Source organism: Engystomops pustulosus, chromosome 1 (genome assembly GCF_040894005.1).
Source record: "Engystomops pustulosus chromosome 1, aEngPut4.maternal, whole genome shotgun sequence".
Lineage (NCBI taxonomy): Eukaryota > Metazoa > Chordata > Amphibia > Anura > Leptodactylidae > Engystomops > Engystomops pustulosus.
In genome coordinates this window covers 286,723,430-286,867,608 of record NC_092411.1, presented here as the reverse complement: position 1 = coordinate 286,867,608, position 144,179 = coordinate 286,723,430, and the positions used below count along the sequence as shown (strand labels likewise).

Sequence of the window (144,179 nt, the reverse complement as noted above, 5' to 3'; positions counted from 1 at the left end):
CTATCAAGGGGTGTGGTTTATATTAAAGGGTGAGACTGTTTACCCCTATAATAAAACCAGCACTGTACCCCTTAAAGATATTCAGATTCCAGACCATACCCTTATATAAACATCATACTCCTACATAGTTATTAGTGCCAAACATCAGACCCCTATATAAATAACAGACCCAAATCACACCCCTATATTAATATCACACCCCTATGACCCAAGATCAGACCCCCAAATAAATCAAGACCCTTGGCCAGACCCATATATTAATATGAACTCTGAATCAGACCGAGCTCCTAAATATATTTAGACCCAGGGCCAGAATAATTTCTTGATTCAAACCCCACACCATGCTCCTAAATATATTTAGACCTGAGACCAGACACCCTAGATATATTCACACCCCAGTCCACACCCCAAAATATAGAACTCCAGGTCCCTAGGTTAATATCATGCCCCTATGACCCATGACCAGACCCCCATAAAATAAATCCAGACCCTTGGCCAGACCCATATATTAATATGAGCTCTGAATCAGACCGAGCTCCTAAATATATTTAGACCTGAGACCAGACACTCTAGATATAGTTACACCTTAGTCCACACCCCTATGTTAATATCAGCCCCCCCCCCTGCAGGAAGCCTAACTCTCCATTCAAGTGAATACAAGGGACAAGTACTAGAGTAGCGCAGGATGGAGAAATGCAGGATCGGTGGTCCTCAGACATCTCGCCTATGACAATGAGCTTACAATCTCTCTGATGGGTGACTGTATTTTTCCGGCAGGGTTTTAGCGCGTTGCACATGGCGGCCATACACTGCCGCCTCCAGTGCCTCCGAGTGCTGCTGGAAGACTGCGGCATGGATGTGGATACGCCCAGTTCTTACGGATGGAGAGCGCTGCACCTGGTGCTGAACCAGAAGACTGGGCGCCGGACCATGCCATGTCTACGATATCTGCTGCAGAGAGGGGCAGACGTCAACGTGTGAGTCACCACATCGATTGTGATGGAGACCACCAAAATAAAGAGATGTCCCATAAAAGTGACCATTCAGGTGCTACTGTATGCAGGAAGGGTCATCAGAGATGGGTGTGTCCTGCAAGAGGTGTAACCAAGGGGTAACCAATTACCATATAAGCAATGAAGAGATTATCTTGGAGCTTAGTTATGTATTATGAGGTTCTGCAGCAGCTAAGTTGTGTATTATGTCGTTCTGTTGCAGCGGAGCTCTGTAATATGGGGTTCTGCTGCATCTAAATGGTGTATTATGGCATTTTGTAGCAGCTGAGGTGTGTATGATGAGGCTCTGCAGCAGCTGAGGTGTGTGTGATGAGGTCCTGCAGCAGCTGAGGTGTGAATGATGAAGCTCTACAGAAGCTGAGGTGTGTATTATGAGGTTCTGCAGTATATGAGGTGTGTATGATGAGGTTCTGCAGTGGCTGAGGTGTGAATTATGAAGTACTGCTGCAGCTGAGGTGTGTATTATGATGTTCTTCAGCAGCATGTGAGGTGTGTATGATGAGGCTCTGCAGCAGCTGAGGAGTGTACAATGAGGTTCTGCAGAAGCTGAGGTGTGTATGGTGAGCTTTGGCAGAAGCTGAGGTGTGTGTGTTGAGGTTCTGCAGAAGCTGAGGTGTGTGTGTTGAGGTTCTGCAGAAGCTGAGGTGTGTGTGATGAGGTTCTGCAGCAGCTGAGGAGTGTATAATGAGGTTCGGCAGAAGCTGAGGTGTGTATGATGAGGCTCTGATGCAGCTGAGGTGTGTACAATGAGGTTCTGCAGCAGCTGAGGTGTGTATAATGAGGTTCTGCAGAAGCTGAGGTGTGTATAATGAGGTTCTGCAGAAGCTGAGGTGTGTATAATTAGGTTCTGCAGAAGCTGAGGTGTGTATAATGAGGTTCTGCAGAAGCTGAGGTGTGTGTGATGAGGTCCTGCAGCAGCTGAGGAGTGTATAATGAGGTTCGGCAGAAGCTGAGGTGTGTATGATGAGGCTCTGATGCAGCTGAGGTGTGTACAATGAGGTTCTGCAGCAGCTGAGGTGTGTATAATGAGGTTCTGCAGAAGCTGAGGTGTGTATAATGAGGTTCTGCAGAAGCTGAGGTGTGTATAATTAGGTTCGGCAGAAGCTGCGATGTGTGTGATGAGGTCCTGCAGAAGCTGAGGTGTGCACAATGAGGTTCTGCAGAAGCTGAGGTGTGTATGGTGAGCTTTGGCAGAAGCTGAGGTGTGTATAATGAGGTCCTGCAGAATCTGAGGTGTGTATAATGAGGTTCTGCAGAAGCTGAGGTGTGTATAATGAGGTTCTGCAGAAGCTGAGGTGTGTATAATGAGGTCCTGCAGAATCTGAGGTGTGTATAATGAGGTTCTGCAGAAGCTGAGGTGTGTATAATGAGGTTCTGCAGAAGCTGAGGTGTGTATAATTAGGTTATAATGTGTGTGATGAGGTCCTGCAGAAGCTGAGGTGTGTGTGTTGAGGCTTTCATTCACTGATCCATTTTCCATTATAGAAGAAGTAAGAACCTCACCACCCCCCTGCACCGGGCCGCCATGGAGGGTCTGCGTGACTGTATAGCAGTGCTAGTGGAAGCTGGAGCTGATGTTTATGCCACAGACTTTGAGGGCAACAAGCCCATCGACCTGTGTCACCTCTGCTGCCACCGCTCCTCTGCCAGGTCAGTGTACGTACAGGAGAATCCACTCAACCATAGTCACATGCAGCAGCTCCAATACTCTACAAATGTGGACAGAGCTAATGGGCTTAGATACACTGGATAGTATCACACACGATAGCCACCCTTCTCTCCGCAGGCTCCTCCAGAGCGCTATGTGGAAGAAGGACAAGGAGGATGATGCTCAGAGGCTGAGGAGGATGGAGAAGATTAGACAAGACATTGAGGACACAGAGAAGGAGGCTTCACAGCTGAGGACACAGGTGAGATGCTCCTTGATACTCTTCCAGCCATGGCTATCCTCTACTGTCCATTGCAGGCACCTACCTGTGTCTCATCTAGGACCTACGACTAAAGAAGGATTGGGCATATTGAATGACTATAGGTGTAGAGGATGTCCCCTGTCTATGGTGATGGTAGAACCTCCTCTACTCTAGGTATAGAGGATGCCCCCTGTCTATGGTGATGGTAGAACCTTCTCTCCTCTAGGTGTAGAGGATGCCCCCTGTCTATGGTGATGGTAGAACCTCCTCTACTCTAGGTGTAGAGGATGCCCCCTGTCTATGGTGGTGATAGAACCTCCTCTCCTCTAGGTGTAGAGGATGCCCCTGTCTATGGTGATGGTAGAACCTCCTCTCATCTAGGTGTAGAGGATGTCCCCTGTCTATGGTGATGGTAGAACCTCCTCTCCTCTAGGTGTAGAGGATGTCCCCTGTCTATGGTGATGGTAGAACCGCCTCTCCTCTAGGTGTAGAGGATGCCCCTGTCTATTGTGATGGTAGAACCTCCTCTCCTCTAGGTGTAGAGGATGTCCCCTGTCTATGGTGATGGTAGAACCGCCTCTCCTCTAGGTGTAGAGGATGCCCCCTGTCTATGGTGATGATAAAACCTCCTCTCCTCTAGGTGTAGAGGATGCCCCCTGTCTATGGTGATGGTAGAGCCTCCTCTCCTCTAGGTGTAGATGATGCCCCCTGTCTATGGTGATGGTAGAACCTCCTCTCCTCTGGGTGTAGAGGATGCCCCCTGTCTATGGTGATGGTAGAACCGTCTCTCCTCTAGGTGTAGAGGATGCCCCCTGTCTATGGTGATGATAGAACCTCCTCTCCTCTAGGTGTAGAGGATGCCCCCTGTCTATGGTGATGGTAGAACCTCCTCTCCTCTAGGTGTAGAGGATGCCCCCTGTCTATGGTGATGGTAGAACCTCCTCTCCTCTAGGTGTAGAAGATGTCCCCTGTCTATGGTGATGGTAGAACCTCCTCTCCTCTTGGTGTAGAGGATGCCCCTGTCTATGGTGATGATAGAATCTGCTCTCCTCTAGGTGTAGAGGATGCCCCCTGTCTATGGTGATGGTAGAACCTCCTCTCCCCTAGATGTAGAGGATGCCCCCTGTCTATGGTGATGGTAGAACCGCCTCTCCTCTAGATGTAGAGGATGCCTCCTGTCTATGGTGATGATAGAATCTCCTCTCCTCTAGGTGTAGAGGATGCCCCCTGTCTATGGTGATGGTAGAACCTCCTCTACTCTAGGTATAGAGGATGTCCCCTGTCTATGGTGATGGTAAAACCTCCTCTACTCTAGGTATAGAGAATGTCCCCTGTCTATGCTGATGGTAGAACCTCCTCTACTCTAGGTGTAGAGGATGTCCCCTGTCTATGGTGATGGTAGAGTCTCCTCTCCTCTAGGTGTAGAGGGTGTCCCCTGTCTATGGTGATGGTAAAACCACCTCTGCTCTAGATGTAGAGGATGCCCCCTGTCTATGGTGATGGAAGAACCTCCTCCCCTCTAGGTGTAGAGGATGTCCCCTGTCTATGGTGATGGTAGAACCTCCTCCCCTCTAGGTGTAGAGGATGTCCCCTGTCTATGGTGATGGTAGAACCTCCTCTCCTCTAGGTGTAGAGGATGCCCCCTGTCTATGGTGATGGTAGAACCACCTCTCCTCTAGGTGTAGAGCATGCCCCCTGTCAATGATGATGGTAGAACCTCCTCCCCTCTAGGTGTAGAGGATGCCCCCTATCTATTGTAATGGTTGAACCTCCTCTCCTCTAGGTGTAGAGGATGCCCCCTGTCTATGGTGATTGTAGAATCTCCTCTCCTCTAGGTGTAGAGAATGCCTACTGTCTGTGGTGATGGTAGAACCTCCTCTCCTCTGGGTGTAGAGGACGCCCCCTGTCTATGGTGATGGTAGAACCGTCTCTCCTCTAGGTGTAGAGGATGCCCCCTGTCTATGGTGATGATAGAACCTCCTCTCCTCTAGGTGTAGAGGATGCCCCCTGTCTATGGTGATGGTAGAACCTCCTCTCCTCTAGGTGTAGAGGATGTCCCCTGTCTATGGTGATGGTAGAACCTCCTCTCCTCTTGGTGTAGAGGATGCCCCTGTCTATAGTGATGATAGAATCTCCTCTCCTCTAGGTGTAGAGGATGCCCCCTGTCTATGGTGATGGTAGAACCTCCTCTCCCCTAGATGTAGAGGATGCCCTCTGTCTATGGTGATGGTGGAACCTCCTCTCCTCTAGGACTAGAGTATGCCCCCTGTCTATGGTGATGGTAGAACCGCCTCTCCTCTAGATGTAGAGGATGCCTCCTGTCTATGGTGATGATAGAATCTCCTCTCCTCTAGGTGTAGAGGATGCCCCCTGTCTATGGTGATGGTAGAACCTCCTCTCCTCTAGGTGTAGAGAATGCCCCCTGTCTATGGTGATGGTAGAACCTCCTCTCCTCTAGGTATAGAGGATGTCCCCTGTCTATGGTGATGGTAAAACCTCCTCTACTCTAGGTATAGAGAATGTCCCCTGTCTATGCTGATGGTAGAACCTCCTCTACTCTAGGTGTAGAGGATGTCCCCTGTCTATGGTGATGGTAGAGCCTCCTCTCCTCTAGGTGTAGAGGATGTCCCCTGTCTATGGTGATGGTAAAACCACCTCTGCTCTAGATGTAGAGGATGCCCCCTGTCTATGGTGATGGAAGAACCTCCTCCCCTCTAGGTGTAGAGGATGTCCCCTGTCTATGGTGATGGTAGAACCTCCTCCCCTCTAGGTGTAGAGGATGTCCCCTGTCTATGGTGATGGTAGAACCTCCTCTCCTCTAGGTGTAGAGGATGCCCCCTGTCTATGGTGATGGTAGAACCACCTCTCCTCTAGGTGTAGAGCATGCCCCCTGTCTATGATGATGGTAGAACCTCCTCCCTTCTAGGTGTAGAGGATGCCCCCTGTCTATGGTAATGGTTGAACCTCCTCTCCTCTAGGTGTAGAGGATGCCCCCTGTCTATGATGATGGTAGAACCTCCTCTCCTCTAGGTGTAGAGGATGCCCCCTGTCTATGTTGATGCTAGAACCTCCTCTCCTCTAAGTTTAGAAGATGTCCCCTGTCTATGGTGATGGTAGAATCTCCTCTCCTCTAGGTGTAGAGGATGTCCCCTGTCTATGGTGATTGTAGAACCACCTCTCCTCTAGGTGTAGAGGATGCCCCCTGTCTATGGTGATTGTAGAACCACCTCTCCTCTAGGTGTAGAGGATGCCCCCTGTCTATGGTGATGGTAGAACCTCCTCTCCTCTAGGTGTAGAGGATGCCCCCTGTCTATGGTGATGGTAGAACCTCCTCTCCTCTAGGTGTTGAGGATGTCCCCTGTCTATGGTGATGGTTGAACTGCCCCTCCTCTAGGTGTAGAGGATGCCCCCTGTCTATGGTGATGGTAGAACCTCCTCTCCTCTAGGTGTAGAGGATGCCCCCTGTCTATGGTAATGGTAGAACCTCCTCTCCTCTAAGTTTAGAAGATGCCCCCTTTCTATGGTGATGGTAGAACCTCCTCTCCTCTAAGTTTCGAAGATGCCCCCTTTCTATGGTGATGGTAGAACCTCCTCTCATCTAGGTGTGGAGGATGTCGCCTGTCTATGGTGATGGTAGAACTGCCTCTCTTCTAGGTGTAGAGGATGCCCCCTGTCTAGGGTGATGGTAGAACCTTCTCTAGGTGTAGAGGATGCCCCCTGTCTATGGTGATGGTAGAACCTCCTCTCCTCTAGGTGTAGAGGATGCCCCCTGTCTATGGTGATGGTAGAACCTCCTCTCCTCTAGGTGTAGAGGATACCCCCTGTCTATGGTGATGGTAGAACCTCCTCTCCTGTAGGTGTAGAGGATGCGCCCTGTCTATGGTGATGGTAGAACCACCTCTTCTCTAGGTGTAGAGGATGACCCCTGTCTATGGTGATGGTAGAGCCGCCTCTCCTCTAGGTGTAGAGGATGCACCCTGTCTATGGTGATGGTAGAACCTCCTCTCCTCTAGGTGTAGAGGATACCCCCTGTCTATGGTGATGATAGAACCTCCTCTCCTCTAGGTGTAGAGGATGCCCCCTGTCTATGGTGATGGTAGAACCTCCTCTCCTCTAGGTGTAGAGGATACCCCCTGTCTATGGTGATGATAGAACCTCCTCTCCTCTAGGTGTAGAGGATGTCCCCTGTCTATGGTGATGGTAGAATCTCCTCTCCTCTAGGTGTAGAGGATGCTCCCTGTCTATGGTGATGGTAGAACCTCCTCTTCTCTAGGTGTAGAGGATGCCCCCTGTCTATGGTGATGGTAGAACCTCCTCTCCTCTTTGTGTAGAGGATGTCCCCTGTCTATGGTGATGGTAGAACCTCCTCTCCTCTAGGTGTAGAGGATGCCCCCTGTCTATGGTGATGATAGAACCTCCTCTCCTCTAGGTGTAGAGGATGCCCCCTGTCTATGGTGATGGTAGAACCTCCTCTCCTCTAGGTGTAGAGGATGCCCCCTGTCTATGGTGATGGTAGAACTGCCTCTCCTCTAGGTGTAGAGGATGTCCCCTGTCTATGGTGATGGTAGATCCTCCTCTCCTCTAGGTGTAGAGGATGCCCCATGTCTATGGTGATGGTAGAACCTCCTCTCCTCTAGGTGTAGAGGATGCCCCCTGTCTATGGTGATGGTAGAACCTCCTCTCCTCTAGGTGTAGAGGACGCCCCCTGTCTATGGTGATGGTAGAACCTCCTCTACTCTAGGTGTAGAGGATGCCCCCTGTCTATGGTGATGGTAGAACCGCCTCTCCTCTAGGTGTAGAGGATGCCCCCTGTCTATGGTGATGGTAGAACCTCCTCTCCTCTAGGTGTAGAGGATGCCCCCTGTCTATGGTGATGGTAGAACCTCCTCTCCTCTAGGTGTAGAGGATGCCCCCTGTCTATGGTGATGGTAGAACCTCCTCTCCTCTAGGTATAGAGGATGTCCCCTGTCTATGGTGATGGTAGAACCTCCTCTCCTCTAGGTGTAGAGGATGCCCCCTGTCTATGGTGATGGTAGAGCTGCCTTTCCTCTAGGTGTAGAGGATGCCCCCTGTCTATGGTGATGGTAGAGCTGCCTTTCCTCTAGGTGTAGAGGATGTCCCCTGTCTATGGTGATGGTAGAATTGCCTCTCCTCTAGTGGTAGAAGATGCCTCCTTATACTGGTCACAGCCCTAGGTTTAAAAAGATCTTTGTAGAGATCCTTGTACTGTCCGTTCAGGTATTTGTACCTTGTAATGGGGTCTCCCCTCAGTCATCTATTTTTAATGAAAACAGCTCCAAAATTTGTAATCTATCTCTAATTCTGTAATTTTGATTGCCCTCCTCTGCACCCGTTCCAGTTCTACTATGTCCTTTTTATATACTGGTGCGCAAAAGTGTCCATAATATTCCATGTGTGGTCTTACCAGGGATTAGTATAAATGCAAAACTATGTCCTTATCATGAGAATTTATTCCTCTCTTCATACATCCCATCATTTTATTTGCTTTAGCAGCAGACACCTCGCCCTTGAAGTCACGTTTTCTTTCTCATGTTTTCTTTCATCAGATTCCATCTTCCAATTCAACCAGGACTAAGGATCTGGCAGACAAGTTGAAGAAAACTATCCTTAAAATGGAAACTTTGCCAAAGTCTAAAACAGCTGAAAAGAGTTACTGTAAAGGAGCCGAGCAAAAGGTGAAAACAGGAAAAAATGGAAAGGAAAGAAGTATAGTGCAATCACCAAAAAGTTCAATACAAGAAGTACACGATGAAAGTAGGCCGGCATCTGAGAACACAATTTGGAACACAAGCACCAACCCCTATATGCCACCAGCCTTATCTATTGACCGGGTCCCTGCGCTCTGGCAGGGTAAATACTCAGATGATGTCACCAAAAAGGACATAAATTCTAAAGTTTTGCTCATTAAAGATGAACAGGGACAACTCCAAATCCAAACCGAACACGGTCAAGTCTTCTTTCTCCCCGGCCTGCCATACAGAGTCATTGAAAGGAACTTGTTCCCCAGCAGAGGTCCACAAGACCGGATCCAGAAGCCAAGAGATTTTAAGGCCACTCATGTTTTTGATGTTCCAAGAAAGCAACAGCCTATCGAGTCCCAGAAACCGGCTTCAGAAATCTCTTTTCACCTAAGACGAAACCTTGACTCGAAGTTTAAGAAGACTCATGGAGCGACGGCACACCTGACGGCTGGTCTCGTGAAATAGATTGTAACTTACCGGCCACTTGTCGTAGACATATGAGAAGTAAAGCACTTGACCAAAACGTAATATCTCCTAATATTTGTGACTTTAGCTCACAAATCTAAGTTGTTACCTTGAGTCACTCTAAAATTCCAGCTAAATATTTACAAGTATCTTCCTAGGTTGGGCATATGTTGCCGAGATTGAATATGGTGCTACCCCCAACGTCAACCAGATTCAGCTGAACATGGCTGTCCTAAGTGGTTTCTGTAATTGAAATTGATCTGAATTGGAGCTCTTCAATGCTGTTTCCGCTGCTACCGGACATACAGAAAAACTATAGCTCACTGTGATACACTTGTTTCTGTTACTCTGTCAGGATAACAGGCTTAGGTTCAGGAACGGAGCCTACTGGGTCACACGTGAACGTCCTCTAACAGCTCTCCAGACTCCAAAACCAAAGTGGCTTTAGGCTGCTGAGACTAAGCCCAAATACACCATACACATTGGGGCAGATTTATCAAGCAGTCTGAAAGTCAGAATATTTCCAGTTGCCCACGGCAACCAATCACAGCTCAGCTTTCATTTCACCAGTGCTCATGAATATTTTAAAGGGAAGCTGTGATTGGTTGCCATGGGCAATTGGAAATATTCTGACTTTCAGACTGCTTGATAAATCTCCCCCATTAGGTTAAGGAATCAATTTTTGTATCTTCTCTTCTGAGTTCAGGGAATCGTTAGAACACAAGAAGGTTCTTATTAACCCCTTAAGGACGCAGCCATTTTACAGCTTAAGGCTCAGTCCCATTTTTTGGATTCTGACATGCGTCGCTTTATATGGTTATAACTTTTGAACACTGTTACTTATCAAAACGATTCTGAGATTGTTTTTTACCCACATGTTGTACTTCATTTTAGTGGTAAATTTTGGCTGATAAGTTTTGCGTTTATTTACAAAAAAAAAAGAAAATATGATGAATTTTCTGAAAAATTTGCCATTTTGAAATTTGAAATCATCGCGTTTTCAGGCAGATAGATGTACCACCTAAATAAATTGCTGAATAACATTTCTCATATGTCTACTTTACATTTTCACCATTTTTGAAATGTCTGGATAATTTATTTTGATGTCACGCGGCTTACAAATCGAATAGCGTTTTTCCGGATTTTCAGAATTGACTATTTTGGGGATAAATACAGTTTTGAATGAAAATTTACATATTTAGCATCAAAACCCCTCATATAACCAACCCATTTTCACATCTGCACCCCTCAAGCTATCAGAAACAGATTTTACGAAGATTGTTAACCCCTTGAGATCTTCATAGTAATTACATCAAAATGGAGGCGAAATTTAGAATAGTCAAATTGTGCCGGTTATACGTTCATTTAGCCCTAAAATTTACACATTTCCAAAAGATAAAAATACAAAACCCATCATACAATTTGTTCTACAATTTCTCCCGAGTGCAGCGACCCCCCACATGTGGCCGTGACTTGTTTTATGGGGGCACAGCGAGGCGCAGAAGGGAAGGAGCGCCCTGCAGCTGCCAGGATTTTACTTTCCTCATTGGCCTCTTTTGAAGGCTATAAAATTTTCGTTTTTGCGCTATTAGGGCCATGTGATGGCATTTTTTTTGCGGGCCGAGATGCTTTTTCCAGTGTTGCCATTTTGGGGTTGGTATCACCTATTGTTGAAAATTTAGGAACTTCTTTTTGAGAGCAGGAATAGAAAAGCATCAATCCTCTACTGGTTTTTTTACTTTTTTTTTTTGTGGTGTTCACCGTATAGACTAATAATCATGTTATCTTCCTTCTATGGGTCGATACGATAACGGGGACCAGACATGAATATATTTTCTTGCGTTTTACTAAATTTGTAAAATAAAACCCTATTGTGGGGAAAAATCTATCATTTTTGTATTGCCATCTTCCAAGTGGCATAACTTTGTTACGTTTTTGGCTACGGAGCTGGTTGATGGCTTGTTTTTTGCGGGACACATTGTACTTTGCAGCAGTATCATTCTAGAGTACATATGTTTTTTTGATCACTTTTTATAGCATTTTTTGTGGGATTGAATAGGTAAAAATCATAATTTTTGGAGGGTTTATAACAGTTTTCTTTTACGGCGTTCATCGTGCGGGTTCAATAATGATTTACTTTTATTCTACGGGTTGTTACGGACGCGGTGATACTATATATGTGGGGTTTTTTTCATGATTTAGACTTTTTTTTTAGCTATATGTCTCTTTATATGTTTTGGGGCTTTTGGGCATTTTTGGTGATTTATTACTTTATTTTTTTATTGAATATTTTTTTTTTTTACTTTTTCACTTTTTCCACCATGGGAAATGAACAAGCAATCATCTGATTGCTTGTTCATAATAATACCCTGCAATACTTATGTATTGCAGGGCATTATCAGTGTCAGCCTATGCACTTGCATAGGCTGGCACTCTGCCAGTAAGATGACGTCACAGACGCCATCTTACCGGCAGTTCCTGCAGGTAACACTGGGGTCCAGATCGGACCCCAGTGATACCGTAGCAATGATCGGTGCCCCCCGAAAATGATTCGGGGGGGCCGATCGTGGGGGAAAGACACCCCAGATGCATGTTAGATGCCGCGGTCGCGATGACCGCGGCATTTAACGGGTTAATCACCCGCGATCAGAGACAACTCCGATCGCGGGTGTTACACTGGGGTGCCGGCTATCAGTCACAGCCGGCACCCCGTGTTTCCCGATGCCGGTTCGGCTCAAATCTTGAGCTGAACCGGCATTGGCTCAGCGTCCGATATATCGGACGCTGAGCGCTAAGTCACTGAGCTCAGCGTCCGATATATCGGACGCTGAGCGTTGAGAGGTTAAAGTGAAGTTTTTTAAAAAAATTTGCTTACAAAGAAAAGGGTTTATCATACAAAAAGGGTGCCCTAAAATAAACAGACATATGCATACTATGAAAAAATACACTATTTGTAATGGAAAACCAAAAATGGAGTCAACTGTGAATGAGCCCAAATCAACATAGCTTATCCTCGTTAAGTTTGATATCTCCTGGGATGCTTTCCAATGGAAATTGGCCACTTTCCTGGGAAACTATACCATTAGGCGAATAATGAGAGAAAACATGGGCATACATATGTTTTTCCATATAGTTTGGTGACGCAGACATAGGGTATAAAACTTCCGTCCTATCACCTAGCGGTAGAGATGAGAGAATTAAGAGCTAGCTAGTGACTGATGTTATACTGATTGGGTATTTGTGGGACGCCTCAGGACCTGATGATGGCAATGTCCGGGTAATGCTACATTCACCGTCCTTTAGCCAGGAGAAAGATAGAACATGTCCTACCTTTCCCCAGAATTCCGGCTCTGTGTGCCATACATCGCTAAGGAGAGACAGGGGGAACGCCGGGCAACACGTTGTGTGAATGTAGCCATATATTGATAGCCCTTTTATTCTTTTAGTAACTTTTACATCCATTGTGAATTTATTGCATTCTCCTAGTTTTAGACTTTTCTCCCAAGTTCCTCTCTTTCTGGAAATACCTCACCAAACCCAGCCTTACCCCCTGACCTGTCAGATATCACCTCCTCATTGCTGCCGTATTATTCTGTATTAAGGACACAAATCCCCCTCTCCCACACAATTCACGAATACCTCACATATTATATTCCGAGAGGTAGGTTTCCTTTAATGGAAAGCAAATAGGAGTCCAGGTAGGTTTTATTATCCAGTAGGTTGTCACATTCTCATTTTCACATTTTGTATTACTGAGAAATATATTTTTGTTTATAGAAAAAAAAAAAAAAAGAGTTAATTTTATATTATGTCCCAGAAAACGATGACTGGCAGGAAGATCCCGTTAGTTGGGGGTAAATCGAAGGTAAAAGGTTAAAAGTTTACAGGCAGCTTAGTCTCTAAGAAGATCACTCTCCTGGAGAATCCCTCATCGATAATCACAGTCATTAATGCTAATGTCAATCTGCTGCACGTAAAGCCGTCATCTATGAAATGGAGCGTCTTACATGGATTACGCCGGTCAGATAATGGCCGTTATTCATAACGACTTCAAATTCTGACCAATTGGACAAGTAAAAGTTGGCTATAATTAGATTCTTTCCGTCTGGTATTAGTTTACTCTCCTGGTTAGGCCTCATGCACACCACCATACGATCTCATATTCCGGGATGTAAGTTTGCCACACACAATAGGGCTTATTTACTAAGAGTCATGTGGGCGCGCCTTAGTTGGATATTCCGACGATTTCCGTTTTGCGCCACATTTAGAAGAGGATTTTGTCGCACGCCATGAGAATTTGGGGCGTCATGCAACACAAATCTGGGGGGTCGTGCCATCAGATGATTGATTCGGATGATGATTCAGACTGAGCGCGGGATTTAACTTTGAAATTGTGATGCAACCCAAGCACTTACATGCACCAGGAAGAAGATGGTGAACTCCGGAGGACCTGGGCAGGATAGCGACACATGCAGGATATCAGGCGCACAATCTTCATGAATCACGGCAGAGTTCATCCTCATCGGACCGTCCGGATCGGGGTTCGCGCAGGGACTGGGTAAGTAAATGGCCCCCATAGTCTATTGTCAATTGGGTCTCACCATATGATGACAGAGACGACCACGCGGCACATTGTAATTCAGTTCCTACTCCTGTCCATAATGCGGCATGGACGCTCAGATCCTATGGAGATGGGAAGGATGAGGAGCGCTCAACCCAACCCTATCTGCAACCGAGACCAAAATGAGTGAGTCCAATCAATGAGTGATTGTCGAGTGTGTTAAGGCTGACGGCGCCTGAGCACCTCTCCCAAACTACCCCCCCACCCCACTAGCCCCCTCCTGCCACCAGGGAGGTCAGAGCTGGGGCACAGAGAGCGGGACTGTGCTCTCTCCAAGTTCCCAGACCAATGGTAGGAGGCGGCTTGCAGCGGGGGGGGGGGGGGGGGGGGGCGTCCTGACCACCTCTGGCACTTTTACAAATCTATTATTTCGGCAATAACACTTTTTTACATGTTTACATAAAAATATTCAGCGAATCCTGCAGTGAACTAATTGTAACAGCCAATTATATATTTTTGGAGTTGGTCCATTTTATGGGCTGCCTGTAGGTAAGACCCCTGTCCTTCTTACACCCAGAATCTCCGCAACCCATCCTTCTCCTCCCGCCTAATGGTTAGTCGCCTTTGGGACTTCAGATATGGTTGAATAGCAACTCCTCGTGAACACTGGAACTAGTAAGGAAGGGGAATGTTGGGAGTTGTAGTTTCTCACTACACGGCATCTCACCTACAAGACAAAACCAATTGTACTGCGATACATTCGGCACTTTGAGAACAAATCCTGGGAATCACATTTACAATCATCTGATTATCCATAAACCCTCCCGCCCCATCGGGGACATCAATACATTTGCTGTAATGAGAAGACGAGATTAGTAAGAAATAGTGACTTTATTTCACAGGATCAGCACCAGGCGAGTGCAGAGAATTCACAATAATGTCAGTCCCATGGGACGCCATGCTGCAGACACAAGGACCACGTTTCTTCCACGTCGGCAGAGCGGAAGAGTGAAGTGAAGCCATCGGAGCGGGGGAGGGGAGTTTGATCTATTGGCACTAAATTATTATTATTATTTTTTTTTAATTCAAAAACATCTCGTCCTTCCGTGAAAGCGGCGATGTCCCAGGGCGATTGTCTGTCTCCTATAAACCAGATCTAACGCGCTCATCTGCTGGATGCAGCTCTAAGAAGCCAAGTTATACGTCAAGCGTCCGGAGATGTCCACTGCTTCTGTCCGCTGCTACGTCTCCACCCATCACAACTTTCACGACCTCCTATATCCGTGACCTCTCCCGCCCACTCGTGTCACTCAGCATGGCGGCCGCTCTCCGGATGTCGGTGTGCCCTTCCGACAACTGCTTTGCTCAGTACATCTTCTGCCGGCTGGGGAGGATAGCCTCCTTAATGAAGGAGAAGATGACCAGGATCCCGGAGCGCTTCCCTCTCTTACCCTTTGTAAAATAGTTAGACACAACGTCATCTGTGGAAGGACACAAGGAGAAGAATAAAGACTCGGAGAGATACTAACATGATGCATCGCGACGGCCTACCCGATTCCATACCACGAGGGACATGTTCTGGATGAATGAGCTGTGGTACACTAGAAGATCTTAGTGGTCAACAAACCAATGCCAGGCAGCTGCTGCTAAAGCATCCTACATCAAGGATCCATAGGAGTCCCAGAGGTCAGGCCTCCAGCGATTAGACACTGAAGGCAAATGTCATATAGGCGAGTCACCCCCTATAGGACTTACCTCCGTGTGGTACGGTGGATGGAAGCACATTCTCTCCGGCCGATAGCGACACAAAGAAAGCGAAGGGAATGAGCCAGAGGCAGAAGGTGAAATAAGCGAGAACCTGCAGAGAAATACAGTGACATTATATGAGTGCCTGTACCTCCGCCCTGTCTATGTGATGGACACTACTACAGCTTCTGACTGGATCTGAGGCCGCACTACTGAGATGACCGCGTTTCTTCCTTATAATGTCCGGCAGTGTAAACACCAAGTTCATGGTTTAGATCCTGAAGCAGCAATTTAAAGAGATGGTTGTGGACCTGTATACACGTAATTACTGGGAGCCCCTTACTCCCTATAATGCGTGAACACCCATTTAAAGGGGCTGGCCTCCATTAGGAAAGTTTAACAGGATAAGTGGGTGACCCCAAGAGGGTCATCCATATTATACTTATACTGTTATACCTTCCTGGAAGCCGTCGGGAGCGGCAGGCATCAACTGGCAAAGTTCCTGTGATGTCTGTGCCCAGTAATGTCTGCACGACCCCAGTCATGACCGCTCCCCTATGGGTGGTGGGTGTGTGCGTATGTCCTCAGGATGCCCCTCCAACCACTCATAGGAGTGTGGTTATGCTGGAGGTGGCATGCACACAGCAACTAGCAGGGAACAGGACCCAAAGTCCCTGCTGTGCTGGCCGGTGGAATCATGTGACCCACCCTATTGGGGTCACCCTATTAAACTTTCCTAAAGGTGGTCAGTCTCATTAAGTATAATGGTAATAGGTATCACAGCAGATTACTGCAGCACTAAGTAACTAATGAAGATTAGGTTTCCCATAGAATCCTGACTTCTTCCAGGACCATCTCCACTCCAGAGGTCCTTGCCCCGCACCCCGAGCTTCTGTGGGTATGTGCGGCCATGATGACAGGCGGCCTGGAGTTTACACCAATTACCGCAATCAGTGTCCTTGACAGATTAGTGGTAAATCTGCAGCTGAGCTTCGTGTGTCTGCTGCAAGAGGATTGTGACGAATCCCCTGCGAGCAGATCCTCAGCTGCTACATAAACCCCATAGAGATTCGGGGACCCCTAGGGCACAGTCCATGCACGACCCTGGCTTGACCTACAGGATCATCACCAATTATGATGCTGTAAGTTCGGGAACTATTGTGGATACACAATCCAGTAAATTCGGCTCAGCAGAGCGGCCAAACAGGTGTCTCCATCCCACATAGACAAGTAACTGCTGCTCCTTCGAACGATCCTAAACTTCTCCTTTCTTAACGGGTAAAATGTTTGCTGCTTCCCTCACCTGACTATAGGTTGTGAATGGGATTGCCTAACCTTAGACCCATGATCTGCTGGGGCCCAGGTTCTTGAAATACTCTATAATCCCTTTAAATCTGCGCTACTTTCCTGATATACGCACATGGCCTTATAGTGCCGGGCAGTGTGTCAGTGTTTACTGCACTTCTGGCTTCGAGATCCTTTCTAAAGAAGCTCACAGGAAGGACGTGAGCACAGGGACACAGGTTTATAGGACAGGTGACTACTTACCTCTGAGAAGGGGTAATATTCTTCTGCAAAGTATTGGAAAGCCAAGTAATGGTTCAGCACCACCAGAGCTGTCGGGGAGAGGAACATGTGAGACTATGGAGGGGTCAGGGGCTATGAAGTCACCTAAAGCGAGGAACCCTCCGCTACTTACCGCAAGACAGGATGAAGTTTGGAGACGTCAACATGATAAAGGGGAACGTCTGCAAGAGCCCGAAGTACACAACATTGGTGAAGAGCCCCACGCCGATCATCACGAGGGGGAACTTCTCAAACAAGTAGAGGCCAACGAGCACCGCGGTGGAGAGCTGCAAGACCAGAGACAACGGCGTCACAGGTTATATAACAACCAAAAGCTTGTAAGGTGCAGACTCTGCTCCTCAATGCCTTACACATCTCTGCTGCAGATACCAGGGACGTCCAGGAGACGAAGGTGACATTTATCACTCTCGGCCGCCCCTCAAGAACTCACCCAGATCATGTACTTGATGATCCTGCTGGTGGCCACAGTATATTCTTCTATCAACTCCGCCAGGTAGTACAGGCCGGCCGCTGCAACACACAAGACAGACGGGTCAGAGAGGAGCAACACTGCTATACACAACGGGAAGAGGCACAAGACAGAGGGGTCAGAGAGGAGGGACACCGCTATACACAACGGGAAGAGGCACAAGACAGAGGGGTCAGAGAGGAGCAACACTGCTATAAACAACGGGAAGAGGCACAAGACAGAGGGGTCAGAGAGGAGCAAAACTGCTATAAACAACGGGAAGAGGCACAAGACAGAGGGGTCAGAGAGGAGGAACACTGCTATACACAACGGGAAGAGGAACAAGACAGAGGGGTCAGAGAGGAGCAACACTGCTATACACAACGGGAAGAGGAACAAGACAGAGGGGTCAGAGAGGAGCAACACTGCTATACACAACGGGAAGAGGAACAAGACAGAGGGGTCAGAGAGGAGCAACACTGCTATACACAACGGGAAGAGGAACAAGACGGACGGGTCACAGAGGAGGAACACTGCTATAAACAACGGGAAGAGGCACAAGACAGACGGGTCAGAGAGGAGGAACACTGCTATACACAACGGGAAGAGGCACAAGACAGAGGGGTCAGAGAGGAGGAACACTGCTATACACAACGGGAAGAGGCACAAGACAGAGGGGTCAGAGAGGAGGGACACTGCTATACACAACGGGAAGAGGCACAAGACAGAGGGGTCAGAGAGGAGCAACACTGCTATACACAACGGGAAGAGGAACAAGACGGACGGGTCACAGAGGAGGAACACTGCTATAAACAACGGGAAGAGGCACAAGACAGAGGGGTCAGAGAGGAGGAACACTGCTATACACAACGGGAAGAGGCACAAGACAGACGGGTCAGAGAGGAGGGACACTGCTATACACAACGGGAAGAGGCACAAGACAGACGGGTCAGAGAGGAGGGACACTGCTATACACAACGGGAAGAGGCACAAGACAGAGGGGTCAGAGAGGAGCAACACTGCTATACACAACGGGAAGAGGCACAAGACAGAGGGGTCAGAGAGGAGGAACACTGCTATACACAACGGGAAGAGGCACAAGACAGACGGGTCAGAGAGGAGGAGGAAGAGGAACACCGCTAAAAAACAACGGGAAGAGGAACAAGACGGACGGGTCAGAGAGGAAGAGGAGGAACAGCGCCATAAATAATGGGAGGAGTCACAAACACCAGATGGATGGGTCAGAGAGGAGGAACACAGCAGCTCTACAGTATTTGTAACAATGTATCCCCCGAGTCCTGACCACCTCCAATGTTCTCAAATTATATCCCCCTCCGCTCATCCTGAGGCCCGACATCCACCTAGTGCAGTGGTTCTCAACCTTTCTAATGCTGTGACCCCGCAATACAGTTCCTCATGTTGCGGTGACCCCAAATCATGTACAAGAATATTGTATTTGTGCCAAAAAATGCTATAAAATCGTGGCTCCGATGGCTTTAGGCGACCCCTGTGTTTTGATTGTTCGACCCCCAGGTTGAGAACCACTGACCTAGTGAGACAATCTTAGCACCCAACTCCACTCCAAGGTTTGTTCTCCAGATTAGTGATGGGAATTCCGGCTCTTCTTGGTGAGCTGGATCATTGGGCTCTGCACACTAAGAAAAGCCGGCTCCCCTGGATCCCTATTACATGTATAATAGAGAACCGCAGGCCAGTCTGTCGCCCCACAGAGATCTCAGCACATAGAAAACATAACAGAAACCTCACAACGAGAAAAAGCTTTATTTATAGAGAACCCAGAAACACACAGCGTCTTATCACCAGCAGCGATTACCGAGGACTCACCTATGGCCAGAGTGACAAAGGCCACCTGTATGAGGAGGGACAGCCAGCTCAGCACGTAGATGAACCACATCTTCCCGGGGCGTCCTGATCCTGTGCAATACTAGGGGGGGGGACCCCAAAAGTGGTCACTGATCTCTGCACCTCCTCCAATTACTCTATGCAGGCCTTTGTATTTGCACCCCCCCTGTCTCTCTGCACCCCTAAGCTGTGCACCCCCTGTCTCTCAGCACCCCTAAGCTGTGCACCCCCTGTCTCTAAGCACCCCTAAGCTGTGCACCCCCTGTCTCTAAGCACCCCTAAGCTGTGCACCCCCTGTCTCTAAGCACCCCTAAGCTGTGCACCCCTAAGCTGTGCACCCCCTGTCTCCCTGCACCCCTAAGCTGTGCACCCCCTGTCTCTCAGCACCCCTAAACTGTGCACCCCCTGTCTCCCTGCACCCCTAACCTGTGCACCCCCTGTCTCTCTGCACCCCTAACCTGTGCACCCCCTGTCACCCTAATCTATGCACCCGGTGTCTCCCTGCACCCCTAAACTGTGCACACCCCCTGTCTCCCTGAGCTCCTCCAGCCTGTTACCCCCAGGTTTTGCCCCCGCCGGTATATGGCCCTCCTCGCACGCCCGCACCTCCCCTTGTGGCCCCGGTCTCCGCTCAGGTCGCAGGGGCCCCTCCAGTTGCCTTCACTTTCCCTCCAGCTGGACGCCGGGGACTCCTCCAGGAACCATAGAGAAGTCTCTGCAGACCACTTCCGGTCTACGTACCGCTAGCACCATAGAGATGTGACATAGAACGTCGCGGCAGTGGAGTCCCGCTCCGCCATGTAGGAAGAGGGCAAAGCTAGGGGAAGCAGCACAGACCGTGCCAGTAGCTGGAGGGCGGGGATGTGAAGCGCGCGGTGATTGGTTTGTCTGATGCAAGGGGATTTTTGTTAAAGACGCTGCCATTGGAGAACTTGTTACCATGACAGCGGTGGCTTGCCAGCGAGGCATCTCTCTTCATCCCTAGCCCCAGGGGGTCACACACACTGACCCCAAAAACACAACAATAAAAAATCACAATAAAGATAAAATACACAATGTAAAGCAGAGCTTAATGTATGAAAAAAGTGGAGTAAAAAAAAATTAAAGTGTAAATAAAGGTCACATATGCGAAAGATGCACAAAATGGCGCCTCTACCCCATCCAGTGTATGTGGGGAGTAATCCCCATCGTATTGCGGTAAAGGGCATCAGACATTGTTGTGCGCCCCTTATGCCTCTTAACCCCTTAAGGACGCAGGGTTTTTCCGCCCATTTCTTTCTCTCCACCTTCAAAAATCCATAACTTTTTCATTTTTCTGTGTACAGACCTGTGTGAGGGCTTATTTTGTGCATAACAAATTTTAATTTCCTTTATTGTTATTTATTTTAACATGCCATGTACTGCGAAGCTGAAAAAAAATTCCAAATGTGGAAAAATTGAAAAAAAAAAACGCACGTGCATCACGTTCTTGTGGGCTCCGTTTTTTCGACTTTGACTGTGCACTCAAAATAACACCTCAGCTTTATTCTTTGGTTCGGTGCGATCGCGGTGATACCAAATTTATACAGGTTTTATTGTGTTTTAATACATTTTCAAAAATTAAACAAATGTGTACAAAAAAGAAAAAAAAAATCTTCTGACGCTAATAACTTTTTCATACTTTGGCGCACGGAGATGTATGAGGTGTAATTTTTTGAGAAATGAGCCGACGTTTTCATTGCTACCATTTTGAGGTCTGTGTGACATTTTGATCATTTTTTATTTCATTTTTTATGTGATGTAAAAAGGTGTAAAAGTCGCATTTTGGACATTTGGGCGCCATTTCCCGCCTCGGAGGCCACCGCCGGCCGTAACCTTTTTTATATTTTGATAGATCGAGCATTTTGGGACGCGGCGATACCTAATGTGTCTGTGGTTTTTACTGTTTATTATGTTTTATATCAGTTCTAGCTAAAGGGGGGTGATTTGAATTTTTAATATTTTATTATCTTTTTTTTTTTTCTTTTTTTTCCCACTATTTCTTAGACCATCTACGGTACATTAACCCTAGATAGTCAGATTGCTCCTACCATATACTGAAATACTTCCGTATTGCAATATATGGCATTTTTGCAGCGCATTCATTACAATGAGCCACTGGCTCATTGTAACGAATCTGCAGAAGCCAGATAGCCTCGGGTCTTCGTTCGGGGGCGCGGCGATCGTAATAAAGATGGTGGCGCCCGCGCGCCGCCGTCTTTTAAATGCTGCCGGCGACTCTGCCGGCGGCAACGGAGAGGTTATTATTCTGCAATATGCAAAAACCCCCACCTTTGTATGAAGAGGACTCAGCCCGTGAGCCCTCTTCATACATTCCCTATACCTCTGCGCCGTAGAGCTACGGCGCAGAACGTTAAGGGGTTAATATTAGACTCATGTTACGCTCTGTACTTGTTTTACATGATTCAAAGGCGACTATATGGTAAAGAGGAGCGACAGGAACAGAAACCACCTGCAGAAAGCGCCATTCTGGGCTCTATCATGTAAATGGAGGTGTAACCAGGTCACCAATAGGGGGTGCAGTGCTCAGTAGTGTCCCTTTTGTGTAGGGTTCCGTCACACAAATCTTACCTATTAGTTGCCTATCCGCTGTAATACCGAACATCATCTTCTCCACTTGCTATTCAGGTGTCCATGATGCGTCAACAATCTGGGGCACTACAATGTCATCTCCTATCTGTCACAGGTTTTCCCCCCGGACAATATTCCACACATTATCAGTGTGGGAATTTTTTCCTGGCCCATTGAATATGTAATGTCCCGCAGGATGCGCCTTTACTAAGTTCTGCTTCCAATGATTGGCTGGAGAAGGCTTTGCCAGCTCTCCCATGCCACCTTCAAACTCACAGCACCTTTAAATCTGAGTCACCCCTTTAAGAGCGTATGTCCCTCTTATTAATCTGGGCAGCTGTCATGTATTAATACATTGCTACCGTCTACTGTCTAGAGAGAGTGTAAGTACAAGTATTTCATTCAGTGCGGCAACTAAAGAGTTGTATTTATGTTTAAATGTATTTTTTGTGGCTTTTCCTGAGGTTAGGCTGGTGCTGATTGGCTGGTTTCCCCAGAAACTTCCAGAAACTGAGTTAGAAAGTCCATAAATATAGGCTCATCTCTGGGGTTCGGGGACTGCAGTTACTGGTTTTACAGACTTTGCTAAAGCTACATGCACACGATGTATGCCCACCGTACCGTAGTACGGCGGACATACGTCGGCGCTGTGGAGAGAAGCAGGGGATGAGCGCTGCTCACCCCCGCCCCTCTCCATAGGAAGATACAGCACACAGCGCCATATCACGGGAAAAAATAGGACATGTCCTATCTTTTCCCGGGCTACGGAGCGGTACGGTGCCGCACGTGTGCTGCACCGTACCGCTCCCGTACAGGGCCGTGAGCCCATAGAAGTGTATGGGGGACGTATATCATGACACCTGTGGCCTAGCTGCCATCACACCAACCACTTTGTTCTGTCAAGTTTTGTCCTTGTTCACACAACCTCAGGTTCTCTAATAACTGATAAATGTCATAGAGTTGAGCTCAGAAGAAATCAGACCAAGACAACGTATGGTATTATATCTAAATCCCTGCAAGGCTAGGCAGATGTGTGTTGCTTTATTCACATCACAAAGGTTTCTACAGAAACCCTCAGTGGGCTGGACCTGGGCTTGGTTAGCTAAAGATAAGAAGTAATGTCCATAGTTCATTGGTTAGTAAATTATAATATGATAATCGCAGGAACAAAGACATCTCTTTCCCTGGAATAACTAGTATCGTAAATCAGTCCAGGGAGCCTCACATTCTTTCACTGCACAGCAGAGTGTTATCAATCTTCATCCATAGTCTGACATCATCTGTAGTAGCATTTAGTAACTATATAAAATAAAAATCATTTTCATTAAATATATAACAATACTTCACAGTTCCTAGTCAACATATACTATGCCCCCCCCCCCATTGGTGGGGATGATGAAAATACTATTAAGGGGCAGCTTACGAGACCCTGCTATCCATAATTTAACTCTAAATAAAAGATGAAGGATTGTGATTGAATATCACAGCAGTGACTCAGGGCAGAAGGGTGGGTTTGTGGAGCTGCTCAATGCTGAGAGTTCAGACCACAGCAGTGTGAGGACAAGAATACGATTACAAGTCTACAGTACACATGGGCTGCATATATGTGGTATATTTTAGTTGCCAAAATAGCAACTCCGCCTAGGCATGACCCTTGGAGCCTCCTGATTGAAATGGATTGGATTGGGTGAGAAATGTTATGGGTATAATGTCCAGTGAGTATGGGTACTAGTCATTCAGAATAGAGCATGACCTCGGGAGCCTTCCTCATACATAGGGATGAAGGAGACCTTAGGTGGGTGCTCGGTGTTATTACCTATACCTCTTGCTATTGAAGGGAGAAGGTCTGCAGGGACTTGTAGACTAACCCCCAGAAATTTAGGCTCTTGACCCGGGACTTTCCATATCCCCCGAATAACCCGCTATTGAAGGACAATACACCGTAAAATTCTTGTGGGTATGTGGTTAGGCCACAGCATTTATTTTAGAGAAACAATGAATTAATTAATTGACAAAAACATAATAAAGTGCAAAAACAGTTGTAACAAATCATGCCCATCCCCTCGCTTCTTCAGAGAAAAAACCCTTCACCAGAATGGTGGTTGCTGGTCGGCAGACGTCATGTGGGCACCTTCCTTTCGCCTACGGGCATATGAAAAATCCGCCAATGCTTTGACATCTGTAAAGAAAGAGAAACAGCCAGAAACCGGAATGACGAGAAAAAAAACCTGTAAAGAAATATATCCTGAGGGCAGAAGGAAAAAGGCCTCTCCACGTGCACCCAAAGCTTAGCAAGCCTGCCCCCCCCATTTAGTGACCGCCTAAAGCAGAGACCAATCACCTCGTTTGTTACTTTCAAAACTTAAAAGTATGTCCCCCCCACAGTCCCTCGCCCCTTCTCTACACAATTAGGGGCTAGTGAGGTCAATGCTATTGTTTAAAAGGAGATGCATGAGGTGGGGGTAGTAGTCCTTCTACTGACACCCGACCATATAGGGGACTGGCATGATGAAGGTAACATACTATGGGGCACATTTACTTACCCGGTCCCTGTGCGATCCCTGATCCGGACTGCCCTGACGCGATTCATGAAGATAGTGCACCCGATATCCTGCATGTGTCACTTCCCAGCTCGGGTCCGCCGGAGTTCACCTTCTTCTTCCCGGTGTATGTAAGTGCATGGCTTGCAACACAATTTTTAAGTTAAAGCCTGCGGTTTGTCCGAGTCCATCGGATCATCCGATGGCCACGCTCCCGATTGGGTGCGCCAAAGATCCCTTTTAAATCTCTGTCCCAGCGACGCAAAATAGAAATCATCGGGATGTCCGATGAAAGTATGCTCCGCAGGGCCCTTGGTAAATAAACCTCATTGTTCCTGCATGGTACACAGGAGACAGTAGGATCTGGAAAAGACATTACAGGAAACCTTCCATCAGGAATCTATGTGTTAATGTAACAGTCTAAGCCCTCAACTATATGTCTCTAACCTGATCTAAACTTTATCTCACTAATATGCAAATTTTTTGCAGAGGCTACTGGGGCGTGGAGTAGCCTCCCCGGACTGTGGTAGCAAAGACTCCTACACAACTCAGTGGCACCTCAGTGTCCCACCCCCCTATGCCTCCGCGCCGCACTCCTCCTGCAGCTTGTATCATACGATAGCGCATGCGCTCTTTCACCAACACTGAGTAGGAGCTAAAAGAAAAGCTCAAAGAAGCTAGCGGCCTTAATACAGCTACAAAGTATAATACCCACCACCTACTGACTAATGTCCCCTCCATGACCACCCATATGTAGTATAATGCCCTCTTCCTGTGATCCAGTGTCCCATTGACTTTAGAAGCCTCCTCATTAGTGATTAGATATTGTTATGTCATTAGAGAACATCAGTGAACAAACAGCATCATGAGAACCAAAGAGCAGAGCAGAAAGCTCCGGGATAAAGCTGTGGTGGTATTAGAGGGATTGGTCTTAAAAAATAGCCAATGCTCTGACCATATCACAGACGTGGCCACCCACCCGCCAGTGTTTACTGTGAGTCCAGACAAGAGGCCCAGGATCTGTACACGGCTCAGGGGGAGTATCTGTCTACAGGACAATTATTAGTTGTGCCCTGCATAGAAGAGAAGAAAGAAAGGACCATTACCGAAAGCCATAAGAAGTCCTGTCCTATGTAGGGACACAGCAAGAATATGGAAGAAGAGCTCTGCTCAGAGGAGACCACAACTAATACAACCAAACGCTATGTGGAAACACAGCACATCCCCCCGACCACACCATTCTCACGTGATACCAGAGGGGGGCACTTCATGCTAGTGGAGGCCAAGCTTCAGAAGATGCTCAGAGCAGATGGGAAGGTGGATCAAAGTACAGGACTATCCTGGAGGAAAATCTGGTAGAGGTTTCAGAAGGCCTGGGACTGGGGGTAGGTTCATCTTCATCCAGGAAACGACCCTAAACATTCAACCACAGCTACAATGCAAGGGTTTATATCCAATCATATTTATGTGTATCCAATGGCCAGTCATAGTCCAGACCTAAATCCCATTGAGAAACTGATTCTTCACAAATATTCTCCAACCAATGTCACTGAGCTACAGCACTGATACAAAGAAAAATGGAGGAACCTCCAGCCTCTAGATGTGCAAAGAAGAATGGAGGAACCTCCAGCCTCTAGATGTGCAAAGAAGAATGGAGGAACCTCCAGCCTCTAGATGTACAAAGAAGAATGGGGGGAACCTGCAGCCTCTAGATGTACAGAGAAGAATGGGGGAACCTCCAGCCTCTAGATGTACAAAGAAGAATGGGGAAACCTCCAGCCTCTAGATGTACAAAGAAGAATGGAGGAAACTCCAGCCTCTAGATATACAAAGAAGAATGGTGGGACCTCCAGCCCCTAGATGTACAAAGAAGAATGGGAGGAACCTCCAGCCTCTAGATGTTCAAAGAAGAATGGAGGAACCTCCAGCCTCTAGATGTACAAAGAAGAATGGAGGAACCTCCAGCCTCTAGATGTACAAAGAAGAATGGATGAACCTCCAGCCTCTAGATGTACAAAGAAGATTGGGGGAACCTCCAGCCTCTAGATGTACAAAGAAGAATGGGGAAACCTCCAGCCTCTAGATGTACAGAGAAGAATGGGGGAACCTCCAGCCTCTAGATGTACAAAGAAGAATGGAGGAACCTCCAGCCTCTAGATGTACAAAGAAGAATGGAGGAACCTCCAGCCTCTAGATGTACAAAGAAGAATGGGGGGAACCTCTAGCCTCTAGATGTACAAAGAAGAATGGGGGAACCTCCAGCCTCTAGATGTACAAAGAAGAATGGGGGGAACCTCCAGCCTCTAGATGTACAAAGAAGAATGGGGGAACCTCCAGCCTCTAGATGTACAAAGAAGAATGGGGGAACCTCCAGCCTCTAGATGTACAAAGAAGAATGGGGGGAACCTCCAGCCTCTAGATGTACAAAGAAGAATGGAGGAACCTCCAGCCTCTAGATGTACAAAGAAGAATGGAGGAACCTCCAGCCTCTAGATGTACAAAGAAAAATGGAGGAACCTCCAGCCTCTAGATGTACAGAGAAGAATGGGGGGACCTCCAGCCTCTAGATGTACAGAGAAGAATGGAGGAACCGCCAGCCTCTAGATGTACAAAGAAGAATGGAGGAACCTCCAGCCTCTAGATGTACAAAGAAGAATGGGGGGAACCTCCAGCCTCTAGATGTGCAAAGAAGAATGGGGGAACCTCCAGCCTCTAGATGTGCAAAGAAGAATGGGGGGACCTCCAGCCTCTAGATGTACAAAGAAGAATGTGGGGAACCTCCAGCCTCTAGATGTACAAAGAAGAATGGAGGAACCTCCAGCCTCTAGATGTACAAAGAAGAATGGAGGAACCTCCAGCCTCAAGATCAGTGATGGCTAACCTATGGCACTGGTGCCAGAGGTGGCACTCAGAGCCCTTTCTGTGGGCACTCAGGCCATCACCAGAGATGACTCCAGGTATCTTCCTGCAGTCCCAGACGGCCCAGGACTTGCTGTGCACAGAGCTATTTTAAAGTGACAGCTCTACCTGGGACTATTTTCTGCTTTATTGGTGTCCTCAGGTGCTGGTATCAATGAAAACTGTGACAGAGAAGGGAGTATAAATCACAAATTAAATTTCTGTGTTGGCACTTTGTGATAAATAAGTGGGTCTTGGTTGTAGTTTGGGCACTCGGTCTCTAAAAGGTTTGCCATCACTGCTCTAAATGTACAAAGAAGAATGGAGGAACCTCCAGCCTCTAGATGTACAAAGAAGAATGGAGGAAGCTCCAGCCTCTAGATGTACAAAGAAGAATTAGGGACCCACCAGCCTCTAGATGTGTAGTCTGTATAGTGACATCACAATGAACTATATTCTGTATGGTGACATCATAAAGGGCCATATTCTGTATTCTGTCTTTCTTTGGAGACAGGGCAAAGGCAATCACATATTCTGCATACTACATAATATGTACTGTTGATTGGAAAAAAAAAAACTGTAAAGAAAGATACAACATTGTTTTGTAGAAAGATTTTATTTATTTTTCAATCCTTTTAGAACTTCAATAGCAGTACCTCCTCTTCTGCCTTCAACATACTCTGCTCTTCTCCCCTGCAGGGTATGTGTCAGGGCCGGATCATAGATTGGGCGCCCAAGGTGCGTGCCCCGGGGCCCCCACCACTTTGCCCTAAAAGGGGACCCCACCAAATGTGGGCGATTCGGGTGGTCATGCCACAGAATATTTGGGTCCGGGCTCTCCAGGCCATACCCAATGGATCAGCCCTGAATACAGTCTATGGCAGAGCGAAAGAACAATAAGTTCCCTTTTCTGCCATAGGTGAAGTGTCGCCTGCAGCAGGGTGCCACCTTCTTGGTAACCTCTGATATCCACCCTGACACCGCAAGGGAAGATGAGGACAGTGCACATTGCGGGAACGATAGAAGGTGAGAACAATTTTATTATTTTACCTTGGACTGGATATATTTATTATGGGGGGCTGTATATAGTTATTATAGGGGCTGTATATAGTTATTATAGGGAGACTGTATATAGTAATTATAGGTGGCTTTATATAGTTAAAGGGGGACTGTATATAGTGATTATAGGGGACTGTATATAGTTAGCGGGGGCTGTATTTAGTTAGCGGGGGCTATAAATAGTTATAGGAGGACTGTATATAGTTGTTATAGGGGCTGTATAAAGTTATTATAGGGGGCTGTATGTAGTGAATTCTGTGGGATGGTATATAGGTAATGTTGGGGGGGCTGTATATAGTTATTGCTGGGGGGCTGTACATAGTGATTACTGGGGGGCTGTATATGGTTATTAGAGGGGGACTGTATACAATGATTGCTGGGGGAGCTGTATATAGTAATTGTTGAGGGAGCTGTTTGTAGTGATTGCTGGGGGCTGTATATAGTAATTGTTGAGGGAGCTGTTTGTAGTGATTACTGGGGGCTGTATATAATGATTGCCGGGGGAGCTGTATACGGTGATTTCTGGGGGAGCTGTATATAGTGATTACTGGGAGCTGTATATATTGATTGCTGTGGAGCAGTATATAGTGATAACTGGGGGCTGTATATAGTGATTACTGGGAGCTGTATATAGTGATTACTGGGAGCTGTATATAGTGATTAATGGGGGCTGTATAAAGTGATTCCTAGGGGGCTGTATATTGTCATTGCTGGGGAGCTGTATAAAGTGATTGCTGGGGAGCTGTATATATTGATTGCCGGGGAGCAGCATATAGTGATAACTGGGGGCTGTATATAGACATTGCTGGGGAAGCTGTACAAAGTGATTACTGGGGGCTGTATATAGTGATAGCTGAGGAGCTGTATATAGTGATTAATAGGGGAACTGTAAGTGATTGCTGGGGGGCTGTGCATAGTAGTTGCTGGGGGAGCTGTATGTAGTGGTTCCTGAGGGAGCTGTATATAGTGATATCTGGGAGCTGTATACAGTGATTGCTGGGGGAGCTGTATATAGTGGTTGCTGGGGGAGCTGTATATAGTGATAGCTGGGGAGCTGTATATAGTGATAGCTGGGGGAGCTGTATATAGTGGTTGCTGGGGAAGCTGTATATAGTGGTTGCTGGGGAAGCTGTATATAGTGATTAGTGGGGAGCTGCATAAAGAGATTGCTGGGGGGGGGGGGGCTGTATACATCTCATCCCCTGCAGGGTATGTGTAGTCTCCTCTCCTCCCAGCATGATATGTGTAGTCTCCTCTGCTCCCCTGCAGGGTATGTGTAGTCCCCTCTCCTCCCCTGCAGGGTATGTGTAGTCTCCTCTCCTCCCTGCAGGGTATGTGTAGTCTCCTCTCCTCCCTGCAGGGTATGTGTAGTCTCCTCTCCTCCCCTGCAGGGTATGTGTAGTCTCATCTCCTCCCCTGCAGGGTATGTGTAGTCTCCTCTCCTCCCCTGCAGGGTATGTGTAGTCTCCTCTCCTCCCCTGCAGGGTATGTGTAGTCTCCTCTCCTCCCCTGCAGGGTATGTGTAGTCTCCTCTCCTCCTCTGCAGGGTATGTGTAGTCTCCTCTCCTCCCCTGCAGGGTATGTGTAGTCTCCTCTCCTCCCCTGCAGGGTATGTGTAGTTTCCTCTCCTCCCTGCAGGGTATGTGTAGTCTCCTCTATTTCTTGCAGGGTATGTGTAGTCTCCTCTCCTCCCCTGCAGGGTATGTGTAGTCTCCTCTATTTCTTGCAGGGTATGTGTAGTCTCCTCTCCTCCCCTGCAGGGTATGTGTAGTTTCCTCTCCTCCCTGCAGGGTATGTGTAGTCTCCTCTATTTCTTGCAGGGTATGTGTAGTCTCCTCTCCTACCCTGCAGGGTATGTGTAGTCTCCTCTATTTCTTGCAGGGTATGTGTAGTCTCCTCTCCTCCCCTGCAGGGTATGTGTAGTCTCCTCTCCTCCCCTGCAGGGTATGTGTAGTCTCCTCTCCTCCCCTGCAGGGTATGTGTAGTCTCCTCTCCTCCCCTGCAGGGTATGTGTAGTCTCTTCTGCTCCCCTGCAGGGTATGTGTAGTCTCCTCTCCTCCCCTGCAGGGTATGTGTAGTCTCCTCTCCTCCCCTGCAGGGTATGTGTAGTTTCATCTCCTCCCCTGCAGGGTATGTGTAGTCTCCTCTCCTCCCCTGCAGGGTATGTGTAGTCTCCTCTCCTCCCCTGCAGGGTATGTGTAGTCTCCTCTCCTCCCCTGCAGGGTATGTGTAGTCTCCTCTCCTCCCCTGCAGGGTATGTGTAGTCTCCTCTCCTCCCTGCAGGGTATGTGTAGTCTCCTCTCCTCCCCTGCAGGGTATGTGTAGTCTCCTCTCCTCCCTGCAGGGTATGTGTAGTTTCCTCTCCTCCCCTGCAGGGTATTTGTAGTTTCCTCTCCTCCCCTGCAGGGTATGTGTAGTCTCCTCTCCTCCCCTGCAGGGTATGTGTAGTCTCCTCTCCTCCCTGCAGGATATTTTTAGTCTCCTCTCCTCCCCTGCAGGGTATGTGTAGTCTCCTCTCCTCCCATGCAGGGTATGTGTAGTCTCCTCTCCTCCCCTGCAGGGTATGTGTAGTCTCCTCCCTGCAGGGTATGTGTAGTCTCCTCTCCTCCCATGCAGGGTATGTGTAGTCTCCTCCCTGCAGGGTATGTGTAGTCTCCTCTCCTCCCCTGCAGGGTATGTGTAGTTTCATCTCCTCCCCTGCAGGGTATGTGTAGTCTCCTCTCCTCCCCTGCAGGGTATGTGTAGTCTCTTCTGCTCCCCTGCAGGGTACGTGTAGTCTCCTTTCCTCCCCTGCAGGGTATGTGTAGTCTCCTCTCCTCCCCTGCAGGGTATGTGTAGTCTCCTCTCCTCCCTGCAGGATATTTTTAGTCTCCTCTCCTCCCCTGCAGGGTATGTGTAGTCTCCTCTCCTCCCCTGCAGGGTATGTGTAGTCTCCTCTCCTCCCCTGCAGGGTATGTGTAGTCTCCTTTCCTCCCCTGCAGGGTATGTGTAGTCTCCTTTCCTCCCCTGCAGGGTATGTGTAGTCTCCTTTCCTCCCCTGCAGGGTATGCGTAGTCTCCTCTCCTCCCCTGCAGGGTATGTGTAGTCTCCTCTCCTCCCTGCAGGGTATGTGTAGTCTCCTCTCCTCCCTGCAGGGTATGTGTAATCTCCTTTCCTCCCTGCAGGGTATGTGTAGTCTCATCTCCTCCCCTGCAGGGTATGTGTAGTCTCCTCTCCTCCCTGCAGGGTATGTGTAGTCTCATCTCCTCCCCTGCAGGGTATGTGTAGTCTCCTCTCCTCCCCTGCAGGGTATGTGTAGTCTCCTCTCCTCCCTGCAGGGTATGTGTAGTCTCATCTCCTCCCCTGCAGGGTATGTGTAGTCTCCTCTCCTCCCCTGCAGGGTATGTGTAGTCTCCTCTCCTACCCTGCAGGGTATGTGTAGTCTCCTCTCCTCCCCTGCAGGGTATGTGTAGTCTCCTCTGCTCCCCTGCAGGGTATGTGTAGTCTCCTCTCCTCCCTGCAGTGTATGTGTAGTCTCCTCTCCTCCCCTGCAGGGTATGTGTAGTCTCCTCTCCTTTCCTCCCTGCAGGGTATGTGTAGTCTCCTCTCCTCCCCTGCAGGGTATGTGTAGTCTCCTCTCCTCCCCTGCAGGGTATGTGTAGTCTCCTCTCCTCCCTGCAGGGTACGTGTAGTCTCCTTTCCTCCCCTGCAGGGTATGTGTAGTCTCCTTTCCTCCCCTGCAGGGTATGTGTAGTCTCCTCTCCTCCCTGCAGGGTATGTGTAATCTCCTTTCCTCCCTGCAGGGTATGTGTAGTCTCATCTCCTCCCCTGCAGGGTATGTGTAGTCTCCTCTCCTCCCTGCAGGGTATGTGTAGTCTCATCTCCTCCCCTGCAGGGTATGTGTAGTCTCCTCTCCTCCCCTGCAGGGTATGTGTAGTCTCCTCTCCTCCCTGCAGGGTATGTGTAGTCTCATCTCCTCCCCTGCAGGGTATGTGTAGTCTCCTCTCCTCCCCTGCAGGGTATGTGTAGTCTCCTCTCCTACCCTGCAGGGTATGTGTAGTCTCCTCTCCTCCCCTGCAGGGTATGTGTAGTCTCCTCTCCTCCCCTGCAGGGTATGTGTAGTCTCCTCTCCTCCCCTGCAGGGTATGTGTAGTCTCCTCTCCTCCCCTGCAGGGTATGTGTAGTCTCCTCTCCTCCCCTGCAGGGTATGTGTAGTCTCCTCTCCTCCCCTGCAGGGTATGTGTAGTCTCCTCTCCTCCCTGCAGGGTATGTGTAGTCTCTTCTGCTCCCCTGCAGGGTATGTGTAGTCTCCTCTCCTCCCCTGCAGGGTATGTGTAGTCTCCTCTCCTCCCTGCAGGGTATGTGTAGTCTCCTCTCCTCCCCTGCAGGGTATGTGTAGTCTCCTTTCCTCCCCTGCAGGGTATGTGTAGTCTCCTCTCCTCCCCTGCAGGGTATGTGTAGTCTCCTCTCCTCCCCTGCAGGGTATGTGTAGTCTCCTCAGCAGTTTGAGGACATGCCCAAAAGTAAACTTGGATAAGTTGAAATTCTTGAATATCAATCATTCTACATATCACAGTCCTGCTGCTACTAACAACATGCACAAAGGTCTGACTACACATCTCTCTAGGGATATTGCATAACACTGGCTTCATGCTGCATACTTACACCTGCTGACAGGTTCCCTGTCACATTGGGCATGCAGTTGTTGGGAGATAGGTATCTGCAGTGTATAGGGTGATCTATGACACAATCTAATGGTAGAATACATATTTATTTGGGGTTGCTTTGTAACTTGACGTTAGGGTGCCCGATCCTGGTACTTTAATAAGTGCCCCCCCTTCCTGCATTACACAGCGCAGCTACAGAGTTGAAAGATCCCAGCGATGCACAGCACAAGATTTAGGTCAGCTTACAGGATTTTCCCAGCCTGTTCATGGCAGAGAAAGCTCCACATGGAAACTGCGGCTATTTTTAGTTGTAGTTTGATGAGCTTTCATCCGGCTGCTTCCCAATGTCACTCACATGCCAGGACTTCATCTCAATGGAAATATCAGGGGATCAGCCATGAGTAATGCAACAAACTACAGCAACACTCGCTGCATCATCCCCTGGCTGCTGAAGAGGGCGCTACACTCACATCTCCCAACTGTCTGGATTCCAGAGGGAATGTCCTGGATCTTGTAGTCCATCCCGTTCTTCTGAGCATATATACCCCGGGTCCTCTGGACTCAAATAGAGCTAAATGCATTGATGATGCAGGGAGTTGTCAGCTCCCAGCATCACAACTGAGCCATTACCTTAGCCTTGATCCAGTGGTCAGAAGGCTGGAAATAGGAGCCAGGTTGACTCTGTTGCTTGGGCAGCAATCTATGTGCAGAGATCAAAAGACAAAGAGGAACTATCCAGGGATCCAGACAGATAATTGTAGCTGTAGCCAAATTTAGTGATGACCTATTCAGTGGGACATGACATTGGCATCTTTAGTCAGCTATAGTCACCTTGTAACCATCATACCCATCCATAGTATCCATCTCCAGCCATTTCTAGTGCTCCTTCACCATCATCTATGATACTGTCAATCACATGAAGAGTATAAATGACAAGGATTATGTCCTTCTCACTGCACAATGGCTCACATTTATTAATAGTCCAACAAACTGCACTACCTGCTGCTTGCCTCACTACCGAGTGCCCCCGAGTCATGAATCTAACACCCGATGTGCATGGACGGGCGTAAGTCACAATTGTATCGATATAAATATGGTGCACGGTGCGAATACACACCAGAACGCCCCTTTATGTGCACAGTTTTCTGTTGCGACTCCGCTCAGTGCAGCGGCGACACTATACTGGCAGAAACACTTCATAGATACATTGGGGCATATTTATCAGGGCCTCTGTGCCACACCGTGCCAAAGCCTCCTGATGTATCCAGCTTTGAAAAAGCAGCACGAGCACCGGCATATGATAGATATCCCCCATTGTAGAATACTGCCACATATTGCTTAGTAAATGTGATCTAATATCCTGTACATTATGGACTGAAAAGGGTCGGCTGACGTAGCCCATGTTTGCTTATTAAAATGCCTTTAATATCCAATCACAAAAAACTTTTCCCAGGTAAATACCCGTGTATGACTAGTACAGTACACAATCCACAGAGACTGCAAGAGTTCTGCAAAGTGCAACAGTCCTGATAAGTGCAGAGTTTTGGAAAATTACAGTTTGGTAAAAGGAACTGTATTTGTGTTCAGTAGACACTCCATAGACATGGCTACTAGAGATGAGCGAGCACTAAAATGCTCGGGTGCTTGTTATTCGATACGAGCTTTTCCCGATGCTCGGGTGCTCGTATCGAATAACGAACCCCATTAAAGTCAATGGGAGACCCGAGCATTTTTTTAGTGAAACAGAACATTAAAAGAACAGTGCATAATAAAATATCCCAGATGTTTACTGATGTTTTACTTGTAAGAAAAATTGAAATAACACTATTCTTCACTTTGCAGGTGTGCGCGCGTGTCTCCCGATAGGTTCGGAGATACGCGCGCACAGCTGCAAAGTGAAGAATAGAATTAAAACATTAAAAACAGTGAGAACACGAACATTTAAGTGCAGAACACATTGAAAGAACAATATTCTTCACATTCCAGATGTTCGTGCACATCTCCTAAATTAGCGGGAGACACGCGCGAACACCTGCAAAGTGAAGAATAGTGTTATTTCAATGTGTTCTTACAAGCAAAACATCTGCAAACATCTGGGTTATTTTATTATGTGATAAAAACTCTGTTCTTCACTTAATTTAATGCTCGATCTCGAGCCGGCGAGATACTCGTCCGAGTAACGAGCCGGTCCGAGTATGCTAATACTCCACCGAGCAGTATACTCGCTCATCTCTAATGGCTACCAATGTGTGTGCCTTATGAAACGTATACATACCTCGCACAGCCGTTTGAGGGTGAATATGGTTGCACTAGATGTAAGCAAGTTGAGTATTTGGAAGCCCAGGTCCTGGATCTAAATAGTTAACTGTCTCAGGGCATTTTGCTCCTGGAGCAGGGTTTAGATCAGAACCCGAACCCATTCCATATAATACCTGCAATCAGGTTTGGCAACAATTGTGGGTGTTACATTGCAAGAGGAAAGAGGGGGGGTTTGAACCAAACCTGAACTTCTGGCTGAAGTCAGGGTTCTGGTTTGGATCCGTTCATCTCTAGTTGTTTGCTCACATTAGGGTGCATTATGAGGGGGACCATGGGCGAGTGTGGGCGAGGGGCACAGAAAGGCAGCATTCTACAGCTCATTAGAGACAATACCTCATTTCTTTCATACATCCACTCTCTTCCGCATACAGAAGAATTCTACAAGCCCCTTCTTTCCTCTCTTCAGGGAACGTCATGGATGTAGAAAACTTACCCTTAGGCATGAGATATGTGGATGGAATGGATCGTCCACTTTTTGACCAGAGGACTTTGACCTTTCTGTAGGATACCTGTTGCTGTGTTGCTTAAACTTTCCCGCACATTAAAATTGTCAAACTTAAAAAACTATTTTGGGGTTTATCTGGTCATGTTACATGAATGGGCTTCTCTGCTTGTGATCTTCTAATATCTCCACATCTTGTGGTTCAGAGACAAAACCAATACATGATAAAAACTACATCTTCATGGTGAGTCGAATTTAGAGAAAACCTTCTACCAAAGTTTCTGCTTAAGCTCCAACTTGTCTGGATATCTTCAACTATAGTGGTTGCCCATCTCCTTCCAAATTCAATTCAAACTATTCCCCTCATCCATAAAGTTGCCACCTACCTCCCCAACCTCTTCTCAGTCTAACACCCAGCCCGTGCTCTTCGATTTTCTAGTGAAGATACTTTCTTCTTTAATCCGAACCTTCCACTTACTGGGACTTCTCCCAAGCTGCAGCAATTCTCTGGAAGGCACTACCTCTAACTATCAGACAACAACTTACCACTACCGTGCCATAAAAACCCATCTCTTCAAGCAGAGTAATCACATTTAGACCTATTGCTCACGAGCGATGTCATGTGATTTACTCTTTGGACACTCGCAGCATAATCTGGCCTGAATGCCCACTTGGTGCACCTGAACGCTTAGAGAATGGAACTGAGCTCAGCATGACACTACAGTTCTGGTCTAGGAGCATTCGAGCCGGACATTATGATGGGAGTGTGATCCGAGTAAATCACATGACACTCGCTCATTATGCAACTTTCTGTAACATCTGCTGTGTCCTCCACCTATCTATGTTCTCCCTCACCACTAAATACCATTAAAAATGTTACTCAAACTGATTCTTATTGAGTATTATTTTACCTTATTATTATTTATCTATTAATTAATCCCTTTTAAAGAATGGCTGGACCATTGTACAAGCGCTGTGCCCACCCACATATGGAATAACTAACATTTTAGAAAATTAAGGCAAATTCGAGATTTGGATTAAAACGGTGATTACAAAACAACAACACCTTGTGAGCCGGGGAGATTGTCTGACTATTAATCGGCTTAGAAGCTCGTTCCACAACATTCTTTTTAGCATTTTCTTCAACCTGGACGCACCCTTCAGGCATAAATTCTGAAGATTAAAATAATCACTGATTAGGAGATATAATCACTGAAAGAGGAGAGGAAAGGTATAAAGGTGCATAATACCGAGGTCCCACCAGCCTACCAGATAGAGGGTATACCAGCAGTGACTAGTTATGGTTGGGAAGACATGTCCACCCAACTCTACATAGCCTGCCTGGTGCACCTCATACCAAACACAAAGAATGGGTCATCCACAATCAGGAACGACAACCTATGATCCAAACTCCATCTGCTTTTGGGGAGAGTCATCTTATATTTAGGTTCTGTAACAGGAACTACAGTAGTTTAGGGAGTTTGGAAGGTAATGATCAACAGTATTTCTGTTACTAAACAATGTCAACAAAATTCCTAACTGTTTGGTCCTCCTGGTGTTCATCCATGGAAACTCCAGACCTTGGAAGTGTCTGAGTTTTGATATCTTAAATCATCATCACCTGTATCATATATATATAGGATGGAAAATCCAATATAGATCTTGGATTCTTCAATCAATACGTTATATGATCTGTAGTCTTCATCCATGATGTCTTCACACCTACTCAAGTCAGTATGATTCAACAACTGCCACCATCAATTACTCTGATCCAACATGTAGTGTGGCTCAATGTTAGGATCAGTGGATCCTCTGGACCACCGCGGGAGATGTAACTAGCCAACACCCGGAACCGGAGCCTAGCGGAACCTGGTATTCACCAGAGCCCGCCGCAAAGCGGGTTGGACTTGCTGCGGCAGGATACCACTAGGTCGTTCCCAGGTGTGACTAGCCCACGGTGGCAGCCGAGGTCGAGGTACCTTAGCGGAAGACAATCTCGTAGACAGGTCCAGGCACAGGGTCAGGGCAGGCGGCAGAGATGCAACGTCAGGTCCAAGTCCGGGGTCAGCAACAGGAGGTCCAGGCAGAAGGGGACGGGAATACAGGCACAGGAACACAGCAACACGGAGGAACATGGGAAACACAGGACTTGGGAGCGGAGACACACAGGAACGCAGGAATACACAGGAACGCAGGAATACACAGGAACGCAGGAAAACACAGGAACGCAGGAATACTCGCTTGGAAGCTTTCTCTAAGGCTATGAGGCACAAAGATCCGGCAAGGAACACAGGAAGAGGCAGGATTCTTAAAGGTGAGGTGTTCAGCCAGTGCACCAATTAGCGGTGCGCTGGCCCTTTAAATTTTCGGCCGGAGCCGCGCGCGCGCCCTAGGAGGCGGGGGCGCGCGCGCACGGCAGTCCGAGGAAGTGCAGGAGCCGGGAGAGGTAAGAGACACCGGGCAGCAGCGGGGGCACATGAAGGAGCACGGATGCGCCCGCGATCCGTGACAGGGATCGCGGGAGCACCCGTGACACTCAACACAATGGGGCACATTTACTTACCCGGTCCATTCGCGTTCCAGAGGCGGCTTCTCCAATGAGCGTTCGGGTCTTCCGGCGATTCATGAAGGTCCTGCGCCCAATGTCCACCAGGTGTCGCTGATGTCGGAGTTCACTGATCTCTTCCTGGTGCATGTAAGTATGGCACGTGCGACCAATTTTTATTTTTTTTAAATACGGCGGTTTTTACGAATCCGTTGGGTTTTCCGACGGCCACGCTCGCGTGCCGATCGCATGCGCCAAAATCCCGGCGGAATTCGTCGCAAAACGGAAAAAATACCAAAACCCGACGGAAAAACGTGAATCGGGCCGTTAATAAATGTGCCCCATTATGATTAGATTCTACATTTTATTTACTGTGCGCTGATATCCACACATTACACCCAAAAAGATTAATAATTTATTAGTTATTATATATGATGGCATCATAATATCTCAGTAATATCCAAAACATCTGCCCTTAACCACCATGGACATGAGTTATTAGGCCCCATCTTTCTTAAAACCTAAAGGCGCATCCTCCAGGACAGAGCTTCCTTGTGTTGTAGACTCCAATGTGATAGAAGCAACTTTAGTTGGTATCCGAATCAGGAGATTAGAATCTGCATCGCATGATCTAGACCCTTCCAGGACCTTCCATTTGTAAGCCATTGACCAAGACCATTTATGACGTATGAGATACGGCTTTTTGTTCATTCCCTCCAAGTTGTATCCATTATATTATATCCATGATTGCGTCATATTATCCACAGGATATATCCAGGACATATTATCTGTGATCTTTAGCCATATTCTTTCATGTTCGATTGTCCAGGATATTTAGTATCTTTGATGCTACATATTCCAATAATCAGACTGAATGTTCATTAATTAAATTATCCATTAGACCCATCTTTCCAGTGAATAACAACTTTCATCCACCATGTTTTAGTATCCAAAATCTGATATCTGTGTCTGATAATTATTTAGTGCACCGTATTATCCGTCAGGCTTTTTCTTGAACTTTATCCATATCCACATATTATCCATGAAATGTATTGATAACAATGTAACATCCGTGAACACATTTCCTACAGAATTTTATCCAGAACCATCAGAATCCTGGAAACCTTAGTGTTTAGGACCCCCTGTAGGTTTTCCTATCGGGAGTCGGTAGGACACTGGCAGACTGGAGGTTTCTCTTTGCTTCATGTCTGGTGAAGACCACCAGAAACGTTGTAAGCCGTTTCCTGAAAAACAACATTATAGGGTTAATGACTGTTATCTAAACAACACTGGAGTTTTACCAACATTTCGGAGAATTTCTCTTAAGCTTTGTATCCACAGGTTCATGTAAAGGTGGAAAATCTTAATGCGACCATCGAAAGCTAAATAAACATTGGCCGTACTTGGAGATTTTGGTTGGACATCTCTGGTGTTATGGACCTATTTGCTCTGACCTAATGGCAGATGTCATGGGGAAGAAGATTTGGGCATGTGGGAATTATTAGTTCCAAATATCTTGTTCATGTAAGTGAAAGGGTCTGGAAGGAGTAGCCATTGGCCATGGTGTGTAAGAGCGATCAAAGATTATTGGCCACTCTAGAAGAATGAATCTACATTGGGATCCGTTATATTCTCTTTCTTTCTGAGAGTAGAAATGGCAGTTCCAGTCCATAAGACCCCGGAGCCTTCTACTTGTACTTAGCTCTTCTCGGTAGTTCTATTAGTTCTTAAGGCTGGACTAAAGTTTGTGTAGTAGGGATCAGGGCAGATATTTCCAATCAGTGTTGTATGTAGTTGTATTGCATTTAAAAGAGGTTTTCCAGTAATAACCTCAGTCATCCGGAGCACATGGGCCTATAAGTACCCCTAAATGTCCTACATGTGTACATGCTTGGGTGCAACTCCATTGCCTTCTATGGGACTTCCATTGACAGAGTCTCATAGAGGTAAATGGTCTAGTGGCCAAGTCCGCCCACTGCATTTGCCTTCAAATAGGGATTTCAGTGGTCTTAGCATTCAGAACCTAAACAATCATGTTTATAATGGGTAGACCAATGTTACCATCTCCAGAATTGGATTTCAGTATCCATGGAGCGTTGAGGTGTTCTGCTTATGATCAGAGTCTTACTAAAGAGCATAATGGGCCTTCAGGCTGCTGAGATGTACATGGCAGTGATGAAGGTCAATGTAGGGTTAAATGACTAGGCTAAACCGAAAAGTGGGGCACCCACAGCGCACAGTGACCCCCATCTTACCCTCAAAGCTCCGGCTAAGCTGCTCAGGCTTAGCTAATGTTACAAGACACAAAGAGCCCCGTGTGATGATAGAGACACAGAATCCAGAGACAATTAAGGTTCCTTGTTCTAATAGTGTCAAAATGCAGAGAGAGAGTGTGAAATGTACATTAAATAAATGATGATCGTGTTCACATCTCCAGCTCGGTGTCGGGAGGGTATCACAAGGTGAAAATGCATCAGATCTGAAAAGGATGAAGCGATGTGAACCTTAGGGCGGAGGTGGGGTATGTGCACAGGGGGAGCCCGAAGTCACAACAGGTTCCCGAGTCTAAACCGGCTGTGCCACAACCATAACTTATCAGGTATCAAGTGTCCTCCACTAAGTAGAATGGGGGCCCCTTGAACCTCATGGGTGATGACCATGGCTGTCCATTGCTCCATTCAAAGTCTATGGGATTGAGGGTGAGTAAAGTGCTGGACTTGTTACCACCATCAGTCCTGTAAGGATTTCTGTCCTCCCTTCCATTCTTTACTCCTTGGGGCTCATTCACTAGGGGTCGCTGCTCACTTCCATCGGACTGTTCACCTTTTTCTGGGATTACATGGCATGAACAGGTATTTAAGAAGTTATATGGAGAATTTTGTACACTTGCAGTTCCAGTCCTGCAAGTCCTGCAAGTATATACAGGTATTTAAGAAGTGTCTGCGCTGGGATTTTGGCGCACATGATCGTGCGCCCGATATCCTGCATGTGTCGCTTGCCCACTCAGGTCCCCCGGAGTTCACCATCTTCCTCCTGGTGCATCTAAGTGTTTGATCTTGCGACACAATCTTTAAGTTTAATACCTGTCCCAGCGGCATGATCCCCGAAAACGTTGGAAAAACCCAACGGAAATGCAGCCGCGGGACCCTAAGTAAATAAGCCCCAGTGTGTTGCAAGCCCAAGCACTTAGATGCACCACTAAAAAGCGACACATGCAGGATATCAGGCACGTGATCTTAGTTAATCGTGGCAGATGTGCAATCCGGTTGGACAATCTGTGAACTTCAGCGGCAATGTAAGTAAATGTGCCCCCTTGTCTTTTGATAAGAGGGGCCCTAAGTGAAGTCAGGACAACCTGCTAGATATACCGCATGAGATTGGAATGGGAATAGGATGAGATTGAAGCGGTGGAGTGCTCCATTCCCATCAGGCTTTGCAGCTGTAATGTTCCTCCCCAGGTTATCTCCACACCCTTTGGATATCGATTACATTTGTAAATATTCCAAACATGATCTTGACATTGAGTGGTATGGCAAGAAGAATGGTTGTTGGTGAAGAACAAGCCGTGCTTGACCAAGGCTCCATTGCAGAAGACAGTAGAGCGAGAATGATTTCTATGTAAAGCCCTAGATGAGCACATGTTGCAGGACATTTATTCTATATCAGTCCATCAAAGTTCCATCTGGGTCTGTACCCCCTCGCCCCCTCCTCATTCAGGGAGTTCATCAGGTCATAGTGCAAGTAAGTATCCCGGGAGGGCATAATTTACATGAATTCTCACTATCTACTCTGCATGACCAAGCCGGTTTGAATCTCTGTCCGTCAAGCAGATGTGTGCCAGCAGTGACCTCATTACACAGCCCCGAGCCACTCAGCCTGTGTCTGCATCATGTTAATGAGGCATCCAAATATTACAAGCAAATGAGAACATTAGCTCGTAACCCTTTCCTGACCTGCGGAGGAAAACAAGAAACGTATAAGAGGTGTCTTCATACATGCTAAAAATAATTCATGATGGACCTTCTTTTACGACATTGACCCCCACCCAGTAGCCCCGAAGCCTCCAGCCAAGTGGTTGGTGATCTGAATAGGTTGGGTTCCTATGTTATAATAGCGGTGAGGTTGATATAATGATAGGACAGCCATATGTTTCTTCCGTGGTCCTGGCCATAAACTTTAGTCTGATAGAGGGTTAATAATAAATGTAGAGACCACACATGGAAGAAGCCAGAGCTCTGGGAAGTTGTGTTCATCATCGCAAAGTGTTGCAGTCTGGTATCACCTCAGGTCAAGTTGACTCGTTGGCATCTAGTCATGTATAGACACTTTAATGGGTCAGACAGGCTCGATACCTCTAGGTGGTCCTGCAGAGACTATTACAGTGCATTATATCCAGGGGAGACATGAAGGGAGCATAGACACAAACACTGAAAGGAGAACCAGAACCTCCCAAGATCAATGACTGTCAACATTTTGACCGAGCAAGCAAAAGAACCTGCTGAGAAACACCTTGCTTCAACCTATTCCGTGATCCCAAGTCTCAGCATTACAGGCAGAACCGATGTCACCGGTGTACACATGGGGGGGCTCACCCCGACTCAAATGCCATGCGTAGTTGCAGCACATGTTTTAGACAAAGTGGGGCCCCGGGCAAAACTGAAAGTGAGGCCGTAAAATAAAACTATTTTATGAGCCGTCACAGTCGGTAAGAGGCTCCTTCAGCCCTGCTCCTTCAAGCAGCACACTTAGGGTTAAAAAAACATGTGGGTGCACATTACCCTAGGACTGGGCAAGAAATATATGTAGAAAAAATAGCATTAGTCCGGGTATCATGTGAACTAAGCCGCAACGTTTCATGAAAAAGGCTCCACGGCCAAAACAATGCGGCTTGGAAGAAAGTTCAGATCTTATTTCACCTGATACCAGGACTGGAATAAAGCTACAAGATAGGGCCACACCCTGATCAGAAAATGCTGACACATCGCTGCAGCCAATGATTGGCTGAAAGGTCACTTCCTGTGTGTCACGAGGGAGAGGGAAGTAGATCTCATTGGTGGAGCTGGGGAGCCTCTGTATGGAATCGAAGAGTTGAGTCTTTCTTATCTAACACTTCCCGACCCTGTAAGTCGGGGTCATCTGTAAGTCGGGGACTTCCTGTACTATACAATGGGCGTCTGAAGTGACCCTCCACCTGTAAGAAGAATTCCAGTTTGAAGTGATGTCTCCACCAGACCTGCCTCCGGTGTCCTCAGGGTCTCTTTTTATCCTCAGGACCACCATTATACCTGTTTCTGCAGCCCCCAGTAGATTTGCCTATACAGGCAGTCCCCGGGTTACGTACAAAATCGGGTCTTTGGGTTTGTTCTTAAGTTGAATTTGTATGTAAGTCGGACCTGTATACTTTAGAATTGTAGCTCCAGACAGATTTTTTTTGGTCTCTGTGACAATTGGATTTTAAAAATATTGGGTTGTCACAAGAACCGGGGGTTTAACACTAAAGCTTCATTACAGACACACTTGATAACTGTTATAGCTGATTATTGTAGCCTAGGACTAAAGTACAGTAACTTACCAACATCCAGAGGTCCGTTTGTAACTAGGGGTCGTATGTAAGTCGGGTGTTCTTAAGTAGGGGACCGCCTGTACTTCTGATCAGAGGTGGTAAGTGTGTTTTATGGTAGGTGCCAGAAGGTTCAAGTCACTCACTGCCGCCCACTAGAGGAAGCTGAATTATTTAAAAGATGCACTTGAGGCATTGTTTTCATTTTTCCTGGAAAAAGTATTTGCACACTCCTGCTTTTTCCATGCCTATATTGGCAATAATACCTTTTTAAAAATGTTTTATTATGCGTTCACTGCAGATGCATCATCCCCCCCCCCCTGTGGGGGCAGCAAAAACTAGAACCCATTGTGGCCGGCTATATAGCGGATATGGTTTCCACTATCACATAAGTCTGGGGTTCTGATTTCGGCCACTACCAAACCTGCAGAATGGAGGCCGCATGTGTAGAAGGTATCCCCCTTAGGCACTTGCGGTATAGTTGTCTATCTCCCCGGCATATGTTACATGGGAGGCTCATGATGGTAGCTGCCGCCAGGGACACACAGAGAGGAGGAGAGATTCTTAAAAATTCATGGTTCCTTTTCTTGGGAAGCTCCTAACAGCGGGCTGGTCATGACTCCTTCCCTTCAGGCCAGCAGGGCTGTAGATCGGCTGTGGTGATTAGAGCACCAGTGGCTTGAAGGAACATCAGCATGGACCAGTGGTCAGCTATCTCCTATGCATCAATCTCAGTGGTAGAGAAACAGTGGGGGTCATTTACTAAGGGCCCGATTCGCGGTTTTCCGACGCGTTACCCAAATATTTCCGATTTGCACCGATTCTCCCTGAATTGCCCCAGGATTTTGGCGCACGTGATCGGATTTTGGCGCATCGGTGCTGGCATGCACACAACGGAAATGAGGGGGCCTGGCCGAACAAAAACCCGATGGATTCGGAAAACCCGCCACATTTAAAACAAAAAATCTGTCGCGGAGCTTGCACTTACCTTCACTCAGCCCGAGCCGGTGAACTCCAGTGCGTTCCGATGCTTTTCAGCGCAGCAGGTGGACGTTGGAGGAACTACCTTAATAAATCCTGGCAGGTAGAGCAGATAGAAGGTTCACAGAACGTCTGTCCCACTGTCTCCTACTAGTCTAATACAATCAAATCATGCCCTGTAATAACCTATTTCAGCCACTTGGTGGCAGCCTGGTGCAATGGAGCCCAACCAGGGGCAGAAGTATGCAGGTTAATATACAATGACATTGATCCTGAGTGTGAGTGAGGCTCTAAATAATTAGCTTTACCTTGAGTTTGGATCTAATGGGGGGATCAGTCCCACAAGCCCCCCTGGGGGAAGACAGTTTATTTCATACAGGGCCAACTCCAGAACATTACCGAGGCTCCTGGGGTGGATCTCCTCTTCAAAGGAGAAGGTAAAGTATGGAGAATGCAGAAAGATGCAGTCCAGGGTTGTGTGATGTTGGGGGATTGTCGAAATTGGCTTAGGATTCATTGGGATCTAATTTTGGATCTTTTACTCATTTTTTGGGGGGTTGGGCATTAAGAGAGGGTCTGTATATGAAAAGTAGGGGGTTGTAATGTAACCCAATTAGTAGGGGTGCAGACTGATGTGTGTCAGGTGCACGTGACCCCAAAGCCATGGCTTGCTCCACCATTAGATCGGTGGAGCAAGTTATAACTGTTCATAAATGTCAGGAAAGCAGAATGTATTAGGGACATGAGATACGTAACGGACCATTAGCGGAATCTCCAGCGTTTCTGGGTCAGATGCTCTTGGTAACTGTTTATGGCTCACGAAATAAAAGGAAGAGCTACAAAAACATTGCCCGGAGCGACCAGAACTGAAAGCTCCTGTCCCTCACCCAGCACCAGCTCGCCGGGTCACCACATACAGGACCAAACGTCTTCCACACGGCGCAAGATGTGACCTGAAGACCCAGACAGAACTTCTGGCAGGTGACTTCTACATCACCTCAGATACTCCAATCACATCCAAAATTGTTAACCCTCGGTGAACTGATGTCACAGGACTGGCAACAAACCTAATGGTAATGCAAGTGGTAAAATGTTACAGCTCGTAGATTGTAAGCTCTTGTGCTCTCTTAATTTATTTGTACCACGCAATCCGTACAACGCTGCGGAGTATGATGGCGCTATAGAGCGGTTTATTTTTATATTATTATTATTAGACCTTTGGCATCAACTATAACGTACAGTGACTCTCACCCTCCAGTGGTCAAGAGTGGTACTGCAGGAAACGTCTATTAGTCACAGAACACAAGTCAGATGCCGGAATCGGTGATAGATTTGCTGGAAGTGCACCTCTGAAGTACTTATATAAGGGCTGCGCTTCTGACAGGAGAGCTGCACTTCTGACATGAGGGCTGCACTACTGACATGAGGGCTATAATACTAACAGGAGAGCTGCACTACTGACAAGAGAGCTGCACTTCTGACATGAGGGCTGCACTACTGACATGAGGGCTGCAATACTGACAGGAGAGCTGCACTTCTGACATGAGGGCTATAATACTAACAGGAGAGCTGCACTACTGACATCAGGGCTATAATACTAACAGGAGAGCTGCACTACTGACATCAGGGCTATAATACTAACAGGAGAGCTGCACTACTGACAGGAGAGCTGCACTTCTGACAGGAGAGCTGCACTTCTGACATGAGGGCTATAATACTAACAGGAGAGCTGCACTACTGACATCAGGGCTATAATACTAACAGGAGAGCTGCACTACTGACATGAGGACTGCACTTCTGACAGGAGAGCTGCACTTCTGACATGAGGGCTGCAATACTGACAGGAGAGCTGCACTTCTGACATGAGGGCTGCACTACTGACATGAGGGCTATAATACTAACAGGAGAGCTGCACTACTGACATGAGGACTGCACTTCTGACAGGAGAGCTGCACTTCTGACATGAGGGCTGCACTACTGACATGAGGGCTATAATACTAACAGGAGAGCTGCACTACTAACAGGAGAGCTGCACTACTGACAAGAGAGCTGAGCTGCTCACATGTAGCAGAGCTGAGCCTCTCACATGCAGCAGGGTTTGTCGGACACATGGGCAGAGCTGAGCCCCTCACCTGTAGCAGAGCTGAGCCCCACACATGCAGCAGAGCTGAGCCCCACACATGCAGCAGAGCTGAGCCCCTCACCTGTAGCAGAGCTGAGCCCCACACATGCAGCAGAGCTGAGCCCCACACATGCAGCAGAGCTGAGCCGCTCACATGTAGCAGAGCTAAGCCTCTCACATGCAGCAGAGCTGAGCCGCTCACATGCAGCAGAGCTGAGCCGCTCACATGCAGCAGAGCTGAGCCGTTCACATGCAGCAGAGCTGAGCCGCTCACATGCAGCAGAGCTGAGCCGCTCACATGTAGCAGAGCTGAGCCGCTCACATGCAGCAGAGCTGAGCCGCTCACATGCAGCAGGGTTTGTCGGACACATGGGCAGAGCTGGGTTTATAAGATTCATTCAGTATCAGAAATATCTGCTGTCCGCAGCCTCTTCAGCTCTGCTACATCTGTCTCCGGACATCCTTATTAGTTCCAGTGCTTCTTATAGGGTGCTGCAGGTGCAGGGCACACACAGGGTTAAGCGGTGGCGTTGATGTATTTTTGATGAGCGCGGGCAGAGCGCCCTGGGAGCTGAGCTGTGTAAGTGCGCTGATGTCTCCGCTGCTCTACACATCCTCTCTGGCTCTGAAGCCGCGCAGCGCTAATGCATAGTGGCACATACTGCGACTCACAGTCACTGGCTGACCCGGCGCTGCTCACTGACCGTGACATGAACCCCTGCTCCGGCACAATCCTCCAGGCCATCCAGAACCAGGACCACACTGACATATTCTACTCTACGGACCTCCACCCTGCACCGGGCCGGGATAATAACTGGTGGATGCGTCATGTAACTCTACAGTGTAGTCACTAGATGGAGAGATACATATAGATACACTGATAGATAGGAGATAGATAGATAGATATGAGATAGATAGATAGGAGATAGATAGATAGATAGATAGATAGATAGATAGATAGATATGAGATAGATAGATAGATAGATAGATAGATAGATAGATAGATAGATAGATAGATAGATAGATATGAGATAGATAGATAGATAGATAAGAGATAGATAGATAGATAGATAGATAGATAGATAGATAGATAGGAGATAGATAGATAGGAGATAGATAGATAGATAGATAGATAGATAGATAGATAGATAGATAAGAGATAGATAGATATATAGATAGATATGAGATGGATAGATAAGAGATAGATAGATAGATAGATAGATAGATAAGAGATAGATAGATAGATAGATAGATAGATAGATAGATAGATATTAGATAGATAGATAGGAGATAGATAGATAGATAGATAGATAGATAGATAGATAGATAGGAGATAGATAGATAGAAGATAGATAGATAGGAGATAGATAGATAGATAGATAGATATGAGATAGATAGATAGATAGATAGATAGATAGATAGATAGGAGATAGATAGATAGATAGATAGGAGATAGATAGATAGATAGATAGATAGATAGATATGATATAGATAGGAGATAGATAGATAGATAGATAGATAGATAGATAGATAGATAGATAGATAGATAGATTTGAGATAGATAGATAGATAGATAGATAGATAGATAGATAGGAGATAGATATATAGATAGATAGATAGATAGATAGATAGATAGATAGGAGATAGATAGATATGATATAGATAGGAGATAGATAGATAGATATGAGATAGATAGATAGATAGATAGATAGATAGATAGATAGATAGATAGATAGATATGAGATAGATAGATAGATAGATAGACAGATAGATAGATAGATAGATAGATAGATAGATATGAGATAGATAGATAGATAGATAGATATGAGATAGATAGATAGATAGATAGATAGATAGATAGATAGATAGATAGATATGAGATAGATAGATAGATAGATAGATAGATAGATAGATAGATAGATAGATAGATAGATAGATATGAGATAGATAGATAGATAGGAGATAGATAGTATATGTGGGTCTCCTATGATCGGGGTCTTCCCTGTGATGTAGTTGGCTATGGAGGAACACCATATGTATGTGTGCAGTATATGGGGGTCTCCTATGATCGGGGTCTTCCCTGTGATGTAGTGGGCTATGGAGGAGTACCATATGTATGTGAGCAGTATATGGGGGTCTCCTATGATCGGGGTCTTCCCTGTGATGTAGTGGGCTATGGAGGAGCACCATATGTATGTGAGCAGTATATGGGGGTCTCCTATGATCGGGGTCTTCCCTGTGATGTAGTGGGCTATGGAGGAGTACCATATGTATGTGAGCAGTATATGGGGGTCTCCTATGATCGGGGTCTTCCCTATGATGTAGTGGGCTATGGAGGAGCACCATATGTATGTGAGCAGTATATGGGGGTCTCCTATGATCGGGGTCTTCCCTGTGATGTAGTGGGCTATGGCGGAGCACCATATGTATGTGAGCAGTATATGGGGGTCTCCTATGATCGGGGTCTTCCCTGTGATGTGGCTATGGAGGAGCACCATATGTATGTGAGCAGTATATGGGGGTCTCCTATGATCGGGGTCTTCCCTGTGATGTAGTGGGCTATGGAGGAGCACCATATGTATGTGAGCAGTATATGGGGGTCTCCTATGATCGGGGTCTTCCCTGTGATGTGGCTATGGAGGAGCACCATATGTATGTGAGCAGTATATGGGGGTCTCCTATGATCGGGGTCTTCCCTGTGATGTAGTGGGCTATGGAGGAGCACCATATGTATGTGAGCAGTATATGGGGGTCTCCTATGATCGGGGTCTTCCCTGTGATGTAGTGGGCTATGGAGGAGTACCATATGTATATGAGCAGTATATGGGGGTCTCCTATGATCGGGGTCTTCCCTGTGATGTAGTTGGCTATGGAGGAGCACCATATGTATGTGAGCAGTATATGGGGGTCTCCTATGATCGGGGTCTTCCCTGTGATGTAGTGGGCTATGGCGGAGCACCATATGTATGTGAGCAGTATATGGGGGTCTCCTATGATCGGGGTCTTCCCTGTGATGTAGTGGGCTATGGAGGAGCACCATATGTATGTGAGCAGTATATGGGGGTCTCCTATGATCGGGGTCTTCCCTGTGATGTAGTGGGCTATGGAGGAGTACCATATGTATGTGAGCAGTATATGGAGGTCTCCTATGATCGGGGTCTTCCCTGTGATGTAGTGGGCTATGGAGGAACACCATATGTATGTGAGCAGTATATGGGGGTCTCCTATGATCGGGGTCTTCCCTGTGATGTGGCTATGGAGGAGCACCATATGTATGTGAGCAGTATATGGGGGTCTCCTATGATCGGGGTCTTCCCTGTGATGTAGTTGGCTATGGAGGAGTACCATATGTATAAGAGCAGTATATGGGGGTCTCCTATGATCGGGGTCTTCCCTGTGATGTAGTGGGCTATGGAGGAGCACCATATGTATGTGAGCAGTATATGGGGGTCTCCTATGATCGGGGTCTTCCCTGTGATGTAGTGGGCTATGGAGGAACACCATATGTATGTGAGCAGTATATGGGGGTCTCCTATGATCGGGGTCTTCCCTGTGATGTAGTGGGCTATGGAGGAGTACCATATGTATGTGAGCAGTATATGGGGGTCTCCTATGATCGGGGTCTTCCCTGTGATGTAGTGGACTATGGAGGAGCACCATATGTATGTGAGCAGTATATGGGGGTCTCCTATGATCGGGGTCTTCCCTGTGATGTAGTGGGCTATGGAGGAGTACCATATGTATGTGAGCAGTATATGGGGGTCTCCTATGATCGGGGTCTTCCCTGTGATGTAGTGGGCTATGGAGGAGCACCATATGTATGTGAGCAGTATATGGGGGTCTCCTATGATTGGGGTCTTCCCTGTGATGTAGTGGGCTATGGAGGAGCACCATATGTATGTGAGCAGTATATGGGGGTCTCCTATGATCGGGGTCTTCCCTGTGATGTAGTGGGCTATGGAGGAGAACCATATGTATGTGAGCAGTATATGGGGGTCTCCTATGATCGGGGTCTTCCCTGTGATGTAGTTGGCTATGGAGGAGCACCATATGTATGTGAGCAGTATATGGGGGTTTCCTATGATTGGGGTCTTCCCTGTGATGTAGTGGGCTATGGAAGAGCACCATATGTATGTGAGCAGTATATGGGGGTCTCCTATGATCGGGGTCTTCCCTGTGATGTAGTGGGCTATGGAGGAGCACCATATGTATGTGAGCAGTATATGGGGGTCTCCTATGATCGGGGTCTTCCCTGTGATGTAGTGGGCTATGGAGGAACACCATATGTATGTGAGCAGTATATGGGGGTCTCCTATGATCGGGGTCTTCCCTGTGATGTAGTGGGCTATGGAGGAGCACCATATGTATGTGAGCAGTATATGGGGGTCTCCTATGATTGGGGTCTTCCCTGTGATGTAGTTGGCTATGGAGGAGCACCATATGTATGTGAGCAGTATATGGGGGTCTCTTATGATCGGGGTCTTCCCTGTGATGTAGTGGGCTATGGAGGAGCACCATATGTATGTGAGCAGTATATGGGGGTCTTCTATAATCGGGGTCTTCCCTGTGATGTGGCTATGGAGGAGCACCATATGTATGTGAGCAGTATATGGGGGTCTTCTATAATCGGGGTCTTCCCTGTGATGTAGTGGGCTATGGAGGAGCACCATATGTATGTGAGCAGTACATGGGGGTCTCTTATGATCGGGGTCTTCCCTGTGATGTAGTGGGCTATGGAGGAGCACCATATGTATGTGAGCAGTATATGGGGGTCTCCTATGATCGGGGTCTTCCCTGTGATGTGGCTATGGAGGAGCACCATATGTATGTGAGCAGTATATGGGGGTCTCCTATAATCGGGGTCTTCCCTGTGATGTAGTGGGCTATGGAGGAGCACCATATGTATGTGAGCAGTATATGGGGGTCTCCTATGATCGGGGTCTTCCCTGTGATGTAGTGGGCTATGGCGGAGCACCATATGTATGTGAGCAGTATATGGGGGTCTCCTATGATTGGGGTCTTCCCTGTGATGTAGTTGGCTATGGAGGAGCACCATATGTATGTGAGCAGTATATGGGGGTCTCCTATGATTGGGGTCTTCCCTGTGATGTAGTTGGCTATGGAGGAGCACCATATGTATGTGAGCAGTATATGGGGGTCTCCTATGATCGGGGTCTTCCCTGTGATGTAGTGGGCTATGGAGGAGCACCATATGTATGTGAGCAGTATATGGGGGTCTCCTATGATCGGGGTCTTCCCTGTGATGTAGTGGGCTATGGAGGAGCACCATATGTATGTGAGCAGTATATGGGGGTTTCCTATGATTGGGGTCTTCCCTGTGATGTAGTGGGCTATGGAAGAGCACCATATGTATGTGAGCAGTATATGGGGGTCTCCTATGATCGGGGTCTTCCCTGTGATGTAGTGGACTATGGAGGAGCACCATATGTATGTGAGCAGTATATGGGGGTCTCCTATGATCGGGGTCTTCCTTGTGATGTAGTGGGCTATGGAGGAGCACCATATGTATGTGAGCAGTATATGGGGGTCTCCTATGATCGGGGTCTTCCCTGTGATGTGGCTATGGAGGAGCACCATATGTATGTGAGCAGTATATGGGGGTCTCCTATGATCGGGGTCTTCCCTGTGATGTAGTTGGCTATGGAGGAGCACCATATGTATGTGAGCAGTATATGGGGGTCTCCTATTTTTTTTTTTTTTTTTTTTTTTTTTTTTTTTTTTTTTTTATTTTTTTTTTTTATAAATTTTTTATTGAAATTATTACATAGTGAACAAGAGACATACTCAACAGTGTACATTATTGATATTTTCCACAACACATTAAGTCCAATTATCATGTTATTTTCATCCCACATCCCCTCCCCCCCATTATGCAATATTATTTATCCAAAAAACAAAGAAAAAATACAACACCTTCCCCCTGAACCCTGCTGGAGCTTAACAAAAGAAAAAGAAAAAAAAAAAAAAAAAAAAAAAAAAAAAAAAAAGGAAAACCGAACCAGAAGAGATTCATTGGCTTTTTTCGGAGTCCCATTGATCCCACAGCTGCTTAAGTTTTCCACTACTTCTATATCTTTTTTCATATGTACATTCATACGACTTTGTACGTTCCACTATACTTTGCCATTCTCTCATCCCCGGAGCGATGCTATCTTTCCAGTGTTTAATCAGAACCAATCTTGCTAAAAAGAGAACCTTCAAAATCAGGTCAGACTTGGATCTTGGGCCTATGGTAGGGGAGATTAAGCCCAGTAGGCCGAGGGTGGCCGTTCGCACTAGGGCGCAGCCTACCCGTCTCTCTATAGTTTCAAATATCTCCGACCAATACATCTCGATCACGGGGCAATCCCATAGAATGTGGAGGATGTCAGCATTGGATCTATTACACCTCGTGCAATTAGAGTTGTCCTTTAATCCTATCCTATACAAAAGCTGTGGAGAAAAATAAATCCTATACAGAATATTCAATTGTGTACATCTGTGATTTAAGTTAATTGAGCTTCTAACCACATTTCCATATATCTCCCCCCATTGTGCTTTAGTGATAAAACCAACTTGATTCCCCCACTTAACTTGACTGGAGTGACTCAGATCCTGGTTTAGGTCTTTTCGAAAAAACTGATACAGTTTAGATAGTTTAATAGAGGTCACTCCAGTTTCTAATAATTTTGTGAATTCCCTACTCCTTTCAGTCTTAAAACTAACCTTATTTGTTTCGTGTTTATAAGCGTGTGATAATTGCCTATACCTAAATATATCTGCATTTTTAAGAAAACCCATATTAACCCAGTGTTGAAATGAGGGTAGATCCCCATTAACCCCAAATTGCTCTAGTGAAATAATTCCCCTTTTTTTCCAAAATTCAACATCCTCCATTTTACAAAATTCTGGAATGTTACGATTGTCCCAGAGGGGTGTAAAAGTGAATCCACCCTCAATCCTTAATAACTTTTTCACTTCTCTCCAAGTATTTGAAAAAAGGCTAACCAACGGGATGTTTTTCGAACCCCGGGCCCTCAGATGTCCCGACTCTAGTAACACAAATATGGATTCAAATCTTTTTCCAATTTTGCTAGATAATGCCAGGAAAAGGGTGCTTTCCTTATTTTCTACGAGAAATTGAGTTTGGGCCGCCAGAAAATAATGAAAAAAGGAAGGGAGAGAAAGACCCCCTTTCTTCTTGTCTCTCATTAGGATTTCCTGCTTAATGCGTACCCTTTTCCTCCCCCATAGAAGTTTATTAATAATGGAGCGGATAAGTCCAAACCATTTTTTATCAATCCAGCGTGGGCAGTTACACAATACATAGAGAATTTGGGGCAGTAGTATGGTCTTAACCAAAACAACCCTCTCAGCTCGATTTAGCGGGAGAGAGCTCCAAGTGTTTACCTTATGTTTTAGTTTCGTCAGAAGGGGAACCAGGTTCAGAATAATATAATCACTAACCTTGGAGCTTACCGCAAGGCCCAAATACTCCAGAGATTGGGAGACCTTCAGATCTAAGGATTCTAAATTGACCAGCGAGTTCTCATCTAAGGGTAACAATACAGATTTTTTAACGTTAATTTCAAATCCCGAGTACCTTCCGAATTCATTGATCTTACTGAGCACCATCGGAACTGATGTGCCTGAATCCTTAAGGCAGAGAAGAATATCGTCGGCATACAGCATGATCTTATCCGCCGATCCCCCGACACCTGCACCTCTAATCTCTTCACATGCCCTGATCTTTATGGCCAGGGGCTCGATAAACAGAGCAAAGAGCAGGGGGGATAAGGGACAACCCTGTCTTGTACCTCGTGTCAGGGAAAAGGGGGAAGAGAAGTCACCATTAACCTTGATTCGTGCCTTAGGATCGATATAAAACAATCGAACCCACTGCACAAACCTCTTGCCCAATCCAAATCTGTCCAGTACCTCCCATAGGAAGTCCCACTCCACCCTGTCAAAAGCCTTAGAGGCATCCAGCGACAGGATGGAGCGAGACCCCCCTCCACCCAGCTGTATGCTAGAGTACAACCGCTGAATATTGGTGCCAATGTGGCGACCTCCCACAAAGCCACACTGATCTTTGTGAACCAAAGCCGGAACAATTAACTTTAATCTGTTAGTCAGCAATTTAGCCATCAACTTGGCGTCAGCATTCAAGAGAGAGATAGGACGATAAGATTCCCCTTCAACTGGATCTTTGTTTTTTTTCCTAATTAGAGCTATACCCGCCTCATACCATGATTCAGGAAGTCTACCCACTACCTGCGATTCGTCCCATACCTCAATCATAAGGGGAAGGAGAAGGGAACCAAATCTGTCATAAATCTCCGCAGGCAGCCCATCCAATCCAGGGGACACATTACGTCTAGTGGAGGATAACGTCTCTTCTAACTCTTTAACCGTGATTGGGTGGGAGAGCAGCAGTCTCTTTTCTTCCGGGAGTTTAGGAATGCTGATGCCATCTAAGTATTGTTTAATATTTTCTTCAGTGGCATCAAGATCTGAAGAATAGATACCTTGAAAGAGCTGTAAGAATACCTCTTTAATCTCATTCTGGCTATGTACTATTTCCCCAACATTATTTTTAATTGCCTGAATTCTATTCAGTTCCTGTTGTTTCTTTACTTTTTGTAAAAGCTTTTTAGTGGATAAGCCACTTTCACAATGTGCTGACTGATCCAAAAAAAATAATTTTTGTGTTGCTTTATGGGCCATATAATTATTATACATCTCTTGAGATTGAATATATCTCTCCAGAGTGGTTTGTGATCTATTCTCCTGTAACTCCTTTTCTCTATATTTCACTGTCTCTCTTAACTGTTTTTCCTGTTTGAAAGATTGCATACGTAGATATATCACTTCAGAATTCAAAATTCCTCGTAGAAAGGATTTTACCGAATCCCATAGCAGTCCGGGATTATCGATGGATCTATTGATAGAAATGAAATAAAAGAGCTCTTTCTTAATTTTATCTTCATTCGTTATCAAGGAGAGCCAGTGAGAGTTGAGTTTCCAAAATCTACATAGCGGAGCGATAGCGTCAAAAAGCTCCAAGACCAGCGGAGAATGGTCTGAGATTGACCTATTGTCATATCTCATTTTTTTGATCCATCTTATCGCAGGAGTATTAACCAATGCAAGGTCTATCCTTGATAAGGAATTATGGGAGCGATTAAAACATGAATATACAGGCTTATCTCCGTACAGGGATCTCCACACATCTATCCACCCTATTTCCTGGCAGAATCTAGCAAAGGGGGTGTCACTAGGTCCTAGTTGCGCCGGCTGGTTTCTCCCTATTCGATCTTCCTTATCAGAAAATACAGCATTAAAGTCCCCCAGAAGCAAGACCGGGCATTCGCCCACCTTCTCAATAAATCGTAGAAGCGCTAGCAATACGTCATATCTGAAGGGCGGGGGTATATATATCCCCGCCACCACACATTTAGTACCCTCCAAAATACCGTATAGAAAAACGAATTTTCCATCGGGATCACATTGGCATTTAAGTAGTTTAAAATTGATAGAGTTGTGAATCAAGATTGAAACCCCCCTTGAGAATGTAGAGAAAACAGAGCTATAGGTCTGGTTTGCCCATCTTCTTTGAATTAAGTATAAAGAATCCTTTACTAGATGGGTTTCTAGTAAAATAATGATTGCAGGAAGTTGTTTACAGATATAATTGAAGATGATACATCGTTTCAGGCGGTCTTTCAGCCCTCTAACATTCCACGATATAAGCCTAATAGAGCCAGTCATTTAGAAATAAAGAAAAAACCCAACAAACAAAAAAAAAAAAAAAAAAAAAAAAAAAAACCCCTCCAGCTCCAGTCGTCCTCCCCCCCACACCCCTTCTGTATGTCCTAACATTCTAGAACTCCTCCTACTAGAGCCACTTACCCGCCCCCCCTCCCCCCCCCTCCCCGATGCCAGCCAGCCATATATTCACTAGTGAAACTTGAGTCACAACCCCTTCGAATCCATCCAATCGGAGACTTGTTCGGGGGTATTAAAGAAGTGGGATTGATTCTGATACAAAATTCTTAATTTCGCAGGATGTAAAAGAGAGTAGATGATACCTTTCTCTCTTAGTCTTTTTTTAACTTCGATGAAGCTTTTCCTTTTTTGTAGGGTGTCCCTGGAGAAATCGGGATACAGTGCAATTTTTTCTCCTTGGATTGTAAGATCTTTAATATCCCGTGCACGTCGCAGAATCATATCCCTATCTCTAGATAGGAGTGTTTTACATATAATTGTTCGAGGGGAACTACCAGGGACTTTGGGCACCACCGGAATCCTATGAGCCCGTTCAATTTCAAAATTAGCCGATAGGTGCTCCCTTCCTATTTTCTCTAAGAGCCACTCTTTAACAAAGTTCACTGCGTTCTCACCCTCTGCTTTCTCCGGAACTCCTATTAATCTCAAATTAGCTCTTCTAGATCTATCTTCCATGTCCGCCAGTCTATTTTTGAGGGCCTCATTCTCCTTTTCTAAAAGGGAAGTAGTTTTTTTCACTGCGCCCACCTCCTTTTCAATTTTTAATATTTTTTCCTCAACCAATTTCTGTTTATCTCTGACCTTGTTGAGGTCCTCTCTAAGCAGGGAGACATCCCCTCTCAATGCCCCCACCTGATCTGTTAATTCTCCAATTGCATTACTGCAGACCTTTATGGAGGCAAGTATTTCCTTTAACATCTCACTGTCTCCCTGAGCCACCGGCTCCTCCTCCTCATATTGTTCTCCATCTAATACCGAAAACCTTGAGCCCTGTATTTTATTTTTAGGGTCTTGGCCTTCAGAGCCATGGTTTTTCAGGCCTGTGCGTGTTTTAGGAATCGGAGATTTCCAAAGTTTGTCTATCTTTGCTGAATTGTCACCTTTCCCCGCCCCCGCTTTTTCCTTTGGGGAGGATGCCCCTAGGGATTTTCTAGCTGAATTTTTGGGGGGCATGGCAGTTCAGACTGAAAACACAGCAATAACAAAAAATATATGCTGGATATAATACCCCGGTCACCTTGCGATAACAAAAAATAACATACAAATAAATATGCGTAGGGAGATGGAGAAAGCAGCTAAATACAGTTTACAGTTTAGTCGCCGAATTGATAGAGAAAAGCGTGCGACAAGCAAGTAGCAAAGTGCGCAAGGCTTAATTATTTCTATACTTAAACAAGCAGTCTACGGGTCACAGAAATGAGGCACAGTTAAACATAAATTAACAAGGGACATGCAACAAGTAGACTGTAAATAGGCAGAATCCAGAGTTGGCAAGTGAATCAGCGCGGTACTGATGCTTGTGGCTTAGCCAGGAAGGAAAGGATTAGTTACAGCAAAGTTAATATATATCTGCATATTAGTGTATGTCCAAATAGGTTATGTCTAAACTCATATATGCAGATCAGAGTTCCAAGCGGTTAGGCAGAGTTGGACAATAGTTAGCGGAAGACGTAAAGCTGATATAATGGACTGCTAGAATCCACAGTTTAGCAAGCAGGCAAGCAAGCAAAAGCTGATGTAGAAAAAGATAAAGTTCAAATATATGAAGGTATGCCAGCTGCTTGCGAAAATAGGTGAGGATTGTAATTTAAGGCATAAGAGAGGGAGAGTGTTGCAGCACTCCAGGTAGTATATTAGGCAGTGGTTAGATATTAGGGAGCCATAAAGGAAACAGATAGTTCTCACCACTCCAGCGAGATGACCAGCCCTCAATGAAGTCCTCAGTCTCACCGCTGCATGTCCTCCGTAAAGAGTGTAGTAGAGGTCTAGGGGACTGAGCCCCAGCATCAAAAAAAAAAAAAAAAAAACCTTTTCCCCTCGGACCGGCAGCGTCGTTCTCGTGGCACCAGTTCAGGGCACGTCGTTCCCACGGCGCACCTTTCACTTTCTGCCACCAGGTGGCGCTTCTCCGAGCCAAGGGTCTAATGGGCTAATCAACTTGCCGACCTCACAGCAGGATTCTCGGGGTACGCTGCGATCCAGCGGGGCATCTGCCGCTAACCATCGCCCAGCAAGCGGCACCGTCACTGGACTTCAGGGCGCTCAGTCGCTGCTCCACAAGATCGATGCCGTCGGAGAGAGGCACATGTCTCCAGCTCAGCGGTGGCGGCTAACCCAGGGAGGCAAGGGAGGAAGGTACGAGCGGACGTGCGGCGTGACTACGTCATGCCGTTACGCTCCCCGTCGTGAAAACCCTCTCCCAGTATATGGGGGTCTCCTATGATCGGGGTCTTCCCTGTGATGTAGTGGGCTATGGAGGAGCACCATATGTATGTGAGCAGTATATGGGGGTCTCCTATGATCGGGGTCTTCCCTGTGATGTAGTTGGCTATGGCGGAGCACCATATGTATGTGAGCAGTATATGGGGGTCTCCTATGATTGGGGTCTTCCCTGTGATGTAGTTGGCTATGGAGGAGCACCATATGTATGTGAGCAGTATATGGGGGTCTCCTATGATTGGGGTCTTCCCTGTGATGTAGTTGGCTATGGAGGAGCACCATATGTATGTGAGCAGTATATGGGGGTCTCCTATGATCGGGGTCTTCCCTGTGATGTAGTGGGCTATGGAGGAGCACCATATGTATGTGAGCAGTATATGGGGGTCTCCTATGATCGGGGTCTTCCCTGTGATGTAGTGGGCTATGGAGGAGCACCATATGTATGTGAGCAGTATATGGGGGTTTCCTATGATTGGGGTCTTCCCTGTGATGTAGTGGGCTATGGAAGAGCACCATATGTATGTGAGCAGTATATGGGGGTCTCCTATGATCGGGGTCTTCCCTGTGATGTAGTGGACTATGGAGGAGCACCATATGTATGTGAGCAGTATATGGGGGTCTCCTATGATCGGGGTCTTCCTTGTGATGTAGTGGGCTATGGAGGAGCACCATATGTATGTGAGCAGTATATGGGGGTCTCCTATGATCGGGGTCTTCCCTGTGATGTGGCTATGGAGGAGCACCATATGTATGTGAGCAGTATATGGGGGTCTCCTATGATCGGGGTCTTCCCTGTGATGTAGTTGGCTATGGAGGAGCACCATATGTATGTGAGCAGTATATGGGGGTCTCCTATGATCGGGGTCTTCCCTGTGATGTAGTGGGCTATGGAGGAGCACCATATGTATGTGAGCAGTATATGGGGGTCTCCTATGATCGGGGTCTTCCCTGTGATGTAGTGGGCTATGGAGGAGTACCATATGTATGTGAGCAGTATATGGGGGTCTCCTATGATCGGGGTCTTCCCTGTGATGTGGCTATGGAGGAACACCATATGTATGTGAGCAGTATATGGGGATCTCCTATGATCGGGGTCTTCCCTGTGATGTAGTGGGCTATGGAGGAGCACCATATGTATGTGAGCAGTATATGGGGGTCTCCTATGATCGGGGTCTTCCCTGTGATGTAGTGGGCTATGGAGGAACACCATATGTATGTGAGCAGTATATGGGGGTCTCCTATGATCGGGGTCTTCCCTGTGATGTAGTGGGCTATGGAGGAGCACCATATGTATGTAAGCAGTATATGGGGGTCTCCTATAATCGGGGTCTTCCCTGTGATGTAGTGGGCTATGGAGGAGCACCATATGTATGTGTGCAGTATATGGGGGTCTCTTATGATCGGGGTCTTCCCTGTGATGTAGTGGGCTATGGAGGAGCACCATATGTATGTAAGCAGTATATGGGGGTCTCCTATAATCGGGGTCTTCCCTGTGATGTAGTGGGCTATGGAGGAGCACCATATGTATGTGAGCAGTATATGGGGGTCTCCTATGATTGTGGTCTTGCCTGTGATGTGGCTATGGAGGAGCACCATATGTATGTGAACAGTATATGGGGGTCTCTTATGATCGGGGTCTTCCCTGTGATGTGGCTATGGAGGAGCACCATATGTATGTGAGCAGTATATGGGGGTCTCCTATGATCGGGGTCTTCCCTGTGATGTAGTGGGCTATGGAGGAGCACCATACGTATGTGAGCAGTATATGGGGGTCTCCTATGATCGGGGTCTTCCCTGTGATGTAGTGGGCTATGGAGGAGCACCATATGTATGTGAGCAGTATATGGGGGTCTCCTATAATCGGGGTCTTCCCTGTGATGTAGTGGGCTTTGGAGGAGCACCATATGTACGTGCGGCTGGCAGAGGGGCCGCTCTGGGATGTAGGGCAGATCATTAGATACTGGTGCTCGGTCATGTGGGTTAATGAGATACAAGACATGGAGAGGATTTAAGCTTCATGTTATGGGTCAGGGATTTGCTCGGGGAGGATCAGCCTCTCAAATCTCCACTTGGCAGCAAAAATACACCGAGACCTAATTCCTTTTCTTTTTTTCCCTTAGAATTTCAAAGTCTTTGGCCTTGAGTCTTAATTGTGCTATTATGTAGAAGTCCTCTCAGCCGGGGATCGGGGGAGGTGGAGCAGATCTGCTGTCAGGTTGTCCCATTGTTGGCCAAGGTGTGATGTGACGACCAGTCATCTCCAATCATCTTCTGGACATGACACAAGACATCTAATAACCGCTCAGAAGGAAGGATTAAAGGAAATGGCAGTCCGGGGTAGCGGAGGACAAGGCCATATGCTTCCACGTAACAGATTGTGGCCAGAATAGAGAGCAGTAGGAAGACTGGGTCACATTTTATTGGACCTGGACGTCCCGTGTACAGGGCAACCACTCACATGAAGGTGTAATGCTTTATGTCTCCTGGAGAGGCGCTGCAGGGGTATTGACTTATCATTAGGCAGCTGTAATACTATAATAGTCCATTGTGGTAAGAGTCTTCTCCTAGAAGTTATATAAGCACAAGTCTCCTTCCAACCAAGGTAGGCCAAACAACCTAGAGCGTTTCTTGCTCTTTATACAAAGGTTGGGGGAGAACATTGGAAGATGAATTTCCTGAGAGATATTCTTTGATGAAGAGACTGTAGGCAATCCTCTAGGTCCCTGAAATATGTCTCTTTACAAGATAGAGCGTGTAACTCACCAACTCTCCCGGCTGAGGTGATTGCCACCAGTTAGAAGGTCTCGAGAGTGAAAAACTTGAGGGTACAGTCTTAGAGCGGTTTATATTGGGCCCTAGATAAGGAAGTAAGAACAAAAGAAGGATCCCAGGATGGAGCCTGGGGATGCACAGGAGGACTCAAATTCTTTATAGCTATAAAGAAGGTTCTTATAAGATGTCGATCAGAGAACTTATTCTGTAACTGAGCATTAATTGCAGTGAACTGAACCTTGAGGCTGTTGAGCTGAAGTTTTGCTGAAGAATAGATGACAATGACAACGGACCAGCTGATTTATGGGAGCACCAAAACTGATAGACCAGATTCTATAATAGACCTTAATGGTAGAAGGTCTACGGGCTGCGGGTGAGTGTCAATTACCTCAGGACACAAGCCCATGCTGGTCAGGATCCGGTGGGTGAAGGATGCCCTTCTGAGAGAGGTGGTCTGTCCTGACTGGTAACTTATGGTCTATCTTTCAGTCCTGGTATCAAGAGTGACCAGTCTAGAGAGGAACCATCAGTGGGGCAAGAAGGGAAGTATTCTGCCTGATTCTCCCTGATCTTGCTGAGCCCCCTCGGTATTGGGGCAGAGGAAGAAAAACATATAATAGTCCTTGACTCCAGCTTATAGATAAGCCGTCTATTGTGTGGGCCTGGCCTGATCGGTGAAGGGAGCAGAAGGATGTTTCCTTGGCATTCTCTGCTGTGGCCATGGCGTCAAGGTTAGACATACCCTACTTGGCTGTTATCAACTGAAAGATGATGAAGTCGCTGGTGAAGTCTGGAAGTATGACCTGACCACAGAAGATGTCTACTTTGGAGTTGCGAGTACCTCTGATGTGAACAGCCATAATACCCAGAGTGTGTTGTTCCACCCAGGTCATTATTTTCCTGCACTCTGCTAAGAGAGGACTCCTCATACCTCTCTACTTTTTTTTTTTTTGAGATAATCTTTATTATGTTTTTGACAATAAAAACATTTATACCAGGACACAGACCAAGCGACACTTTCCAAGTACAATAGATGAAATGTAGTTTCAAAATATCACCAATGCGTCAACATATATAGTTTTTTTCCATTAAAATATCTTGAACTTTTATCATCTTGGTCCTGTGAAAAATATACCTTAAACCAAATATCCCTCCCTCGCCCTCCCCCTGAGAATCCGCAGGGTACCCGAGCAAACACAAAAAGAAAAGAAAGAAAAGAGAAAAAAAAAAAAGGAAAACCCCTTCCACCCCTCTCCTCCCCCACCCCTGCTCCCCCCGGATTAGTTTCTCAGCACCATTTATCCCAATATTTATTTCTCTTAGGCCCCCATGACCTGTTCTTAACACGGATGTCTTCATATTTTTTAATTTGGCAAGAAAGATGGTACCAACTTTCCATTTTCGGATATTCATTGGAGCCCCATTTCCGGGCTATACAGATTAGTGCAATGTTCATTAGTTTAATAATCAAATTTCCGTATTCCATCTCTTTACTAAACCCTGGTCCAAGAGACCAAAAATAGCAGTAGTAAGAGTTGGTTCCAAGGATATCTTAAGGGTAGTCGAGATCTTCTTAAAGATCTCTTCCCAGTAAGTTCTAATACCTGTAAAGTTCTAATAACTGTAAAAGTACAAAAACAGATGCTGGAAGTGGATAAGGGATAATCTCGTGGCCCTGAGGTCCCTCAAATTTGTCGAAAGGGATTTTTCTTCTGTGGTCCATTGATTCTGCAACCACTGGTGATCTGCATGGGCATCCTAGCCCCAGGAGGAGGCATCCGTCGTGAGGACCTTCTGGGGAATAGAAACCACTGACCTGACTTTTGAAAGGGTCCTGGCATCAGCCACCATGTCAGATGCAGTAGAGTTTGGGAGGGGACTGTGAAAATCATATGAAGATTGCTGTAATTCTTCTCCCAGGCATGAAGAAGGTCTTTCTGAAGAGATCTATAATGTGCTTTGACCCAATTGACTACATCTATAGCAAATGTAAGAAGGCCCAGGATTCTCATGGGGGTCCTGGGATGGGAGAGAAGATGACGAACTTTGAATAGATGAGATGAAGTTCCGGGAGCATTTTGTCACCATTTCTCGAGAATTTATGATGAATCCCAGAAATGTGTGGGTCCTTGCAGAAATCAGAGAAGATTTCTTGAGTTTGATCAGGAACCCATGAGCCTGAGGAAGCCAGAGAGCAGACTGGAGATGGAGCTGAAGATGATGTTCTGAAGGGGCTATTACTAGCCAGTTGTCTAGGTAAGGGACTAACAAGATCCCTTATAATCTCAGGATTGCTAATAAAACTATTGCCAGTTTGGAAAAAACTCTGGTCACTGACGCTATCCCAAAGAGAAGACATGAGAATTGAAGGTGAAGAACACAGGTGTCTGTCGGAATCTCCATCCTCAGATTATTTCCTGTGGGAGGGAACAATCGCAACTTTGAGATAGGCATCCCGTAGGTCTATGGTGGCTAGAGAGTCTCCCTTTTCCAGGAGGATAATGAACAAGCGGATAGTCTCCATTTAGGAACTTCTTTTTTAATTTACTAAGAATTGATTTAGATACGTAAGATCTATGATAAGTCACCACTTTCCTTTTTGGTTTAGGGACTTAGAAGATCCTTAAATAGTCTCCAATACCCACTTCTGCTGGCAGTACCTCTTCTATTGCTGCTTTTTGTTGAACATTTTGGAGTAGGTGAAGAATTACTGTATTGAAAAGGTACTATAATACCGCTCCCCCTATGTAAAAGAATATAACTGCTATAATACCGCCCCCCCTATGTACAAGACTATAACTACTATAATACTGCCCCCTATGTACAAGAATATAACTACTATAATACTGCCCCCTATGTAAAAGAATATAACTGCTATAATACCGCCCCCCCTATGTACAAGAATATAACTGCTATAATACCGCCCCCCCTATGTACAAGAATATAACCACTATAATACAGCCCTCTATTTACAAGAATATAACTACTATAATACTGCCCCCTATGTACAAGAATATAACCACTATAATACTGCTCCCTATGTACAAGACTACAACTACTATAATACTGCCCCCTATGTACAAGAATATAACTACTATAATACTGCCCCCTATGTACAGGAATATAACTACTATAATACTGCCCCCTATGTACAAGAATATAACCACTATAATACGGCCCCCTATGTACAAGACTACAACTACTATAATACTGCCCCCTATGTACAAGAATATAACTACTATAATACCGCCCCCTATGTACAAGAATACAACTACTATAATACTGCTCCTATGTACAAGAATATAACTACTATAATACTGCCCCCTATGTACAAGAATATAACTACTATAATACTGCTCCTATGTACAAGAATATAACTACTATAATACTGCCCCCTATGTACAAGAATATAACTACTATAATACTGCCCCCTATGTACAAGAATATAACTACTATAATACTGCCCCCTATGTACAGGAATATAACTACTATAATACTGCCCCCTATGTACAAGAATATAACTACTATAATACTGCCCCCTATGTACAAGAATATAACTTCTATAATACTGTCCTCTATGTACAAGAATATAACTACTATAATACTGCCCTCTATGTACAAGAATATAACTACTATAATACTGCCCCCTATGTACAAGAATATAACTACTATAATACTGCCCCGTATGTACAAGAATATAACTACTATAATACTGCCCCCTATGTACAAGAATATAACTACTATAATACTGCCCCCTATGTACAAGAATATAACTACTATAATACTGCCCCCTATGTACAAGAATATAACTACTATAATAATGCCCTCCATGTACAAGAATATAACTACTATAATACTGCCCCCTATGTACAAGAATATAACTACTATAATACTGCCCCCTATGTACAAGAATATAACTACTATAATACTGCCCCCTATGTACAGGAATATAACTACTATAATACTGCCCCCTATGTACAGGAATATAACTACTATAATACTGCCCCCTATGTACAGGAATATAACTACTATAATACTGTCCCCTATGTACAAGAATATAACTACTATAATACTGCCCCCTATGTACAAGAATATAACTACTATGATACTGCCCCCTATGTACAGGAATATAACTACTATAATACCGCCCCCTATGTACAAGAATATAACTACTATAATACTGCCCCCTATGTACAGGAATATTACTATTATAATACTGCCCCCTATGTACAAGACTAAAACTACTATAATACCGCCCCCTATGTACAGGGATATAACTACTATAATACTGCCCCCTATGTACAAGAATATCACTACTATAATACTGCCCCCTATGTACAGGAATATAACTACTATAATACTGCCCCCTATGTACAGGGATATAACTACTATAATACTGCCCCCTATGTACAAGAATATAACTACTATAATACTGCCCCCTATGTACAAGAATATAACTACTATAATACTGCCCCCTATGTACAGGAATATAACTACTATAATACTGCCCCCTATGTACAGGAATATAACTACTATAATACTGCCCCCTATGTACAGGAATATAACTACTATAATACTGTCCCCTATGTACAAGAATATAACTACTATAATACTGCCCCCTATGTACAAGAATATAACTACTATGATACTGCCCCCTATGTACAGGAATATAACTACTATAATACTCCCCCCTATGTACAAGAATATAACTACTATAATACTGCCTCCTATGTACAAGAATACAACTACTATAATACTGCCCTCTTTGTACAGGAATATAACTACTATAATACTGTCCCCTATGTACAAGAATATAACTACTATAATACTGCCCCCTATGTACAAGAATATAACTACTATGATACTGCCCCCTATGTACAGGAATATAACTACTATAATACTCCCCCCTATGTACAAGAATATAACTACTATAATACTGCCTCCTATGTACAAGAATACAACTACTATAATACTGCTCCTATGTACAGGAATATAACTACTATAATACTGCCCCCTATGTACAAGAATATAACTACTATAATACTGTCCCCTATGTATAAGAATATTACTATTATAATACTGCCCCCTATGTACAAGACTATAACTATTATAATACTGTTCCCTATGTACAAGACTATAACTACTATAATACTGTTCCCTATGTACAAGAATATAACTACTATAATACTGCCCCCTATGTACAGGGATATCACTACTATAATACTGCCCCCTATGTACAAGAATATCACTACTATAATACTGCCCCCTTTGTACAGGAATATAACTACTATAATACTCCCCCTATTTACAAGAATATAACTACTATAATACTGCCTCCTATGTACAAGAATATCACTACTATAATACTGCCCCCTATGTACAAGAATATAACTACTATAATACTGCCCTCTATGTACAAGAATATAACTACTATAATACTGCCTCTATGTACAAGAATATAACTACTATAATACTGCCCCCTATGTACAGGAATATAACTACTATAATACTGCCCCCTATGTACAAGAATATAACTACTATAATACTGCCCCTATGTACAAGAATATAACTACTATAATACTGCCCCCTATGTACAAGAATGTAACTACTATAATACTGCCTCCTATGTACAGGAATATAACTAGTATAATACTGCCCCCTATGTACAAGAATATAACTACTATAATACTGCCTCCTATGTACAGGAATATAACTACTATAATACTGCCTCCTATGTACAGGAATATAACTACTATAATACTGCCCCCTGTGTACAGGAATATAACTACTATAATACTGCCCCATTAGTACAGGAATATAACTACTATAATACTGCCCCCTATATACAAAAATATAACTACTATAATACTGCCCCCTATGTACAAGAATATAACTACTATAATACTGCCCCCTATGTACAAGAATATAACTACTATAATACTGCCCCCTATGTACAAGAATATAACCACTATTATACTGCTCCCTATGTACAAGACTACAACTACTATAATACTGCCCCCTATGTACAAGAATATAACTACTATAATACTGCCCCCTATGTAACGGAATATAACTACTATAATACTGCCCCCTATGTACAAGAATATAACTACTATAATACTGCCCCCTATGTACAAGAATATAACTACTATAATACCGCCCCCTATGTACAAGAATACAACTACTATAATACTGCTCCTATGTACAAGAATATAACTACTATAATACTGCCCCCTATGTACAAGAATATAACTACTATAATACTGCTCCTATGTACAAGAATATAACTACTATAATACTGCCCCCTATGTACAAGAATATAACTACTATAATACTGCCCCCTATGTACAAGAATATAACTACTATAATACTGCCCCCTATGTACAAGAATATAACTACTATAATACCGCCCCCTATGTACAAGAATACAACTACTATAATACTGCTCCTATGTACAGGAATATAACTACTATAATACTGCCCCCTATGTACAGGAATATAACTACTATAATACTGTCCCCTATGTATAAGAATATTACTATTATAATACTGCCCCCTATGTACAAGACTATAACTACTATAATACTGTTCCCTATGTACAAGAATATAACTACTATAATACTGCCCCTATGTACAAGAATATAACTACTATAATACTGCCCCCTATGTACAAGAATGTAACTACTATAATACTGCCTCCTATGTACAGGAATATAACTAGTATAATACTGCCCCCTATGTACAAGAATATAACTACTATAATACTGCCCTCTATGTACAAGAATATAACTACTATAATACTGCCTCTATGTACAAGAATATAACTACTATAATACTGCCCCCTATGTACAGGAATATAACTACTATAATACTGCCCCCTATGTACAGGAATATAACTACTATAATACTGCCCCCTATGTACAAGAATATAACTACTATAATACTGCCCCTATGTACAAGAATATAACTACTATAATACTGCCCCCTATGTACAAGAATGTAACTACTATAATACTGCCTCCTATGTACAGGAATATAACTAGTATAATACTGCCCCCTATGTACAAGAATATAACTACTATAATACTGCCTCCTATGTACAGGAATATAACTACTATAATACTGCCTCCTATGTACAGGAATATAACTACTATAATACTGCCCCCTGTGTATATATATACAAGAATATAACTACTATAATACTGCCCCCTATGTACAAGTGTATAACTACTATAATACTGCCTGCTATGTACAAGAATATAACTACTATAATACTGCCCCCTAAGTACAAGAATATAACTACTATAATACTGCCTCCTATGTACCGGAATATAACTACTATAATACCGCCCCCTATGTACAAGAATATAACTACTATAATACTGCCTCCTATGTACAAGAATATAACTACTATAATACTGCCCCCTGTGTATATATATACAAGAACATAACTACTGTAATACTGCCCCCTATGTACTAGAATATAACTACTATAATACTGCCCCCTATGTACAAGAGTATAACTACTATAATACTGCCCCCTATGTACAAGAATATAACTACTATAATACTGCCCCCTATGTACAAGAATATAACTACTATAATACTGCCAACTATGTACATGAATATAACTACTATAATACTGCCCCCTATGTACAAGTATATAACTACTATAATACTGCCTGCTATGTACAAGAATAAAACTACTATAATTCTGCCCCCTATGTACAAGAATATAACTACTATAATACCGCCTCCTATGTACAAGAATATAACTACTATAATACTGCCTGCTATGTACAATTATATAACTACTATAATACTGCCCCCTGTGTATATATATACAAGAATATAACTACTATAATACTGCCCCCTATCTACAAGTATATAACTACTATAATACTGCCTGCTATGTACAAGAATAAAACTACTATAATTCTGCCCCCTATGTACAAGAATATAACTACTATAATACCGCCTCCTATGTACAAGAATATAACTACTATAATACTGCCTGCTATGTACAATTATATAACTACTATAATACTGCCCCCTGTGTATATATATACAAGAATATAACTACTATAATACTGCCCCCTATCTACAAGTATATAACTACTATAATACTGCCTGCTATGTACAAGAATATAACTACTATAATACTGCCTCCTATGTACAAGAATATAACTACTATAATACTGCCCCCTATGTACAAGAATATAACTACTATGATACTGCCCTCTATGTACAAGAATATAACTACTATAATACTGCCCCCTATGTACAAGAATATAACTACTATAATACTGCCCCCTATGTACAAGAATATAACTACTATAATACTGCCCCCTATGTAGAGGAATATAACTATTATAATACTGCCCCCTATGTACAAGAATATAACTACTATAATACTGCCCCCTATGTACAAGAATATAACTACTATAATACTGCCCCCTATGTACAGGAATATAACTACTATAATACCGCCCCCTATGAACAAGAATATAACTACTATAATACTGCCCCCTATGTACAAAAATATAACTACTATAATACTGCCCCCTATGTACAGGAATATAACTACTATAATACTGTCCCCTATGTACAAAAATATAACTACTATAATACTGCCCCCTATGTACAAGAATATTACTATTATAATACTGCCCCCTATGTACAAGACTATAACTACTATAATACTGTTCCCTATGTACAAGAATATAACTACTATAATACTGCCCCCTATGTACAGGGATATAACTACTATAATACTGCTCCCTATGTACAAGAATATCACTACTATAATACTGCCCCCTATGTACAGGAATATAAGTAGTATAATAATCCCCCCTATGTACAAGAATATAACTACTATAATACTGCCTCCTATGTACAAGAATATCACTACTATAATACTCCCCCCTATGTACAAGAATACAACTACTATAATACTGCTCCTATGTACAAGAATATAACTACTATAATACTGCCCCCTATGTACATGAATATAACTACTATAATACTGTCCCCTATGTACAAGAATATTACTACTATAATACTGCCCCCTATGTACAGGAATATAACTACTATAATACTCCCCCCTATGTACAAGAATATAACTACTATAATACTGCCCCCTATGTACAGGGATATAACTACTTTAATACTGCCCCCTATGTACAAGAATATCACTACTATAATACTGCCCCCTATGTACAGGAATATAACTACTATAATACTCCCCCCCTATGTACAAGAATATAACTACTATAATACTGCCTCCTATGTACAAGAATATCACTACTATAATACTCCCCCCTATGTACAAGAATACAACTACTATAATACTGCTCCTATGTACAAGAATATAACTACTATAATACTGCCCCCTATGTACAGGAATATAACTACTATAATACTGTCCCCTATGTACAAGAATATAACTACTATAATACTGCCCTCTATGTACAAGAATATAACTACTATAATACTGCCTCTATGTACAAGAATATAACTACTATAATACTGCCCCCTATGTACAAGAATATAACTACTATAATACTGCCCCCTATGTACAGGAATATAACTACTATAATACTGCCCCCTATGTACAAGAATATAAGTTCTATAATACTGCCCCTATGTAGAAGAATATAACTACTATATGCTGCCCCCTTTGTACAAGAATATAACTACTATAATACTGCCCCCTATGTACAAGAATATAACTACTATAATACTGCCCCGTATGTGCAAGAATATAACTACTATAATACTGCCCCCTATGTACAAGAATATAACTACTATAATACTGCCCCCTATGTACAAGAATATAACTACTATAATACTGCCCCCTATGTACAGGAATATAACTACTATAATACTGCCCACTATGTACAGGAATATAACTACTATAATACTGCCCCCTATGTACAAGAATATAACTACTATAATACTGCCTCCTATGTACAAGAATATAACTACTATAATACTGCCTCCTATGTACAAGAATATAACTATTATAATACTGCCTCCTATGTACAGGAATATAACTACTATAATACTGCCCACTATGTACAAGAATATAACTACTATAATACTGCCCCCTATGTACAAGGATATAACTACTATAATCCTGCCTCCTAGAGGTGAGGTTGTGCGTGGTTTGAGCTCCTGAGACCTCTGGATGTCTGGAGCTAGCCCAGGGCGGGGCCACCCTGGGTGGGGAAGCTCCCCATGCAAGGCCCAGGCTTCTAGGCCTAATCTGGTGAATACTACTCAGCCAGTGCAAGCAACCAATGTGATTTCAAAAGACTCCGTGAAAGGAACAAATGTGAACAGTTCCAGTTTTACAAAGAAATTTGATGTGGAAAAACCAGCAGTTTCAGGTGAGAACTTGGTGAAACAACCTGCAAGTATGATTGTAGTACCTGTGAGTAAAGCTAAAGTGCCTGAAAGTCCAAAAGCAAGGAACATGCAGAGTGAGCAGCAGCCTCCATCCCAGGCCTCAGGTGGACAATCCACCTCCACCCCGGGCAGGCAGAGGAGGACATCGCTGGAGAGACAGACCATCCAGGAGAACCTGAAGCAGCGAGTGATGTTACCAGCTGAGCGCACCAGGTCTGGGGGAATGCAGGCTGGGAAGGAGATGCAAGGCGGCCATGAGGAAAGACCCAAAGGTGCTACTAATGTTGTGTCTGCAAGACCTCTGGGACCCAGTCACCCAGCAAGAGATTGTGACCCACGAGCAGTAACAGCAGCTTCCAAACACCAGAAGTCACAGGACTTTGCACCAAAGTCACAGGGTCTGTTACCAGGAAAGAGTGGTGGTAGTGCGGCTACAGGATCCAGGCCTGCAACCAAGTCAGAACAACTCCAAAGCAGCAAACTGCAGCCCCCAGAGCCATCACCTGAGCTCCAGCTGGCCGCTCAGATCCCAGCACTGGTGAGGAAGATGGACGCTTTACAAAAACAAAAGCTGTACCTGCAAAAACAAATAGATTGTACATATATGCTAAAGACAGCAAACCCGGGGAAGCAGAACCTGCTGGATAACAAGCTGGACTCCCTGGCCAAACAGCTCTCTGACATTGTGAGGGAGATGGAGTCTGTTATTGACCAAATGGGACCAGTTGGAGAGACCTACAGGAACCAGCAGAGGTTTGACAAGATGTCTGCGTCAACATCAAGGTCTGAGACCCAGCAGTCCCATGTAAGGCCAGTACTGCAGCCGGCAACTCTTCTTTTTGAGGAGGGAGAAGTATACAAAAGAAGATATCAACACGGTGAGGTACTACAAGACCCAGCAACCCTTGATGAGGCACCACAAGTCCCAGCAACCCTTGGTGAGGCACCACAAGTCCCAGCAGTAAGCAGACCTGATGACAGCAGTGAAGTTGTGCAAACACCACAAGGCAAACTGCAGGAGGACTCAGGACTCGCACCTGAAGGTAACACCATGGCACCTCAGGGTGTTTCTCCACAGGACTTTGCTGTGCAGGATGTTTCTGGGGAGGACATTCAGGACTGTGATGTGCAAGGGGTTAATGCTGATACTAATGATGCTGCTGATGTGCCTAATATTGTGGTTGGTGTTTCTGATATGTCTGATGTTTCTGTGCATAATAATGTCCCAGCTGAGGAGTCATCTCCAGTGCAGTCTATGGCAGCTAATGACGCAGAGAGCCCCGATGTTGTTGTGGAGGGTGAGGGACAATCTACAGCTGAGGAGTTCCCCCCACTAGTCACATCACAGGCAGCAGAGCCCCATGGTCAGGGTGGTCAACAGCCCACTTGTACAGATGACCCACAGCCCACACATCCCCCACAGCAGGACAGGGGTCAGTCATCAGGGAATGCGTGGAGTCGGGGTTCCCCATTTTTCTCCTCCAGCACCCATTACACCGGCCAGGCCTTCAAGAGGAGGAATGTTGTCAGGTTTAGGCACAGAGGGGCGAAGGAGGATCTGCCTGACAGGAGGCATGTGGTCAGGGATATGTTGTGCACCCAGATGGGTTTCCAGCCAGCCGACATCCTGGCCGTAATAAATCTGCCTGATAGACAGGGGTATGACATTAGTTTCAAGCTGATGTCTAATCTGGACCGGTTCTGGGCTCAACAACCCCGCTACAGAGATACTGAGGGATGGAGTAAGTTTAGTTTTATTCCCATCTCCAAACTAGATACTGCAATTGTCACCATCATGTTCTGGAACGAGTCTGTCCCCCCTCAGGATATCATTACCTGGCTTAAGAGACATTGCACCCTCATGTCAGACATGACCAAGACCAGGGATGAGGATGGGATCTGGACCGGGGGGTGGAGGGTCCTGGTTAAATTACATCAGAACCAGAACGTCACCCATCACCTCCCCAATTCCTTCTTTATCGGTAGAGAGAAGGGTGTATGCTTTTATTTTGGTCAGCCCAGGTTATGTTTTAAGTGTGGAAGATCCGGTCATGTGGCGAGTAACTGCACCACAGTGAAGTGCACCCTGTGTGGGGACCTCGGCCATGTGAGCGCCAACTGCAAGACCATCAGGTGCAACCTTTGTGGTCAGATCGGTCACCCCCATAGGGACTGCCCTGATGCCTGGCACAACATCTGTAGGGACCTCCCCGATGAAGACCTGATGGAAGGGGCAGATGTACCAGAGGAGGAGCAGGAGGAGGAGGCCCTATTGTCAGGGTCAGTGTGCACAGTACCAGAGACCCCGGATATTAGTGGTGCTGCCCCGGACCATCCAGGGACAGGTAACACAGAGGGAGACATGGAGGTAGTGGAGCAGCCTGTAGTGCAGCCAGCGCCCGTCTCTTCCCCTGAACTGATACCAACCACAAGGGAAAATAATAGTGTTAAAAAGAGGAAGAAGGATAAAAGCACCAGAAAACCTGAGAGTGCGTGGACCACCGTCCAAAAACCCTCAAAAATGAAAGTGCAGAGTCAGGCTGATGTTACTGTAACCACTAATAGGTACAGCGTACTGTCCGAGTCAGATGGGGAGGAGGAGATAGATCGAGAGCTGCAACGTATGATGGAGGAATATGATGACGACCCAGGGGGAGATCCTCCCACAAAAAGGAAACCGCTTAATGCCGAGTCTCAGTCAGTTTGGGATATGGAAACTTGTAGTCAGGAAAACAACTCTGACTCTGATCTATGATGATGGGGATGGTCTTTCTATTTCTTTTTATGATGGCGCACTTCCATCTTACTGTGGTCACCAGTAATGTGAATAGCATTAGAGCTAGAAGGACCAGGCATGTTGTGTATGATCATCTAAAGTATCTCAAGGCCGATGTGTTCTTCTTACAGGAGACCCGATTAAACACCTTGGGTCTCATACGAGAGGCGGAGAGAGATTGGCAGTCTGGTCCTTCCTTTTGGTCGCTGGCTGTGGAGCCTTATGCCGGAGTCTCCATCTTGTTTAACACCCATGATGTCACCGTCCACAGACTCACCGAGATATCGATGGGACGGTGCCTGCTGCTAGAGGTCACCATCAGAGGTAGAAGACTCCGGCTCATTAACATCTATGGCCCACAGACAGTGACCGAAAGGACTCAGCTTTTTAATGATGTGAAGCCATATCTGTTCACATCTATTCCTGTCATCATGGCTGGGGACTTTAATGCCACCACTACCACCAGGGACAGGAACAGTAGGCCCCTTACCAGGGACTGTAAGGTCCTAAATAGTATTATTCAGCAGGCTGGCCTGTCCGATGTTTTTGTAGAGGGTGGTAGGAGTCCCAAGTTCACTTACACCTGTGCAGGACGCAGCAGCAGGATAGATCTAGCTCTGGTAAGTCCTACTGAAGCCATAAGGGAAAGAAGGGAAAGAACGGTCCCATACTCCGATCACTCAGCTTTATATTTTTGTTTGGGTGCCTCTAAGTATCCTGATGTTGGTAGAGGGCTGTGGAGACTAAATTCTGGTCTGTTAGATGATGATTCTGTCCAAGAATACATTTCCTCTTTCTTTCAGCATCAACTGGACAGAGTAGATTTTTATAATAACATGGCTGACTGGTGGGAGGACGTCAAGGAGGAGATCCGATCCCTCTTGCAGAGACTGTCAATTAAGAAGGGGAGAAGTAAGTACAGCCAGTATCTGAGACTGCGTAAAGAATTGGAGTCACTCTATTCGGCGGGTGGGGATGACCAACAAAGGATTGACCGGCTGAAATCTGAGATAAGGCAGTATCAGTACAGTAGGTACACCTCCCTGGTAGTGGAGAGGGACTATGGCACCCGAGGGGCACCTGATCCATTTGAGAATTGCCGGGAGCGTGTGGAGAAGAAACTGATCGCAGGTCTCACTGACTCCCAGGGTGTGTTACAAGAGTCTCGGGAGGGAATCCTGGGGGTGGTGAGATCGTACTATACTGACTTGTTTCAGAAGAAAGCTTTGGATAAGGAAAAAGTGACCCAATTCTTGGAGGCAACTCCAGGCCCTGATACTAGAGATTTGGATTTTTCTCCTTTGACAGCAGAAATAAAGGTGGAGGAGATAAAAGAGGCCATTGATAAGTTAAATCTGAAGAAGGCACCAGGTCCTGATGGTATTACAGCAGAATTTTATAAGAAGTTCAGAGACCTCTTAGCTCCAATCCTCATGGATGTTTACAGAAATTGTCTAGAAAATCACCTGATGCCTCCATCCATGAGGGTCTCATCGTTAATCCTGCTGTCCAAAGGGAAAGAGCCTACTGACATCAAGAACTGGAGGCCGATCGCCCTCTTGAATGTTGACAGGAAGATTTTGGCAAAAATTCTGTTTTCTAGATTAGTCTGTTTGTCCCCGGCACTGTTGGCAGGCTCTCAGTACGGCACAGTAAGAGGGCGGAACATCTCTGGAGCAGTCCTCTCGATTAGAGAGATGTTTGAGAGATGTAAAGCTCTGAGGTGTGGGAGATATGTTGTAGGTCTGGACCAGGCTAAAGCCTTTGACAGGGTTGACCACGATTATCTATGGGCCACTTTATCAAAGTACGGTATTCCGGGAGAATTTGTGGATTGGCTGAGAACTTTGTATAGAGAGGCGAAGAGCTTTCCTCTGATCAATGGTTGGCAGGGGGACACTTTCGGGGTAGAGGCGGGGGTGCGACAAGGTTGTCCTCTGAGTCCACTGCTGTATGTGTTCGCTATAGATCCGTTCCTGAGATCACTGCAGCGGTGTGATTTTCGGGGGGTGCCGGTCCCCCATTGCTTGCCCCTGGATGTTGTTGCCTACGCGGATGATGTGACTGTGGTGATATCTGAGCCTCATGAGGTGGAGATGTTGTCTGCAGCCATCAGAAGTTACTCAGAGGCCTCCGGGTCTATGGTTAACCTTGAGAAGAGTCAAGCTTTCTGGACATTGGATACTGCTCCTGGCTTTGATCTGCCACAGTTCGCCAAGGCCTCCACCCATATTAAAATCCTTGGGGTTAAATTTGGGAGGGAAGATAATTCCATACTAAATTGGGAAGAGAAGTTGGATACCGGAAATGTAAAGGTTCAGCGATGGAAGAACTGGAGGCTGACCTATAGAGAAAGGGTTACTCTGATGAAGACTTACCTGGTCCCTGTCTTCCTCTACGTCTCTGTTGTCTTTCCTTTGCCAGAATCTTTCTCCGCTAGGCTCTTTAGCCTGTTCTTCCAGCTTTTATGGGGGAACAGGTTGAACCCAGTAAAAAGAGGGATCACCTACCTGCAGAGGAGAGAGGGTGGGCTGGATATGTTAAATCCAAGGGTCTTTTTTGACTCCATGTTTCTGAAAGTAAATTTTGGAAGCCTGGACTCAAATAATGGTCTCCTGTGGGTAAGTAGTGTCAGGGACTGGATATTGCCTTCTGCAGAATCTTGGGTGCGAGGCGGCAGTCTCAAGAGGGGCCGATGGACTCCTGGCTTCCTCCCCCAGTATCTGGAGTATGGTCTGAGGTGTTTAAGGAAATGGGGGATAGACAAGTCTTTTATTGAAAGTAAGACCAGGAAAGATCTGTACTCCAGAGTCTGTAGGACTTTCTACTCTCTGCAGCTGGCACTTCCAGACTGTCCAACCACCACCCTAAAGGACAGTTTGAGGTTTATGAATGGTCGGAGGCTGCCCTATAAGTTCTGTGACATTGCCTGGCTCTCATTACAGGGGAAACTGTTTGTCAGGGGAAATCTAAAGTTCCTAAGTGTGACTGATCGTATGTGTCCCCTCGGGTGTCAGACAGAGGAGACTATGGTCCATTTTATCTCTCAGTGCTGGGGTGGACGGAACATCTGGCAGGACATTTCCAACAAGCTAAGAATCCCATCACTGCAGTCCCTCAGGTACCCAGAGATCCTCTATGGTGTGACACCTACTGTAAGTAACATCGACCGGGAGACCATGTACATAGTGATCCAGGTCATCAAGTACTATCACTGGCACATGAGAACCAGAGTGTCCATACATAGCGAGCCATTCCATCATAATAAGGCCATAAGCCTCATAATGTCCGAGCTCAGGTGGATCCGGTCACTAGAGGTCAGGAAAAAGGGGGAGAATATAACACTCTGGAGGAACATCCATCTAGACTGAAATATGTCCGATTATATAATGTGGATGCATTTGTTTTTGTTTTTTTTCTGTTTTTTCTTTGTTTCCCTTTCAGCCAAAATGGACTCTTAAGTTATATTTAATATACATTTTATTTTTATGAATATGTATGATTTATTTTGATGGAAAAAGTATTTCTGTATTTATGTTTGTTTTTTACTAATAAAAATTGCCCCCTATGTACATGAATATAACTACTATAATACTGTCCCCTATGTACAAGAATATTACTACTATAATACTGCCCCCTATGTACAGGAATATAACTACTATAATACTCCCCCCTATGTACAAGAATATAACTACTATAATACTGCCCCCTATGTACAGGGATATAACTACTTTAATACTGCCCCCTATGTACAAGAATATCACTACTATAATACTGCCCCCTATGTACAGGAATATAACTACTATAATACTCCCCCCCTATGTACAAGAATATAACTACTATAATACTGCCTCCTATGTACAAGAATATCACTACTATAATACTCCCCCCTATGTACAAGAATACAACTACTATAATACTGCTCCTATGTACAAGAATATAACTACTATAATACTGCCCCCTATGTACAGGAATATAACTACTATAATACTGTCCCCTATGTACAAGAATATAACTACTATAATACTGCCCTCTATGTACAAGAATATAACTACTATAATACTGCCTCTATGTACAAGAATATAACTACTATAATACTGCCCCCTATGTACAAGAATATAACTACTATAATACTGCCCCCTATGTACAGGAATATAACTACTATAATACTGCCCCCTATGTACAAGAATATAAGTTCTATAATACTGCCCCTATGTAGAAGAATATAACTACTATATGCTGCCCCCTTTGTACAAGAATATAACTACTATAATACTGCCCCCTATGTACAAGAATATAACTACTATAATACTGCCCCGTATGTGCAAGAATATAACTACTATAATACTGCCCCCTATGTACAAGAATATAACTACTATAATACTGCCCCCTATGTACAAGAATATAACTACTATAATACTGCCCCCTATGTACAGGAATATAACTACTATAATACTGCCCACTATGTACAGGAATATAACTACTATAATACTGCCCCCTATGTACAAGAATATAACTACTATAATACTGCCCCCTATGTACAAGAATATAACTACTATAATACTGCCTCCTATGTACAAGAATATAACTACTATAATACTGCCTCCTGTGTACAAGAATATAACTATTATAATACTGCCTCCTATGTACAGGAATATAACTACTATAATACTGCCCACTATGTACAAGAATATAACTACTATAATACTGCCCCCTATGTACAAGGATATAACTACTATAATCCTGCCTCCTAGAGGTGAGGTTGTGCGTGGTTTGAGCTCCTGAGACCTCTGCATGTCTGGAGATAGCCCAGGGCGGGGCCACCCTGGGTGGGGAAGCTCCCCAAGCAAGGCCCAGGCTCCAAGGCCTAATCTGGCAAACAGCAACCAGCCAGCTAAAGAAAGGGATGTAAATCCTAAAGTCTTTATGGAAGGAAGCAGCAGTGGCAGCAGTGCAAGTTCCAGTAATGGAAGGACAGTCGGTGTGGAAGTAGGAACATGTAAGAACCTGGTGAAGCTAGGTATGACTGAAAGTAAAAGTAAGCTGTTGGAAAGTCCAAGAGCAAGAAACATGCAGAGTGTGCAGCAGCCTCCATCCCAGGCCTCAGGTGGACAATCCACCTCCACCCCGGGCAGGCAGAGAAGGACATCGCTGGAGAGACAGACCATCCAGGAGAACCTGCAGCAGCGAGTTATGTTACCAGCGGAGCGCACAAGGTCTGGGGGCCTGCAAGCTGGAAAGGAGACCAAAGGCGGCCAGGAAGGAACATCTAGAGGTACCACTAATGTTGTGTCTGCAAAACATCCGGGGCTCAATCGCCCATTAGCAGTTTGTGACCCCAGTGCAGTTACAGCGACCGCAAAACACCAGAAGTCCCAGGACTCTGTGCCAAAATCTCAGGGGCCAGGAAAGAGCGGTGGTAGTGTGGCTACAGGATCCAGGCCTGCAAGCAAACAGCACCCTAGCAGCAAACTGCAGCCCCCATCACCTGAGCTCCAGCTGGCCAGACAGATCCCAGGACTGGTGAGGAAGATGGAGACACTCAAAATCCAGAAACTTCACCTGCAGAAACAGATAGACTGCACTTACAAACTGAGGGCAGCAAACCCAGGGAAGCAGGTCCTGCTAGACAAGAAGCTGGACTCACTGGCCAAACAACTGGCTGACGTTGTGCAGGAGATGGAGCCCACCATTGAGCAGATGGGACCAGTGGGAGAGACATACAGGAACCAACAAAGGTTTGAGAGAGACCAGGCCTCATCATCCAGGTGTGAGACCCCGCAGCCCCATGTGAGACCCATACTGCAACCAGCTACTCTGCCTTTTGAGGAGGGAGTCGTGTATAAGAAAAGACAGCAACAGCCAAGTCCTGCAACAGCTCCCAGTGATGCACCACACATCCCAGCAACCCATGGTGATGCACCACAAGTCCCAGCAACCACTGGTGATGCACCACACGTCCCAGCAACCGCTGGTGATGCACCACACGTCCCAGCAACCGCTGGTGATGCACCACACGTCCCAGCAACCGCTGGTGATGCACCACACGTCCCAGCAACCGCTGGTGAGGCACCACATGTCCCAGCAACCGCTGGTGATGCACCACACGTCCCAGCAACCGCTGGTGAGGCACCACAAGTCCCAGCAACCACTGGTGAGGTACCACAAGTCCCAGCAACCTCTGGAGAGGCACTGCAAGTTCCAGCTGTCCGTGGACTATTACCTGATAACAGCAGTGAAGTGGAGGAGGCACCACAAGTCCCAGGTGGCAGTGCACTTCAGGAGGACTCTGGACTCCCACCAGAAGGTAACTCTGTAGCACCTCAGGATGTATTTACACAGAACTGTGTGGTGAGGGGTGTATGTGAGCAGGACATTCAGGACTGTGATCTGCAGGAGCTTAATGCTCTTAATAGTGTTGCTGATATGTCTGAAATTGCTGATATTTCTGTTACTGAAGTGTCTGAAATTGCTGATGTCTCTGTGGATAATGTCCTAGCTGAGCAGGCATCTCAGGTGCAGTATATGGAAACTGGAGACACAGAGGGCCCTGATGTTGTTGCGGAGGGAGCGGGTCAATCTACGGCTGAAGAGTTCCCCCCCTTAGTTACACCACAGACAGCAGAGCCCCATGGTCCGGGTGGTCAGCAGCCCCCTACTACTGATGGTCCCCGGCCCACACATCCCCTACAGCAGGACAGGGGTCAGTCATCAGGGAATGCATGGAGTCGGGGTTCCCCATTTTTCTCCTCTAGCACCCATTACACCGGCCAGGCTTTCAAGAGGAGGAACGTTGTCAGGTTTAGGCATAGAGGGGCTAAGGAGGATCTGCCTGACAGGAGGCACGTGGTGAGGGATATGTTATGCACCCAGATGGGTTTCCAGCCAGCCGACATCCTGGCCGTAATAAATCTGCCTGACAGACAGGGGTATGACATTAGCTTCAAGCTGATGTCTAATCTGGACCGTTTCTGGGCTCAACAACCCCGTTATAGAGATACTGAGGGGTGGAACAAGTTTAGTTTCATTCCCATCTCCAAACTAGATACAGCGATTGTCACCATAATGTTCTGGAACGAGTCTGTCCCCCCTCAAGATATCATCATATGGCTCAAGAGACATTGCACCCTCATGTCAGACATGACCAAGACCAGGGATGAGGATGGGATCTGGACCGGGGGGTGGAGGGTCCTGGTTAAATTACATCAGAACCAGAACATCACCCATCACCTCCCCAACTCCTTCTTTATTGGCAGAGAGAAGGGTGTGTGTTTCTATGTCGGTCAGCCCAGGCTATGCTTTAGGTGTGGGAGATCAGGTCACGTGGCAAGTAACTGCACCACAGTGAAGTGCACCCTGTGCGGGGACCTCGGCCATGTGAGCGCCAACTGCCAGACCATCAGATGCAACCTTTGTGGTCAAATCGGTCACCCCCACAGAGACTGTCCTGAAGCCTGGCACAACATCTGTAGGGACCTCCCCGATGAAGACCTAATGGAAGGGGCAGATGTACCAGAAGAGGAGCAGGAGGAGGAGGCCCTATTGTCAGGGTCAGTGTGTACTGTGCCAGAGACCCCAGATATTAGTGGTGCTACCCCGGACCATCCAGGGACAGGTAACACAGAGGGAGACATGGAGGTAGTGGAGCAGCCTATAGAGCAGCCAGTGCCTGTCCCTTCCCCCGAACTGACACCGACCACTGGGGGAAATCATAGTGTTAAAAAGAGGAAGAAGGATAAGAGCACCAGAAAACCCGAGAGTGCGTGGACCACCGTCCAAAAACCCTCTAAAATGAAAATGCAGAGTCAGGCTGATGTTACTGTAACCACAAATAGGTACAGCGTACTGTCCGAGTCAGATGGAGAGGAGGAAATAGAGAGAGAACTGAAGCGCATGATGGAGGAGTATGATGATGATCCAGGGGGGGATCCTCCCACAAAAAGGAAACCCCTTCATGCCGAGTCTCAGTCAGTATGGGATATGGAAACCGGTAGTCAGGAAGATAACTCTGACTCTGACTTATGATGATGGGGATGGTCTTTCTTCTTCTTTTTCTAATGGCAGACTTCCATCTTACTGTGATCACCAGTAATGTAAACAGTATTAGGGCTAGAAGGACCAGACATGTTGTGTATGATCATCTAAGATATCTCAATGCCGATGTGTTTTTCTTACAGGAGACCCGTTTAAACACCTTGGGTCTCATGCGAGAGGCGGAGAGAGATTGGCAGTCTGGTCCTTCCTTTTGGTCGCTGGCTGTGGAGCCTTATGCCGGGGTCTCCATCTTGTTTAACACCCATGATGTCACCGTCCACAGACTCACTGAGATATCGATGGGACGGTGCCTGCTGCTAGAGGTCACCATCAGAGGCAGAAGACTCCGGCTCATTAACATCTATGGCCCACAGACAGTGACCGAAAGGACTCAGCTTTTTAACGATGTAAAGCCTTATCTGTTCACATCAATTCCTGTCATCATGGCCGGGGACTTTAATGCCACCACTACCACCAGGGACAGGAACAGTAGGCCTCTTACCAGAGACTGTAAGGTCCTTAACAGTATTATTCAGCAGGCTGGCCTGTCTGATGTTTTTGTACAGGGTGGTAGGAGTCCAAAGTTCACCTACACCTGTGCAGGACGCAGCAGCAGGATAGATCTCGCTCTGGTAAGTCCTACTGAAGCCATCAGTGAGAGAATGGAAAGGAATGTCCCATATTCGGATCACTTTGCCTTATATTTTTGTTTGGGTTCCTCTAAGTATCCTGATGTTGGAAGAGGACTATGGAGACTAAATTCTAGTCTGTTAGATGATATTTCTGTCCAGGAATACATTTCATCTTTTTTGCTGCACCAACTGGACAGAGTGGATTTTTATGACAACATGGCTGACTGGTGGGAGGACGTCAAGGAGGAGATCCGGTCCCTCTTACAGAAACTGTCAATTAAGAAGGGGAGAAGTAAGTACAGCCAGTATCTGAGACTGCGTAAAGAATTGGAGTCACTCTATTCGGCGGGTGGGGATGACCAACAAAGGATTGACCGGCTGAAATCTGAGATAAGACAGTATCAGTACAGTAGGTACACCTCCCTGGTAGTGGAAAGGGACTATGGAACCCGAGGGGCACCGGATCCATTTGAGAATTGCCGGGAGCGTGTAGAGAAGAAACTGATCGCAGGTCTCACTGACTCCCAGGGTGTTTTACAAGAGTCTCGGGAGGGAATCCTGGGGGTGGTGAGATCGTACTATACTGACTTGTTTCAGAAGAAAGCTTTGGATAATGAAAAAGTGACCCAATTCTTGGAGGCAACTCCAGGCCCTGATACTAGAGAATTGGACTTTTCTCCTTTGACAGCAGAAATAACAGTGGAGGAGATAAAAGAGGCCATTGATAAGTTACATCTGAAGAAGGCACCAGGTCCAGATGGTATTACAGCAGAATTTTATAAGAAGTTCAGAGACCTCTTGGCTCCAATCCTTGTGGATGTTTACAGAAATTGTCTAGAAAATCACCTGATGCCTCCATCCATGAGGGTCTCATCGCTAATTCTGCTGTCCAAAGGGAAAGAGCCAAGTGACATCAAGAACTGGAGGCCCATCGCCCTCTTGAATGTTGATAGGAAAATTCTGGCAAAAATCCTCTTTTCTAGATTAGTCTGTTTGTCCCCGGCACTGTTGGCAGGCTCTCAGTACGGCACAGTAAGAGGGCGGAACATCTCTGGAGCAGTCCTCTCGATAAGGGAGATGTTTGAGAGATGTAAAGCTCTGAGGTGTGGGAGATATGTTGTAGGTCTGGACCAGGCTAAAGCCTTTGACAGGGTTGACCACGATTATCTATGGGCAACTTTATCAAAGTACGGTATTCCGGGAGAATTTGTGGATTGGCTGAGAACTTTATATAGAGAGGCGAAGAGCTTTCCTCTGATCAATGGTTGGCAGGGTGACACTTTCAGGGTAGAGGCGGGGGTGAGGCAGGGCTGCCCCCTGAGTCCACTGCTGTATGTGTTTGCTATAGATCCATTCCTGAGATCACTGCAGCGGTGTGATTTTCAGGGGGTGCAGGTCCCCCATTGCTTGCCCCTGGATGTTGTTGCCTACGCGGATGATGTGACTGTGGTGATATCTGAACCTCGTGAGGTGGAGATGTTGTCTGCAGCCATCAGAAGTTACTCAGAGGCCTCCGGGTCTCTGGTCAATCTTGAGAAGAGTCAGGCTTTCTGGACATTGGATACTGCTCCTGGCTTTGATCTGCCACAGTTCGCCAAGGCCTCCACCCATATTAAAATCCTTGGGGTTAAATTCGGGAGGGAAGATAATTCTGCACTAAATTGGGGGGAGAAGTTGGAAGCCGGAAATGTAAAGGTTCAGCGATGGAAGAACTGGAGGCTGACCTATAGAGAAAGGGTTGCTCTGCTGAAGACTTACCTGGTCCCTGTCTTCCTCTACGTCTCTGTTGTCTTTCCTTTGCCAGAATCTTCCTCCGCTAGGCTCTTTAGCCTGTTCTTCCAACTTTTATGGGGGAACAGGTTGAACCCAGTAAAAAGAGGGATCACCTACCTGCAGAGGAGAGAGGGTGGGCTGGATATGTTAAATCCAAGGGTCTTCTTTGACTCAGTGTTTCTGAAAGTTAATTTCGGTAGCCTGGACTCAAATAATGGTCTCCTGTGGGTAAGTAGTGTCAGGGACTGGATATTGCCTTTTGCAGAGTCTTGGGTGCGAGGCGGCAGTCTCAAGAGGGGCCGATGGACTCCTGGCTTCCTCCCCCAGTATCTGGAGTATGGTCTCAGGTGTTTACGGAAATGGGGGATAGATAAGTCTTTTATTGAAAGTAATACCAGGAGAGATCTGTACTCCAGAGTCTGTAGGACCTTCTATTCTCTGCAGCTGGCACTTCCAGACTGTCCAACCACCACCCTAAAGGACAGCCTGAGGTTTCTGAATGGTCGGAGGCTGCCCCATAAGTTTCGTGACATCGCCTGGCTCTCATTACAGGGGAAACTGTTTGTCAGGGGGAATCTTAAGTTCCTCAGTATGGTAGATCGTATGTGTCCCCTCGGGTGTCAGACAGAGGAGACTATGGTCCATTTTATATCAGAGTGCTGGGGTGGACGGAATATCTGGCGTGACATATCCACCAAGCTAAGACTAACATCACTGCAGTCCCTCAGGTACCCAGAGATCCTCTATGGTGTGACACATACTGTAAGTAACACCAACCAGGAGACCATGTATATAGTGATCCAGGTCATCAAGTACTACCACTGGCACATGAGAACCAGAGTGTCCATCCATAGCGAGGACTTCCACCATCATAAGGCCATAAGTCTCATCATGTCCGAGCTCAGGTGGATCCGGTCATTAGAGGTCAGGAAAAAGGGGGAGAATATAAGACTTTGGAGGAACATTCATCTGGAGTGAAATATGTCTGATTATATAATGTGGAAGCATTTGTTTTTTTTCTGTTTTTTTGTTTCCCTTTCAGCTAAAATGGACTCTTAAGTTACATTTAATATACATTTTATTTTTTATGAACATGTATGATTTATACTGAATGATCTATGATTTATTTTGATGGAAAAGTATTTCTGTATTTATGTTTGTTTTTTACTAATAAAAATTGCCCCCTATGTACAAGAATGTAACTACTATAATACTGCCTCCTATGTACAGGAATATAACTACTATAATACTGCCCCCTGTGTATATATATATACAAGAATATAACTACTATAATACTGCCTCCTATGTACAAGTATATAACTACTATAATACTGCCTGCTATGTACAAGAATATAACTACTATAATACTGCCCCCTATGTACAGGAATATAACTACTATAATACTGCCCCCTATGTACAAGAATATAACTACTATAATACTGCCCCCTATGTACAGGAATATAACTACTATAATACTGCCTCCTATGTACAAGAATATAACTACTATAATACTGCCTCCTATGTACAAGAATATAACTACTATAATACTGCCTCCTATGTACAAGAATATAACTACTATAATACTGCCTCCTATGTACAAGAATATAACTACTATAATACTTCCCCTATGTACGAGAATATAACTACTATAACACTGCCCCCTATGTACAAGAATATAACTACTATAATACTGCCCCTTATGTATGAGAATATAACTACTATAATACTGCCCCTTATGTATGAGAATATAACTACTATAATACTGCCCCCTATGTACAGGAATATAACTACTATAATACTGCCCCCCTATGTACAGGAATATAACTACTATAATACTGCTCCCTATGTACAAGAATATAACTACTATAATATTGACCCCTATGTACAAGAATATAACTACTATAATACTGACCCCTATGTACAGGAATATAACTACTATAATACTGCCTCCTATGTACAAGAATATAACTACTATAATACTGCCCCTTATGTATGAGAATATAACTACTATAATACTGCCCCCTATGTACAAGTATATAACTACTATAATACTGCCCCCTATGTACAGGAATATAACTACTATAATACTGCCTCCTATGTACAAGAATATAACTACTATAATACTGCCCCCTATGTACAGGAATATAACTACTATAATACTGCCCCCTATGTACAGGAATATAACTACTATAATACTGCCCCCTATGTACAAGAATATAACTACTATAATACTGCCCCCTATGTACAGGAATATAACTACTATAATACTGCCCCCTATGTACAAGAATATAACTACTATAATACTGCCCCCTATGTACAAGAATATAACTACTATAATACTGCCCCCTATGTACAGGAATATAACTAATATAATACTGCCCCCTATGTACAGGAATATAACTACTATAATACTGCCCCCTATGTACAAGAATATAACTACTATAATACTGCCCCCTATGTACAGGAATATAACTACTATAATACTGCCCCCTATGTACAAGAATATAACTACTATAATACTGCCCCCTATGTACAAGAATATAACTACTATAATACTGCCCCCTATGTACAGGAATATAACTACTATAATACTGCCCCCTATGTGTAAGTATGTAACTACTATATCCATACTCGCAGTGATGTGTGTGTGCTCTGTGCTGGGGGAGGTGATCCTCCATGATATGATTGGAGTTGGGCTCTCTCACCCCGGGGTAGACAGTCACGCGGCTCTCTGCCACATAGGATGCCAGCTGGATTTCTAAAAACACTAATTTGCTCATAGTAAGTTAAACCCTGACAAACACAAAGCCATCACCCTTCATTAAACCGCGTATATCACATCAGTGGGCAAAGTATTAACCCTTCCCAGTCACTGGACGCTGTTATGTGCTGTGATGGGGGGTGTAGGACTGGCGCTTACACTTGCTGTGCCGGCAGTAGACTAGAGGCTGGGGCTTCACTACTATATAAATCCAATGCTTACAGCACATTTCTCATCTCATCTTTGGATACTGTTTGTGCTTTTGGTCATTTGTAGATGTGATTTTCGGATGCAGGAACTCGGGCGCACAATGTTGGGGAATCGCGCCGGACCCAAATCGTCGTCGGGCAACTCACCACGGGATCGCGACAGGACCGGGTAAGTAAATCTGCCCCATTGTGTTTCATTTAAGACCCAATGGAGTAGATTTACTTACCCGGTCCTGTCGCGATCCCGCGGTGCGTTGTCCGACGAGGATTCGGGTCCGGGGCTATTCACCAAGATCATGTGCCCGAGTTCCTGCATGTGTCGCTTCGGCACCGAGGTTCGCCAGGGTTCACCTGCTTTTTCCTGGTGCATGTAAGTGCTGATCTTGCAACACAATTCTTTTTTTAAATTCCGCAATTTGTCCGAATCCGTCAGGTTGTCCGACGCCCTCCAATTTCGGTTGCATGCATTCCGGCTCCGATGCGACACAATCCAATCGTGTGCACCAAAATCCCTGGGCTATCCGGCTTAAAACGGAAAATGCGTCCGACTGACCCTTATTAAATGAGCCCTAATGTTGTTTCTTCTCTACTAAATCTTCATTCCAGGGGTGTCCATCATTCCTCAAGACTAAGGGTGACCCTTTGGCGGTGAGGTATCAGCCTAGCTTTCCCAGTCTAGCTTTGCTTCCTTTAAAGGGGTTTTCCCACAAACAAAAGTTAGGCCAGGGATAGGGCCTTCCTTGCTTATCAGTGGGGGTCTCAGTGCTGAGACCCCCACAGATCAAGAAAACAAGGTATGCGATGGGGTCTCACTTACATCCGTCGGACCCCCCCTACGAAGCTAATGGAAATTACCGAGCGCCGCGCCTTTTAAGGAGTGTGTAAGCCAGCGCAGGGTCGCTTCCCCCATCCTTATTCACCAATACTTCTGGTTGGATCAGAAGTGCTGGCTCACGCTCGGAGCCAACTACGGTCAATGAGTTGACTTAGTGGGTCCTGGTGATATAAAAGTGAGCAGACACGTTATACCAGAGGTTGGCTGAAGTGGGTCCGGTGACCACCTCCATTTCAGCTCAGCTGAGAGTATTGGTGAAGAACTGGCAGTAGCAACACTTGAACCAGGAGACAGAGAAGGGTAGACTGTCTTTTGAAGGTGATTTTATAGGGAAACCACATTATTAAACAACTGGGAGTACAGAGCCTTAGCAGGAGGCCAAACTACATCTAAGTGGGACACATAAGGCCCAACACAAAGGGTTTTTGATCACACCATCTTTTTGACTACACCCTTTTATGTCTGTTAAGTGACAAGTAACGTGTCTAGGTAAACACTTTGTTCATAGCCTCCCTGCTCCATCTCATTAGTTGCCCAAAACTCAGCCAGCCTGTATTGGTGCTGTACCATTGGCAAGCCATGTGCACCACCACTTTCATTGATCTCTCTGCCATCACGACCTCCATCCAACTTTCAAAATGTGGGAAAGCGTCATTAGATCTCTGTTCGTTCCACCTGGATGTGAGGCAGATTATCTATGCTCTTCTATCCCTAAGTTGGTAGAAATGTAAGCATCCTCTATATACCCTAGTCCTAAATACCTTGTTCTTGGCCCACCAGTTTCATCTCATTTGTTCCCTATGACTCAATATTAGTCGGATAATCTGCTGTGGTGCAGTACTATGGGTAAGACATGTGCACCACCACTCTAAGATCTCTTCTTCTTATTGCCTCTTCTGTCTCCATGCTGGATTTGGTGGGTCTCTATATCTCTATTACCACAACTATCTACCCAAGCAAACTAGAGTAATGTAAATAATATATAATAAATTGGTAAAAATGAGAAAAAACTTGAGCCAAAAGGAACAGGTAGGTGATGTTCATCTTACGGCACAGCAATACAGCTGGTGCCACATGGACTCCATAGGATCTGTGCTTGTTGCGGTTGATCTAAGGGGGCACTCGGGGTATGACCCCACACCAGACTGACATTGAGATATAACTTATTGGCAGTAAGGATGATTTTGGAATATGCTCCACCAAAACCCATGACGTGTCCCGTGCCATGACTTGGGGCAACACATAAGCCAAGTAATATGGGTTGACATCACGTGTATCGGCCTGAACTTATCAGAAGTCTGGAGAAGTTTTCTGAAGACAGCGGTGAAGATGTTCAGCCTGGAGACTGGCGGTAATTTAGTATTCATCCTCTATCTAACGCAAGCTGACATGCAAGTTGCATTTGCTACCTCACACATAAGTGATCTGAACTGCCTGCTATTTTAGTTGATGATAATTTGGTCTGTGTTTGGCTACGGTTCATGGTGCGGTCAGCTTCTCCTGATACTATATTCCCTTTAGTTGCAGTAAAGGTTTTGCTGTCAGCTCGCTTTAGCGCTGATGTGCTCATGAACTGTGAATGCACCGCAGCCTGGGACTGGTCCGCGTGAACTGCTGAGATCTCTCCAATCGTTAAGGGACTGGAAAGAAGAAGGCGGAGGAGGGGGAGAGAGAAGGGAAGGCAGGACCCATCACGGAGGTGGGGGGATCAGACTTGCTCCTTCCTTCCAATGACAAATAAATGAGGAAAGTGAGTTGTTGAGATAATACACGGAACCACAAACCATAATTACACGGAGGAGATTTCAGATGGGGCCTAAGGGAGGGGATCAGGGAAAAGGATCTAATATTCAAGTCGTGCCTGCACCTGTCTGGATCATCCTGAAATTTTACATAAACCAGTGAATAATGGTTATGATTGAACAACATGTTACACCTGTTTAGGAGCTAAATTGTGGCTTAAAGGGGTTTTCCACCTCCGATTAAAAATACCCATTAAACCAAAATTCAACTTGTAAACATCCCTTTGATTCAGTGGTGGCACTCCATTCCCTGGAGCCATGTCATGGGACCCTTGGCACCAAACACTGGTGATTTTTTCTTGAAAGGCACATGACCCAATGTTTTAGCGGTAACCAGGGTTGTATTAAGTCTACCATGGGTTCTAGGCTACCCAACTTCTTGGGTAAGGAGGGGGTCCCAAACTGTTTGTGTAGGACCTTTCAAGGGCCGACACACATGTATAATGATTTAAGGGCTGGATGTCCTCTTTATTATCTTTCCAGGGCAGTATCAAACTTGGAGGGTAGTTTGGCTGGCCATAGGCCACCTAAAAACCTTTGGCTCCAGGTTGCCACCCAAAACATTCATATTATAATTTGCTACTGGTGAGAAAGTGGTCTATGTCTTACTAAACCTCATAAGGTCAGGCATATGGAAATCAAAGACCCATTGATCTGATGTTGATGGCGTCCCTTAGAATAGGTCATCGATAGCAAAATCCCAGAAAGCACCTTGAAGCCAACGTCCTGTGGCCATAGAATTGTGCTTATAGTTACCTGTGGCACGTTGGTTAACCAAAAACAAGGTTGTGGAAGGGCACATCAAGTTTGAAGTCACCTTCTACGTCAATGCCTAAAACTCATCTTTACAATAGGGCAGCACGGTGGATCAGTGGTTAGCACTACAGCCGTACAGAGCTGGGGTCTTGGGTTCAAGCCCCATCAAGGTCACCATCTGCAAAGAGTTTGTATGTTTGCTCCGTGTTTGTGTGGGTTTCCTCCCACTCTCCAAAACATACTGGTAGTTTGCCCAAATTGAAGGAAATCAGTTACAGTACAGTTACGTCTAGTGGGACAAATGTGTCTTTACTCAAGGCTAAAAATAATGTGATATGTTTCGTAAAAAGCGTTTGAGGTCAGCGTGGTCTACAGTTTTAGCCAAGCGAGGGGATGGGAGGTGGAGGAGGAGATGCACAGAGAGGGAAAAGTCAATTGTTGTCAACTGGGGCCAGAAAGAAGCAATTTCTAGTTTTGTTATGGGCTGTCCTTTTGAACCACATGTCCCTGACTCTAGCCCTTTACTCTTACTTGCCCCCACTGTGTATACAAGCCTGTAATGAAACATCCCAGTGTCACCCCAGCTAAGTATATCTGACCCATGTATCACTCTCCACTTGAACCTGCATTAGAAATATCTTAAAGCTTGGTGGAGATCCTGTAGACATGGCTCCAAGTACAAGAGATGACAAAGCCATTCACACTTCAGAGGCACTGACATTACTGAATTATCAGAAAACCTCAAGGGCAGCCAGAAACCTGCTACCATGGGGGTCATCTTCATGGGTGACTGGAGCAATCCTGACACAGTCATATTGACATTTCCACCATGTCAAAGAACTGTGTCATATGTTACATCAATCCAAGGAAGGGTCATGTGGAGGTCTCGGGAAGATGTATATAGACATGTACAATGTATATGGTATACAGTACTCTCTATATATTTATATCTAACACCAACCAATCATAATTGTAATAATATTATAACTATGGAAGATGATGGATTTGAAGCAGAAGATGAGGATCCTGGGGACGTATGAAGGGTGAAAGATAAAGTCTGGATGATGTGGTCAGAACATCTCCAGATTGGTGGATCTTATGGGTTGTTCCCTAAAAAAAGTGACACTTACCTACCTTCCTACCTAAGTACCTACCTAAACAGTTCAAGTGACTGGTCACAGGGTAATGACTGATCACATCTCAGTTCTGGCACACGTTTATGGTGTACACCAGGATGGCTTCTGACATATATGCTTAACGTGTACATAGACTTCTACTGGCAGAAAAGTTGGAAACTTGCTGCATTTATCCATCCTGCTTCCTTCCAGAGAGAGGAGTCAGCGGACGCTATAATACCCTATAGGGAACGGATGCAACTGTATTGCATCCATCCCCAGACTCCGCTGAATGTAGACTCTGGGTGTTTCCACAGTGTCCATATAAGGACAGTAACATCACTAGGAAAACAGCAAGCCAATCACTGGCTGCTGCCAATGTCCGATCCTCCTCTTACTGTCAGGGGGGCGGGACATGGACCGGAGTATGTATCTCACGGTCTGAGAATACAGTGGGATATGTTGTAGCCCTCCACTGCAACGTTACAATGGGAATCCACCAGACGTATCCTTATAAAGCAGAACTAAAAAGCAAGGTCACTGGCCATTCTAAGCTGAATGTGCCTGCTCTCGTCACATCGTAAAAAGTAATGAGAACGTAGCCTTAAATACTAAGTAACTTTTCAGAAAACGAAATGAAAAGTGCGAGTGCTTCCTCGTCCCTTTCCTTCCTTCCTGTCTAATCTGCTTTGCACTGTGTAATCTCTGCTTAGTTCCATCTTGCTAGGGAGACAGACGGAAGGTGTAAGGTGACATAGAGGCTCTACGAAGAGAGGAGAAGAACACAGTGGGGCTCATTTACTAAGGGTCCGAACGCCACACTTTCATCTGGTTTCCCAAATATTTCCGCTTTGCGCCGAATTGCCCCAGGATTTTGGCGCATTTGATCGGATTGTGTCGCATCGGCTTGCATGCAACAGAAATGGGGGGGGGGGGGTGGCCGTCGGACAACCCGACGGATTCAGACACACCACGGAATTTAAAAAAGGAAATGTGTCGCAAGATTAGCACTTACATGCACCGGGAAGAAGAAGGTGAACTCCGGCGGACCTCGGCGCAGTAGCGACACCTGCAGGATATCGGGCGCACGACCTTAGTGAATCCCGGCAGACCCGAATCCTCGGCGGACAACGCGTCGCAGGATTGCGCAGGGACCTGGTAAGTAAATGTGCCCCAGTAAGTCACTAGAGCCGCAAAATGGCAAATAGAGATTGCAGAGAGGAAAGTGGCCTTAAAATCAGGGTCACAAAGTCACATTGTAATCAGAATTACTCACTACAAGATGCTGCTTCAAGGCTTTTCTACTGTCAGAGCTTCCAACGTGGCGTGCAGGGGTAATGCTTGTGGCTTACTACATGAGTAATGCTGATAGTAAGACATACGTTGTATACAGTGGAGCAGATGTGTTTTCTTATTTTCGAGGACCCTTCCACTTCTGCTAAATCCTTACAGACATTAATAAGTGGCGTTGGACACCCGGCTCTGGGGTCTGGGCTCATCAGGCACCATAGCAGTCAGAGGTCAGCACTGTGTCTGCTCCAGACGAATACTATGGGGGATACATCTGTGCTGCATGATGACAAGAAAGCCCCGGCCAACAAACATAGATAATCCAGCCTGACACATGTGAGCAGGCGGCAGACATATTGTCTCTCGTCTCCTCTTCCCACCACACAGGATTTTTACATAAAGAAATAACAGGAAAAATCATCCTCCATACATCATATTCAGAGAGGAGGATGAGACACAAGTTATAGAATATGGAGCACTACTCCATGGTATGTTCACAGCCGTCTAAAGAAAGTAGGTAAAACCTGATGTCCACCTCTAATGGAAGCCAACAGTCTTAGGGGAAATCTGTAGGTAGATGCACACATCATATCTCACCATAGTACTAAGGCCAAGATATAAATCCATGTATGGAAAAACTAAGTTCCCCCTATGAATGAATATCTAGTAGAACCATCTACAGCATTTTCTCTCACGTCAAAGTAGAGGGATCTAGCGACCTTCATGATCAATAGGATAGGAGCTGCAGTTCCTAGGGGTAGCCACTACACAGAGGATGGAGCTAAACTTCCATCCAAGTCTGTTATTTTGCTATTATATAATAGAGACTGCGGAATCAGGTGATTGGTGGGGTTCAAGACTTGAAGACACCCACCAATCCGATGTTGATGACCAATCCTGGAAGAACACCTTATGTTGTGCTATCATGCTCTGTTATAAGAAGATGCTTTCTCCCGGTGACCCCCCCCCCCCCATATTTAGTTGATTTCTAATTATACTACCCTGAACTTGAATATCTAACATGTCAACTGAGCCCTGTAGAGTTTGAGATTTAGCTCTTGGGTTTTTGCAATCGCTGAGAATTGTACGCTCTGCTCTTGATGTAAATTCGCTGGGGCGTCCTCTCCTGGAAAGATTGTCCCCAATCTGAAATATTTTCCACTTCTGATGCCTTTCTACCTTGACGTTATGTTTACGCAAACCTGAGTGTTCTAGACCAGCAAAGTAACAAAACTTCTGCTTTTATATAGGTGGTCACACTTACTGACAATCAATTCATCATTTGATTAGCAGCACTTTTTACCCCTGAAAACAATAAAGGATTAATTATTGTTTGTCACAGTACATCTTCAATTGAACCTAGTTTTTGTAAAGTATAGAATTCATTTAGGGTGGTTTTTCTCTTTAACATCTTCGCATGTTACTATGTGGCTCAATGACTCACATTAGGAATAAAGGAGAGACCCCAAGTGTGAACAAACTGCCACTAGGTGATACAATGTAGAATACAATGGGCACAGAGCTGACATACAGATCAGACTCATTTGTAGCTGTGATCTGAAATTCTACAAGTAGGGGTTATCCCTATGGAGGAGGCTGGAGCGGCAGGAGGTGCGGGCACCCGGCTGTGCCCCTTCATCAGATTGATGTCGAGTTTTGGCTTTAAAACCTTCTTAGTTAGAGATTTCGGTCTAATGATCTTTGCCGTTCTCTCTTCCAGCAGGTCGGGTGTTCAGCAGTAAAATAAAAGCCTCCGCAGCCTCCCAGCTCCGGATTGAAGTGACCTAAATGGATTCCCAGTTGAGAGTTTTAGGATCATTCTAAGGGTGAATAATTCATTGAGCCGAGACGAGTTCAGAGCACTTAAAGTTAACCCTGTGAGAGAGCGGAGACGGAGAGAACAGGTTTAAAGACGGCAGAAACATACGGGAGAGGAGATAACAGATTGTAGCTCCGTGTTTCACATTATTTAAATAGATACAGGTAGATTTGCAGATACAGGTAACCGAGGCCATTAGTATGTGAACCCCTAGAACATCATCGTCCTATTACATTGACATAATGAGGAAGAATGAGCATAAAATATTCACAATGCAGAAATATGGCAGAGCCACACCTGGGGCCCCTGCAGCACATCCAGACCTAGAGCCCCTGCATCAGAGCTAGACCTGGGGCCCCTGCATCAGACCTAGACCTGGGGCCCCTTTAACAGAGTCACACCTTAGGCCCCTGCAGCAGAGCCAGACCTAGGGCTCCTGCATCAGAGCTAGACCTGGGGCCCCTATAGCAGAGCCACACCTGGGGCCCCTGCATCAGAGCTAGACCTGGAGCCCTCGCGTCGTAGCCAGACCAGGGGCCTCTAAACCAGAACCAGATGCAATGCCCCTATAGCAGAGCCAGGCACAATGCCCCTATAGCAGAGCCAGGCACAATGCCCCTATAGCAGAGCCAGGCACAATGCCCCTATAGCAGAGCCAGGCACAATGCCCCTATAGCAAAGCCAGGCACAATGCCCCTATAGCAGAGCCAGGCACAATGCCCCCTATAGCAGAGCCAGGCACAATGCCCCTATAGCAGAGCCAGGCACAATGCCCCCTATAGCAGAGCCAGGCACAATGCCCCTATAACAGAGCCAGACACAATGCCCCTATAGCAGAGCCAGGCACAATGCCCCTAAAGCAGAGCCACGCACAATGCCCCTATAGCAGAGTCAGACACAATGCCCCTATAGCAGAGCCACGCACAATGCCCCTATAGCAGAGTCAGGCACAATGCCCCTATAGCAGAGCCACGCACAATGCCCCTATAGCACAGCCAGGCACAATGCCCCTATAGCAGAGTCAGGCACAATGCCCCTATAGCACAGCCAGGCACAATGCCCCTATAGCACAGTCAGGCACAATGCCCCTATAGCAGAGCCAGGCACAATGCCCCTATAGCAGAGCCAGGCACAATGCCCCTATAGCAGAGCCAGGCACAATGCCCCTATAGCAGAGCCAGGCACAATGCCCCTATAGCAGAGTCAGGCACAATGCCCCTATAGCAGAGTCAGGCACAATGCCCCTATAGCACAGCCAGGCACAATGCCCCTATAGCAGAGCCATGCACAATGCCCCTATAGCACAGCCAGGCACAATGCCCCTATAGCAGAGCCACGCACAATGCCCCTATAGCAGAGTCAGGCACAAAGCCCCTATAGCAGAGCCAGGCACAATGCCCCAATAGCAGAGCCAGGCACAATGCCCCTATAGCAGAGTCAGACACAATGCCCCTATAGCAGAGCCACGCACAATGCCCCTATAGCAGAGCCAGGCACAATGCCCCTATAGCAGAGCCAGGCACAATGCCCCTATAGCAGAGCCAGGCACAATGCCCCTATAGCAGAGCCACGCACAATGCCCCTATAGCAGAGTCAGGCACAATGCCCCTATAGCAGAGCCACGCACAATGCCCCTATAGCAGAGTCAGGCACAATGCCCCTATAGCAGAGCCACGCACAATGCCCCTATAGCAGAGTCAGGCACAATGCCCCTATAGCAGAGCCACGCACAATGCCCCTATAGCAGAGTCAGGCACAATGCCCCTATAGCAGAGCCAGGCACAATGCCCCTATAGCACAGCCAGGCACAATGTCCCTATAGCACAGCCAGGCACAATGCCCCCTATAGCAGAGCCAGGCACAATGCCCCTATAGCAGAGCCAGGCACAATGCCCCCTATAGCAGAGCCAGGCACAATGCCCCTATAGCAGAGCCAGGCACAATGCCCCCTATAGCAGAGCCAGGCACAATGCCCCTATAGCAGAGTCAGGCACAATGCCCCTATAGCAGAGTCAGGCACAATGCCCCTATAGCACAGCCAGGCACAATGCCCCTATAGCACAGCCAGGCACAATGCCCCTATAGCAGAGTCAGGCACAATGCCCCTATAGCACAGCCAGGCACAATGCCCCTATAGCACAGCCAGGCACAATGCCCCTATAGCAGAGCCATGCACAATGCCCCTATAGCAGAGCCACGCACAATGCCCCTATAGCAGAGTCAGGCACAATGCCCCTATAGCAGAGCCACGCACAATGCCCCTATAGCAGAGTCAGGCACAATGCCCCTATAGCAGAGCCAGGCACAATGCCCCTATAGCAGAGCCACGCACAATGCCCCTATAGCAGAGCCAGACACAATGCCCCTATAGCAGAGCCACGCACAATGCCCCTATAGCAGAGTCAGGCACAATGCCCCTATAGCAGAGCCACGCACAATGCCCCTATAGCAGAGTCAGGCACAATGCCCCTATAGCAGAGTCAGGCACAATGCCCCTATAGCAGAGCCACGCACAATGCCCCTATAGCAGAGCCAGGCACAATGCCCCTATAGCAGAGTCAGGCACAATGCCCCTATAGCAGAGCCACGCACAATGCCCATATAGCAGAGTCAGGCGCAATGCCCCTATAGCAGAGTCAGGCACAATGCCCCTATAGCAGAGCCACGCACAATGCCCCTATAGCAGAGTCAGGCACAATGCCCCTATAGTAGAGTCAGGCACAATGCCCCTATAGCAGAGTCAGGCACAATGCCCCTATAGCACAGCCAGGCACAATGCCCCTATAGCACAGCCAGGCACAATGCCCCTATAGCAGAGTCAGGCACAATGCCCCTATAGCAGAGCCAGGCACAATGCCCCTATAGCAGAGTCAGACACAATGCCCCTATAGCAGAGCCACGCACAATGCCCCTATAGCAGAGCCAGGCACAATGCCCCTATAGCAGAGCCAGGCACAATGCCCCTATAGCAGAGCCAGGCACAATGCCCCTATAGCAGAGCCACGCACAATGCCCCTATAGCAGAGTCAGGCACAATGCCCCTATAGCAGAGCCACGCACAATGCCCCTATAGCAGAGTCAGGCACAATGCCCCTATAGCAGAGCCACGCACAATGCCCCTATAGCAGAGTCAGGCACAATGCCCCTATAGCAGAGCCACGCACAATGCCCCTATAGCAGAGCCACGCACAATGCCCCTATAGCAGAGTCAGGCACAATGCCCCTATAGCAGAGCCAGGCACAATGCCCCTATAGCACAGCCAGGCACAATGTCCCTATAGCACAGCCAGGCACAATGCCCCCTATAGCAGAGCCAGGCACAATGCCCCTATAGCAGAGCCAGGCACAATGCCCCCTATAGCAGAGCCAGGCACAATGCCCCTATAGCAGAGCCAGGCACAATGCCCCCTATAGCAGAGCCAGGCACAATGCCCCTATAGCAGAGTCAGGCACAATGCCCCTATAGCAGAGTCAGGCACAATGCCCCTATAGCACAGCCAGGCACAATGCCCCTATAGCACAGCCAGGCACAATGCCCCTATAGCACAGTCAGGCACAATGCCCCTATAGCACAGCCAGGCACAATGCCCCTATAGCACAGCCAGGCACAATGCCCCTATAGCAGAGCCATGCACAATGCCCCTATAGCAGAGCCACGCACAATGCCCCTATAGCAGAGTCAGGCACAATGCCCCTATAGCAGAGCCACGCACAATGCCCCTATAGCAGAGTCAGGCACAATGCCCCTATAGCAGAGCCAGGCACAATGCCCCTATAGCAGAGCCACGCACAATGCCCCTATAGCAGAGCCAGACACAATGCCCCTATAGCAGAGCCACGCACAATGCCCCTATAGCAGAGTCAGGCACAATGCCCCTATAGCAGAGCCACGCACAATGCCCCTATAGCAGAGTCAGGCACAATGCCCCTATAGCAGAGTCAGGCACAATGCCCCTATAGCAGAGCCACGCACAATGCCCCTATAGCAGAGCCAGGCACAATGCCCCTATAGCAGAGTCAGGCACAATGCCCCTATAGCAGAGCCACGCACAATGCCCATATAGCAGAGTCAGGCGCAATGCCCCTATAGCAGAGTCAGGCACAATGCCCCTATAGCAGAGCCACGCACAATGCCCCTATAGCAGAGTCAGGCACAATGCCCCTATAGCACAGCCAGGCACAATGCCCCTATAGCACAGCCAGGCACAATGCCCCTATAGCAGAGCCAGGCACAATGCCCCTATAGCACAGCCAGGCACAATGCCCCTATAGCACAGCCAGGCACAATGCCCCTATAGCAGAGCCATGCACAATGCCCCTATAGCAGAGCCACGCACAATGCCCCTATAGCAGAGCCAGGCACAATGCCCCTATAGCAGAGTCAGGCACAATGCCCCTATAGCAGAGTCAGGCACAATGCCCCTATAGCAGAGCCACGCACAATGCCCCTATAGCAGAGTCAGGCACAATGCCCCTATAGCAGAGTCAGGCACAATGCCCCTATAGCACAGCCAGGCACAATGCCCCTATAGCAGAGCCACGCACAATGTCCCTATAGCAGAGTCAGGCACAATGCCCCTATAGCAGAGTCAGGCACAATGCCCCTATAGCAGAGTCAGGCACAATGCCCCTATAGCACAGCCAGGCACAATGCCCCTATAGCAGAGCCAGGCACAATGCCCCTATAGCAGAGTCAGGCAAAATGCCCCCTATAGCAGAGCCACGCACAATGCCCCTATAGCAGAGTCAGGCACAATGCCCCTATAGCACAGCCAGGCACAATGCCCCTATAGCACAGCCAGGCACAATGCCCCTATAGCAGAGCCATGCACAATGCCCCTATAGCAGAGCCACGCACAATGCCCCTATAGCAGAGCCAGGCACAATGCCCCTATAGCAGAGCCAGGCACAATGCCCCTATAGCACAGCCAGGCACAATGCCCCTATAGCAGAGCCAGGCACAATGCCCCTATAGCAGAGTCAGGCAAAATGCCCCCTATAGCAGAGCCACGCACAATGCCCCTATAGCAGAGTCAGGCACAATGCCCCTATAGCAGAGCCAGGCACAATGCCCCTATAGCACAGCCAGGCACAATGCCCCTATAGCAGAGCCAGGCACAATGCCCCTATAGCAGAGTCAGGCAAAATGCCCCCTATAGCAGAGCCACGCACAATGCCCCTATAGCAGAGTCAGGCACAATGCCCCTATAGCAGAGTCAGGCACAATGCCCCTATAGCAGAGTCAGGCACAATGTCCCTATAGCACAGCCAGGCACAATGCCCCTATAGCACAGCCAGGCACAATGCCCCCTATAGCAGAGCCATGCACAATGCCCCTATAGCAGAGCCACGCACAATGCCCCTATAGCAGAGTCAGGCACAATGCCCCTATAGCACAGCCAGGCACAATGCCCCCTATAGCAGAGTCAGGCACAAAGCCCCTATAGCAGAGCCACGCACAATGCCCCTATAGCAGAGTCAGGCACAATGCCCCTATAGTAGAGTCAGGCACAATGCCCCTATAGCACAGCCAGGCACAATGCCCCTATAGCACAGCCAGGCACAATGCCCCTATAGCAGAGTCAGGCACAATGCCCCTATAGCACAGCCAGGCACAATGCCCCTATAGCACAGCCAGGCACAATGCCCCTATAGCAGAGCCATGCACAATGCCCCTATAGCAGAGCCATGCACAATGCCCCTATAGCAGAGCCACGCACAATGCCCCTATAGCAGAGCCAGGCACAATGCCCCTATAGCAGAGTCAGGCACAATGCCCCTATAGCAGAGTCAGGCACAATGCCCCTATAGCAGAGCCACGCACAATGCCCCTATAGCAGAGTCAGGCACAATGCCCCTATAGCAGAGTCAGGCACAATGCCCCTATAGCACAGCCAGGCACAATGCCCCTATAGCAGAGCCACGCACAATGTCCCTATAGCAGAGTCAGGCACAATGCCCCTATAGCAGAGTCAGGCACAATGCCCCTATAGCAGAGTCAGGCACAATGCCCCTATAGCACAGCCAGGCACAATGCCCCTATAGCAGAGCCAGGCACAATGCCCCTATAGCAGAGTCAGGCAAAATGCCCCCTATAGCAGAGCCACGCACAATGCCCCTATAGCAGAGTCAGGCACAATGCCCCTATAGCAGAGTCAGGCACAATGCCCCTATAGCAGAGTCAGGCACAATGTCCCTATAGCACAGCCAGGCACAATGCCCCTATAGCACAGCCAGGCACAATGCCCCCTATAGCAGAGCCATGCACAATGCCCCTATAGCAGAGTCAGGCACAATGCCCCTATAGCACAGCCAGGCACAATGCCCCCTATAGCAGAGCCAGGCACAATGCCCCTATAGCACAGCCAGGCACAATGCCCCCTATAGCACAGCCAGGCACAATGCCCCTATAGCAGAGTCAGGCACAATGCCCCTATAGCAGAGCCAGACACAATGCCCCTATAGCAGAGCCACGCACAATGCCCCTATAGCAGAGTCAGGCACAATGCCCCTATAGCACAGCCAGGCACAATGCCCCTATAGCACAGCCAGGCACAATGCCCCTATAGCAGAGCTATAGCTCCTTTAATAGAGGATTGTTATTCCTAGGATTGTTCACCAGCTGCACTGCAGTTACTCCACTGACCACTAGATGTCGCTGCACCTTTCTCTGTTATCTGGGATCCTGGATGGAAGTTACTTCCTTATATTGATGTCAGCTCCATATTCTAGGAAGAGAAATAACCCTGGGAACCTCATCTTTCAAGCGGATATTTCAGACAGAATAAGAAATAATTACATGTAATGCTGGACGGGTGATGGTCCCAGAGTAAGGCTCCAAGGGGGGCATTCATCATAGTTTTTGCCGTTTTTTTGCGCAATTTATTGGTGCAGTTATTAAATTTGTCTCTAATTTGTGACATTTTTTGGTGCAAGCAAAACTCCAGCACTTAGTGGTTTTGAGTGTCATTTACTAAGGGTTTTGCGCCGCACTTTAGTCGCACTGTGCACGTTGGCTAAAACGGCTTGCACAGGTATGTAGCAGGTGTCTGCGCAAATCAGGGGGCCGGGCCTACGGACGATCCGACTGATTTGGACTGAGCGCAGGATTTAACTCTGAAATTGTGTCACACGCCCTATGATAAAGGTGCACCGCAAAAAACATGGAGAAGCGACACATTCATGATTACTGGCGCTCAATCTAAGTGAATCAACGTACCCAGCATTATAGACGGAGTAACTCCCAGGGAGCGGCTGCTCTGCAGATGTTTGCGTTGCCTCTATCACTATTTTGCGCCTAAAAAGTCGCAAAAAGTCGTGAAAACTCCCCTGCTCTGAGCGGCTGCACTTGAGTAAAACCTCCCCTTACATTACTGGAGACAAAGCTTTTCACTTCCCAAATGAGAAATTAACTGAAAGAAAAAATTATTCATCACAGTTTAAAAATTACTAGTAATTAAAATTTCCTCAGTGACGACTTCATCATTGTCTATGGGATCATCTCTGGGAGTGATCATTGTCTTATTGTACAGATCTGAGAATATTATGTGGTGCCGACATTGTACAAGCTGAGACTTTATGTGCAGAGATGACAAGGCCTAGGCAGTAGGGTACTTACAGTGCCCCCATAACCGTTACAGTCATAGACAAGGCCTAGGCAGTAGGGTACTTACAGTGCCCCCATAACCGTTACAGTCATAGACAAGGCCTAGGCAGTAGGGTACTTACTGTGCCCCCATAACCGTTACAGTCATAGACAAGGCCTAGGCAGTAGGGTACTTACAGTGCCCCCATAACCGTTACAGTCATAGACAAGGCCTAGGCAGTGGGGTACTTACAGTGCCCCCATAACCGTTACAGTCATAGACATGGCCTAGGCAGTGGGGTACTTACAGTGCCCCCATAACCGTTACAGTCATAGACAAGGCCTAGGCAGTAGGGTACTTACAGTGCCCCCATAACCGTTACAGTCATAGACAAGGCCTAGGCAGTAGGGTACTTACAGTGCCCCCATAACCGTTACAGTCATAGACAAGGCCTAGGCAGTGGGGTACTTACAGTGCCCCCATAACCGTTACAGTCATAGACAAGGCCTAGGCAGTAGAATACTTACAGTGCCCCCATAACCGTTACAGTCATAGACAAGGCCTAGGCAGTAGGGTACTTACAGTGCCCCCATAACCGTTACAGTCATAGACAAGGCCTAGGCAGTAGGGTACTTACAGTGCCCCCATAACCGTTACAGTCATAGACAAGGCCTAGGCAGTAGGGTACTTACAGTGCCCCCATAACCGTTACAGTCATAGACAAGGCCTAGGCAGTAGGGTACTTACAGTGCCCCCATAACCGTTACAGTCATAGACAAGGCCTAGGCAGTAGGGTACTTACTGTGCCCCCATAACCATTACAGTCATAGACAAGGCCTAGGCAGTAGGGTACTTACAGTGCCCCCATAACCGTTACAGTCATAGACAAGGCCTAGGCAGTAGGGTACTTACAGTGCCCCCATAACCGTTACAGTCATAGACAAGGCCTAGGCAGTAGGGTACTTACAGTGCCCCCATAACCGTTACAGTCATAGACAAGGCCTAGGCAGTAGGGTACTTACAGTGCCCCCATAACCATTACAGTCATAGACAAGGCCTAGGCAGTAGGGTACTTACAGTGCCCCCATAACCGTTACAGTCATAGACAAGGCCTAGGCAGTAGGGTACTTACTGTGCCCCCATAACCATTACAGTCATAGACAAGGCCTAGGCAGTAGGGTACTTACAGTGCCCCCATAAGCGTTACAGTCATAGACAAGGCCTAGGCAGTAGGGTACTTACAGTGCCCCCATAACCGTTACAGTCATAGACAAGGCCTAGGCAGTAGGGTACTTACAGTGCCCCCATAACCGTTACAGTCATAGACAAGGCCTAGGCAGTAGGGTACTTACAGTGCCCCCATAACCGTTACAGTCATAGACAAGGCCTAGGCAGTAGGGTACTTACAGTGCCCCCATAACCGTTACAGTCATAGACAAGGCCTAGGCAGTAGGGTACTTACAGTGCCCCCATAACCGTTACAGTCATAGACAAGGCCTAGGCAGTAGGGTACTTACTGTGCCCCCATAACCATTACAGTCATAGACAAGGCCTAGGCAGTAGGGTACTTACAGTGCCCCCATAACCGTTACAGTCATAGACAAGGCCTAGGCAGTAGGGTACTTACAGTGCCCCCATAACCGTTACAGTCATAGACAAGGCCTAGGCAGTAGGGTACTTACAGTGCCCCCATAACCATTACAGTCATAGACAAGGCCTAGGCAGTAGGGTACTTACTGTGCCCCCATAACCATTACAGTCATAGACAAGGCCTAGGCAGTAGGGTACTTACAGTGCCCCCATAACCATTACAGTCATAGACAAGGCCTAGGCAGTAGGGTACTTACAGTGCCCCCATAACCATTACAGTCATAGACAAGGCCTAGGCAGTAGGGTACTTACAGTGCCCCCATAACCGTTACAGTCATAGACAAGGCCTAGGCAGTAGGGTACTTACAGTGCCCCCATAACCATTACAGTCATAGACAAGGCCTAGGCAGTAGGGTACTTACAGTGCCCCCATAACCGTTACAGTCATAGACAAGGCCTAGGCAGTAGGGTACTTACTGTGCCCCCATAACCATTACAGTCATAGACAAGGCCTAGGCAGTAGGGTACTTACAGTGCCCCCATAACCGTTACAGTCATAGACAAGGCCTAGGCAGTAGGGTACTTACAGTGCCCCCATAACCGTTACAGTCATAGACAAGGCCTAGGCAGTAGGGTACTTACAGTGCCCCCATAACCATTACAGTCATAGACAAGGCCTAGGCAGTAGGGTACTTACTGTGCCCCCATAACCATTACAGTCATAGACAAGGCCTAGGCAGTAGGGTACTTACAGTGCCCCCATAACCATTACAGTCATAGACAAGGCCTAGGCAGTAGGGTACTTACAGTGCCCCCATAACCGTTACAGTCATAGACAAGGCCTAGGCAGTAGGGTACTTACAGTGCCCCCATAACCGTTACAGTCATAGACAAGGCCTAGGCAGTAGGGTACTTACAGTGCCCCCATAACCATTACAGTCATAGACAAGGCCTAGGCAGTAGGGTACTTACAGTGCCCCCATAACCGTTACAGTCATAGACAAGGCCTAGGCAGTAGGGTACTTACTGTGCCCCCATAACCATTACAGTCATAGACAAGGCCTAGGCAGTAGGGTACTTACAGTGCCCCCATAACCGTTACAGTCATAGACAAGGCCTAGGCAGTAGGGTACTTACAGTGCCCCCATAACCGTTACAGTCATAGACAAGGCCTAGGCAGTAGGGTACTTACAGTGCCCCCATAACCGTTACAGTCATAGACAAGGCCTAGGCAGTAGGGTACTTACAGTGCCCCCATAACCGTTACAGTCATAGACAAGGCCTAGGCAGTAGGGTACTTACAGTGCCCCCATAACCGTTACAGTCATAGACAAGGCCTAGGCAGTAGGGTACTTACAGTGCCCCCATAACCGTTACAGTCATAGACAAGGCCTAGGCAGTAGGGTACTTACAGTGCCCCCATAACCGTTACAGTCATAGACAAGGCCTAGGCAGTAGGGTACTTACAGTGCCCCCATAACCGTTACAGTCATAGACAAGGCCTAGGCAGTAGGGTACTTACAGTGCCCCCATAACCGTTACAGTCATAGACAAGGCCTAGGCAGTAGGGTACTTACTGTGCCCCCATAACCGTTACAGTCATAGACAAGGCCTAGGCAGTAGGGTACTTACAGTGCCCCCATAACCGTTACAGTCATAGACAAGGCCTAGGCAGTAGGGTACTTACAGTGCCCCCATAACCGTTACAGTCATAGACAAGGCCTAGGCAGTAGGGTACTTACAGTGCCCCCATAACCGTTACAGTCATAGACAAGGCCTAGGCAGTAGGGTACTTACTGTGCCCCCATAACCATTACAGTCATAGACAAGGCCTAGGCAGTAGGGTACTTACAGTGCCCCCATAACCGTTACAGTCATAGACAAGGCCTAGGCAGTAGGGTACTTACAGTGCCCCCATAACCGTTACAGTCATAGACAAGGCCTAGGCAGTAGGGTACTTACAGTGCCCCCATAACCGTTACAGTCATAGACAAGGCCTAGGAAGTAGGGTACTTACAGATCCCCCATAACCGTTACAGTCATAGACAAGGCCTAGGCAGTAGGGTACTTACAGTGCCCCCATAACCGTTACAGTCATAGACAAGGCCTAGGCAGTAGGGTACTTACTGTGCCCCCATAACCGTTACAGTCATAGACAAGGCCTAGGCAGTAGGGTACTTACAGTGCCCCCATAACCGTTACAGTCATAGACAAGGCCTAGGCAGTAGGGTACTTACAGTGCCCCCATAACCGTTACAGTCATAGACAAGGCCTAGGCAGTAGGGTACTTACAGTGCCCCCATAACCGTTACAGTCATAGACAAGGCCTAGGCAGTAGGGTACTTACTGTGCCCCCATAACCATTACAGTCATAGACAAGGCCTAGGCAGTAGGGTACTTACAGTGCCCCCATAACCGTTACAGTCATAGACAAGGCCTAGGCAGTAGGGTACTTACAGTGCCCCCATAACCGTTACAGTCATAGACAAGGCCTAGGCAGTAGGGTACTTACAGTGCCCCCATAACCGTTACAGTCATAGACAAGGCCTAGGCAGTAGGGTACTTACAGTGCCCCCATAACCGTTACAGTCATAGACAAGGCCTAGGCAGTAGGGTACTTACAGTGCCCCCATAACCGTTACAGTCATAGACAAGGCCTAGGCAGTAGGGTACTTACAGTGCCCCCATAACCGTTACAGTCATAGACAAGGCCTAGGCAGTAGGGTACTTACAGTGCCCCCATAACCGTTACAGTCATAGACAAGGCCTAGGCAGTAGGGTACTTACAGTGCCCCCATAACCGTTACAGTCATAGACAAGGCCTAGGCAGTAGGGTACTTACAGTGCCCCCATAACCGTTACAGTCATAGACAAGGCCTAGGCAGTAGGGTACTTACAGTGCCCCCATAACCATTACAGTCATAGACAAGGCCTAGGCAGTAGGGTACTTACAGTGCCCCCATAACCGTTACAGTCATAGACAAGGCCTAGGCAGTAGGGTACTTACAGTGCCCCCATAACCATTACAGTCATAGACAAGGCCTAGGCAGTAGGGTACTTACAGTGCCCCCATAACCGTTACAGTCATAGACAAGGCCTAGGCAGTAGGCCGATGCTGATTTTAGACACAACCAGAACTCCTGCCACCTGCAAATATGTTCCAATGATCCAGTGATTTGGTGATCAGTGATGATAAGGAGTATAGGGGAGTTATCAGCTTTGTGGACTGGAGTGAAAGAAACAAACTGGTTCTTAATGTTGAAAAGATGAAGGAGATGGGGACTTATATGAGGAGGAACAAAATGGCCCCAGAACAAAAAGAGACGAAAGGACGAGCGATAGATCAGGTCTTACATACAAGTATCCGGTGTGCACATAGATGACAGGCTGGAATGGAAGACGCCCAATGATACGGTGAGTTACACAGCAATATCCACCAAAATACTGGAGATCTTCTACAAAACAACAACCGTGACTATGTTTTCTGTCATCTGCTGGGGAGGCATCAATGGAAAGGAGAAGGATAGGCTGACTAACATCAGGGCACCATAGGGGAAACGCTGAGCATGTTTGGCACAACAGATGCCTGAATAAATCCATAGCTGTAAGCAATGGACAGTACAAAACAGAAACAAGGACTAGGCAGCAGACTACAGGACCCCCAGAAAAGAAACAAGGGCTAGGCTGCAGACTACAGGACCCCAAGAACAGAAACAAGGGCTAGGCTGCAGGCTACTAACAGGACCCCAAGAACAGAAACAAGGACTAGGCTGCAGACTACAGGACCCCCAGAAAAGAAACAAGGGCTAGGCTGCAGACTACAGGACCCCAAGAACAGAAACAAGGGCTAGGCTGCAGGCTACTAACAGGACCCCAAGAACAGAAACAAGGGCTAGGCTGCAGGCTACTAACAGGACCCCAAGAACAGAAACAAGGGCTAGGCTGCAGACTACAGGACCCCAAGAAAAGAAACAAGGACTAGGCTGCAGGCTACTAACAGGACCCCAGAATAGAAACAAGGGCTAGTCAGTAGGCTACAGAACCCCCAGAACAGAAACAAGGGCTAGGCTGCAGACTACAGGACCCCCAGAACAGAAACAAGGGCTAGGCTGCAGACTACAGGACCCCAAGAACAGAAACAAGGGCTAGGCTGCAGACTACAGGACCCCAAGAACAGAAACAAGGGCTAGGCTGCAGACTACAGGACCCCAAGAACAGAAACAAGACCTAGGCTGCAGGCTACTAACAGGACCCCAGAACAGAAACAAGGGCTAGGCAGCAGACTAGAAGACCCCAAGAACAGAAACAAGGGCTAGTCAGTAGACTACTGAAGGGGCCCCAGAACAGAAAGAAGACCTAGGCAGCAGACTACAGGACCCCCAGAACAGAAACAAGGACTAGGCAGCAGACTACAGGACCCCCAGAACAGAAACAAGGGCTAGGCTGCAGACTACAGGACCCCCAGAACAGAAACAAGGGCTAGGCAGCAGACTACTAACAGGACCCCCAGAACAGAAACAAGGACTAGGCTGCAGGCTACTAACAGGACCCCAGAACAGAAACAAGGGCTAGGCAGCAGACTACAGGACCCCAAGAACAGAAACAAGGGCTAGTCAGTAGACTACTGAAGGGGCCCCAGAACAGAAAGAAGACCTAGGCAGCAGACTACAGGACCCCAGAACAGAAACAAGGGCTAGGCTGCAGACTACAGGACCCCAGAACAGAAACAAGGGCTAGGCTGCAGACTACAGGACCCCAGAACAGAAACAAGGGCTAGGCTGCCGACCACAGGACCCCCAGAACAGAAACAAGGGCTAGGCTGCCGACTACAGGACCCCCAGAACAGAAACAAGGGCTAGGCTGCAGACTACAGGACCCCCAGAACAGAAATAAGGGCTAGGTTGCAGGCTACTAACAGGACCCCATGAACAGAAGCAAGGGCTAGGGAGCCGACTACTGACAGGACCTCCAGAACAGAAATAAGGGCTAGGCTGCAGGCTACTAACAGGACCCCTAGAAAAGAAACAAGCGGTAGTCAGTAGACTACAGGACCTCTAGAACAGAAACAAGGGTTAGGAAGCAGACTACAGGACCTCCAGAACAGAAACAAGGGTTAGGCAGCAGACTGATGACAAGTCCCCCCTCAGAATCACTTACCTTATATACTCGAGTATAAGCCTAGTTTTTCAGCACAAAAAAAAATGTGCTGAAAAACCCAAACTCGGCTTATACTCGAGTCAAAGACATAAATAAATCAAAACTCGCCTTTCTGGCGGCACCCGTAGATCTTCTGTGCGATCCATCCGGTATTGTTGTGCTGCACGACGGGGAAGGGGAGGCTATATACACTGGAGCAGGGTCTGGCAGGCTATATACACTGGGGCAGGGTCTGGCGGGCTATATACACTGGGGCAGGGTCTGGCAGGCAATATACACTGGGGCAGGGGCTGGCAGGCTATATACACTGGGGCAGGGTCTGGCAGGCTATATACACTGGGGCAGGGTCTGGCAGGCTATATACACTGGGGCAGGGGCTGGCTATATACACTGGGGCAGGGTCTGGCAGGCTATATACACTGGGGCAGGGTCTGGCAGGCTATATACACTGGGGCAGGGGCTGGCAGGCTATATACACTGGGGCAGGGTCTGGCAGGCTATATACACTGGGGCAGGGGCTGGCAGGCTATATACACTGGGGCAGGGGCTGGCAAGCTATATACACTGGGGCAGGGGCTGGCTATATACACTGGGGCAGGGGCTGGCAGGCTATATACACTGGGGCAGGGGCTGGCAAGCTATATACACTGGGGCAGGGGCTGGCAAGCTATATACACTGGGGCAGGGGCTGGCTATATACACTGGGGCAGGGGCTGGCAGGCTATATACACTGGGGCAGGGGCTGGCAAGCTATATACACTGGGGCAGGGGCTGGCAGGCTATATACACTGGGGCAGGAGCTGGCAGGCTATATACACTGGGGCAGGGGCTGGCTGGCTATATACACTGGGGCAGGGTCTGGCAGGCTATATACACTGGGGCAGGGTCTGGCAGGCTATATACACTGGGGCAGGGGCTGGCAGGCTATATACACTGGGGCAGGAGCTGGCAGGCTATATACACTGGGGCAGGGTCTGGCAGGCTATATACACTGGGGCAGGGTCTGGCAGGCTATATACACTGGGGCAGGGTCTGGCAGGCTATATACACTGGGGCAGGGGCTGGCAGGCTATATACACTGGGGCAGGGGCTGGCAAGCTATATACACTGGGGCAGGGTCTGGCAGGCTATATACACTGGGGCAGGGGCTGGCAAGCTATATACACTGGGGCAGGGGCTGGCTATATACACTGGGGCAGGGGCTGGCAGGCTATATACACTGGGGCAGGGGCTAGCAAGCTATATACACTGGGGCAGGGGCTGGCTATATACACTGGGGCAGGGGCTGGCAGGCTATATACACTGGGGCAGGGGCTGGCAAGCTATATACACTGGGGCAGGGGCTGGCTATATACACTGGGGCAGGGGCTGGCAGGCTATATACACTGGGGCAGGGGCTGGCAAGCTATATACACTGGGGCAGGGTCTGGCGGGCTATATACACTGGGGCAGGGGCTGGCAGGCTATATACACTGGGGCAGGGGCTGGCAGGCTATATACACTGGGGCAGGGTCTGGCAGGCTATATACACTGGGGCAGGGTCTGGCAGGCTATATACACTGGGGCAGGGTCTGGCAGGCTATATACACTGGGGCAGGGGCTGGCAGGCTATATACACTGGGGCAGAGGCTGGCTGGCTATATACACTGGGGCAGGGGCTGGCAGGCTATATACACTGGGGCAGGGGCTGGCAAGCTATATACACTGGGGCAGGGGCTGGCAAGCTATATACACTGGGGCAGGGGCTGGCAGGCTATATACACTGGGGCAGGGTCTGGCAGGCTATATACACTGGGGCAGGGGCTGGCTGGCTATATACACTGGGGCAGGGGCTGGCAGGCTATATACACTGGGGTAGGGGCTGGCAAGCTATATACACTGGGGCAGGGGCTGGCAGGCTATATACACTGGGGCAGGGGCTGGCAAGCTATATACACTGGGGCAGGGGCTGGCTATATACACTGGGGCAGGGGCTGGCAGGCTATATACACTGGGGCAGGGGCTGGCAAGCTATATACACTGGGGCAGGGGCTGGCTATATACACTGGGGTAGGGGCTGGCTATATACACTGGGGCAGGGGCTGGCAAGCTATATACACTGGGGCAGGGGCAGGCTATATACACTGGGGGAGGGGCTGGCAGGCTATATACACTGGGGCAGGGGCTGGCAGGCTATATACACTGGGGCAGGGGCTGGCAGGCTATATACACTGGGGCAGGGTCTGGCAGGCTATATACACTGGGGAAGGGGCTGGCAGGCTATATACACTGGGGCAGGGTCTGGCAGGCTATATACACTGGGGCAGGGTCTGGCAGGCTATATACACTGGGGCAGGGTCTGGCAGGCTATATACACTGGGGAAGGGGCTGGCAGGCTATATACACTGGGGCAGGGGCTGGCAAGCTATATACACTGGGGCAGGGGCTGGCAGGCTATATACACTGGGGCAGGGGCTGGCAAGCTATATACACTGGGGCAGGGGCTGGCTATATACACTGGGGCATGGGCTGGCAAGCTATATACACTGGGGCAGGGGCAAGCTATATACACTGGGGCAGGGGCTGGCAGGCTATATACACTGGGGCAGGGGCTGGCAAGCTATATACACTGGGGCAGGGTCTGGCGGGCTATATACACTGGGGCAGGGGCTGGCAGGCTATATACACTGGGGCAGGGTCTGGCAGGCTATATACACTGGGGCAGGGTCTGGCAGGCTATATACACTGGGGCAGGGTCTGGCAGGCTATATACACTGGGGCAGGGGCTGGCAGGCTATATACACTGGGGCAGAGGCTGGCTGGCTATATACACTGGGGCAGGGGCTGGCAGGCTATATACACTGGGGCAGGGGCTGGCAAGCTATATACACTGGGGCAGGGGCTGGCAAGCTATATACACTGGGGCAGGGGCTGGCAGGCTATATACACTGGGGCAGGGGCTGGCAGGCTATATACACTGGGGCAGGGGCTGGCTGGCTATATACACTGGGGCAGGGGCTGGCAGGCTATATACACTGGGGCAGGGGCTGGCAAGCTATATACACTGGGGCAGGGGCTGGCAGGCTATATACACTGGGGCAGGGGCTGGCAAGCTATATACACTGGGGCATGGGCTGCCTATATACACTGGGGCAGGGGCTGGCAGGCTATATACACTGGGGCAGGGGCTGGCAAGCTATATACACTGGGGCAGGGGCTGGCTATATACACTGGGGTAGGGGCTGGCTATATACACTGGGGCAGGGGCTGGCAAGCTATATACACTGGGGCAGGGGCTGGCTATATACACTGGGGTAGGGGCTGGCTGGCTACATACTGGAGAGGCTGTGAACAATGCATTTCCCACCCTCGGCTTATACTTGAGTCAAAAGGTTTTCCCACTTTTTTGTGGTAAAATTAGGGGCCTCGGCTTATACTCGAGTATATACGGTACTGACAAGTGCTCGGTGGTAGGATACTTACAGGGTCCACAAACAGTTAATGGGGAGGGGTGTTGAGAGCCTCACTTTTTTGCAACAATGGAAATATCTGGTCTGTTTTTGTGACTATAAAAAAATTAAGAAAATTGCTGACATTTTACCACATGGAGACAATATTATGTCCCCTACAAGAGCTGACAACTATTAGGCTCAATGTCGGCAATCGATAAAGCCCTTTGCTCTAGAAATGTGGGTTCAATAAAATTTCACAGAAGTTACGACCTCTTCATCTTATTTGTGAAAAATTGTGGAACATATTTAAATCATATTCTCTAATGGTCAGCAGCGCGATAGATCTATCCATGTGACATCAAAGTGATTTATCGGTGGATAATTGTAACGGGTCACACAGACAACAGAACTAAAAGTCTCTATGAGGGAGGAGTCTGTGGACCAGTGGACCCTCTGGACCACCGCGGAAGATGGTATGAGGCCCACGGTGGCAGGGGGATGGGGACCGGGTGGCAGGCAGAGGAGCACCGGTGTACCCGCGATCCGGGACATGGATCGCGGAAGCACCCGTGATAATAATTCTTGGACCCATGTCAACTTCATATGTGGACCCAGACTGCTGTGCGGGAAACCTACAATCGAATTCCTCCTAGAGTAGTCCCATCATGCTGAGCAGGACAGGAGATGTTGGTACGTCAGGACCATGGAATCTGTGCTCAGGCACCTTCCCATAGGAGAAGCCGCTTTATATAACTGACAAGAGCAGGAAATAGATTGGAGTCGGAGACAAGGCTTTTGGATTTTCGAAGGGGACCAGTGCACCCTATGGATAAAGACCACAACCTGCTGAGAGAGGTCGCCTGCTGTCGCAGAATTACATGGGGAATGGTTAATGCCCAGTATGAAAGATCTCCAGCTCAGCGCTTGTCTTCTGGTTCTCAGTGAACACGGATCACCGCTCTACCGAGGCTCCACTCCAGCAACAAACAATTCTATGATTCCGCTCAGCATATAAAAAAATGTGTTTGTAACTACGTCTCCATAGTGTCTATCAAAAACAAGGGTCTTCTGCTGCCACATGCACTAATAACATATAAATGAAGTGTGGTGTTACATAAAATCCCAGGCTCCTATCACAGGGGACGTTCCCAACCTGGAAGTTACGGAATCCTATGGAGATAACCTGCCTGCAAAACCTAAAGTGGACACCTCCACCTTTAATAATGAAGCATCCACCCTCTGCTCAACTGCCCCAAAATCATCTGAATTAAATAGCCTCCAATACTCAGGAGCGAGGGTTTAAATTATTATCAAGGTGGTATAGAGTTCCAGTTGTATTGAATACAATGGGGCAAATTTACTTACCCGGCCCATTCGCGATCCAGCGGCGCGTTCTCTGCACAGGTTTCGGGTCCGGCTGGGATTTAAGAAGGTAGTTCCTCCGCCGTCCACCAGGTGGCGCTGCTGCGCTGAAAGTCATCTCATCGCGCCGGAATGCACCACCTCGGACCAGGTGAAGGTAAGCGCTCCCCAAGCGACACTTTTTCGGTTTTTAAATGTGGCGGTTTTTCCGAATACGTCGGGTTTTCGTTCGGCCACGCCCCCCGATTTCCGTCGCACGCATGCCGGCGCTGATGCGCCACAATCCGATCGCGTGCGCTACAATCCCGGGGCAATTCAGGTACAATCGGCGCAAATCGGAAATATTCGGGTAACACGTCGGGAAAACGCGAATCGGGCCCTTAGTAAATGACCCCCATTGTATCCATCTATTTCACCACTATGTGGGGGGGAAAGGGGCTCCTTGATACACATATTTTGGGAGGGTCCCAAAATCCGTCTCCTTTGGAACTTAGTGGGACGAGTGTTAAGCCAATTAGATGAGCGTGACATAGAATTAGATCCACCGCTCTGATACATATGTTAAAAATTCCATTGGAGAGATATAGATCCCCAATGGTGGGCCCCCTAGCTAATGCAGCAAGAGCATGTATATCCTCAAATTGGAAGAACACAAGCGCGCCTACATGTAAAGAGTGGATACAGGGAGTAGAGGAGATAAGGAGGATGGAGGAGCTAACAGCTTATATGAGAGGAAAACATGTGTCCCTACCAGAAGATTTGGGGAAACTGGGTAGAGTTCCAGGCTACAGTATATTATAAGAGGCTTCTTGAAGAATAATCCAGAAGATTAAGGAGGGATGAGTGGAGGATGAGGGGGAGGGTCAGGTTTTTTTGTTTGTGTAACCGGTGAAATCATTATTTTGATGCTATGTATTAATGGGTGGGAGGGAGGAAGGGATTGTTATATACATATGGATTGTGTCTGTGTTGTTGAAGCATATGTAATTATCTTAAAAAAAATCTTAAATAAAGAATTTATAAAATAAAAAAAAATTGTGAGATAACAGACACCAGACACACCTTGGACCGGGGCCTTCCTCACGCCTATGTGGATGACACTCAGATCTATATCTCTGGTCCAGACATCATCGTTCTTCTAGCCAGAATTCCTGAGTGTCTATCAAAGACTTCTAAGCCACTTCTAAGACTTCTTAGCCTTCAAAAGCCTCTCACTCAGATAAACCAGCTCCCTACACTTTACTGACGAGATGCAAAGTTATAGAAACAGCCCTGTCTAGAGTTGGGAATCTGTTCCTTCAGTAATAGGTATGTTGGTTTGGTTGTAATCCCGCCTATTAATAGCATTTTATTATTATTTTTAAACTTTTATTGTATAAATTAACTGGAATGCAGCACTACATGATATGAACTTACCTGTGTGTACAATAAATAAATGATATAATTTATTGTGGGGATGGGGTAGCAAAATGTATATAATTAATTCAGGGGGTTGCTATGATAAACACAAATCTGTGGGGGGCTTTGTATTCTTTCAGTCAGGGGGACTTTGTATTCAAAGCATAATATTTACTATAATTTATGGGGGGGGGGGACAACATGATTAGGTGTGTTATGAGGTGGACACATATAAATAAGGAGAATAATGTTGTTATCCAAGTGACATTATACTGCAAGTGATTTTGATATTTTTGGGTGCGTAGTGTGGAGATGTAATGACATTTGGGGAGGAATTCAGCAGCAATAAGTCACATTATGAGAATTCAACATACAGTTCTGTACCCAGAGGAGGCAAATAGTAGTTGTGGATCTTCAAATAAGAGAGCTCTTTCAGTGATCTCAAGGTTTTCGCCTTTACACTCTAATCTACCTTTAAAAAACATCCTGAATTCTCCCTCTTAGCTAAGCCTACTGTATTTAACCAATATACCTAATTTTTTTCGTAAACTTCTAAGAAGTTTTTTATGTATAATCAATATTTATTGGGAGACCATAACAGGAATCAGTACAAACAGGAGATGGCATAATAAATCTGACCGCGCAGGGTCAGAAGCAACAAAGATCATATGCTCATATGGGGCTGAGAGTCAAAGAGTAAATCAGCGAGGATGAAGACCCCCTAATGCCATCTCGGGCAAAGTAACTACTATAACATATAACAAGCTAATAAAAGATAATCATGAAAAACAATCACATGAATATAAAGAAAAGGGAAATTGGGGGAAGGGTGAAGCGGGGGAGAGGAGGGGGGACACACACATAAGGGATAGGGATCCCGTAAGACCTTTCTATTGAAGGTTGGGAGAGCTATTGCACATTTTATCTATGACAGGAGGAGATCATGAAATTCCTGAGAGTCCAAAAATATGTCCCATGAGGCCCATGCTGTGTTCTTCTTATTAGGGCCTACCAACTCTTCCATCCTCCGGATAAAACCGAGCTCCTGAACCCACTCAACTATCGTAGGAGGTTGTGGACTTTTCCAATGTCTGGGGATTACTGTACGGGCTGCGGTCAAAAAGTGACGAAGGAGACCTTTCTTAATAGTGGAGATAGTACCAGGTATAATCGACAGCTTCTAAGAAGTTTTTAAATGTATTTTTTCATAACTTTTTCGGTTAGTTGATTTCAGGGAAAGTCAAAGGGTGGAGTGTAATAGGTACATGTGCCATGGTTTCTGGCTTTCTGGGAACTCTTAGGCCTTAGATACTGAATGCCATGGGAAAGTTAGAGGGTAGGTAGTAATTGGGACATGTGCCCTAGATGTAGAGTGTTGGGTGAGATAATTGGGCTTCAGCTGCTAAGTGCCGTAGATAAGTCAGAGAGTTGGTTGTAATAGGGTCCCCAGGTGTCGAATTCTGGGTGAAACACTTGGGCTTAAACAACCACTTTGGCTTTGGCTAAGACATTCCGATGCAGGGCATGGTCTGCAGGTGATAGAAAGGCTAGCCCCTGCCCTGTCTTGAGGACATCACATGATTTCTGTCTTTGAGGTTTGAGACGAATTTTAAACTGACAAATCTTGAGTGTTCCAGGTTTTATGGAGATAATATCAGTTCTGTAACTTTTTTTCTTATTGCTTCAATACATATTGTAGCTCTCCAGGGTTTTCTACACTAGACCCCCCCCCCCCCTATGAGTCTGTGCTGTCCCTTAACAACATGCTAATATGTGACCTGTGGGAAATCCTGGAGCTAATGATCAGTTTCCCTGCAGCGCCACCACAGGAGAAATGAAGGATTATATAGCGTTCGTTTAGATTGTGGGTTATCTGTGTAATAGAGGACAGGATGGGCCGTATATAGTTGTCGAAGAAAACAAAAGGATCAAAACGCCTTGTCCCTGCACTAGTAAAACTGCTCATCACCTCCAAACTAATACCTTTTACTGTGTTTGCAGCTGCATTTATGGAACATAAAAGATTTTCAATTAACTCAGATCACTCCTTTGAGAAGTGGAGGTTCCCATTGGCTAATCCAGGCGGTTTGTCCTGTTTTTTTATGTTAAAGCAAGTTTTTTTAAAACAAGAAAAAATCTATTGAAATAAAATCTATTGAAACTAAAAGACATCTCCAACTGCAAAAGATGTGGCTCCTCGGAGGCAGAACATGTTACATATGAACCGGCAATGTCTAGTTATTCTGGCATATGGTTTTTGAATATGTTGGCAATATTTTGCAGGTTCACATTGAACCATCAATTTTTACTGCTATCTTTGAATTGAATTGAAAACGAGAGCTTATTTAAAAAATTTGGTAAACTCATTATTAAAATAATGAACATTGCGATCCTATGTATTGTGCATAAGTTGGGCGCAAAAGAGCTCCCTAATAAAGACATTTGGCACAATCTTTCTAAATGTGTTATGATGTATGAATTGTATTGGTTCAAATTTAACGCTTCTGAAAATAAGGGGTTGAAGATATGAAACATATAGATATGGAGTTTTTGGTTTTTTTTTCTCTCTTCGGCCAGCAGGGAGGGTGGGGTGTCTCCGAAGAGGTACATGTACTGTATTTGTTATTTGTATTTTAAGGATTAGGATTTACTAATCAATGTTGCAATTTATACATTTATACACAATGTTGTATGACAGGTATCTATGTATGGCTTTTTTCCCTTTTACCTTTGATACTAATAAAGCATTTAATATAATATAAAAAAAAAGAAAAAATCTATTGACTAAAATCAATGTATCTTGTGCCACCACGTCGTGGTCTTTGAGTTTTGCCTTGTGTTATTTATCAAACATTAGAAAGAGTATTGACAAAATTTTTGCACAATTGCCGAATTTTGCATTACGGAAATATACAGGCGCAGATACACATCACCCAGGTTTGTCGGCTTTGTTTGATGTGACCGTAGGAGTGGAGACTTTTGGTCAAAATTTGCACAATTTTAAGAAGTAACATATCTATCTATCTTCTAAACAGGCAATAATTTACATCCACTATTCTAGTCAATGACACCGCTACAAAAAATTGGGCAAAAGAATCTTAAATTTGGCACCATAGAAACCACTGGAAGTTCTTCCTACACAGCAGCACTCCCATATACCTACCTATGTAGGGGACTGTAGAACAGTCCATCCACTTAAATCTGGGCCACGTTGGAAAGAAAAACCATCTCCCGAGTTCTATGGGTTCCAGAACGATCAAAAAGTGCTGAATGGGAATAAACATTTTTGAATTTTCTCTCAATCTTTTAATATAATTTTTGTTTTTGAAACATACAAAAGTTCATCTCTCTTCTACTTTCCTCATTAATTCCATTGCTATGCAAATCGAGTGGTCAAAAATGTTCTTAGACTCCACAGATGTTTTGTATCCAATAAGTACAAAGCCGAAGGAAACTGTATTACAAAGAATAGACATTGTGGTGAGGTTTTGTATTTCCCCATGACTCAATCTTATAATAATCCTCAAGCATTGTATTCCAAAAAATGGTCAATCATCTTTGATATTCTGTTTTTTGTGGTTTTCTTAATTCACCCAAGGTCTTCAAAAACGATGTTAGAACTAGATCCACCACTTAATCCTTCTTCCAATGATTCCTCAGCTCCAAATGATAGAAGGAAAGCGACAACAATTGCCAAGCTATTCCACAAAATAACTGTAATCCAACTTGACTGACGATTGTTCCCCTGCAAATCCATGGCAGAATCTTTTATTTAAGAGTAGATTGTTTTGATGTGAAGAGCTCCCATTAAAGAGCTTCCCTCCAAGAGTTTAGAAATTCAATGTAGAAGTATAGGTTTGTATAGATAAAGGGGAGAGAGGAACAGAGAGAAAGAATTAGGATGAGAAAGACTGAAAAGCCAGAAAATAGACATTGTTGCCACATATACGTTTTTAGCAAGAGAGCACCCAAATTTACCAAACCATAAAAACCATAAATAACAAAATCTTACATCAAATCGAATATCGAAGTCGATTTTTGTCATTAGATGGTGAGATTTAGAAATCAAAGTGATAGATGAAGAGTTCCACAAGACTGAACAAATATATAATCTTGGGGTTGCAACAAGTTTCAGATTGTTATACTCTATCCCGAGGATAGGGGCTCACATTCTAATAGATGAGCTTCTAACTGTTGGGGCCCCCACTGAGAAGAGGGGTCCTGTTCTCACTAATTCAATAGGATGAGAGAGATGGAAATTGCTGAGCCCAGACACCTCTGGCACTTGCATCTACTGGAGATAACCGAATACTTCCATAGACAGTCAAAGAAGTGTCAGAACACATTTTCGACAAACTGCTAAATAATTGTTTTAAAATGGTACCCCTATTCTCATTATTATAGGGGGATCCCTGTGGCCAGAGCCACATGGAACAGATTGTTATCCCTGGACTTCTAAACTGGATCACTGAGAAAAGAGAAAATACAAAATTCAAAATGGCCGATAAAGAGTAGCTACAGAACCAAATACACTACTTGGCAATAATTTGTTATATGTGCCCGGTGTTTTCATGGTAGCAAGTGCTAGTACATTAAATGGAAATCCACTTTTTGATGAAGCATTGACCCTGTGAATCACAACAGACTACAACATATTTTTGAATACAGGAAGGAGAGTCAGCTCACTGGAGGGCTATGCAGTTAGTCCTGGTAGATTAGAGCGCGGATAAACTTTGTTCCAAGTCCACAGATAATCAAAAACCAGATGAAATCCAGCTCACAAGACAATCCAGGATTTTCGTAAAAACATGTAGATTTTCTTTATTTCATTCTTTAAAATCCATCATAAACAAGACATGGGAAACGCACAACCACAGCTCACGGTCTACGTGTTTCGGAAAGATTCCTTAATCATATTTTTCATCCCAAATGATGATGGTTTGATTCTCCCAGAAAGTTAATGTGAACTAAAATAGTTATAGGAAAAAATGAGTGTGACAGGAAGTATTTTTGAAAATATAGCAGTAAGAAGGACGTTGAATAGGATGGGTAGGTCACCCTAAGAGGTATGGCAGGTGTTGTGCTTGAGAAGTTGCTTTACCAGAAGAGCAGAATGTATCATTTACAGCAATCTTGAACCAAAGTAAAAGTTTCTGATCTGATATTAGAAAATCATAGATGTGCCAATTTTTACCACCAGAAACTCCAGCATTGCACAGCTCTAGCGGATTGTGGCATCAACCAAACCTAGTGCCTCGTAGGTTCTAGAAAGATCTCACAGCCCCAGCGGGTGACAAGTAACTGAAAATGACTAAAACGATTATGATGGAGGGAAGCCTGAAACTTTATTAAAATTAGGAATATGCTAACAATCAATATCTATATTATATAAGAAAAGCAATTAGTATTTTTGTGACCAATAGTTAAATAAGGTTGGAACCTTCATATAAAAAAGTACTGGTCATTTTAAAAGAGGTTTTCATAATCAGCAAAAAGCTTGAGGCATGAAGCTAATTTTTGAGAAATATTAAGACTCGGTACCTGATGAAGATCAAGGTAACTCGATTGATGTTTAAGGTCAGATAAGTTCATTTCATTGTTCAATATCATGGCTCAGAATTATGAACTTCAATTTTTGAGCTGCACCCATAAAATATTAACAACAAAATCGCCAACATCTAGTAGTTTTAGCTCTATAGTCTTTAGCAGTGATGGAAAAACTCTCGCAAGTCTAGAAGTAGCCTTAAGCGGGATGCATCTTAATGAGAACACTAAGGTGCAATTACAAAACATGTATCAAGACATGTTTCCGTGCCACCTCATCTGAAGATCTATGGAAAGCGCACAGCTCAAGGCGAAGGTCCTAAGGGTAACACTAAACATGACAAGACTCAAACACCGAAATCAAAAATCATAGTCTAAAATTTTTGACTCTATTGCATTTAGCGAAGCATTTATAACAGTTGGTGGAGTTCATGTCCATAGTTTTATTTCTTAACATCTAAATTTTGCACCGATGCAATGTAAATTTAGGCAATTTTCCAAAAATGTTGTAAAATTGCTTTAAAATAAATCAACGTCAATCAAAAGTGCTTAGGTAATAATTTATAGTCGCAGCTTCAACCGTAACAATTTTTTAATAAACTTCTCGAGTATTGTCTCTCATTTATCTGATTTGGTCAAAATTTTTAATTTACGCTAGAATCTATCGGTTTTTATTAAGTGAGATCTTTAAACTAAAATAGTAAGAAAAAAGATGCTGAAATGTAATAAAAATGGTCACGCTAACATAAAAAATTTTTTTTAATTAAGTCATAAGAAACTTTATACTTTATAGAATCAGTGTGACACTAATCATCTAAATTACGGTAGATTCTTTGAATATTCTCTAAAGAAGAATTTGGTGTGTAAATTAAATATATTCACAATCGAGTCATTTTTTTTTTTCTTTAATACTAAGTTAATGGGAAAATATTTTGTATACATTAATCGACTAATCTACAAATGATAAAATAACTCCTTTATCCATCTGCGGATGTCAAAGTATTTTTGAACATTGGCGTTTAAGTGAAATCTAAAAGCGAGCGAAATCTAAAAACAAGATAAATGTTTCAACTGTTGTTTGTGAACATTCCGAAATGGAGAGGAGTATAATTCTGAAATCTCGGTATTATAATTTGATACATTTCATTTTTTAATTTTTCTCCAAATGCAAAACCTATCAGGTCTCTGTACTCTACCCCAATTTAATAGTTCTTTTGCAAATTTTTTAAAAACTTTCGTCCAAACAAATTGTTAGTTAAACTTAGATAAGAAATTGTTAGGTATATAGCTATCGATATTGATAGATAGATATAAGATTCCTAGATATGAATTATGTTGTAAACAGTAGATAGATCAATAGATGGATACATAGAAGCATAGAGATGATATGTGATTTACATGAGATAGATACCGTCTATTGATACGAGATAAAACTAAAAATCGATAAAAACATTATTGGCTGTCCTCTTCTTTATACAACAGTGGTTTGGAGGGTAACCAGGATGCAATCGATGGCAAACTGAAGATCCATCAAAGAGATGTAGTCTATGTTATTTCGCAAATGTGGAAGCAATTTAAACTCCAAAAAAACCCTCAAAGTCAAATCTTAGAAACAGTAGACACATGGCTTCTACTACTCACCATGGATATTAAACGTTCCAAGGGAAGGCCTGATACATTAGCATTTGTGTGGTAGTAGATAGATCCTCCTCACAGCTATGTGAACTCCAGAGTGTAGCCCAGTAAATGAAGAAGGGCTCTACTCATTGTTGGAGACAATTTCATCCATGACGTATAGATATCATCTAACCAATGTGTTCACTCTACTGAACTACGTCACCTTTCATTGGGCCGAGCCTCAGAATCTCAGTCCCGTCAACACAATTCTATTGGTTGGACGTAAACTGTTGCCTTTTATGTCGAAACGTCCAGTCAGCAACAATGAATTGAACTTTATTTGACCTTAGAATATTTGTAGCGTTGAAAGGAGACGTAGCGAAAGTACCGTACTCACTTTAATGTTCTATCGAAGGGTTTTGAAATATTCCTAGCGATATTTGCTAACAAATTTCGCTGTAGTGACCAACATTATTTTTGAATTCTTCTAACGTGAAAAAAGGTTGTATTTGTAAGAAACCGTAAAGAAACCAACATTACCGGACAGTTCAGATCGGAAATCATATGCATGACTGTTCTTAGATTGCTTAGATTAATGCCAATCAGATACCCATCTTAATTGTTGTCTACGTAGAGTTTCACGAGTTTGTGCCGTCAAACCTCATGTCTGCCGTGACCCTAGTTTACTCTTCATACTTCCATACCTCTTTCCATTTACTAAAAAACATCCACCTAGTACTAAAGTAAAAAGTCAGGACTGCTTATGAAAATGAAAAAATCTAAAAACATACAAAATATTTTGTCGTAGCGAAAGTGAGACTAGCCTCAAATAAAAATCGCGTTTTTAAGCCCGAATTTTTGGATATTTTTGAAGCCGTGAGCAAGTATATTAAGATGAGGGAACCTTAAAGGGAAAGTTAGACAATGCACATGAGTAATTTAGAGTTATAAATGGACCTGTTGGATGTAGTTACGCTCCTTAATAACATACCATGAAACCTATCCCTACGTATAAGCTTAAACAGTTATACAGATTCTTTTTATTGAGCTTTACTTCAATAAGGGGATGTGTAAAGAACTTTCTAATGTCTTTGGTCAGGTTTTACATACATCATTGTTATAGTACTAATGATCAAACTTGAATAAGACATTTAAATCTAAATCAAAAATGTAAAAAAAATAAATAATACTAATAATAATTAACATATTAGTGATATTCAAAAAATATAAAGAATACTAAAAAAAATACAAATAATAATTAACAAATTAGTGATATTCTAAAATATAATGAACAACAGTTAGTCCATCTGACTAAATACTATTAGCATAATAATAACCCCATTCTTACGGCTAGGCCCAGAAAAGCATGAAAATATGATCGGTTTACATAGAATTCTTTGAAATCGCAAACATTTCAAACAATTCCAGTTTTATATATAAACATTTTTTAAGGTTTTTTTAATTCATATTTCAAATGTATCATAGATATTATATACAGATCCAATTTACGAATATTCATACATTCATACATACTCATGGAATGAGATTTATTTTATTATTCTCACAACATTATTAGTAGGTATTAGGTGTTTCATTGGACTTACATATACATATAGATAATAAAGAAGATGTGGTTTTACTTCAAGTATAGAAAAAAAAGAGGTATGTATATAAAGAAAAGATTATACTGTTAATTTTACTGGTAAAGGGCAACATTTTGCGGAGATAGATTTTAGAATTTAGCCAAAACAGGATGAGGGGCAACTTCAGAAACCCAACCTAAAGTTTTCGAGTTGAAGCCACTTCCTGCAATAGTAATTTTTTCGATTAATTATCATAAATAAATAACGTAATAAAATAGTACCATGTGATATGGGCTGCCTACCAGGTCACAGAGGGAACTTCCCCTGTTATTACTCGCTCAAGTAGTGGCATTTTTGAATGCGGATAACGGTTGGCACTGATTTCACAAAGATGATCAAGACTTGGGGGGGGGGGGTCATTTATATTATCCCCCCCCCCTCTCTGAGCTCTTTTTGCCCTTTTGTGAGTCTATTTTTTTGCACCTCATTTGTCTTTGAAGTTTCGGCTCTATGTGAAATGCAGGTTTTTTTTAAGCCTTATTAGGAGCAAATTATAATAAAGGTGCAATTTTGTTGCGCAAATCCTACCATTGCCTTTCCTAAGCATGGTCACGACTGACGAGTTATCGCGCAATTATTTGTGACCATTTAGGTGCTCATCAATGTTAAATTAGGCGCAAACATCTGGAGGCAGGAGAAATACAAAGACAAATTATGCGCAAACTAGGAAGAAGTCACAAAAATTTGTGCAAATACCCAAATGCGCTCAAAAAGTCACTTAAATACAACCAAAAAAGACGCATCAGACTAAGATAATTCTGCCCCTTGATGTCTGGCCCAACGGCATGTCTGGCCCTATGTCATATATATATATGATGCATATATGTATGATGTATATATGATAAGTATAAATTTACACTAGTAAGTATTAAAGAGTAAAAAATATTTGTAATTTTTTTTTACATTTTTACAGTAAAATTTTTTGAAAAAAGTAGCAAGTTGTCTCTGTGCTTAAAGTTACGTTGCTTTGTTGTTATAAACAACTTACCCCTTTGATTTCCAGCGATGCTTATATTTACGTTAAGTCATAAAATTATGGGTAAAAAATTATTGTCCAAACCCCAATGTTGAAAAACTATATGTATATATATATAATAAATATATATATACATATATATAGCAAATGGAATGTATAAAGGTTACAAAATCCCTTTTTTAAAACCAGCTTGAACGGATAAAACTGGATTAAACTCTTTGAAAACCAAACACAAAATAATGTAAATTTAACAAAAATTTTTCTTTACATTTTTAAGAAAGCTATACCAAGTACATTTCTGTATGAATGTTATTATTCTGCGCATGAAAGGACACAAAAAATTAACATATACAACATATACAATATATATATATACATACACACACTTATGTCTTAGCGAAAAGCCAAAATATTTTTTTTTAAAAAAGAAGAAAAAAAGGCTCTGCGTGGAATCTATTCCATACATCGCATCTTCTTCTACGATCTGTGTTCAGAATCTATACGTAGAAACCTTAAGAAACACATATACATTAACATACTTAATACTATATATATATATATATCACAAAAATAACCAAAAAATCATAAATTACAAAAATAAATAATAAAAATAATATAGAAACCTACCCAGATTGTAGCAGCGATGATCGTGGAGTGCATCCAGTGAGTGTTTAGCTTGTGTCTGGCTGAGTGAGAACTTAGAAGTTAGTGTGAGGATGTTCTCAGACTATTGGAGCATCAGTGTCCAGACATTGTGGTGCCAGCGAGCTAATGAGGTGTTGCACTGTATAGGCTCCCTATGACCAGCCCTCCCACCGCTTCTCCTGTAACCCTTTGCTGGATCAGACATCAGACTACAACTTGGATTTTAGGGCGATTGAACGTATATTCTTCTGTAAGTAACGGCTAAAAAAAAAAAAAATTTTTTTTGTAAAACACAATTAGATTTTTTTAAAAATTATAAAATAAGTTTTAGAAATTGATGTACCTGATTTTATTTAGTTTTTTGGGGATTTTATTATTAAATTATTATCTAGAATTCCAAATCTTTTTATACACTTTTTGGGTTGACTGTAAAGGTATAGATAAAACCAAATAAAACCTGAAATAAGCAACACATATTATGGAGTACATTAAAAAAAATGTATAAACTGCTATAAGTGATGATGCTTTTATAGTGGGGGTTTGCAAAATCATTTTGGATTTTATTAATGCAGGATTTTTAAGATGACTTTTTGAGTGGAAAGTTTAACCTCATATCTTGGTGACATATGTTAGATGTCTACCAGGGGCGTTACTAGTAGAGGGGGGGCCTCATTACCGACCCTTCACCCTTAAAAAATATACATATCGTTTATATACTTATATACATACACATACAGCATATACACACATACAGCTTAAACATACATAGAGTAGATACACACCAGAGATACATACATATGGCATATACCCACAGACATACAGTACCATATACATCTATGCAGCATAAACACATCACATATGTACACACATATACATACAATGCCAGACACACTAGACATACAGCATATACACATGCATACAGTATATACACTCCACACACACATGCTGCAAATACACAGCCAATACCCCCAGCTTCCGGGTCCCCCGACACTTTGGGCCCCATAGTAACTGCTATGGCTGCTGCCCCTGTAGTTACGCCCATGGTGTCAAGTGTGGAGTTTCGTGTTTTCAGATGCATGAGGGATCTAACCTGAAAAGTTGTACCCATGAATATTGATGAGCAGACCCAAAGTGTAGGTGCAGGTTTGGCATTTGAGTGCATTCCTCCTGACCCAGACATAGGGGGTCATTTACTAAGGGCCCGAATCGCGTTTTTATGCCGGGCAGAGGTCGCACTAACATTTTTCCAGAAGGGTAAAAATACTCCTCTCACCATTTTTGAGGAGTATTTTTACCCGAGGAGGAGTATGAAAATTTCGGTAGCACACTGCGCACACAGCACACACTACACTGCGCACACACTACACACACTACACTGCGCACACACTACACTCACACACTGCGCACACAGCACACACTACACTCACACACTGCGCACACAGCACACACACTACACACTATACTCACACACTGCGCACACAGCACACACTACACTCACACACTGCGCACACAGCACACACTACACTCACACACTGCGCACACAGCACACACACTACACACTATACTCACACACTGCGCACACAGCACACTGCGCACACAGCACACACAGAACACTACACTCACACTGCACACACAGAACACTACACTCACACTGCACACACTGCACACTACACTCACACTGCACACTACACTCACACTGCACACACAGAACACTACACTCACACAGAACACTACACTCACACAGAACACTACACTGCACACACAGAACACTACACTGCACACACAGAACACTACACTGCACACACAGAACACTACACTGCACACACAGAACACTACACTGCACACAGAACACTACACTGCACACAGAACACTACACTGCACACAGAACACTACACTGCACACAGAACACTACACTGCACACACAGAACACTACACCTACAATCACACACTCACCCGTCCGGATCTGCGGGCAGGTAGAGATGGAGCAGGACAGGGAGCAGCAGCCCCGCTGTCCACAGGTATCGCGGGGCCTGCGCTCTCGCTCCGGAGCGCTGCTGACACAGATCACTGTGTCAAGTGTCGCGCTGAGCGGTCCGGCGCGCGCTGTGATCGCGCGACATTTACCTCTTTTGCAGCGCGCGCCGAGCCGCTCAGCCTGCGCGCTGCAAGGAATAATTGCCAAGCGTAACTTTACGCATGGCAATTATTTTGGGGGGTAATGGCGCCTCATCACGCGTCTATGACGCGTGGTGAGGCGTTAATGCGACCTCTGATGCCGGGTTATCCGAATTTTTCCGTTTTGCACCGATTTTCCCTGAATTGCCCCGGGTTTTTGGCGTGCGCAATCGGATTGCGCCGCTTCAGTGCCGGCGTGCACGCAATGGAAATCGGAGGGCGTGGCCGAACAAATACCCGATGGATTTGGAAAAACCGCCGCATTAAAAAAAGAAAAAAACGCTGCATTGACATGCGCTTACCTGCACCCAGCCCAGCTTGGTGAACTTCAGTGCACTCCGATGGAATTCAGCACAGCAGCGACACCTAGTGGACATCGGAGAAACTACCTTAGTGCATCGCCGGAAGACCCGAATCCTACACAGAGAACGTGCCGCTGGATCGCGAATGGACTGGGTAAGTAAATCTGCCCCATGTTGTCAAGCAACCAATCCAACAAATCTAACAACTATCCACAGCTATGAATGGCTATTGTGGCAACCTGGCCAATCATAACCTTAGCTAGTTGTTAGGGGCGTTATTTTACTGGATTGGCTGTTTGGCACTTTGGGTGATATTTATCAGGGCTTCTGCGCCACGTCAGTTATAGCTAGCATTTGTAATTATTTTGCCCGATCCGCCTGCTGCCAATAAGCCCGCTCTTAGGATATCCCCAACTATCATACAACTTGTAAGAGAGCAAAACACGAACTGTTCAAATTCCCTATAGCGCCGCCACAGGGGATGGTGATCATGTGATTTCATGTAGAAGACAAGTGATAACCTCTCAAATATGGCCAAGATATATTTATATGGAAAACACCCAACTCCCCTTTGTTAATAAAACTGAAATACAATAATGTTTACACCTTTTTACCACAGAGCAAAGATCTGGTAGGTACATCCTGATAACTTATCGGGGGGAAAACTGTATACTTTAAAAAGCTCATAGAAGAAGGCAGCACTCCCAATAAAGTAAAAAAAAGTGTGGAGTTTACTTCACCTCATGTGCAACGTTTCGCGTGAAAAAAGGCTGACTCTTTATTGGGAGTGCTGTCTTCTTTTTTGGACTTGTGTGCATACATTTCCAAAATGTCAAGGTCCATTGTGTAGTTCTATGTAAACACATATTCTAATATGAGTAATGTATCAGTATTTTATGCTTATCTCATAGAATAACATTATGTTTATCAACAAACTGAGGAAAGACTGAGCCCAAAGTGTGCAAAGTAGTCAGTGAAAGGTGGCAGAGGAAGTGTCATGGTTTGCAGAATGTTGACACAGTTGGAATTCTCATACAGCTACATGACAGACTGAATGAAAGTGTGTATGAGAACCTTCTACAATAGCATACGGTTCCTGCCTTACAATAATCACTCAATCAGCAACAATTTACATGCAAGACAATGCCCCCTGTCACACAGCAAAATGGGTAAAGCAGTTCCTTGAAACAGAAAACACTGAAACAATTAAATGGCCACAGCCCGGAGTCCTGATCTAAAACAAATAGAAAACCTCTGGAAAATTCTTGTTGACAAACTTATGGGCCAGAAAGTCACAACAGTCACAGAACTGTAGAAAAGACTGGAAGAAGGGCGGAGCAGATCCCAGCCGAGCGAGAGTCTAGTTATGTCCTGTGGCTGCACATCTGCATTATAGAAGCTGCAGCCGGCGTCAGAGCCTGCTATAATATTGTGTGTGCCGGCTTCTGTGATGTCAGTGGCAGCCGATGTCACAGCTTGTGCGCCGGACCGTGACACGGACCTGCTGCTGCCGGAGGGATCGAGGAGAAGACCTGTGGTTGGCGTCGGAAAGTTGAGTATTAACTTTCTTTTTTTAATGAACTGGGCAAACTTGGGCTGGTAAAAGGCTGGCTGGATATATAATGGGGCTGGGGTCTGGCTATACAATGTGGCAGGAATCTGGCTATATAATGGGGCAGGGGGCTGGCTATATAATGGGGAAATGCTGGCTAGCTACTAGGGCAAGCGGCTGGCTACTGGGGAATGCTGGCTGGCTATATACTGGGGCAGGCACTATACAGGGGCAGGGGGAAGGCTCTATACAGGGGCAGGCTCTATACAGGGGCAGTGGCTGGCTATATGGAGGGGCAGAGGGCTCGCTATATAATGGGGCTGGTAATATACTGGGAGACAAGGGGCTGGCTGGCTACATACCTGGGGGGTGGCAGTGACCAATGCATTTCCCATCCTAGGCTTTTACTCGATTCAATACATTTTCCCAGTTTTTTGTGATAAAAGTAGGAGCCTCGGCTTATATTTGGGTCGGCTTATACTCAAGTATATAAAGTATTATCAGGAGCCAATATGTAATATAATCCAATATAATATGTTTTTTAATTAATTAACTATCCGGGTGGAGCCACTCAATGTATTGTAAATTTATGTAGTAAATCCCTTTTAAAGGGGGAGATGAAGGCCAATAACCCAGGCAATAGTTTCTGCCTTCTCCTTGACAACCTTCAGAATAAGCTGCACAGAGCACATAACATACACCGACCTTGTCACAATCACATGTCTGTGTCTTTTTCTCCCCACTTCCATGCTATAGCTGAAAAAAAGTAGGTTCGGTTTCCATTTTGTGGGATAGATTGTCTGCTAAATGATTTTTTGTAGAGCTGTATGTCTATGGCCAATTCTAGCTTTTTTGTTGCCCGAGGCAAAAAATGTAATGCTAAACCCTCGTCCACCCCCCCCCCCCCCCCCCCGCCGACTCTATACCATGATCCCCTGTTGGCCAATGATTTAAAAATATCTATAAACTGATCAGAACATGCTGATAATATACCCACACAGCCCCACTGGCTTACTGACTATACACAGGCTGATGCTGTCTCACACACTAGTATCAGTCAGTGACAGACATTAGTGGCATCTAGTACCGTATGTGTGACTATCTACTCCATCAGTACGAGAACTTCATTGGGACACCTGATGTTTTCAGCTCCGTGCAGAACATTTCCACACTGCACCCATAAAAACAGTCATTTACAGTATAATGACAGCTAGATAAATCTATCTTTATATGTGCCCCATGCATAAAATATCCAGTATATAGCCCACTGATCATATTATAATACACTGTATACTGCACTATAGCATTAATATATATTCCCCCCATAGAAGTAATATTTATAGCCCCCATAGTAGTAATATATATGCTCATAGTATTACTATATATAGCCCACATATATATATATATATATATATTGTGGGAGATTTGGCCCAGTAGAGACTGTGGTAGCGGGGTTTTGTGATGTAGTTCAAGACAGTGACAGCCTGCGTTTATTTCGTCAGCAGGAACAAAATAAAACAGCCTTCACATTCAGGCATCAAAACAAACAATATCCTACCCGTCTGGGTGCTAACTATACAGAGTTTCTCTAACTCACCACTAACACAAAAGACTTTGCTGCTCCAGGCACAGAGGTCAGGGCTGTGTGCTCCCCAGCCTCCTTTCAGAGAGACAACGCTCTCAGCTCTGCTCAGCAGCTTTATACAGACTGATTAGGCTGCTCCCACCACCTGTGTCCAAGTGCTGGACAACACAACCTCAGCACTCAGGCCTTGCATAGTATGAAAACCTAGGGAAACATACCGCCCATCCACAGTTAACCCCTTCAGTGTCTCACATACCCTCCCCCTCTGTTTGACCCTGTGGGGGCGAACACCTTTGGCCATCAGGCAGTGGGTACGGGACAGGGCATCGGCATTCCCATGTAGTTTCCCTTCTCTGTGTTCTACTGTGAATTTGAAATTCTGCAACATTAGGAACCACCTTGTGACCCTGGCTTTCCTCTCTTTAGTCTGACTCATCCAGGTGAGCGGAGAGTGACCGGTTACTAGCGTAAACTGTCGCCCTATCAAGTAATATCTCAGGGATTCCAGGGCCCACTTGATCGCCAAGCACTCCCTCTCAACTATACTATAGTTCTTCTCAGGGGGTGTGAGCTTGCGGCTCAGGAATGTCACGGGATATTCCTGACCCTCCAGTACTTGGGACAGGACAGCCCCTAAGCCCACGTCAGAAGCTTCAGTCTGCACAATAAAGGTCTTGGTGAAGAGTGATTAGTACCGGACCCTCACACAAAACAGTTTTAAGTCGCTGAAATGCCCCCTCAGCCTCTTCACTCCATTTTACCATCACAGACCCGTTACCCTTCGTCAGGTCAGTCAGGGGTGCCACTATTGTTGCAAAATCAGGAATAACTCAGCGATAATAGCTCACTATGCCTAGGAAAGCCCTCACTTGCTTCTTGCTCACAGGTCGTGGCCACTGCTGTATCGCCTCCACTTTATTTACTTGGGGTTTGATGACACCTCGCCCAATACGGTACCCCAGGTAATGGGCCTCTTCCAGACCAAGTGCACATTTTTGGGGGTTCGCCGTCAACCCTGCTGCCCTCAGGGAGTCTATCACTGCCTGTACCTTGGCTAGATGACTCTCCCAATCGTTACTATAGACTATGATGTCATCCAGGTAGGCCGAGGCATATCTACGGTGAGGTTTTAACACAAGATCCATTAACCTCTGAAACGTGACAAGAGCCCCATGTAGCCCAAAGGGAAGTACCACATACTGAAATAGCCCATCAGGAGTATCAAAAGCAGTCTTCTCTTTACCCCTGTCAGTAAGGGGTACCTGCGAATACCCTTTCGTCAGGTCAAGGGTGGAGAAGAACCTAGCCTGTCCCAGCCGCTCTATCAACTCGTCAACTCTGGGCATAGGGTAGGAATCAAACTTAGATACCTCGTTCTACTTCCTAAAGTCATTGCAGAACCGTAGGGAACCATCAGGCTTGGAAATCAACACAATAGGACTCGACCAGTCACTTTTAGACTCATCGATAACCCCTAGGTCTAACATCTGCCTGATTTCTTCGTATATGGCTTGCCGGCGTGCTTCAGGGACCCGGTAGGGTTTTTGGTGTACCCGGATGTGGGGTTCGGTTATGATGTCATGCTTGATGACTGAAGTACGACCCGGTAACTTAGAGAACACATCAGCGTTTCGGAGCACAAACTCCTTCGCTTCCTGAATCTGGGCCCTGGAGAGGGACTCCGAGATCCGTACTTCAGGCACCTTGGCATCGGGTACACCTCCCTCGGGTGTCGCCTTCTTGGGGACAGACGCTTTTTCTACTCCCACGGCTATCAGGGACTCTCTTTCCCTCCATGGCTTTAGGAGGTTCACATGGTACATCTGTTCGGGTTTCCTCCTCCCCGGCTGATATACCTTGTAGTTAACCTCCCCCACTTTCTCCATGACCTCATATGGACCTTGCCATTTCGCCAAGAACTTACTCTCAACGGTGGGCACTAGAACTAAAACTCTGTCGCCTGGGTTAAAGGTCCTGAGTCTGGCTGATCTATTGTAGACCCTAGACTGGGCCTCTTGTGCCCTTGTCATGTGCTCCTTTACAAGGGACATTACTGCCGCTATGCGGTCCTGCATAAGGGAGACGTGTTTAATCACACTACGGTGGGGGTCCTTTCCTGTTCCCAGGTCTCCTTAGCTACGTCCAGGAGTCCACGCGGGGAACGGCCATATAATAGCTCAAAGGGTGAGAAACCTGTGCAAGGTTGGGGTACCTCACGTATGGCAAACATCAGATAAGGCAACAAACAATCCCAGTCCTTCCCATCTTTGCTGACCACCCTCTTTAGCATCAACTTCAACGTCTTGTTAAACCTCTCGACCAGGCCATCTGTCTGGGGGTGATATACAGAGGTGCGGAGCTGTTTAACCTGCAGTAATTTACACATCTCCTTCATTACCCTAGACATGAATGGGGTACCCTGGTCAGTCAAGATTTCCTTGGGGAGGCCTGTGCGGGAGAATACCTTGAACAGCTCCCTAGCAATGTTTTTGGAGGAGGTTTTCCTTAATGGAATCGCCTCTGGATACCGCGTAGCGTAGTCCAGGATAACCAGGATGTACTGGTGCCCCCTTGTGGATTTGACTATGGGGCCAACCAAATCCATTGCAATCTGTTCAAACGGCACCTCTATGATTGGTAACGGGACCAGAGGACTCCTGAAGTGGGACACCGGGGCAGTAAGTTGACACTCAGGGCAGGAGTTACAATACCGGTTTACCTCCTCCCACACCCCGGGCCAGAAAAATCTCTGCAGGATCCTCTCTCGGGTCTTCTCAGCACAAGTGCCCTCCCAGCACATCTTTGTGTGCCAAATCTAGCACCAGCCTACGGTGAGATTGGGGTACTACAAGTTGCTTAACCTCCTCATCCCGTATTTGGTCAACCCTGTACAACAGTTCCCCAACAATCACCATTCGGGGGTAGGTACCCCTACTGTTGGTGTGGGTACATTGGCCTCAAAGGGTTCAGGGGCCAAGGCCGGACATACCTGATGTCCATTATCTGCAATAGCACCTGAAGTGGGTCTTCGTCTCCAGAGGTCCCAAAACAAGGTGTATGTAGGTTGATGACAGCAGTGGGATATTCGCTAGTGTCCCCATGTATACATAACACTCCCACTTTACACCCACTGTACAGTCCAGGATCAACCAAAGTTCCCCGCACCAGACTCCCTGAGTCTAGCAAGGCTTCCACCGTGTGACCCCCGATTGTGACCATACATACTTGGGGTTCTGCATCCGTGACTGACTCGGCTGCCAAACAGTGACACTCGCCGGGTCTGGTTGCAGTCCATTGGCTCCACTGACAGGGGACAGTTGGCAGCAATATGGCCCACTTCATGGCATCGCCAGCACTGGATACGTCTATGACCTCTGTCACGAGCCTCACTGGGTTTCTGTGTATCCGAGCCCCCCAATGAACCCCCTCCCAACCTGACCTGTTTCCCCTTTTCTGCAGTAGCAGTCTTACAAGATGGTTTAGTGGCCTTGTCACTGGCACTGCTTCGTGTGGGAGAGATAAGTAGAAGATCCTCCGTAGCCCGATATCTCTCTACTAGGGACACGAGTTCCTCAGCCTGTCCAACCCATCGCTGGAGCCGAGAGGGTAGAGAACGGGTGAACTTGTCAAGAACCACTCTCTCGACCATCTATGGTGGGGTGCAGTCCTCTGGTTGTAGCCACTTCCGGACAAGATGGATGAGGTCATGCATTTGGGAGCGTGGGGGTAGTTTTTCTGAGTATTCCCACTGGTGGACCCGGCTGGAACGAAGCTGTATGGTGACCCCAAGACGAGCCAGAATCTCCGCCTTTAGCCGGGGTACTCACGGGCCTCTGTTTCACTCAGGTCGTAGTAGGCCTTCTGTGATTCGGACGTCAGGAACGGTGCCAGGACATCTGCCCACTGCTCAGCTGGTAACTCCTCTCGCTCAGCTACTCGCTCGAACACAGTGAGATACGCCTCCATGTCGTCGGTCGCCGTCATCTTTTGTAAAGCCTTCTGCACTGCAGCCCGTGTGGAATGCTGGACAACCGTGTACCCTTGCAAACCAGTATGGGACCCCTCAGTAGTCATTGCTTGTGGTGCTGCCATAATGCCAGAAAACGTTTCTGCTTAAACATGGCTCGGGACTCTTCCTGCTGTTGCTGGAGCATGGCTTGCTGCTGGCGGGACCTCTCCTCCTGTTGCTGGAGCATGGCTTGCTGCAGCTGTCGATTAGCTCTGGCCTCCTCTTGCAGGTATTTAATAAAGTCCTCCATCTTGGCTTTATCCTGCAATTTGCCTGCTGCTTTCACCCAGGCCATGCGAGCCTTTTCAGGTGTGTGTCTTTTGAACTGCCCACAATCCGAAGCACCATATGTGGGAGATTTGGCCCAGTAGACCAAAAGACTTTGCTGCTCCAGGCACAGAGGTCAGGGCTGTGTTCTCTCCAGCCTCCTTTCAGAGAGAGACAACGCTCTCAGCTCTGCTCAGCAGCTTTATGCAGACTGATTAGGCTGCTCCCACCACCTGTGTCCAAGGTGCTGGACAACACAAACTCAGCACTCAGGCCTTGCATAGTATGAAAACCTAGGGAAACATACCGCCCATCCACAGTTAACCCCTTCAGTGTTTCACAATATATATATATATAGTCCCCCATAGTAGTAATATATATAGCCCAAACAAGCTATTGGCAAGTCCGTGCTAAGGGCAATCTGCCGCCCCCATCAGGGGTCCATCGTCTGCCATCTGAGGCGGGAACTTCATCCTCATGGCAGATGCGAGGCTGTGTATATCCCTCTGATATGGATGAAGGTAATGGATGACCTTTTGCATTCCCACGTGTAAGAACTCTCGATACCTTGACATTAAACAAGGAGACCATGTTTTTGGCTTGTATCAGGGCCGGAAAATTACATTCTGGCTGGTGATGCCAGAGGACCAGAACGAAGGCAGGGCTCTCTCCTAGTTTCCCTGGCCGGCGGCAGGAGGAGGCTTGCAGTGGGGGCGTGAATATATTAAAGTCCAGGGAAACCGAGAGGCGCTTGGTCGGCATCAACCGAAGCATCCCCGGAAGTTATTATTTCGGCAATAAAAACGCTGAATTATATGTAAAACACTGTCCTCCCCCATCCCCTAGACATATTGAGCAGCCTTCTTAGGACACTCTACCACCAGAAATCACCAGTCCTTTAAATGCCTTATTGGGAAAAAAGGGCGGGTGCCACAAATTTGGCAAATGGATTGACATTTTCTCCTAGTTTTCAGCTGTAAACTACAACTAATAGGAAGTGAACATTATATCTAGCCAGTCTTATCATTTATTGGATCAGTATAAGGCCTCCACTCACCTCTATTGTGTACAGGCCCGTTTGTGGCCCATTTAGAACCTGTGTGTATTAGGCCTGAGAATGTCTGTTCTGACATGTGAACTGTCTTACTCTGCAACATATTTGATAAATCTGACCCATTGGGGCAAATTTATTTCACTGTGCCAATTTTTTGTCTGGGTTTACATATAAAAAAGTGTCTTTGGAGCTTGCACATGTACTGTATTTATCATATAATGTGATAAAATTGTGTTGCGATTGCATTTTGTCTGACACTTTTTAATGCTGTGGACTTAAAGGAAACCTACCATGAGAAATCTGCCTTTTAAGGACGATCTGGTGGTAGGTTCCCATTGAACTTCTACTGTAAAACCTAATCTATCTTTATCTAATCCTGGAGTATTTTCTACACTAAACCACAATATTAGGAGGATAGAGAACAGGGGCCAAAATATGAAGGGGATGGAGGACAGGGGTCGCAATATTAAGGGGAGGTAAGACATGGCCAAGAAAATAAATGGTATGAAACAGAGTTGCCACAATATGAAGGGCATGGAGGACAGGGGTCACAATATGGGGGGATGGAGGACAGGGGTCACAATATGGGGGGATGGAGGACAGGGGTCACAATATGAGGGGGATGGAGGACAAGGGTAACAGTATGAAGGGGATGGAGGACAGGGGCCACAAAATAAAGGGGTTGAAGTACACAGGGTCACAAAATGAAGGGGTTGAAGGACAGGGGCCACATTGTGAAGGGGATGGAGGACAGGGACCACAATATGAGCGGGATGGAGGACAGGGGATCACAATATGAGGAGGATAGAGGTCAAAGGTAACAGTATGAAGGGGATGGAGGACAGAGGGCCACAAAATTAGGGGGTTAAGGACAGGGTGCCTCAATGTTAAGGGGATGGAGAACAGGGGCCAAAATATATGGGGAATGGAGGACAGGGGGCAACAATATGAAGGTGATTGAAGACAAGAGGCCGCAATATATATGATATACTGTGAGATGGAAAATAGGGACCACAGTGTAAAGGGGAGAAGTGAGGAGGGGAGAGGTCACAATGGGAAGAGCAGGAAAGGAAAAGGCCACATTGTCAGAGAGAGGGGCCACAATGTGATGGTGAGGGGGGTAGCAGTACAGAAAGCTTGGCCATTCTAAGTGAGGGGAGAAATAAAAGGAATCAGTGAAAGCAAAAGTATGTAAGGGGTATTAAGAATGCGGGGCCATTGAAAGTGTGGATAATATTTAGGGGGGGCATTTTGTGTTGCACTATTGGGTATTATGGGGGTCCATAGGGGGTTGGCCATAAGAAGGAGGCATTTTACTATGTGGCGGCCATTAAGGTTGATATTATATTCAGCTCTGGGGTGGAGCAATGGGCGGGGTTTGGGCACAAACATTTTTGTCCTTTTGTCCTCGGTTTCTAGCCCAAAATGTGGGAGGTGCCTATTGTATGTCTTCTCTGGCAGATCCCAGATTCATTATAGAAGGGATGACCCTAAAACAGGTGGAAAGTAATATCTCTCATATTTGGATTTTTTTTAGTATTTTACAGTTTTAATTAATTATAGAGAATTAGATCAGAACTGGATTGACCTTCTGGGTCTGAGGAGGAAGAGGATGATGAAGCTGGAGGGATTATTATGGTGAGACTCCGAGACTTCCTGCCTCTTATAGGCAATCTACAAGATTGTGTTCATTAGAAGCCGGCGGTCAGCGGTTGTTCCTTAAGCCAAATAATAAAGTAATTAGGATTACTACAGGCAGGATGAGGAGTTACTCAATGTTCACAGATATTAGGAGCACAATTTTCAGTTTTGTTTTTGTATAACCTGTGCTTGTTTTTTTCCTGCTTTCTGGCGGAGAGACGGACATCATGGCGGACCCCAACACAATAAGAAGCTGTGTAAAGGGCTTTTTCTGAGAGGTGGTACTTGATATGAATGAGGGAGGGGGTTATTTTAAATATAGGTTGGTGTTTGATACAAATGTAATAGTGGCTGTGTATAAATCATGTCAAGGCTGTAAATAAATAGGTAGATGTTATAGATAGATTAATTGGTGGTTCTATGTACTGTATAACACTATAATCAGGGGGCATAGTATATATTATACAGTGTCTGTGGTTACAGTGTATCATTTATATGCAGAGGATACAATCAGGTCACTTGTGAACAGTATATATAATTAATACTGCTCCCTATGTACAAGAATATAACTACTATAATACTGCCTCCTATGTACAAGAATATAACTACTATAATACTGCTCCCTATGTACAAGAATATAACTACTATAATACTGCCCCCTATATACAGGAATATAACTACTATAATACTGCCTCCTATGTACAAGAATATAACTACTATAATACTGCCTCCTATGTACAAGAATATAACTACTATAATACTGCCTCCTATGTACAGGAATATAACTACTATAATACTGCCTCCTATGTACAAGAATATAACTACTATAACACTGCCTCCTATGTACAAGAATATAACTACTATAATACTGCCCCCTATGTACAAGAATATAACTACTATAATACTGCTCCCTATGTACAAGAATATAACTACTATAATACTGCTCCCTATGTACAGGAATATAACTACTATAATACTGCCATCTATGTACAAGAATATAACTACTATAATACTGCCCCATGTGTACAAGAATATAACTACTATAATACTGTCCCCTATGTACAGGAATATAACTACTATAATACTGCCCCCTATGTACAGGAATATAACTACTATAATACTGCCCCCTATGTACAGGAATATAACTACTATAATACTGCCCCCTATGTACAAGAATATAACTACTATAATACTGCCCCCTATGTACAGGAATAAAACTACTATAATACTGCCACCTATGTACAAGAATATAACTACTATAATACTGCCCCCTATGTACAAGAATATAACTACTATAATACTGCCCCCTATATACAGGAATATAACTACTATAATACTGCCTCCTATGTACAAGAATATAACTACTATAATACTGCCTCCTATGTACAAGAATATAACTACTATAATACTGCCTCCTATGTACAGGAATATAACTACTATAATACTGCCTCCTATGTACAAGAATATAACTACTATAACACTGCCTCCTATGTACAAGAATATAACTACTATAATACTGCCCCCTATGTACAAGAATATAACTACTATAATACTGCTCCCTATGTACAAGAATATAACTACTATAATACTGCTCCCTATGTACAGGAATATAACTACTATAATACTGCCATCTATGTACAAGAATATAACTACTATAATACTGCCCCATGTGTACAAGAATATAACTACTATAATACTGTCCCCTATGTACAGGAATATAACTACTATAATACTGCCCCCTATGTACAGGAATATAACTACTATAATACTGCCCCCTATGTACAGGAATATAACTACTATAATACTGCCCCCTATGTACAAGAATATAACTACTATAATACTGCCCCCTATGTACAGGAATAAAACTACTATAATACTGCCACCTATGTACAAGAATATAACTACTATAATACTGCCCCCTATGTACAAGAATATAACTACTATAGTACTGCCCCCTATGTACAAGAATATAACTACTATAATACTGCCCCCTATGTACAGGAATAAAACTAATATAATACTGCCCCCTATGTACAAGAATATATCTACTATAATACTGCCCCCCATGTACATTTAACTATTATAATACTGCCCCTATGTACAGGAATATAACTACTATAATACTGCCCCCTATGTACAAGAATATGTCTACTATAATACTGCCCCCTATGTACAGGAATATAACTACTATAATACTGCCCCCTATGTACAAGAATATAACTACTATAGTACTGCCCCCTATGTACAAGAATATAACTACTATAATACTGCCCCCTATGTACAGGAATAAAACTACTATAATACTGCCCCCATGTACAAGAATATAACTACTATAATACTGCCCCCTATGTACAAGAATATAACTACTATAATACTGCCCCTATGTACAAGACTATAACTACTATAATACTGCCTCCTATGTACAAGAATATAACTACTGTAATACTGCCCCATATGTACAAGAATATAACAACTATAATACTGCCCCCTATGTACAAGAATATAACTACTATAATACTGTCCCCTATGTACAAGAATATAACTACTTTAATACTGCCCCCTATGTACAGGAATATAACTACTATAATACTGCCCCCTATGTACAAGAATATAACTATTATAATACTGCCCCCTATGTACAAGAATATAACTACTATAATACTGCCTCCTATATACAAGAATATAACTACTATAATACTGCCCCTATGTACAAGAATATAACTACTATAATACTGTCCCCTATGTACAAGAATATAACTATTATAATACTGCCCCCTATGTACTGGAATATAACTACTATAATACTGCCCCCTATGTATAAGAATATAACTACTATAATACTGCCCCCTATGTACAGGAATATAACTACTATAATACTGCCCCCTATGTACAGGATATAACTACTATAATACTGACCCTATGTACAAGAATATAACTACTATAATACTGCCCCCTATGTACAGGATATAACTACTATAATACTGCCCCCTATGTACAAGAAAATAACTACTATAATACTGCCTCCTATGTACAAGAATATAACTACTATAATACTGCCTCCTATGTACAAGAATATAACTACTATAAAACTGTCCCCTATGTACAGGAATATAACTACTATAATACTGCCCCCTATGTACAAGAATATAACTACTATTATATTGCCCCCTATGGACAGGAATAAAACTACTATAATACTTCCCCCTATATACAAGAATATAACTACTATAATACTGCCCCCTATGGACAGGAATATAACCACTATAATACTGCCCCCTATATACAAGAATATAACTACTATAATACTGCCCCCATGTACAAGAATATAACTACTATAATACTGCCCTCTATGTACAAGAATATAACTACTATAATACTGCCCCCTATGTACAAGAATATAACTACTATAATACTGCCCCCTATGTACAAGAATATAACTACTATAATACTGCCCCCTATGTACAGGAATATAACTACTATAATACTGCTCCCTATGTACAAGAATATAACTACTGTAATACTGCCCCATATGTACAAGAATATAACTACTATAATACTGCCCCCTATGTACAGGAATATAACTACTATAATACTGCCCTCTATGTACAAGAATATAACTACTATAATACTGCCCCCTATGTACAGGAATATAACTACTATAATACTGCCCCCTATGTACAGGAATATAACTATTATAATACTGCCCCCTATGTACAGGAATATAACTACTATAATACTGCCCCCTATGTACAAGAATATAACTATTATAATACTGCCCCCTATGTACAGGAATATAACTACTATAATACTGCCCCCTATGTACAAGAATATAACTATTATAATACTGCCCCCTATGTACAGGAATATAACTACTATAATACTGCCCCCTATGTACAAGAATATAACTATTATAATACTGCCCCCTATGTACAGGAATATAACTACTATAATACTGCCCCCTATGTACAAGAATATAACTACTGTAATACTGCCCCATATGTACAAGAATATAACAACTATAATACTGCCCCCTATGTACAAGAATATAACTACTATAATACTGTCCCCTATGTACAAGAATATAACTACTTTAATACTGCCCCCTATGTACAGGAATATAACTACTATAATACTGCCCCCTATGTATGAGAATATAACTACTATAATACTGCTCCCTATGTACAAGAATATAACTACTATAATACTGCCTCCTATGTACAGAAATATAACTACTATAATACTGCCCCCTATGTATGAGAATATAACTACTATAATACTGCTCCCTATGTACAAGAATATAACTACTATAATACTGCCTCCTATGTACAGGAATATAACTACTATAATACTGCCCCC

At 45.6% G+C, this 144,179-nt stretch overlaps 2 protein-coding genes and 1 long non-coding RNA gene across 3 annotated transcripts in view; 1 reads left to right on the top strand and 2 right to left on the bottom strand.

Annotated features, from left to right (window-relative positions):
- The window catches only part of ANKRD53 (ankyrin repeat domain 53), a 14,969-nt gene extending 4,776 nt beyond the window's left edge, over positions 1-10,193 (top strand). The window contains exons 3-6 of the mRNA XM_072126366.1: positions 778-977; positions 2,499-2,663; positions 2,800-2,923; positions 8,491-10,193. Of these exons, the coding sequence (XP_071982467.1) occupies positions 778-977; positions 2,499-2,663; positions 2,800-2,923; positions 8,491-9,150 (1,149 nt within the window). The 3' untranslated portion in view covers positions 9,151-10,193. The remainder of the gene's footprint in view (positions 1-777; positions 978-2,498; positions 2,664-2,799; positions 2,924-8,490) is intronic.
- A 4,390-nt stretch (positions 10,194-14,583) lies between these two features.
- On the bottom strand, positions 14,584-19,675 carry TEX261 (testis expressed 261). Its single transcript, XM_072126365.1, has 6 exons — positions 19,338-19,675; positions 17,475-17,554; positions 17,157-17,310; positions 17,006-17,073; positions 15,467-15,569; positions 14,584-15,192 (listed from the first exon to the last, which is right to left on the bottom strand). Exons 1-6 carry the CDS (start codon positions 19,405-19,407, stop codon positions 15,077-15,079), a joined length of 591 nt encoding a protein of 196 aa, XP_071982466.1. The 5' UTR covers positions 19,408-19,675; the 3' UTR covers positions 14,584-15,076.
- Positions 19,676-38,816: 19,141 nt separating this feature from the next.
- LOC140083235 (uncharacterized) lies at positions 38,817-124,156 on the bottom strand. Its single transcript, XR_011849937.1, has 3 exons — positions 123,999-124,156; positions 119,977-120,628; positions 38,817-39,658 (listed from the first exon to the last, which is right to left on the bottom strand). It is a non-coding gene; the product is annotated as an uncharacterized lncRNA (long non-coding RNA).
- Positions 124,157-144,179: the final 20,023 nt, after the last annotated feature.

What these genes read in the sequence shown, in the direction of transcription:
- TEX261 (XM_072126365.1), bottom strand. Translation starts at nt 19,407, where the DNA reads ATGTGGTTCATCTACGTGCTGAGCTGGCTGTCCCTCCTCATACAGGTG. An exon ending in CTTTGTCACTCTGGCCATAG is followed by an intron (nt 17,555 to 19,337) that starts GTGAGTCCTCGG and finishes TGTGTGTTGCAG; the next exon opens with CGGCCGGCCTGTACTACCTG. An exon ending in ATCCACCGTACCACACGGAG is followed by an intron (nt 15,193 to 15,466) that starts GTAAGTCCTATA and finishes GTCCTTCCACAG; the next exon opens with ATGACGTTGTGTCTAACTAT.